The 141,460-nt window shown below is 45.1% G+C and overlaps 6 protein-coding genes across 13 annotated transcripts; 3 read left to right on the forward strand and 3 right to left on the reverse strand.

Moving 5' to 3' along the window:
• The first annotated feature begins 8,242 nt into the window (after positions 1-8,242).
• Positions 8,243-19,361, forward strand: MICAL1 (microtubule associated monooxygenase, calponin and LIM domain containing 1). Of its 2 annotated transcripts, XM_045573154.1 has the most exons (26): positions 8,243-8,336; positions 9,808-10,119; positions 10,203-10,410; positions 10,690-10,794; positions 11,123-11,227; positions 11,332-11,487; positions 12,062-12,162; positions 13,101-13,358; positions 13,555-13,670; positions 13,847-13,973; positions 14,120-14,201; positions 14,705-14,852; positions 15,295-15,485; positions 15,672-15,760; positions 15,860-15,901; positions 16,132-16,215; positions 16,321-16,477; positions 16,783-16,859; positions 17,120-17,396; positions 17,526-17,620; positions 17,875-17,988; positions 18,104-18,197; positions 18,328-18,427; positions 18,528-18,601; positions 18,947-19,002; positions 19,222-19,361. In XM_045573154.1, exons 2-26 carry the CDS (start codon positions 9,862-9,864, stop codon positions 19,300-19,302), a joined length of 3,195 nt encoding a protein of 1,064 aa, XP_045429110.1. In that variant the 5' UTR covers positions 8,243-8,336; positions 9,808-9,861; the 3' UTR covers positions 19,303-19,361. The 2 variants fall into 2 exon arrangements, with proteins under 2 accessions (XP_045429110.1, XP_036270437.1); XM_036414544.1 differs by lacking the exon at positions 19,222-19,361 and having other exon boundaries at positions 8,289-8,335; positions 18,947-19,220.
• On the reverse strand, positions 19,361-22,244 carry SMPD2 (sphingomyelin phosphodiesterase 2). 2 transcript variants are annotated; one of them, XM_036414583.2, is made up of 10 exons: positions 22,111-22,244; positions 21,809-21,905; positions 21,637-21,713; positions 21,187-21,280; positions 20,975-21,064; positions 20,647-20,729; positions 20,386-20,518; positions 20,190-20,294; positions 19,862-20,015; positions 19,361-19,764 (listed from the first exon to the last, which is right to left on the reverse strand). In XM_036414583.2, exons 1-10 carry the CDS (start codon positions 22,158-22,160, stop codon positions 19,376-19,378), a joined length of 1,272 nt encoding a protein of 423 aa, XP_036270476.1. In that variant the 5' UTR covers positions 22,161-22,244; the 3' UTR covers positions 19,361-19,375. The 2 variants fall into 2 exon arrangements, with proteins under 2 accessions (XP_036270476.1, XP_036270477.1); XM_036414584.2 differs by lacking the exon at positions 20,190-20,294.
• Positions 22,159-45,163, forward strand: PPIL6 (peptidylprolyl isomerase like 6). Of its 3 annotated transcripts, XM_036414598.2 has the most exons (8): positions 22,159-22,896; positions 26,196-26,291; positions 29,021-29,209; positions 32,462-32,524; positions 32,638-32,785; positions 35,991-36,047; positions 41,488-41,623; positions 44,929-45,163. In XM_036414598.2, exons 1-8 carry the CDS (start codon positions 22,159-22,161, stop codon positions 45,038-45,040), a joined length of 1,539 nt encoding a protein of 512 aa, XP_036270491.2. In that variant the 3' UTR covers positions 45,041-45,163. The 3 variants fall into 3 exon arrangements, with proteins under 3 accessions (XP_036270491.2, XP_045429111.1, XP_036270493.2); XM_045573155.1 differs by lacking the exon at positions 32,462-32,524; XM_036414600.2 differs by lacking the exon at positions 26,196-26,291.
• Positions 45,164-47,431: 2,268 nt separating this feature from the next.
• Positions 47,432-54,319, reverse strand: CUNH1orf35 (chromosome unknown C1orf35 homolog). Of its 3 annotated transcripts, none has more exons than XM_045573065.1 (3): positions 53,976-54,319; positions 53,689-53,788; positions 47,432-48,748 (listed from the first exon to the last, which is right to left on the reverse strand). In XM_045573065.1, the coding sequence occupies exon 3, from the start codon at positions 48,457-48,459 to the stop codon at positions 47,755-47,757; it is 705 nt and encodes a 234-aa protein (XP_045429021.1). In that variant the 5' UTR covers positions 48,460-48,748; positions 53,689-53,788; positions 53,976-54,319; the 3' UTR covers positions 47,432-47,754. The 3 variants fall into 3 exon arrangements, with proteins under 3 accessions (XP_045429021.1, XP_045429020.1, XP_036270498.1); XM_045573064.1 differs by having other exon boundaries at positions 53,689-53,793; XM_036414605.2 differs by lacking the exons at positions 53,689-53,788; positions 53,976-54,319 and adding an exon at positions 52,717-52,823.
• Positions 54,320-54,463: 144 nt separating this feature from the next.
• On the forward strand, positions 54,464-69,167 carry CD164 (CD164 molecule). Of its 2 annotated transcripts, none has more exons than XM_045573066.1 (6): positions 54,464-54,780; positions 57,943-58,035; positions 59,397-59,468; positions 61,104-61,139; positions 63,442-63,489; positions 66,655-69,167. In XM_045573066.1, the coding sequence occupies exons 1-6, from the start codon at positions 54,588-54,590 to the stop codon at positions 66,819-66,821; spliced, it is 609 nt and encodes a 202-aa protein (XP_045429022.1). In that variant the 5' UTR covers positions 54,464-54,587; the 3' UTR covers positions 66,822-69,167. The 2 variants fall into 2 exon arrangements, with proteins under 2 accessions (XP_045429022.1, XP_036270499.1); XM_036414606.2 differs by having other exon boundaries at positions 54,466-54,780; positions 59,394-59,468.
• Positions 69,168-73,471: 4,304 nt separating this feature from the next.
• On the reverse strand, positions 73,472-140,042 carry LOC118705545 (coiled-coil domain-containing protein 162-like). Its single transcript, XM_045572901.1, has 21 exons — positions 139,965-140,042; positions 139,548-139,597; positions 139,018-139,194; positions 137,481-137,635; positions 119,424-119,562; positions 115,002-115,152; positions 113,162-113,257; positions 111,907-112,062; positions 108,873-109,102; positions 107,884-108,022; positions 106,592-106,712; positions 97,536-97,645; positions 90,165-90,314; positions 89,291-89,344; positions 88,355-88,710; positions 85,901-86,099; positions 84,888-85,040; positions 82,945-83,154; positions 79,992-80,112; positions 76,599-76,726; positions 73,472-73,661 (listed from the first exon to the last, which is right to left on the reverse strand). The coding sequence occupies exons 1-21, from the start codon at positions 140,040-140,042 to the stop codon at positions 73,536-73,538; spliced, it is 3,099 nt and encodes a 1,032-aa protein (XP_045428857.1). The 3' UTR covers positions 73,472-73,535.
• Between the last annotated feature and the right edge of the window lie 1,418 nt (positions 140,043-141,460).

The raw sequence follows: 141,460 nt of genomic DNA on the forward strand, positions 1-141,460 counted from the left end.
ATTATTCAGGAAATATGGTGAAGTCATGCTTAACTAGCTATATGACAGTCTACCTCTACGCTATGAGAAATTTAATGTGAACCACATATGTAATTTTAAATTTCTAGTAGCCATAATTAAAAAGGGGAAGTCAAGTTTAATAAAATAGTTTATTTAATCCAACATTTGCCAAATAGTATCATTTCAACATGTAATCAATATAAAAATGGATTAATAAGATTTTATATCCTGTCTTATGTATTAAGTCTTTAAAATCTAGTATGTGTAGTATACTTACTGATACTCATTTTGTATGCTAATGTTCATTGGATGCTTGATCTGTATTTAGAATTCATGCATTTTACAGTTGAAACTATATATATTTAAGGAGTTGTGGACAAATTTTTCAATAATTGAATGAGTATCAGTTTTTTAATTATAGTAAAATTAATTAAAATTCAAACCTAGTTCCATGGTCACACTCACCACATGTGGCTAGTGGTTCTGTCTTGTATAGCACAGGCCAACCTGTTTCTAGCTGGAGAGCCGGTCTCAGCCATAAAAATATCTTCAGGAAGAGTTCAGGGTTATTGGACCATCTGTGAAAGAGAAATGAGAAAATGATAGCTTTATATATCTACCCTTGCCTCTGTGTCCCAAATATATATTCGGCCCCTTTGAATGAAATTATGAATTTTTTTTATTCCTCACCAGAGGATATGTTTTTGTTTTTGTTATTGATTTTAGAGAGGGGAAGGGAATGAGAGAGATATATATATTGATGTGCGAGAGAAACATCAACCAATTGTCTCCCTAAGCAGAGATCGAACCTGCAGCTTTTTGGTGAAAGAGACCATGCTCCAATCAACTGAGCCTCCCAGCCACGGTGAAATCAGTATTTTAAAGTTCAATGATTATCCAATGGAAATATGTACATAAAAACATTGCTATTGTATTCATAAGAAATTATTGGCCACAACTCATTTTTACTAAAACATGAGCAATTTTTTAAGTTGACTTAACAAGTACAGAAATACAAATCGTACGTCTTAGGATATATATATATATATATATATATATATATATATATGCCTAAGCAACCTTTACAACCAGTTGCTATGATACAATCTGACCACCAGGGGGCATACGCTCAATGCAGAAGCTGCCAGCCAGCCAGCCTCCCTTGGTCCCTTGCCCCATCCAGTAGGCCCTGTTAGGCAGCCAGCAGGCCCTGGCTGGCCCGGCCCCAAGAGACAGGCTGGCCTAGGGACCGCACCTGTGCACAAATCTGGTTTTCTCAGTAGTAGGCTATCCTTGGAAAGACTTGAGCTCTTTCAAGTTATTCTTGTGCTTGCTGGTGTTTCTCCAAACACCTTCTACCTCTCCTCTGTTTTTTCTGCAATTGGTTCTTAAAAGTTTTGTGAGCAGCCAGTTAAATAATGCTGAGGAATATGAGACTCATTCTAGATGCTTACATCTAGATTTTCATAAATTGGAATAATTCCTGCCACATATGCAGACCAGGAACAAAACCAGCTGCATTAAGTCTAACTCTTGTCTTAGTGCTTCTCAAATTTCTTCCATGCCATGGTGCACAAAAAGCAGGCTTTGTACAGTACCTGCAGTTAGAGGACACCAGTCACCCCTTGCCATGACTGGCATATTAGCTTGCTAGAGCAACCATAACCAATACTAGTCTGGGTGATTTTAAAAAACAAATTTATTTCTCATAACTGGAGGCCAAAAGTCCAAGATGAAGGTGTTGGCAGAATTGGCTGCTTCTGAGGCCATCCATTCCTCACCTCTTCATATGGTCTTCTCCGCGCGTGTCTTTTTTTTTTTTTTTTTTTTTTTTTTTTAATATATTTTACTGATTTACAGACAGGAAGAGAGAGGGATAAAGAGTTAGAAACATCCTGGGACCAGTTTGGCTCATGGATAGAGCGTCGGCCTGTGGACTGAAGGTCCTGGGTTCGATTCCGGGCAGGGGCATGTACCTTGATTGCGGGCACATCCCCTGTGGGAGGTGTGCAAGAGGCAGCTGATCGATGATTCTCTCTCATCGATGTTTCTAACTCTCTATCCCTCTCCCTCTCTGTGAAAAATCAATAAAATATATTTAAAAAAAAAAAAAAAAGAAAGAAAGAAAGAAACATCGATGAGAGAGAATCATCCACCCTCTCCTGGGGATGTGCCCACAACCAGGGTACATGTCCTTGACTAGAATCGAACCGAGGACCTTTCAGTCCGCAGGCCGATGCTCTGTCCATTGAGCCAAACCGGTTTCGGCTCTGCATGTGTGTCTTAATCTTATAAGGGTACCAGTCATGTTGGAGTAATGCCCATCCTAGGGACCACATTTTAACTAAGTTACTTTTTTAAAGGCCCTGTCTCCAAATAGTCACATTCTAAGGTCCTGGGGGTTAGGACAGCATTGAATGTATGGGGGACACAATTCAGGCCATTACCACGGACATTTGGGATGTGTTGGGAAGCAATGTCCGGGACACACCTGGAACCCATTAGAAGCACATCCTACTTAATCTTCATGACATTCCTATGAGGTAAGTGATATCATGACTGTTTTTACAGACGAGAACACTGAAGCCCAAACTAGAAGTCCAGTGCCCAAGGGCATACGATAAGTGGCAGAACCAGAACTGGGCTCAGAGCTGCGAGACCCCACTACGCTACTTCCACCCAATAGCAACTATGACCAATCAGTCTTCTGTAATATTCAGTTGGACCTCTCTTTATATACGATTTGCTTAATGTAATAGAATCTTTTTAACTAAAATGTAAGGTTTTTGTCTGAAATGTTAGCATATAATCAAACTTTTTACATGAAGCAATAGTAAAAGTTAAATAGTCTTTTTCCTACAAAGCACAATAACTACCATATTGATTTGTTACTAGTTTACCATTGACTTAAAGCTTTATCAAAATTTATCAATTAGGTGAAAGTTACTACTAGAGTGAAAATGCTTTACCTAACGAACCTCTGTAAGTGAGCCATTTTGTCAAACTTAGAAGGATATTTTACATTCAGGGTAGATTTTTACTTTTGCTGCCCTCATTTGTAAGTATTGAGGGAAATTTTCATTCGTTTCCAAATTAAGCCTAAATGTTTAAGAATTGAAAGAATACTGTCTCACCTTTGTAAACAGGGTTGCAGGAACAACCTTTTTATAAAAAAAATAATACATCTTTTTATTGAGTTTTGACAGAGAAAGGGAGAGAGAGAGAGAGAGCTATAAACATCGATGAGAGAAAAACATCAATCAGATGCCTCTTGCACCACCCACTACTGGGGATGTGCCCGCAACCAAGGTACATGCCCTTGACCAGAATCAAACCTGGGACTTTTCAGTCCACAGGTCAACTCTCTATCAACTGAGTCAAACCTGTTTCAGCAGGAACAACCTTTTTAACATTCTCCCTGGCCTGCCTTTTGTAAACAGCACATATCAAAGAATGACCTCCAAAAGAAGCTGCAATGTCATTGTGATAATTTTCTTGCTTTCATAGTCTTTACACGTAATACAGGCAGCAAACACTTTTGTTGACGAGTGTATAGATAGATAGATACACACAGTATAATTGTTCTCACTTTTAAAACTTACATTAAGAGAGCTTTAAAATTAGAGCTCATTCAATCACATTTTTAGTACAAAATGTAGGAACTTGATCACATTTAGGTAACATTTGCTAGAGATCTTACCTTTTTTTTTTTTTTTTTTGAAAAATACTTTTCTACATTTAACAAATCCAATGGGATGTGTAGAAGGGAGAAATTTTGAGCAGCAGTTAGATCAGGGAACTCCCTTGGTGTCAGAGCATGGATTTATTTATTTATTTATTTATTTTGAGTTCTTAATCTCTATAATATTAGATTCTTTTAAGTATGGATTTGGAGATTTTTTCAAAAGAAAAGTTTGGGTCTTGTTTGTTTTTTAGTTCCTTTATATACTTTTATCCTTATAGCTTCCTTAGGCTCAAGTAGAATTAAAAATAAACCTACATTTTAAAAATTAATCTCTCAGCCGAGACAGGTTTGGCTCAATGGATAGAGTGTCGGCTTGGGGACTGAAGGGTCCCAGGTTCGATTCCGGTCAAGGGCATGGACCTTGGTTGCGGGCACATCCCCAGTAGGGGGTGTGCAAGAGGCAGCTGATCGATGACTCTCTCTCATCGATGTTTCTAACTCTCTATCTCTCTCCCTTCCTCTCTGTACAAAATCAATAAAATATATATTTAAAAAATATATAAAAAAATAAAAATTAATCTCTCAATTCTAGTATGCTTAAGTGGCTTGCGGACAAATTTTTCCTATAATTTTACTAGTTGATGTGTAAAAGCATTCTCATGACAAAAATGCAGAAAAGTATTTAAATTGATCCTGAACCTATTTGTATTTTTAATCTTAGCAGCCCCTGAGGGGCAGAGGCTCTTGCGTTTTCTTGGATAAAAAGCAGTGTAAAGAGGGATAAGGTTGCAGGGAAGAGTGAAAAAAAGAGGAACTTAATTTTGTTTTGATTTATTTATTCATCTTATCAGCCAAGTAAGAAGCCTGGGAGTCATTCTTATAGAACCCCCCTCAGTCCCCTACCCACCCAATCCATCACTTGCACCTCAAACTCTGTTTAGAATCCACCCACTTCACCTCCTCCTCTTACCTGGATTCCTGCCAAGGCCTTTTTCCCCCTCCCCATCCCCTTTCTCCACTGGAAAGTGGTGCTTTGGGCTCACCATTGTGCTCTTAGTCAGCAACAAGCTAATGACTGGATACTGTGTTATCGTGGCAAATATGACCATTTTAAATCCTCTGCTATTTCCCACTACAATTAAAATCTCCAGCCGAAACTGGTTTGACTCAGCGGTAGAGCATCGGTCTGCGGACTGAAAGGTCCTGGGTTCGATTCCGGTCAAGGGCATGTACCTTGGTTGTGGGCACATCCCCGGAAGGGGTTGTGCAAGAGGCAACTGGTCGATGTTTCTCTCTCATCGACGATTCTAGCTCTCTATCTCTCTACCTTTCTCTCTGTAAAAAATCAATAAAATATATTAAAAATAAATAAATAAATAAATAAATAAATAAATAAAATAAAGTCTCCAATCTAGCTTCCTCTTGGGCCCCTTTCCGAAACTGGTTTGACTCAGTGGTAGAGCGTCGGTCTGCAGACTGAAAGGTCCTGGGTTCGATTCCGGTCAAGGGCATGTACCTTGGTTGTGGGCACATCCCCGGTAGGGGTTGTGCAAGAGGCAACTGGTCGATGTTTCTCTCTCATGGGCGATTCTAGCTCTCTCATCGACGACGCTTTCCCATTTTTTATATATATATATATATATATATATATATATATATATATATATATATATATATATAATGGGAAAGGGGCCCAAGAGGAAGCTAGATATATATTATTGATTTCAGAGAGGAAAGAGAGGAAGGGAGAGGGAGAGAGAGAAAAACATCAATGATGAGAATCACTGATTGGCTGCCTTCCACACACCCCCTACTTGGAGATGAAGCCTGCAACCTGGGCTTGTGCCAGTGACCAGAATGAAACGCAGGGAGCCTTCAGTCCACCGGTTGAGGCTCTGTCCACCGAGCCAAACCAGCTAGGGCAGCCCCTTTCCCACTTTAACTTTCAGCCACCCTGGCTTCCTTGCTATTCCCTGCTTCTCACCCTCCGTATCTCCCCTCCCCCAACACACACACACACACCACACACACACACACACACACACACACACACAATATCCTCCCTTGGGGCTTTAAGGTAGGCATTCTCTCAGCCCTGAAAGGTCTCTGCCCGTTCTCTCTATTTTCTATTCATTTGTCAGAATTCAGTGTGTCACTTCCTCAGGGAGGCCCTCCCTGGCCTTCTAATCTCCATCAAGCCACCCTGTCCTATCAGTTAGCAGCACTCTACACATTTGGCTTCGTTTGTAACTATTTTTACATCAGGAGCTACGCCTGTCCGGTCACACTGCAGCCACCGCTCCCAGCCCAGACACAGGGGGGTGTTGTTTGAGCGAACAGACCGCAGGTGCAGGGGGTCAGACACGCCACCTGCCCTGCCAGGGACCCAATGTCTGGCTCCAGACTCAGGAAATGAGAAGTTGGGAGGTGAGTTATGGGTGGCATTGAAGGAAGTATAGAACATGGTGTGAATTAGAAGAGATAGGTCCTGTCTTAATAGCTTAGGTTTTTAACCATGGCCATTGCCAGCAGTATTGTTTGCAAAAACATAAAAATCAGGTTCCTTTAAAACTGACTTTTCATGTATCGGCCACTTGGCTGCTGGCTGATGTGATTGTGCCAGTATTTTTAGTTTATATAAGGCACACATAATATGGATCATGACTTGAGATTCTAATTAAGAACAGACATCTAGATTAATAATAAGTTTATTCTTTTCGTTTTAATAGAGGTCCTTTTTTTTTTTTTCTTTGAAAAAACTTTAAATAGAACTTGCTTTGGATCTTCTGGTTTGTACATTTCTTAGAGTCACCAACATTGAATAGTAGGGTGTTAGAATCAAACGAGCTGAGGAGGTTGAGTAGTTTATACAGTCCCCATTTAGAGATTATAAGACAGACGCGTCGTGGTTGGTGACTTCCTTAAGGTCATGCGTGGATCTCCTGGTGAAGCAAAGCTGGAATCTGGATGACAGACCGAAATATTCCTCGTTGCTCCTGGTGTACCTTTAACATAAAGTGAAACTTCCTGTCAGCAGTTTTTCAGTATTGATGAAGTCATTATTGTCCTGTGATCTTTTTAAAAGGCAGATCTTACCACTTGCCCTTCAAAGAGCTACATAACCCCGCCTTTGACTAAAACCGAAGCCACAAAGTCCAGGGCCAGTCCAAGCGGTTGGTTGGTTGGTTGTTACCCTCAGCTAATGAGAGGGGAATGGGTGTCTGTCCGAGCCTGGTAACCATTTATAGTGGACTTTAGAATGCTTCTATTAATAGGTACTTAAATATGGGTGTGTCTGATGCTTGGCACATTCGTTTCAAGCCGAATGACAAGTCACACTCAAGAGCCGGGACAGGCCCGGCTGGGAGGCTGCCCTAGTTTCCCCGAGCGTGACCTGGCTGCGTTCCCTGCCTCTCCTGGCAGAGCAGGCGTTCCCCCTGGCCTCCAATCCCCTGCTGCCTTAAAGCTCAATCGGGAAGCAGTGCTATGCAAGCCTGCCTGGGTCTCAGAGGGTTTCCAGACAAAATACGAAGTGAGAATAGAAAGAGCCCCAGGCCACCCAGCTCCTGATCCCTAGATCCCAAAGACAGCGAACCTCCCATTCATGCCTCATGTTGTTGGTGTGTCTAGTGTAACAGTGTCACTTGCTCCTAACAAGAAGCAGCTTCTTACAAGGCCAGCCCTTCCTTTGTCATGTTGTTATCAACACTGATCCCGTGGAGCCAGGCACACCTGGGCCCATAGCAGCTCTGCCCCTGGCCTGCAACTTGCTGCAGGTCCCGGGACCCATGGCCCTCAGTGAATGAGAAGCAGTGCTTTGTGAATATCAGCTCCGTGAATGCGTGACCTGGGGCAGGTGCCTTTGCGCTCAGGCAGTTTCTTCGTCTGGAAAATGAGGAAGTTGGTCCCGCGGGTCCCTCAGGCCCTTTTCAACAGTGACAGTTCCGAGGGTCCTCACCCCGAGGGTCCTCACCCCTTCCTTCACGTGCTTCCTTCCCCGGAGTGAACCCGCCCGCCACTCCTCCCCCTCGCCGCCTTGTCCTCTCGCTGCTCCTGCCGCCGGGGAGGCTGCAGATTTCGGGGTTCCCAGAGCTGAGCTGGTGCCCATTGCCGGACTTGTCGCCGGGGAGGCGGACCACGAGCTCGAATCCCACGTGGGCGCCGGGCCGCGGGTGTCCCGGGAGGAGAGGTCCCAGCCCGCAGCCTCTCCCCGGCCACCGGCCCGCGGCCCCGCCAACTCCTCGCCCCGCCGGGCGCCCGGGGCCCGCGGGGAGAGGCGGGGGGGCCGGCTTCGCCACCGGGAGGAGCAGCCCTGGGACCCGGGACCCGCGTCCCCCGCCTGGCCCGGCCGGGCCCGGGTCCCCGGCCACAAGCGGAACCCGGCACCTCAGGTGCCACGCCTTCGGGCACCTCCCAGAGGATGGGCGGGCCCGCGCGGCCCGCAGCCGGCGATCGCGGGGCATGAGATGCTAATGAGGCGCGAACAAAGCTCCGTGGAAGCCCGCACGCACCGCCCCCGGCCCGGAGGACCGCGCAGCCCCGCAAGCCCGCTCCCCCTGCGCCTCCCGCTGCGCCCTCCTCGGCCTCCTCCACCGCCCCCGCCCCCGCCCTCCCACCAGGAAGCGGCCCCACCCGGCCCCGGAGCCGCGGGGTAAGTCGTCCAGCTCCGCCGGCGGGGCACCCCCTGCCCGCGGTGGGTGGGGTGCGAGGTGGGGTGGCTCTGGGTAAGGGAACCTGGGGCGCCCGGACACCCCTCCGGCCGCCCCGCCCCGGCCCTCTGCAGACTTTCCCGTCCAGAGTGAGGGTTTCCCCCCGCACCCTCCCACCTCCCGCACCCTCACCCCGCACCCCAACTTCCCGGCCCCCCACCCCGGCTTCCAGACTTCCCCAGCCGCGCCCGTGCTCAGTCCTGGCGCTGCCAGGCTCGCCGCCGCTCTGGCTCCGGTGCCTCCCGCTCCTTGGCCGTCCGGACCGCGTGGGCCCGGCCCCCGGGACTGAGTCTCCTTCCCCGCCCGGCCCGGCCCGGCCCGGCCCGCTGGTCTCCCTCCGGCCGGGACCCGCGGAGCGGCGGGCGGCTGAGAGGGTTTGGGTCCCCGGGAACTGCGGTCCCCGAGGCCACGCACCGCTCCTACCCCCTAGCCCTCAGCCCCCCACGCCCTCCGGGAGAGAGCCCCGCACCCCTCACTGCGCGTGGGGCCGAGCTGGGGAGCGGACAAAGGGCGGCTTGTTTTGGGACATTCCTGGGAGAGCAAGCCTGAGCCCACAGGGGATGGGGCTGGGCTGGGATGGGGGTGGGGGCAGCTGGGATGGGGATGGGACGGGTCTGGGATGGGATGGGGGGACGCTGGGAGGGGGGACCAGGTGGCTGTGGCCCCCTGGCCGCCCCGGAGGCCCGCTGTGGGAGACAGGGCTCACAGGGGAAGTGCTCTGACCGCAGTGAGTCAGAAATTGTCCCAGCGCTCCCTCACCCCGTCAGCTGCGACATGCAACATCCTCCCCGCCATTCGCTGTGCGGTGAGGCGCTTTGGGGGGTGGGAAGTGGAGCCTTCACCGTTACAGACCGGCCCTCCCCTCCCTCAGGAGGAAGTCCCCGGTGCTAAGGAGGAAAACTTTGCTCCTGGTGGAAGACACACCCACACCCACGTAGCACAGAGGCCATCGAGGCCATCGGGGTCACCGGGCACAGGGAGGCTGGGTTAAGAGGGAGAGTGGTGTGCCCAGCAGCTGGGGTGGCAGGCCTGTGGTCTGGCCCTGTCTGCACCACAGGGAGGGCTCTCCTGGCTCCCACAACCTGTCCACGTCTGAGGAATGACCCCCACCCTCCCCTTTCTGCCCTGTGGGCCCCAGAGGTGGAGCAGGGATCTCCCTGGTCAGGAACACTGAGCTGGTGGCTCCTTCGCCTGTCGTGTGCGGTCTGTGCACAGGACCGCTGGGTTTTCATTTCCAAATTTGGCCGGTTTCACACGGAAGGGACTGCAGCTGTCTACAGAGCAGATTGGGAGTGGGCTGGGAGAGAGAAGCAGAGCCAATCAGGGGAGGACCCGGCCTGCTCTCCTCTCCTCCCCTTCCCTTTCCCTTCCTCCTTTTTCCAGCCTCCCCTTCTTCTCTCCCCTCCTCTCCAGCATCCTCGTGCTTCTGACCAGCTCCTCCCTTCCCCGAGGGATCCAGGGCCCTCCATGGCCTCTCCCACGTCCACCAACCCAGCACACGCCCACTTTGAGAGTTTCCTGCAGGCCCAGCTGTGTCAGGACGTGCTGAGCAGCTTCCAGGGGCTATGCCAGGCCCTGGAGCTGGAGCCCGGAGGGGGGCTGCCCCAGTACCACAAGATCAAGGCTCAGCTCAACTACTGGAGCGCCAAGTCGCTGTGGGCCAAGCTGGACAAGCGCGCGAGCCAGGCTGTCTACCAGCAGGGCCAGGCCTGCACCCGCACCAAGGTGAGCGCGTGGTGCCCGGGATGGGGCTCGGAGAGCGGGGGACGGGGCGCCAGGCCCACGCACGCCGTCTTGTGTGCTCGCAGTGCCTGGTGGTGGGCGCCGGCCCCTGTGGTCTGCGGGCCGCCGTGGAGCTGGCGCTGCTGGGCGCCCGTGTGGTCCTGGTGGAGAAGCGCACCAAGTTCTCCCGCCACAACGTGCTCCATCTCTGGCCCTTCACCATCCATGACCTCCGGGCGCTCGGCGCCAAGAAGTTCTACGGGCGTTTCTGCACGGGCACCCTGGACCACATCAGTGAGTACCGCCTGGCCGCCTGCGCGGGCGGTGAGCCTGCGTGAGAGGCAGCCCTAACTGCCGCGGGGGGGGTGGGGGGGGCTGCTGGGCCGGCCAAGAGGCAGAGTGGACACGATTCAGTCCACCCGGGTGGCCTTCGGGACTCAGTGCCTTTATCTGCAAAGCGGGCGGTCGGATGGAGGGACCGCTCAGACGTCCAGCTCTGACCAGGCGCAGGCTGCTGCTTGGGGAAGGCTGTGTGGTCCTGGGTCCCCGATCCTCATGTCCTGTCCCTTCCAGGCATCCGGCAGCTTCAGCTGCTCCTATTGAAGGTGGCATTGCTGCTGGGAGTGGAAATTCACTGGGGCGTCACTTTCACTGGCCTCCAGCCCCCTCCCAAAAAGGGTAAGTACCTCTCTGCTCCTGAGCCCCGCCTTCCGCCGAGGACATCCTGGCTCGTGGAGGAGAAAGAGGGCCGGGGAGTCCGCCGAGTCTCCCTTTCTAATAGCGGGGCCTTGTGCCAACCACTTGAGCCGCATTTTGAGCATCTGTGAAATGGGAGTAATATCCCCTACTTCCCACAGGTACAATTTGACAATGTGTCATTGCTTTCTAAACCAGAAAGCCCTGTAACACATTTATTTAATTAATTGCGTCACTGGCTTGTCCTGGGAATACGGGGGTCCCTTCAGACTCCCACACCTTCGTGCCTCTCACACCCTTGGTCCCTCAGGGAGTGGCTGGCGTGCCCAGCTCCAGCCCAATGCCCCTGCCCAACTGGCCAACTACGAGTTTGATGTCCTCATCTCTGCGGCCGGAGGTAAATTCGTTCCTGAAGGTGAGTGAGCCCTTTCCTGGAAGTCGTCAGCTTCTCGTGGGCCTTTCGAGGAGGCTGTTATCCCGCTCATCGGCCCGCCGCTGATTGCCCGCCCCCACCTCTAGGCTTCACGGTACGAGAAATGCGGGGCAAACTGGCTATTGGCGTCACGGTCAACTTCGTGAACAGGCGCACCGTGGAGGAGACGCAGGTGCCCGAGATCAGCGGTGTGGCCAGAATCTACAACCAGAGCTTCTTCCAGAGCCTGCTCAAAGCCACAGGTCAGGGCCCCTCTCTCCTCCTGCCTGCCTGTGGGCTGGCTCCCGCTTCTCCTGCCGCCCGCCCAGACTTGTCCTCAGTCCCAAGGAATCTTGGCAACAAAGAACCGGTGCCCCTGGGAGAGTCAGGAGGCACAGCCCCACTTGGCTATCCAGCACGACAGGTCTTGGAGATCTCTCACAAAATGCATGGGATTTTGCTTTGCGCCGTCTCCTATATGCTCTAATATAGGAGCGATATAAATTCAAAATGGGATTGACACTTCCAGAAGATGCCCTGTGTGTATGGTGGTGTTGCCCTGCCACACCGCTGGGGGCACGCACACCCCAGTTCAGGGAGCCAGGCAGTCCTCCAGAAGCGTGTGGCCAGGTGGTGCAGGTCTCCCAGCTGCTGCCCCACCCAAGTTCCTCTTTGCTCCATGCCCTCAGGCCTCCCGGGCCTGGGACAGATGGTCCATCAGAACTCAGGGCACCCACTGTAGTCAAAGAGCTCAGGCCTGGCTCCAGTGTTGGGAGAGGCAACGTATAGAAGGAGCAGACACATATCCTGCGCCCCCCCCCCCCCCCCCCGCCCCAGGCATTGATCTTGAAAACATCGTGTACTACAAGGACGACACTCACTACTTTGTGATGACAGCCAAGAAGCAGTGCCTGCTCCGTCTGGGGGTGCTCCGCCAGGTGAGGCTGGGCCCAGGTAGGAAGGTACTGGGTGTGGCCCTGGGGAGATGGAGGCCAGGCCGGGACATAGTCTGCCCTGCCCTCCACCCCTGGTGTGGAGAGAGCCTGCCCTGTCTCTGCCCTGACCGTTCCTCCCCCTTCACGAGCTCCTCTCCCCTGGGATCGCTGGTACTCTGAACCACACTCTGGGCTAAACACCTGACACCAGCCACAGGCCTGCAGAAGTAAGTGCCATGAGGGCAGGGTTCTGCCTCTCTCTCTCTTTTTTTTTAATATATATTTTATTGATTTTTTTACAGAGAGGAAGGGAGAGGGATAGAGAGTTAGAAACATTGATGAGAGAGAAACATCAATCAGCTGCCACCTCCACACTCCCTACTGGGGATTGCCCTCAACCAAGGTACATGCTCTTGACTGGAATCGAACCTGGGACCCTTCAGTCCACAGGCCGATGCTCTATCCACTGAGCCAAACCAGTTAGGGAGTGCCTGTCTCTCTCTCTCTCTCTCTCTCTCTCTCTCTCTCTCTCTCTCTCTCTCTCTCTTTTTTTTTTTTGCTAGTTATTCCCAGTACCTAGAATGGTGCCTGGGTGCCTGAGAGCTTTACAGCATTGCATTTTCTCACCTAATTCTCATGAGGATCTGGAGGAGTTAGGTGTATTATTTCTAAATGATGGGAGGACCGAGGCGCTCAGAAATTCAGTGACTTGTCCGAAGTCAGTGTATGACAGCAGCATGGATCTGGGCTCGGGAGCAGGGTGAGTGCTGAGGAAGGGGCTTGGGCCTGGCAGGCAGGACCCTCCAATTCCAGGCCCAGCTCAGCGTCCAGCTGCTGAGCAGCCTGGGGAAGCCCCCTCTGGGGCCGGAGCACGTACACCTTCTGCACTCAGGGGACAGGGCTGCCCCGTTGACATCGGTTCTCATCTGCTGGCCTTGCAGGACTGGCCGGAGACCGAGCGGCTGCTGAGCAATGACAACGTGGTGCCTGAGGCTCTGCAGTGCTTCGCCCAGGCCGCTGCCGAGTTCGCCACCCAGGGCAAGCTCGGGAAGCTGGAGTTTGCCCGAGACGCCCGGGGGAGGCCTGACGTCTCTGCTTTTGACTTCACAAGCATGATGCGGGCAGATAGCTCCGCTCGTGTGCAGGAGAAGCATGGTGCCCGCCTGCTGCTGGGGCTGGTGGGGGACTGCCTGGTGGAGGTGAGGGGTCAGAGGTCCCTGGGGGTGCGGGAGGGGTGGTTTAATGGTGTTTAGAGAAACAGGCTCCTTTAAAGGGGCACAGGGGTTCCATGGTTGAGTAGGAGGGGGGAACCCCCTCTGCGATGACCTTGGGAGCATCTGGGCTTGGACGCTCCTGTGGGACTCTGAGCTGCTTCCTATTCTTCTGACCCTGCAGCCCTTCTGGCCCCTGGGCACTGGAGTGGCCCGGGGCTTCCTGGCAGCCTTTGATGCCGCCTGGATGGTGAAGCGGTGGGCAGAGGGCGCTGAGCCCCTAGCCGTGTTGGCAGAGCGGTGAGGCCTGGGTTAGGGGGTGGGGCAGGAAAGGGCAAGATGGGGGGGGGGTGCATTGGTGGAGGGAAGGGGTTGCTTGGTGAATAGATGGGGGCCTGGACAAAAGAGCGGGGTGCTTGCTGATGGAGCCACTCTGATTCATGTCCCTGCCCCCCACCTTTTCCCCTCTGCCCCAGTGAGAGCCTGTACCAGCTCCTGTCCCAGACATCCCCGGAAAACATGCACCGCAACTTGGCCCAGTATGGGCTAGACCCCGCTACGCGCTATCCCAACCTGAACCTCCGGGCTGTCTCCACCAATCAGGTCAGCATCCCTGGCACCCTCACCACACTTCCCGGGTGGGCCCCTCCACCAGGCAGGCCTTTCCTCCAGACCTGCACAGGCCTCCCCTCGAGTTAGCCCTACCCCGGAGGGTCAGCCTGCCTGGAGACCTGACACGGCCGCCTTAGGTGCGAGACCTGTATGACGTGATGACCAAGGAGCCCGTGCGGAGGAAGAGGGACAGCACTGACTCGGGAAAGCCTGACCGTGGTAAGCAGGCCTTCCTCCAGGCACGTCCGAAATCTCCCAGCCAGCGAGGCTCAAGCACCAGCTTACAGGACAGCTGCCGCTTGGGGCCAGAGCAGGCACTGGGGCATTACTGATGGTGGGCACGTTCGGGGCATCTGGAGAGCGGAGGGGGGCAGAGGAGCTCTCAGCGGCAGCTGTTGGCCGGTCCCTGACCCCTCCCAGCCTTGCAGACTCCAAGCCCAGCTCCTTTGTGAGCCTCTGGGCCTCAGTTCATAGCCTGCTGCTGTCCATGTGGCTAGCAGTGATGTCCCCTTATTCATTCCCTCACTTTATTCCAGAAAAGGGTGTTGTTGTTTTGTTTTGTTTTGATGGGAAAATTGGGGTGAAGGAGGTACTGCTGATGGTGTTAGGTTGGTCCCCTCATAGGAGTGGAGCCTTGCCTCCATCTTCCTACCAACTACACCCTAGCAACAGGCTCTCTGCGAGCCAAGGGGCCTGGGGCACAGCACACCCTCCTCTCCCAGGGTCAGCGGGCACACAGGAGGAACTGCTACGCTGGTGCCAGGAGCAGACGGCTGGCTACCCTGGCGTCCATGTCACCAACCTTTCTTCCTCCTGGGCTGATGGGCTGGCTCTGTGTGCCCTGGTGAACCGCCTGCGGCCTGGCCTCCTGTGAGTCGCCCAGAGGTCCCTGGCAGACCACGCCTCTCCTTCACACCCTGCCCCTCCCTCTACGTCAGGCGGTTTGGGATGTGAGGAGATCACTGTGTGGGAGTTGGCACACCAAGCTGAGTCCCAGCACCACCACTTGCCCAAGCCAGTTCCCCTCCCTCGGGATAGTATTCCTGCCTGAATCTGCCTGCCCTGCTGCCTGAGAAATTGTAAGAATCACATGCATCCAACAGGGGCAGCTCTGAGAGTGATAGAGATCCCCAAGCCAGAGGTTGTCCTTGGATCGTGGTGGTGGTGGCGTCATAGTACAGACAAGAATAACTCTTCCATCTTCTGCCTTTGCACTCCCCCAGCCCTAACCACTGTCCCTACACCCAACATCTCCCCCTCTGATGGGGTCAGGTTCTGTTCTCCCATTGGCTTCTCTCCCTGATACCCACAGGGAACCCTCAGAGCTGCAGGGAGTTGGGGCTCTGGAAGCGACGGGCTGGGCGCTGAAGATGGCAGAACATGAACTGGGCATCACACCCGTGTTGTCCGCTCACGCAGTGGTGGCCGGAAGTGACCCACTGGGCCTCATCGCCTACCTCAGCCACTTCTACAGTGCCTTCAAAAGCACAAGCCACAACCCAGGTGAACTGGAGGGTGGGAGGAGGGCTGTGTGTGTGTGTGAGAGAGAGAGAGAGACAGAGAGAGACAGAGGAGAGGATGCCGTCTGAGGGACAGCCTGGAGAGGTGTCCCTTTGGGCTGGAGTGTGGTTGGTCTATTCTAGGGCACAGTACGGCCCCTTCTTCCCTTATACCCGACCCTTCCTGCAGGCCCTGCCAGCCAAGGCGCCCTGGGGACCTCCAGTGCTGTGCTGTTCCTTGGCAAACTGCAGAGGACCCTGCAGCGGACCCGGGCCCAGGTGGTCTGGGCTGTGGTTCCTAGTGGGGGTCATGGGGTGATGGAGGAAGGGGAGGACTGGTGGTGCAGAGCCCCATGCTGAGTGTAGGACTTGTTACAGGAAAACGGAGAGGATGTGGGTGGCAAGAAGCCACGCCTGGAGGTAAATACCTGCAAGGGCCGGACAGTCCCGTCCCGTGTTCCCATCCTTTTCCCGGGACACTTCCTCATGTTCTGTGCCCCCCATGTATGGTTCCCCCCACCACCCTTCTGTGGTCTCTCTTCCTAGTCTCACTTCCCTTCCCTTCCAGCCCTTCCTATTCATCTGCACACCCCACTCGCGGCTGATCCTACCTCTACCTCTCCCTCCCGGCTGAACACTTCCCTCCTTAGGTAGAGGCTGAGACCTCCAGTACTGAGGAGCCACCTGTCCCAGAGGCCGGCGTACCCCTGACACCCCCATCACACAGCCAGGAGGTGAGAATGGGGGCCTGCCTGCAGGCGGGGGCTGGAGGTCAGGGAGGGTGTTTCAGGGATCGGGGAGACTTTCCAGCTGACCCTGTGGCTTGGGGATGGGTGCAGGCCGGTGGTGAGGATCTGTGTGCGCTTTGTGGGGAACGCCTCTATATCCTGGAACGCCTGTGTGCCAACGGCCGCTTCTACCACCGGAGCTGCTTCTGCTGCCATGTCTGTGAGGCCACGTTGTGGCCAGGTAGCTACGGACAGCACCCAGGAGATGGTGAGTGGGCCCAGGAGGCCCCGAGAGGACTGAGGCATGGCCCTGCCCGGAGGCAAGGGGTTGGAAGGCGGAGGGGAATTGGAGTGCTGGGCCTGAAGTGGAAACAGGCTCAAGATGGCCCTTGCTTCCCCTGAGCTCATATCTGTGTCCTCCAAAGCCCTACACATGGGGTTCTAAGGAACCAGGCGGCTAACAAGTTCACCTGCAAATCAAGTCTTATCACCCCACCTTCCCTGATAAATGGGAGTCTCTAGGCATTGTGCTGCCTCCGTCTGATGTCTCTTCCCCCTTTCCACCCTCCCCAGGACATTTCTACTGCCTCCAGCACCTGCCCCAGCCAGGCCACACAGAGGAGGGCAACGACAGAGGCCCCAAGAGTCAGGTAAAGGCTGTGTGTGCTGGGGACGGGAACGTGGGACAGCGTCTCGCCACGCCCAGAGGACTTGGCCGGGGGTGACTGAATGTCCTCCACTAGAATGTAGGTTTGTGTTGTTCCACTCACTGCTGCAGCCCAAGTGTTGCGAACACTGGCTGACACTGCCCCGTAAATGAGAGAATTCCAGGGCCCACGTTTGTCTAAAGGGGTCGCCTCCACCCTGCACTGGACAGGTCACTGACCGGACCACACGGTGGCTTTTCTAGGACCTCCCTGCTCCAGGTGAGGACAACATGCCAACCGGCCCTTCCACTCCCGCGGCCGCCCAGGAGGGGGCCAGTCCTGTCCCAGGCCCCAATCAGCCCGCCCGTCGGCTGATCCGCCTCTCCAGCCCAGAGCGGGAGAGGCTGTCCTCCCTTAAACTGACCCCGGACCCGGAAACGGAGGCTCCACCCAAGCCCCCCCGCAGCTGCTCTGCCTTGGCCCGCCAGGCCCTGGAGGGCAGCTTCCTGGGATGGGGAGTGCCAATCCAGAACCCTCAAGGTAACTGCTCCTCCAGGGGTGCTGAGCCAGGGTGGGGATGGGCAGGTGGTGCTGGGATCCCTGGAGAGGAATGCTGGGGAATGGAAAGGGAGATGGGGGACCACAGGTCATGTCTACTTCTCTGCTCAGTTCTTATGGACATGGAGGAGGAAGAGAACCCCTCCTCCAGTGAAGAGGAACAAGAGGAAGAGGAAGACGTGGCTTTGGACTTAGACATGGAACAGGTGAGTGGAAGAAACCTGGCCACCTATTCTGCTCACACCAACCCCCCACCCCCCTCCACCACAGGAGAAACCCACAGCTTGTTCATGCCTCTGAACCCTGTTCTTGGAAGGTCTTCACCCCCAGTCTGACTCTTTCATAGCCCTAAGCTCCCATCTTTTCTACCAGAACTCACCCCACTTCTAGCCCAATCTCCCCCAACCCCTGTCTACCAAGAGGCGGGGCCCTGCCCCTGACTGGTCTGACCCTGCCATAGGCTCTGCTGACCTTCGCCAAGAACTCAGGCACATTGGACAAGTACCCCACTTGGCGGCGGACCCTGCTGCGCCGTGCCAAGGAGGAGGAGATGAAGAGATTCTGCAAGGCCCAGGTGGGACCGCGGGCTCCGGTCCTGATGGGCTGAGGTGTGAGGCTGGGGCCAGAGCTTCTCCAGGGCCCCATTCTTGAACAATCCAGACTTCTGGGTCTCGTCTTGTCTCCCCCAGGGCATCCAGCGGCGCCTAAATGAGATTGAGGTCGCTCTGAGGGAGCTGGAGGCTGAGGGGATGAAGGTGGAGCTGGCCTTGAGGGACCAGAGCAGTGAGTGAAGCCAGGGAAGAAGCTGGGATATCCCTTTGCCTCTGGCACTGTGTAGAGCCCCCAGCGATCCCCCCAACCACTCTGGCCCTGGCAGGCCTCCGGATCACCCATTCCCCTTCTTTCTCATCAGGTTCCCCTGAAGAGCAAAAGGCACTTTGGATAAAACAGCTGCTGCATCTTGTTGAGAAGAAGAACAGCCTAGTGGCTGAGGAGGCTGAGCTCATGATCAAGTAAGGGACATGGGAGGTGGCGGTGGCTTATGAGCCAGGCCCCGGCTAAATCCTTGGGCACCATGGACAGCTGTGCCCCTTCTGTCCCTGCCCTCCACAGGGTACAGGAGCTGAGCCTGGAGGAGAAACAGTTGCAGCTGGACCAGGAGCTTCGAAGCTACATGAACCGGGAAGGTATGCAGGCTGTGGGGATGGAGCCTTGTGACCTCAGATACTGACCTAGCAACATGGTCCTCTAGCCAGAGCGCCTCCAAGGCCACTTGAGGAAGCCAGACGAAGGGGCAGCAAGCCCTTACTCTGCCTTCAGTCCAATCAGAGCTGCACATTTGGGCTTTTGTGTAGGATTTCCTTTGAACATGGCGCCGCTGTGAAACAGTGCAAAAGACCACTGGTGCTGACAAACCTGATTTTACTGATTAGGCAACAAAGGCCAGGTTGTAGACATCACAGAGGCCAGGATGAGGCTGTGCTTCTCTCACACCCCTGCCCAGTTCTCTAAGCTTCGTCTTCTCCCTCCAGAAAGCCTAAAGACAGCTGCAGATCGGCAGGCTGAGGAGTGTATCCTGAAGAAGCTGGTGAGTGTGGTGAACCAGCGAGATGCCCTCATCCGCTTCCAGGAGGAGTGCCGGCTCAGCGAGCTGGCATCGGGGCCAGAGGCCCAGGGCTAGAGGAGGCTGGGCTACCTGCCTTCCTCCCTGAAAGACCATCCCGCCCAAGGACAGTGCCACCCTGCTCATCCGGGCTGCCCGGGAGAGCCTCACTGTTCACAATAAAAACATTTCTGCCACCCACAGGACGTAGGCTGCCTGCAGATGGGAGGGGGAACGTGTAGGGAGAGCAGATGTGTAGGAAGGAACCTGAAGTTTACACTGTGACAGTGATTGTGACCATTGACTCAAATCACTGCCTCTACAAGAAAAAAAGGCAGAGCCATCAAAGTGCCAAGCTTTATTGGTCCTCAGCCCTGCTCCCCTCCTGATGACCCAGGATCAAGGCTGGCTGAGACTCTGGACCCGGGTCCTGGGCCTCCCTTGCTCTTCCCAGCACATGCTGGAGCTCAGCCCGGGCCTTACATAAGCCCTTGGCCTCCTGCATGTGGAAGGTGTAGATGGCACCTGCGCCCAGCAGCAGTCCTACACTGGGGGTCCACAGCAGTATGGCAACTTCCGTGACCCCTCCTCCAGCTGCCAGGGTGCACAGCACTGCCAAGAGAAGCAGCCCCAGGCCAATCACGTAGCCAGCAAAGGTGGCCCACCAATGAGCTTGAGCCACAGCCTGATCCAGCTCTGTCAAAGCCTCCCTCAGCACCACGACCAATGGTGAATTCTCTGCCGTTCCTAGAACAGGGCAGGGGATGGGACGGAAGAGACGGTCAGAGGGGAAGGGCTGCCCTGTTGCGGGGAGGGACCACAGGAAAGGGTGGGGGTGGCTCACCGTGAGTAGAGCTCGGGCTGTGCTGGGGCGGGCTGTGTCTCACACACAGCGTAGCCATCAGGGCCTCATGATCAGAGAGCGGGGAGCCACTGTGCGGGTCAAGGCCTGTAGTAGTTTTGAGAGTCTTACAGGAGATGCAGAACCCGGAAACTGCCTGGGAACAGTAAGGGCCAGAGAGAAAACATTGTTTTCCCAGAGAACCAGCTCCTGGCGATCCCATTCTCAGGTCACCAGTGAACTAAGACTAGACTAAGTGGACAAAGGATCCACACAGGCTGGCGAGAGAAGAGACACGGTGGGTGAAGACACCTTGAGGGAGAGGCCTGACCTTATAGAGCACATAGTCGATGCGGATGCCACAGGAAAATGGGTGCAGTTCCTTCCGGTTGACATAGCAGTTCTCAGGGACCATGGTACAACCTTCTTCAGAGCCCTAGGTGAACAGTGGGCTTGTGCCAGGATGCAGGGGAAGTGGGAAAGCAGCGGGGCATCCAGGTGGGGAAATAATCAGGCAAGTCCCTCACCTTGAAGTCCCGGGTCTCCAGATAGGCATCCTGCAGCCCCGTCCACTCCTTCAGGAGGCGGCAGCCCAGGTCCTTCGGGTGCAAGTTGAGGTCCCCACACAACAGGACCACGTCAGCCTTCTTGGATGTATGGCTAAGGAAACCAGGTGAGTGAGGCCAAGAATTCGTCCCTAGCCAGCTTCTGCCCCATGAGTGAGGCCTTGGCCACCCCTCAGCCCCTGACCCCATCCCACTTCCCTTGTCAAGCCCAGGCTCACACACTGGATGAAATGGGCCAGTTCCCAAGCTTGGACCACACGATGTGCTAGGTAGATGTCCTTCTGTCGATTGTACTCTGCGTGGAGCTGAGCAAGATAGATGAGATTACAGCAGATCCGACTGAGTGTCCCAAGGGAAGGTCTAAATTAAGCTTGTGCCTGTCACTTGGCGTGGTGCTTGGTAAAAAAACGGGCGAACCTTGCCCGCTGACTGTAGGAGAGCCTGCCCTCACCCCTCGACCCCAGGCGGTCCAGCTAGAGGAGTCCCATCTCTCTCCCCCAGGACCAGGCTACCTGTCCCGGCCCTAAGCACGCCAGCCCGCTTCACTCACATGGGTCACGTAGGCGTTGAGCACCAGTCCGCTCAGATGGAGTACCAGCAGCCCCACAGCCTTCCCACAGAACCAGTCACCGTGGTGGATCTGCAGGCAGGACGGGGCAGGAACTCAGGGCGCTGCTGCCCTCTTGCTGCCCTTCCCTGATGCCTCCTTTACCACGAGGGTGAGGGGTCGGGAAGAGGTCAGAGGTCAGAGGTCAGGCCTACCATGTAAGGGTAGCCATTGAGAGTGTAGACATGCTGGGTGAATTCCTGGATTGGGTGTTTGGAGAAGACACAGAGGCCGCTGCCAATGATGCCACTGAAAGACAAGTCCTCATTAACAGCCAGAAAAGCAGGAAGAGAAGAACCAGTCCTCTTCCCTTCTCTTGTCTCAGCACTTATCAGCTCCTTCAGTCTGTCCCCGGCTGGGACAGCCCCAGAACTCGGCTCAAAGCACCCGCCTCTGCGGGGATGAACGATAAGGTGACCCGATTGATGATAAGGCTGAGAGGAGCTGAAGAGCTAGGATCTTCCTGGTTCCACCCTCTCCTGCTTCCACACCCAGGCAGACGGTGCTGGTGAAGAGGAAGGCGGGTGCGGGCAGGGCAGGGTCGGGCTGGCAGGGCCCAGAGCCTCCAGTCTGAGAACCGGCTTGCAGGCAGGCAGGCTTCTCACCTCCTGAAGTAGTGTGCGGATGGGTAGGTGGGCAACAGCTTCTGCTTCAGGTACTGGAAGTCCTGCTCGCTCCACACCTGGGGGGAGGGGTGGGTGGAGAGGAAGGCAGTCTGCCTGGCTCTTGAAAGCCTGCAGCCGCCACTCCTCCCGGCCGGGCTTCCCCTCTGCCCACCTCCTGCAGCAGAGCTAGGTCGAAGCTCTCCATGTTCAGAAAGTCCCCCAGGCGCTTCATGCGGTCTCCTCGGCGCTTGCTCAGGTAGGGAATGCCCCTGAGGACAGGAGGGGCGGGGAGGTGGCTGCGGGGGGTGCTCGGCCCCCCGACACTACTAGCTGGGGCCAGGTGTGGGTTTTGGAGGTGCGTGTTCTACACCCCCCCCACCCCCCCGCGGGATGGTAGGACAGGGGAGAGCCGTGGCCCGGATGTGAGCAGCATGGCCTTTTTCTGTGGCCCCAGGTCCCACCGAAAGCACTCACCAGCAGTTGAGGTTGAAAACCCTCAGTCTCAGGGAGAAGTTGGGCTTCATGGCGGGACGCTCTAAGGTCAAAGGACCGACGGCTTCCTCCTCGATCGGCGCTGTCGGGACGGGCGGGCGGGCGGGCGGGCGGGCTGGCGGCAGGCCCTCCTCCGGGGGCGGCGCGCACAGGTGGTCGGCCCCGCCCCCGCGCTCCCTGGAAGGCGGGGGCCCCGCCGCGCGGTGGCTCCTCAGCCCCTGCTGCCCAGGGCCCCCTCGCGACCCGAGACAGACGCCCGCGTTGCCGGGGCAACCGGGCTGCTGCCCCGAGCTGGCTACCCCCCCTCACCCCCCCGCGCCGGAAAGGCGATCTGCGGCGAAAGCCGGGAGCGAGGCCCGCGCGCGGGGGGGACACCCGGATGGGCGGCGAGCCGAGCTGAGGCACGAGGGGCGCGGGGCTGCCGGCTCCCCCTCCCCGAAGCTGGCCTCGGCCTCGGCGGCCCGCGCGCCCTCGCCCGCCTCTTACCCGGCTGCCCACCAGCAACAGGCAAGCCAGCCGGGCCGCAGCCGCCGCCGCCGCCGCCCTGGGCCCGCCCCTGACCCCGCCCCTTCCTCCCTCCCCGCGGACGTGGGGGCGGGGCCGCGCGGTTGCCCTGGCGACACGCAGTGTTTGTGCTCCGAGCCCGGAGCGAGGGCCGCGATGGCGCGCCGGTGCGGCTCGCCGCCGCCGCCCGAGCCGCTGCTGCAGGTGAAGGTGGTGGGGGTCTTCAAGAGCGCCGCCTTCCAGATGGCGAAGAGCACCGCGGAGGTAACGGCGGCGAAGCAGCCGCGAATGCGGGCGGCCCTTCCCGCGTCCTCGCCCCGCCCCCGTGGAGGCCGACGCGGGTGGCGGGGGGGTGCGGGGGAGGTGGATGTTCCGGGAGGTGATGCCCCGGCTGAGCCGGGCCGGTCCGGGCGCTGGGGGCGCGGGCGGGTTCCGGGGGCGGGCATTCCACTTCGAGAAGGCGTGCCTTTTAAAAAGGGCCTTCCGAGCGAGGGAAGCCTTCAGAACCTCGCTGGGAATAAAGGTAATTCCTCCCCTCTGCATAGCCACACGTTATTCCGCATTGGTTTTTAACTGGAATGACAGATTTTTAAAAATTCACGAAAAAATATTTAGGAAAAAGCTACCATATAATTAGCTGACTTTTTTTTTTTTTTTCAAACTCCCACTCCCCAGTAAATTTTGAGAGCCATTTGGGAAGTTTATTATTTTTATTATTATTATTATTATTATTATTATTATTATTTAAAGTTTCTATAGCAGTCACTACATTCCAATCGAAGTAGGTGCTTAAGGGGATTTCTTTTTTTTTTTTTAATATATTTTATTGATTTTTTACAGAGAGGAAGGGAGAGGGATAGAAAGTCAGAAACATCGACGAGAGAGAAACATTGATCAGCCGCCTCTTGCACACCCCCTACCGGGGATGTGCCCGCAACCAAGGTACATGCCCTTGACCGGAATCGAACCGGGACCCTTCAGTCCGCAGACCGACGCTCTACCACTGAGCCAAACCGGTTTCGGCCTTAAGGGGATTTCTTAATAAATGACCCACCGTCAGGTGCTTTGGAGAATACAGATAATTGTTGGTAAACACACAGAGTGATCTAGATGGAAAAACACTTTAGTTGGAATGATGTGGCCAGGTCAGTGATGTTGCAACACGCCCATAACCCCAGTGCTGGGGGAATGTAGAAATGTAGGATTCAGCATGTCTTTGGGGTTTGCTCCACAACTGTTGCTTTAAAATTATGCCAACCTTCTCTCCTTCCCACTAGACTCTGGGACAATACATTATTCATGTTTATATCTTCCCAAGTACTCAGCTGGATACTTGACACAAAATGTTCCCAAACAGAAAAAATCTTAAATTCCTATCTTGCCTATTCCAAGTCCACAGAGTTAAAGAAAAGTTTGTAATTACATCATGTCAGGAAGTAGTAACTAATTTGTGAAATAGGTAAAGTTTACATCAAAATGAAGGGAATAAGTGATCAGAAGGCTGTGGAAATATTATATGGATCATCAAACCAAGTAGCGATTGTGTTAGTTGGGCTGATGGGATCAACCTAATTTTATGGCCTAAATTGTAATTCATGTGTTTGAGGGATTTTATCCCTTTGTTTTTCTCAGCTCCTTTTATGAAAGCAAGTGTTTTCTGTGCTTGCTCCACACTGTAGATAAGGTGTTGGCAGTGTTTTTGTGTAAAGTCCAGATATTAGATTATTAGGCCTTCGGGCCCAGAGATTCTCAGTGGCTACTACTCTGTCCTTGTGGTTAAAAGCACCCACAGTATGTAAATGAGGAATGGTTTTGCAATAAAACTATTGTGCACACTATAATTTGACTTGCATGTAATGTCATATGACATGAAATATTATTCTTCTTTTGATTTTTTGATTTGGCCTGCTGTAGGGCCCATACTAAGTCAAGAAAAAAATGCCTTTCGCTGTTGTAGAGCACTCACTAAGAAAACAATGCCGTTATTATGTTAGTAATGATAATTTCCCTTTCGTAAGCTTTTGCTTACTGTAGCTCTATTTGAATATAAAGACATCAATGTAAATTCAGCTAGTTCTATCTTAATAAAGGATCTGTGAAAATAAGTTTAATGTGATAATTTGTGAGCAATCCCAGATGCCTAAGTAACTGATCAATACTCAGATTTGTAAAGAGTATTACTCTTTATCCACTAGCCAGTTTCGCTCGGTGGATAGAGCGTCAGCCTGCGGACTGAAGGGTTCCAGGTTTGATTCCGGTCAAAGGCATATGCTAGGGTTGTGGGCTTGATCCCCAATAGGGGGCGTGCAGGAGGCAGCTGATCAATGATTCTCTATTTATTGATTTCAGAGAGGGATCTTTCTATCCCTCTCTGAAATCAATAAAGAAATATATATTTTTAAAAAAGAGTAAGTATTACATATATACTAATTTGGACGGAGTCCATTTTAGAACAAACACTAAATTATGAATAAAGTGTGGTTAAGTGTGCTTAACCACATAATTTGAAAACTATCAAGCTTATTAGTTACTCCAGGTGGTCCCTCAGTTTGAGACAGCCATCCTGCACAATTGCCTCAGGCTCAGCAGACACTGGATGGGAGAAAAAGGCACACATCATCTGTTGGCTGGGGACAGTAGTCTAGGAAGGAAATGGCCAGATTGCTGTTGCCCTCTTCTGCCATCCCTAGCCCCAAGGCAAGATGCACTCACACTCTGCCCGTCTACCCCTGATGAAACGAGCCAGGTCAGTGTCCCGTTAGACCACGGTGGGAGAGGCCAGCTGTCACCTCTCCCTATTGGCCCATCTATTCCTCAGACCCACGCAGAAAGGGGAGGCCCAGTGGTTATTGTCTCAATTGTCTTCTCTTGCTTTAGGAGGAGGGAAAGGATGACATATTAGGAACTAAAACTTTTTATTTTTGACAGGGATTAACTAGTAAGAATTTTCTCTGAATCAAACAGACAAAATGTTCAAAACTATTGATAAAACATGCTCAATATCTAAACCAAACATATTTAGTATTTCTTTCTTCCCCAAGAGGTATAACCACAACAATATCCTTTTGGTCATTCTCCATATATCAGTGAATTAAAGCAATAATTAAATAAATAAGCATCTATTTATTTTAGTTAAAAGTATCCATAGATGCGCTGAGGGTTAGTAAGGGTTTAATTTAGGAAAACTGGTCCTAAAAGAACGCGGCATATCACAAAACTGTTGGCACAATCTTGTTTATTTGTTCGTTTGTTTACTCAGTTGCTGTGTGTAAATAAATGATCTACTCTATGCCAGATGTTGAGGCCAGTGGAAATATAGGAAAACTAAGGCATAGTCTTTGTCCTCAAAGAAACAAATAAGACGGAGCACCAGTATGGACTGGGGAGGGGCTTAATGGAAGTAAACACAGGGTTCTGGATGGCTGGCAAGGGGCATCTAACCAGGCTGCAGCTTGGATATGCATGGTATAAAATTTCTTGGAGACATCATAAAAATTGGGGGAAATTATTACTACTTTAAAAAAGAACTTACTCTAAACTAATTGTTCTATTTTGAAACCTAGTGTCTGAAGACTAATTTTCCATCCAAATTTGATGATCCTATAATGGTTCCTCTTCAAGAATTTGCATGGGATCAATATCTACAGAGGAAAAAAAGGGTAAAGGATATTTGGGGTGGGGGAAATGAGCAGAGTTTTGCCTGAAGTATTTTTATGCATTGTTTTGGAAAAACTGAATTAGTAATTTCAGTGCAGCTAAATTTTATTTCTCTAAATCATGCACTTTTCCCAAGTTATTTCATTCATTTTACCAGGCTGATTTTAAGAAAAAGTAAAATATTTACAGAATTTTCTTTAGGAAGGCATGTGATAAAGGTAAGTTTTAAACTCTCAATGCTGCTATTTACCCCTCTTTCCCTGCACATCACTCACTCACACTTCCTCTGACATCCTGAAGCTCAGGTGGTCTGGCCTGGCACTCTTCACTCTGGAAGTTTTTGGATCACAGATATAATGGGGGCTTGTGTTGCCTAGGGGAGCTCTGATGACAGGCACCACGTTCCCACAGGGCCACCTTGTTCTAACTGAAGTGTCCTTCTCTGCATCCCGTCCCCAGCAGTACCCTTGGTGCATCCCAGGGCTAGCAGAGGGCAGATAGGTTTCTCTTGGGTGCCAAGAGAGGATGTGATGCCTGGAGGATGCCCGGAGGATTGATGTGGATTCTAAGGTGGCATCCTAGCTCAGCAATGTCTCATTTTGAGCGGTGGTGGGGGCTGGAATGGTGGTGTATACGTCTTGCTTGACACCCTGGCCCAGTCCCGTAGACTCCCAGTCCTGGTTTCCCTGCCCCACCCCATCTGGCCAGGGGCTGATGAAATCCCATTCTCCTGACCAGACCAGTTTCGATTGTTCTGTGCTCAATTGCACAAGGAAGTTCTGTGACCCTGTGATTATCATGCAGACAGAGTGGCTTTACCGGAGACTACTTCACTCTCCAGTCACCGGAATGGTACAAAACTGAGTCAAGAGTACCACTCGTTCAGTCTCATGCCATTTTCATAGCCATAATACCTTTTTATTGGCATTCAAATAGAATCATAGCAAACACTTACAAACGGTGCTTATTGTATGCCAGACGCTATTCTAATAGCTTCTCCAATATATGGAGAAGCTATTAGAATAGCGTCTGGCATACAATAAGCAACTCTAATCCTGACAATAACCAGAGTGGCCAATGCCCCTGGTTTACCTGGCACGGAGGAGTTTCCTGGGACACAGAAATTTTAATGCCAAAGATGGGCCAGTACTGGGCAAACCAGGACCATTGGGCACCCTAACATAAACCAATGTTTTTCTTAATTTTTATCATCAGACTTACTATACTGTGTACCAACCAGCATCACACTCTGCACCTCCAGGAGCCACGATCTTAGGTTTTACTTGCACCTGCTCCTCTGATATTTCCCACTCTACTCTTTAAAGAGTATTTACTTGCCCTTGTCAGCCTGGGTTGTTGACCTTGAAATGTTTTGTGTTCTCTTACTCCTGCTTTTCTGATGGGGCCTGAATGAGGCTTTTAGATAATCATTGCTGCTTCTTTCCTATTCTTTATTCCTTATTCTTCCTTCTCTAACCCTTTTCTCCTGGATAATTATCATTTTAACCTCTTTCTTTTCAGGCCAGTGTTTTGTCCTTCACTGTAAGCGTTGTGTCACATGTCAGATGTAGTGCTCCTTAGCACATTTGATTAGGTCCAGGCTGGCCTTGGTCTTCAGCAGAATGTGTTGCACATCTGAGGGATGGCTTCAGGGCTTTTGAAATGCCTTTCTCTCCTCTCTGCTATTTACCCCTCTTTCCCTGCACATCACTCACTCACATCTCCTGGGATGTTCTCAGAAATGCATGTTCTCAGGCCCCACCCCAGAATCAGAAACTCAGGTGGGGCCTTGGGAAGTTGTAATTTTGATTGCCCGCTAAAATTAGAGAACAGCTGTCCCAAATTAGCCATGGTTTTGACATGTGACACAATACTAGGAATAAAAAATCAGAATCCTCGGAGGTGGAGGGGGACACCCTGGGATTTAGGAGGTTGACTGGCAGTGTGGTGTGGATGAAAATGCACTTCATTTTGAAGGACTTAGTACTTGAAAGTGCTGATGCAGGTGAGTCCTCTTCCTCAATGCCCCTCGAGTACCCAGAAGTCCCTATTGGCCTTCACCCTGACCCCACCTCCATGAATAAAGCATTCTTTCTGAAAACCGTGTCTCCCTCAGAACTCCTGACCTCATTTATGCACACTCCCATGTATGCCAACAGTAAGATGTGCTTCAGAAATGACACCATAGCCCTGGCCGGCGTGGTTCAAAGGTTGGAGCATCGGCCGAAGGGTCTCGGATTCCATTCCAGGTTAATGGTTCCTAAGGGGGTTGCAGGCTTGCACCTGGGTTGTGGGTTCCCTCCCCACTCCCATTGTGGCGTATGTGGTCGATGTTGCCCCCTCCTCCCTTTCACTCTCAGAAAAGCAATGGAAAAAATATCCTCAGGTGAGAATTAACCAAAAATAAAAAGAAGAAATGACACCACAGATTGCCTTTTGTTTCAAGTTATTGAAACAAGTTTGCTACATACATATTTTTTATTACCAGGTCACCATCTGTTTTCTTTGATTATATCATTTTAAAGATTATTTTTAGGTTATTCTTTGCTTTAAGTGATGTCAGAGTCTTAATGTTCTTGAATTCTTGCTGACAGCAAAATTCTGAGAGATGGCAAAAAATATATATTTTAAAGATTTAGACCTAGAGCTGAATTCAAGATGTGGCTTGTGGATTTAGCACTGCTTATTGTTGTTTTCTTTCTTTGTTACATTTTTTTTTTTTCCTTTACAGGAACTTAGGAATGAAGTCTGGGAATATTCTTCCAATGTCATGTGTTTCATTAATGATCAGCTGCTGGGTGATGTATTTGAACTTCAAAAATGGGCCCACAAGGTGTGGAATATGATTGACTTTAAGCCCCCTGCACTTTATGAGGCACTTACGGTGGACTTTTCTACTAAATTATTAAGCGACACCAAGGCAAGTTACACTGATTTTTAAATAAAAATAGTGGAATCTTTGATTATTTATTTTGACTCAGCATTAATTACTGATATCCTAATGAAGGGAATATGAAAGACTAGGAGACCAGGTTTGCAAAGGATTATAATGTGGCAGGGGTTTGGCAGGCAGGAGTATTTCCAAACATTTCCACTCCCTTAGAGGTTTATAGACATTATCATTTGTGCTAAAATATAAAGACTCTCTTGCTGAAACCGGTTTGGCTCAATGGATAGAGCGTTGGCCTGCGGACTGAAAGGTCCTAGGTTCAGTTCCGGTCAAAGGGCATGTACCTTGGTTGCGGACACATCCCCAGTGGGGGGTGTGCAGGAGGCAGCTGATCGATGTTTCTCTCTCATCAATGTTTCTAACTATCTTCTTCTCTGCAAAAAAAGCAATAAAATATATTTAAAAAATAAAAATAAAAAAATTTATAAAGACTCTCCCTCAAAGAAGGTCAAACCTATCACTCACCTTTAGTGTGGAATATTTTAATTAGTACCAATACCCACGTGACATATACTGCACCAGGAGAATGGAAAGTTTTGGAAGAAAGGTGACATTTTAAAGCATGACACACGGTGAGAGCAGGATGTAATGTCACTGGGGTGTCTGTGGCAGAGGACAGTCATGAAGTCTGAGGTCGAGAGAGTGAGGGACAGACATCATGATTGGATGGCAATAGAGATAAAAGTACTTTGTAGTTTTGCTCACAAAGTTTGTAGCAACAACTATACCACATGCTGAAGATGACTTCATGCTCCTGGTGGCCTGGGCCTACAGAGAGATCCAGTGCCTTTCTGAGCTGTGCAGAGACAAACACCAGTATCTTGCATCCCTGTTTAACCACTGCATGGAATGGAATCTGAAACACAGTAGCTGCTCCATGAATATTTGGTTGAATAAACAATGCACTTGGAAAATGCTAGAAACTCGGGTGCACGGCGGCACTTAATGTTGATAGCAGTTAAATCCCAAAGGGATAGGAGTTTAGAAGTACATGGTGTGCTCTGGGAATAACTGGGACAACAAAGAGACTAGAATTACTGGGGAAATGAGGCTGAGAGAATGAGAGTATCAGTCATGATTCTTCATGTCATCAATACTAAGCTACTCTGATTAATTTAGATTAAGGGAAAAGGGCATGTATTTAAGGGATATTGGTAACCTCACAAGTGGCGGGTAAGTTGGAGAACCTGCTTTGGAAAGCAGATAAGGACCAAAGGAAGCCTGGCGCACCCTTCTCCACATCAGGAATATGCAGCCAAGATCTGCCATGGTGCCTGCTGGTCTGGGTTCAATCTCCCTGCATCCCCGGGATATCCCTGCATCCTGGCTCTCACAGGTTGGGAAGAGGGAGAATATGGCCCCTTCAAGGTCTGTAGAGGGTGGCTGGGCCCTGTGGGGAATTCCCCAAATAGGAAAGCTGTTCAGCTGTTAAATAGGAAGAAGAAAAAACAAAAACAAAAAACACCCAACGGATCCACTAAAGAAAGGTTGAACTTCCCATCCATTCTGAATCAAGAGGGAACTTTTCATAAAGAGTTATGACACAGTCCTTCGCTTTTCCGGAAAATTTTTTAGGGCTGTGCAAAAACAGGCTGGTGTGAGGGAGGGAAGCCTGGTGACAGGACAGCCTTCTGGAAAGCTGCTATAGCAGCAGGGGCTAGAGGTAAAGACAGTTTCCATTAACTGGTGGTCATGAGGGGAGGGGACCTACGTTCCAGAGGAAATCCTTAGGGTCCCCCCACCCCTGCCAAATGGTAGATTTTTCTTGCTGAGTAAAATCCAGGGACTTGTTTACCTTTGGGTTGGATTGATATGCTACATAATTATATTTGTGTGTTTGGTCTGCTCTCAACAACCCCAGAAAAATAAGATATTATTGCACAGGGAATCATGATTTTCAGTAAATCCTTTTCCCCCCCTCCTAAGCCTGTGAAGTTGACTCTTATTCTATTTTTAAAATGTTTTATTTTTAAACCTCTTATTCTAAAGTAATAATGCTTTTATAATCAAGAAATTGTAGTACAGAAGCTGAGAGGCACAGCTTCTGACCTCATATAATAAAGAGCTAATATGTTAATTAGGCCAAAAAGTAGAATGATCGTCTGGACGAAGCCTGTGCTGCGAGGAACAAGGCAGCCGCGGCCTTACATGACTTTTGTGAATCGGGCCTCTGGTTAATTATAATTAGTATGGATGCCGGAATACACATTATTTCAATCTTTCAATTAAAAATATTATTTATAAGGCCGGTGTGGCTCAGCAGTTGAGCTTTGATCTATGAACCAGGAGGTATTGGGCATGTGCCCACTTGCAGGCTCGATCCCCAATGGGGGACATGCAGGAAGTGGTCGATCAGTGATTCTCACATCATTGATGTTTGTCTTTCTCTCCCTTTCTTAAATCAGTAATAATAATAAAGGTTAGAGTGACATAAAATTAATGATAGTGATACATTTAAAATTGATTTCATTTGTTTCCCAGATTCTTAAGAAATAAGGTGTCTAATATCCAAAATGTATTCCATTCAGTGTGCTCTGCTCCCTAGATGAATGCCACTGTGACTAGTGCTTTCATTTTGGATGCCTTTTGGTAGGAGTACACATCTCACAAACATTAGTTGTCTCTACTGGAAAGGATGGCAATAGTAAACGATCTGGGGGTCTCTGGGAACTTGAGGACATGATTGCACAGCATCAAAAGCACAGCACCCCTCGCCCAGTCCTTGGAATCACATCTCCTATGGATTTAGGAGCCTTATTTTCCCTATCAGAAAGGCTGGCCTGGCTTTGTTAGCTAATCTGAGCTGCCTCTGAAAATCCAGAACACATGGTAACCTAATCCAGGCGCTCACAATGGCTTTTTCCCCAAAATTACTGAGGAAAGAAAAGAATTACCAGTCTCTCTTCTCAAAGGGACTGACTGTCCTTTCCACAATTAGTTTGTAATGCAGTGGCTGCCTAAGCCATGTGTTCTTGGTTTTGATTTTGGGTTAATGTTGTTGAAAAGTTTTAAAAAAATGTGTTATTTAGGTTGTAAAGACTTGGTATAATAAAATGAAGCAAAACTCCTTAAATTATTCTTTTAATTTTATTGTTACATTCTCCACTGTTAATGCTGTTAACATCTTGTCAATAAAAACATTATTATTTTGTTTTTGGTCATTTTTAGAATTTTCTTCCAAGATATTGACCTGCATTATCTTTTTCTCCTGAATTTTAATAGCATGATTTTGTGTTCTTGGATGTTTCTATTGATCCTAATCCAATTGGAAGACTGGTTTTTGAGGTAAGAGGTTTTTTGTTGTTTTTTAGTAAGTTGGAAGGGGGTGGGGAGTGGAAATCTGTAACTATAAAAATGTTAAATATTTAATCTTTTAAATCTTGAATTTTATTTTTTAGCTATACTGTGATAAATGTCCCAAAACATGTAAAAATTTTCAGGCCTTGTGCACAGGAAAAGCAGGGTTTTCTCAAAGTGGCATCAAGCTACATTATGTCGGTTCAATTTTTCATCGAATAGTAAAGAATGCTTGGGTACAAGGAGGAGGTGAGTTTACAAACTTAAGTACAACTTAATTGCAACATCAAATCAGAATGTCCAAAATTTTACTTACTTTTGTAAAACGCATATAGACTTAGATATATTTAATATTAGATGTTTGTGGGAACCCTAATCAGATGATGTTCAATGCCAATTTGCCATACACGTACAGAAGCAAGGACACAGCAGTTTTGCTGTATGCGCTGCGCAGGTATACCTTTCTATAGCCCAAACATTGATGTCACTCTTTTGTCTGAGTTGGCCTGGCCTGCGGGGATCAGGATGAAACCGGCTCTCTGACATCCCGAGGGGTCCCGGATTGTGAGAGGGCGCAAGCCACACCGAGGGACTCCACCCGGTACAGATCGGGCTGGGAAAGGACCACAGGAGGGCTCTAGGGCGTGTCCGGCCCATCTCACCCAGTCCAGATCGGCTGGACCCCAGCAGCAAGCTAACCTACTGGTCAGAGCGTCTGTCCCCTGGTGGTTGCACGTCATAGGGAATGGTCGAATAGTCAGACACCTAGCATATTAGGCCTTTATTATATAGGATTATATGGGATGTTACTGACCAGCCAGTACATGACTGCTTTGCATAGCTGCCTTGAAGAACTGCTTTGTCTGATGGCTCCTTAATAGCGATGGCTACTTGGTCTGCAATAAAGTCTCTCTTATAGGCCTAAGACTTCTCATATCTTCTTCTAATACCCAGCATCTGAGGGCCACAGTTGGCATAGTTGAGCAGGGTCAAGGAGTAAGTGCTCCAACAATGTTGTATGTATTTAAAGGATGTTTTTCATAGATATTCATACTCTTTAAAATTTTTCTAATTATAAATCTAAAGTATGTTATCAGGAATATTCTGAAATAAGCCATATAAGAAAGGAGGGAAATGTTTTTAAACAAAACGTAATTTTAAGTGCTCACCTAAATAAATAAGAATACTTAGAAAATACAAAGCTTTTAAGAAACATACTAAAGGTGGGAATTTGAAAATAGAATAAATGGAAAACAACTTATTTTTCACCAAAGATGTTACATTATTACAACTGAAAAGTGAGATCTGGAGCATTTTGGTTTCCTATTTTGGTTCTTTTCAGGTCAGTCCTTTGGCTTTACAGACTAGGTAGCCTGGTTAACAGCACAAAATTAAATTTGGGAGGTTTTGGGGGAAATATCCGATAGGGATAAATTAGTCAATAATCTGTATATATATAAGTGACCGTCCAATCGTTCAATCAGTAGCTATGACAATGACTACCAGGGGGCAGATGCTCAACGCACAGGCATGGAAACATGGAGCAGACTGATGAATCTCAGAGAGAAGGGGGGAGGGCAGGAAGAGATTAACCAAAGATCTTATATGCATACTAGCGGCCCAGCACGTGAAATTGTGTGAGACCCTGAACCACCGCACTGGCGGGACCCCAGGCCTTGCCGCACGGAGCCGTGGGCCCGCCTCTGCTGTGCAGCTTTGACCGGTTGTTTGTTCGTGACGCCAGTAGGGCATAATGACCACAGGCTTCTTAGAATAGAGGACTAGCAGCCTGGTCCACCCATTCGTGCACTGGTGGGGTCCCTCAGCCTGGCCTGCAGGGAATGGGCCAAAACTGGCAGTCTGAAATCCCCCAAGGGGTCCCGGATTGTGAGAGGGCGCAATAAATATATATTTAAAAATATTTAGTTCAAAATTTCACAGAGTGCTCTGTTCTGCTGCTTTTCTATAGTGTTCACAAGTTTGGTGGCTTGCTTTCCAAGATTTACTGGCTCTGTTCCCCTCCTTACCTTTCTCTGGACTTTCCCTTAAGTGCTATGGTCACATCCAGCTCACTGTTGATTCTTCTCTTTCTATTCTTTAGGGGCCCACTTCTGTGGGTTCTAGGACTTTGGGTGTCCCTTCCTTCATCAAAAATATAAAAAATCAGCCCTGGCTGGTGTGCTCCATAGTGAGAGCACTGGCTTGCGCACTGAAGGGTCAGGGTTTGATTCCAGGTCAAGGGCATGTTCCTGGGTTGCGATTTGCTCCCCGCCCCCTGTTGGAGCATGTGCTTGCAGAAGGCAACCAGTCGATGTGTGTCTCTCACAACAGACTGATGACAGAGTGCCCTCCTTCCTCTTCTGCTTTCTCTCTCTCCTCCTCCCTCCCTCCCACTCTCTCTGAAAAGCAATGAAAAATATATCCTCGGGTGAGGATTAACAAAAATATTTAAAAAGTAAAGAATTATATTTTACAGCTGCATTGATATTTTTAAAAATATCTTTGACTTAAAAAATCATTACAAATGAATTCCATTTCCAAAATAATGAGTTATCGCTGTAGGGTTCCAAGGAATGAAAATTTGAACATTAATTCTTTATAAAGCACCTATTTTTATTCTTGTTCTAGAAATATCTTACTGTTTCTATTTTATCCTCTTTCCATTTTTCTTAAAAGATGGACTATATGATAAGTTGTGAAGTAAGCAAAATTTATATGAACACACAATTAAAAAAAAAATCATTATCACAATTATAATTTAACTAGAAGCCGGAGTGGGGGGTCCCTCAGCCCAGCCAGCCCCTCACACAGTAGGGAGCCCTCAGGGATGGGAGGTGACCTGGTGATGGGGGGGGGAAGGGGAGGAAGGCGACGCCCCATCACACCTCTGCTGTGCCTATGTCAGCAGTGCAAGCCTCAGCTGGCCCCGGTTACCTGAGCCTTGGGTGGCCCTGGGCGGCTGGGCAGCCACCATCCGAGGTTTGCCTGTGCCTTGGGCCGGCCCTAGGTGGCTGAGGGGACTCTGGAGGCAGGTGCACGGGGCAGGCCTGGCCTTGCCACACGCCTGCTGTCCTTGCAGGGCTGAGGGGACTGGGCACTGTCATCTTTGAGGGCATGGCAGTCAATGAGCATATTCCCTCCTCATTGGCTGTGGGTGCTGCCATCTTTGCAATGGCATGAGGGTCATTAGCATGTTCCCTCTTTATTAGATAGGATACTTCACCACTTCAAAGTTTACATTGTAATTTAACCTACCTCCAAGAATTGTTAGGAAAAAAATAGTGTCTTGAATGTAAAATTGTTTATAAAACGCATTATAGTAATATTTTCATGGTATAAAACTTATTGTAGTCAATTGTATAAGGGGAATCATAATTGAAAGCATTTTTTACCCTGCCAATGTTGTGCTTTCCTTTTTAGTTTCAGAATTATAGTATTTATTGTTATTTTGCAGATATAGAGGCTGGAAAAGGAGATGGTGGAGAGTCAATTTATGGACCAACATTTGAAGGCATGTATCTTTAAATTTTATCAGTCATATATTAGTTGATAATGCAAATTTAACAGGACAGGACAATTCACAACTTAAGATAGTGTTTGGGGTAACATATTAAAAGTGTGAGTTAGCCAAAACCGGTTTGGCTCAGTGGATAGAGCATCAGCCTGCATATTGAGGGGTCCTGGGTTCGATTCCAGTCAAGGGCATGTACCTTGGTTGCAGCATATCCACAGTAGAGGTTGTGCAAGAGGCAGCTAATCGATGACTTTTTCCCATCGATGTTTCTAACTATCTCTCTCCCTTCCTCTCTGTAAAAAATCAATAAATTTTAAAAAACACTTAAAAAAAATACTAAAAGTGGGAGTTAAAAATGGCATCTCAGGTTAGACCAGAACAGTTTTGTACACACATTGTTTTCACTTTCCTAAGTATATTATTTCTTTAGGATGAATTCCTAGAATTAAGATTGTAGGGTCAAAAGGAATTGGTTTTTAAAGCTTGTAATTTGCCATTCTCAGAATTGGCACCTTGATTATCCTGTTTAGGCTGTCTGGGATCCTGGAAAGATGGGTAGTGGTGGTGGTGGTGTAGTTTATTAATTTTTTAAAATCCCAAAATAAAAACAGACAACATAATTAGATAGAAAAATTGAAAGTCAGCAAAAGAATTAGATAGAAAAACTGAAAACTCATGGGTAACGTTTATAACAAAACCGATAAGCTAAGTTACATAAATTCCAAAGTACAAACAGGTGAGAAGCAGACTGCCAAGAGCCACTGTCGGCCAACAGCCATAAATCTGTGTGGGATAAAGCAGGGCATCCAAGGGACCTGGGAACAGCTGAACCCCAAAATAGCCAATTGCTGGTGTGTGCAGGGGGCTCATAGGAAGGTTCAGTCTAGCCTCTAGGACTCTGGAACCTGATCTGAAATGGCCCTCTTCCAGGACAGGCTGGATTGAGGAGGTATTGCTGGGGATGGAACCAGATTATGCAGGCTAGAGGGAAAACAGTGAGGAGGAGGGAATGCAAATACAGGAAATCTCAGAAAGCAAGATGCATATCGTTGACCACCAATTGAAAACAGCACAAAAAGGAGATTTGTGAAGTTAGAAAAGCTGCTTTCCTTCTAAAGCCACACCTGCTTCTAAATGTTTAGGAAAACTACTTTTACATAAAAATGAACAGCAAAAAGTTTCCTGGTTATTAGGAGGAAAAAAGGGAATAAGGGACAGAGTAACAGTACCACAGATAATAAAAGCACACTACAAAGACATGCTCACAACAAGATCAAAACTGACAATTTCAAAATGAGCTAAAAGATATTACTAAAATGATACAAGATAGGAAAGAACTCATAAATCAGAATTAGGAAAACTCAGCATGAGGTTATTAAACTGAGGAAAGAATAATAAAATTTCCGAGAGAGAGAGAGAGAGAGAGAGAGAGAGAAATTTATGTGACAAACATTGATTGGTTGCTCCCCAAACATGGCCTGAGAGAGAGAGAAAGGGAGAGAGAGAAATTTATGTGAGAAACATTGATTTGTTGCCCTCCAAACATGGCGTAATGGGGGCAGATGGAATATGATAGAGGCTAATAAGTTAAATATTCTATAGTCCTGAATTTGAATTGGAAACTCCACTTTAAATTCAAGAAGTATCATATATATATATATATATATAGCTGTGTCTACTGAATTGGTCTACAAACAACAACCAATCCGATCATGATACACATTCCTAGCATTTAGATTGTTGTTTTGAAATGTCATTTCTCACTTAAAGAAACAAGGGCTTTTGGGAGAAATGGTAGGTTCCAAATATGGAAAGAAAATTACAAAATGAGTCTGGAACCTCATGTTTAGTCAAGCTGTCATCAGAGAGCAAGAACGCTATTAAAGATTTACTAGGATCACGTCAAAGGCCTCAGGAGCCAATTTGAAGAGCTTCTCACTGGCCAGAGATGGAGTAATTTGATTTGAAATCCATGAGTTCATAATAATATTATTTTATAAATAAAGCCCAATTGCTTGGAACTTGGACCTTCTGTCTAGTAGAAGACTGATGTCTCCGCTCCTCTCCTCACCTGCCCCTCTGGAATGATAGGTAACGAGTTCATTGTTTTGAAAATTGATAAATATAGAGAAAGAATCAACCATTCGTCTTGTCTTTTCTATGAGAACTAGACTAAACTGTAAACAAGGGGAACCAACTTATCATAAAAGTATTCCAATTACTAGTGAAAAGGAAATAATAGAATTAGAGCATCACCATTTTGCTGCCCCCATCGTGGGCATCTGGATGTAGGCATTTGCTACATCACAGTCTCTGCTACCATCCCCAAACCAGAATAGACATGATGATCTGTCTGTTGAGAGAACACACCACCAAATGGATAGAACAGGAGTCTGAGCAGCTGCCAATTTGCAAGAAATACGACCAGTTCTGCCATAATGTGTTAAAGATCTCTGTGCTATGTAAAATCATGCAATAGAAACCACAAGACTTATGGCAGAAATGAGATTGAAAACAAAACGTTCCCAGCGGCAGATTAAAAAATAAGACAGTAATCTAACAGAAACAGTTTTACACATATGTTATGGTTATGAAACACCCAGAGGAAACCACACTTAAGTGGGGTAAAATTCATTATGCTCAACTCCTTCCCTGACTTATCAATCAAGGTGAAACAAATAAGCATTTTCGACACAAGTAATATAGCCAAACTGACAGGACAGAGAACAGAGAAAAAGTATATTGAACTGCACCATGTGTGTGCAATGAGCAAGCTCCAGGATGGGAGAAATTCTAGAGGTTAAAAAGGTGCATTAACAGATAAAGTATAAGGAAAAGACAGGGATAGAGGCAAAACCTGTAGATTAAAAGAGATTTAAAAGGCACAACAAGTATTTTAAAATGGGAATGACTAAACTATCCTACCTAGGGATGTACACTTAGATGGTAAAACTACAAGGAAACATTAAGTACTTGATCATGTAAAAGTCAGGGAAATAGTGACTTTGAGGGTGTGGAGAGGGACTTAATTAGGGATTTCAGGGGAGGCTGGCAAAATTCTTTCTCTTGGCCTGGGTGGTGGTTAAAAAGGTGTTTGCCTTATAATAATGAATAATAAGTAACTGAATATTCATTTTCTATGGCTTTTTTCTGTCTGTAGTGAAATGTTTTATTTTTTTAATTAAAAAAAGACATATGTATTGATTTCAGAGAGGAAGAGAGAAGGAGAGAGAGATAGAAACACCAATGATAAAAGGAATCATTGATTGGCTGCCTCCTGCACGCCCCCTATGGGGATCGATCCCACAACCTGGGCGTGTGCCCTGACTGGGAATTGAATTGTGACTTCCTGGTTCATAAGGTCCATGCTCAACCACTGAGCCACACCAGCCAGGCTGAAAAGGTTTTAAAAATAATATTGAATGGCCAAAGTGCAAAGGAAAAAGTAAAAGCTAGTTTCCTTTTAAAATCATATGACAGCTTTATCAAATGAAACCATGTCTATTCATTTATTTACTCATAAATCAGGAAACTCTTAGTTTGGTGCCTACAATTGCACTAGTGCCTTTGGAAAAAAGATGATATGACGAAGTTTCCACCTTCAAGGGTTGTAGTGCTTTTGTGATGACAGATGTTTAAATAGGTAAACTATAGGTGCTGTGCTGATTTTTATTCCAAAGGAAGAACTAAGTGCTGTGCGACAAGAAAGAACAACCAGCTGCCTGGGAGTGAGGGCAGTGGCCCAGAGCAGCTTGTGAGTTTAGTGCAGACCAGCTGTTCCTGGAAGCTTTCCTGGCATCCTTAATCCCCGATGAGAATCCACCCTACCACTCCACCCCACAGCTGTTATCAGACCGCCCAAACTCTTTCTGCTTGGAGGCACGGTCTCAGACAACTCGGGTCTTCTGTCCAGGAGGAGACTGATCTATCTCTTAGGTCATCTCTTCACGTGCCCCTCTGGATATCCCTGTGCCTCTGTCAATTTCTTTCGTTCCCATCCTTTGTGGGGATTTGGTCTCCAGATGGAGGCCTGGCCTCTGGTGCCAGGGAGGCCCAGTGTGTTTAGGGACGTGTCTGTTACTGATTTGCTTGTGTGGAATGCAGGATTAGAAATCCAGTAACTGCCGGGACTGGTTTGGCTCAATGGATAGAGCGTTGGCTTGGGGACTGAAAGGCCCCAGGTTCGATTCCGGTCAAGGGCATCTACCTTGGTTTCGGGCATATCCCCAGGGGAGGGGTGTGCAAGAGGCAGCTGATCGATGACTCTCTTTCATTGATGTTTCTAACTCTCTCTCTCTCTCCCTTCCTCTCTGTACAAAAATCAATAAAATATATTTAAAAAAAAAAAAAAAAAAAGGAAGCCAGTAACTAGTCAAGTGAAGAGAGGGATGCTCCAGGTGACTGTGGGAGAGAGACCATGACTAGTACTCAGAACAGCCACAGCATGGTTTTCCTCCTTTCACCCCTGTGGATTGTTAATACAATACATCAGCCTGGCAGTCCTTCCTCCCAATTTCTCTCATGGGACCCTATTTCCATGAGATGCAGAATTAAAACCCAGAGCTTGTTAAAAACCATTACACACAAAACTTACTTTTATTGGGTTTAACACAGTGAATTTAAAAGAATAAGTCATATTTAATCCAATGATTATTTTATAAATTAGCTAATATTTTAGGTTTTTTTTTAAACTTGAAAATCTGTTTTGCTTTGAATTTTGCTTTTTTGTCTTCCCAAATCCTAGGTTGAATGTTAGATGATGAATATTAACCCCTTTTTTCTCCTTCTATTCTTTGTATAGTAGTCCTAGTTCTTCCCACCCTTGAAGAATTGCTGACTAGATTGGCTTGGGCTGACTAGAGAAATGGTCAGTTATATGAAAAGCCAAAAAAAAAAAAAAAGGCCTATATTTTAAAATACTAAATTATCCTTGGTACATTAAATAGATGAGCTTCTTAATGTTAGCTTGGGCCCTAATAGACACATCACTTAACATCTAATTGTCTACCTTTGCCGGGCAGCTCAGTTGATTAGAGCAGCATCCCAGTTCACCAATGTTTCAGGTTCAATTCCTGGTCAGGGCACATGCAAGAATCAACACATGAATGCATAAATAAGTGGAACAACAAATCATTATTTCCTGTAAGTGGCAGAGGCAGGAGACTCCTGACTCAGACAAGGTAATGAAAGGGTTCTGAGTTTCTACCATAGCCTTTACATTTCCGTAACTTTCTTTGAGTCTTTATTGAAAGTCCATGCCTGTCATGTGACCTAACCCACCCCACCTTCCCTCTGATATTCCAGTCTGTTCCATGCTTCTATCTCTCTGGATCTATTTTGTTCATTAGTTTATTTTGTTTATTAGATTCCACATATGAGTGAGATCATGTGATAATAGAAATATTTTTAATGACCTACTATTTATTGTCTTTTCTAGATGAAAGCTTTTCAGTTCCTCATAATAAAAGGGGAGTTCTTGGAATGGTCAACAAAGGCCGTCACAGCAATGGTTCACAGTTCTACATCACGCTACAATCAGCTCCCTATCTAGATAAAAAATATGTGGCTTTTGGGTAGGTATATTGTAAATTTGTGTATATCATATTCATATGTGTAAAAATGTGGTTAAAAATTTTGGATTAAGTATTGTATGAAGTCTATGGGTAACTATAATAAGATAGAATTTAAAAGCAAAAGTAATACAAATGTAAACATTTAGAAACATTTTGTGAGAAATTTGCTATCCATAAAAAACATAGAAAACATTTAGGAAGCAGAGCCATTATAATATTCTGTTTATCCATCCATCCATTTATCCATTTATGTTCAACCTAAAAGATATTACCAATTCTAAATGATGTTGAATAATACAATAGTACTAAATAATGTAGACAGATGCAGAAGTGAGATGAAACCATTTAAGTAATTGTCCATGAATACTGTGAAGAGATAGATGAAAACTATCCAAATTGCAAGTAACTTTTTTTTAATCCCCCCATGAGGATATTTTTTCCCATTGATTTCTAGAGAGTAGAAGGGGAGGGAGGAGGAAGAGAGAGACAGACAGACAGACACTGTGGCATGAGAGAGACACATCGACTGGTTGCCTCCTGCAGATGCCTGTACTGGGGCTGAGGAACCTGCATCCAAGGTATGTGCCCTTGACAGGGATACAAACCCACTACCCTCAATCTCGGCCGCAGAGACCCAAATACTGAGGAAAAATGGCTAGGCACAAGTAACCTTTTTTTACTGAACAACTTACAATATGGAGATATCTAGAGGCCCAGTGAATCATGCACCAGTGGGGTCCGTCGGCCTGGCCTACACCCTCTCGCAATCCAGGACTCCTGGGGGGATGTCAGACTGCTATTTTCAGCCAAATCCCTGCAGGCCAGCCGAGGGACCCTAGTATGCATATAAGATCTTGGGTTAATCTCTTCCCCCACTCCCCTATCACTCTGAGATTTATCAGTCTTTTCCATGTTTCCATGCCTGTGTGTTGAGCATCTGCCCCCTGGTGGTCCAGTTGACAGGTCGCTTAGGCTTTTATATATACAGATTATTAGCAAGATGCTTATAGGCCTGTGGACCTAAAATGGATGAATATACTTTTCATCACTTCAGTATTTCATATCACTACTTGATTATTGAAGTGAATATACATCGAAGTAATATACATTAAAGTAATATACATTACTTTTTCTTCCCTTAAATGATATGAAGTGTTCAAATTTTTCTGAATAAGTATTAGATTATTCCAGTTACTCCATAGGGATAATTATTAACTCTTCATCCCATGGAGAAATTTCATGCCATTTTACATTTAACCACAAAGTTTATATCTGGCCATTGAGCACTTGAAATGTGGCTAATGCATCTGAGTAACTAAATTTTATTCAATTTTAATTAAATTTAAATAGCTACACATGCCCATATTTGGGCAGTGAAGGTCTAGAGCAGCAGTTCCCAACCTTCCTAATGCCGTGACCCTTTAATACAGTTCCTCATGTTGTGGTGACCCCCAACTATAAAATTATTTTCGTTGCTACTTCATAACTGTAATCTTGCTACTGTTATGAATTGTAAATTTAATATCTGATATGCAGGATGTCTTAGGCGACCCCTGTGAAAGGGTCATTTTGACCCCTGAAGGGGTCGCGATGCACAGGTTGAGAATCGCTAGTCTAGAGGAAATCCTAGGATTTTGGAATTTGTTAAATGGTTGGTGCCATTCACCAAGCTAGAGAAGACAAAAAGGATATGGGAGAGATCATGAATTCAGGATGGACAAGTTATGATCTGGATTAAGATACAACAGACAGGTGGTAACTCCTGAATCCCAGGAACAGGTATTTAAGCTGGGCAAGGTCTAGAGGTGTGGATTTGGCAGCTATTGACATGGCAGCTGAGCTATGCGCTTGACCACAGTACCATCACTCCCAGAACCACCTCTGGGCCTTTGCTTATTTCTTCATTCTGCCTCCCTTCAGTTTGCCAAAATTCCGTTCAAGGCTTAGGTCAGAAACCTCCGATTACCACAATGAAACTGGTTGTCCTCTTTGGCACACTGTGAACAACACAAAGTAGGGACTGGGCCTCACTCATCTAGTGCCCGAATACTTGTAATAATGGAGAGGTTCGCATGGTAGGTGCTCCTTCAGTATTTGTGAAACCAGTTTCAAGAAGAGGCTTCACATTCTTTTTGGACAGAGATGAATGTGTCCCTTTTACCCTGCTCTTCATCCTGAGAATGTACCTTGTGTCCTGCTCTGTCATGGTTTCTAATTGGGATGGCAAAAACAGCCCAGAGGCAGGCAAAGATGACTAGAGCATGATCAGTGTCAGCACTGACCTTGTCCCTATAAAGGTTCATAAAGTGGAAATTGACCTTCCCCTGAGCCATGCCTCAGTGCAAGCAGAGAGTATATTTAGGACAGTCTCCTAATTTCCGCTAGTCTAGAGGAAATCTTAGGATTTTGGAATTTGTTAAATGGTTGGTGCCATTCACCAAGCTAGAGAAGTTATGATCTGGATTAAGATACAACAGACAGGTAGTAACTCTTGAATGCCAGGAATAGGTATTCAAGAGAATCATCAGATAAGCTCCACTCAGAGTTCCAGCTTGTAGCCAGTGAATGTCTACAGATACTGAAACCAGTGTGGTGGCTTGGTGCTATCTTTTATTCATGCATTCAATGGATATTGATTAGGTGCCTACTATGTGCTAGGTATTGTGCTAGGCATTGAGCACTAAGCAAAGGAATGGTCTCTGCCCATGAAAGAATCAGAAATGAATCAAAGTATTCAAGTAAATACAAAATTTACCCCTGATTATTCCTATAAAGGTACCTGGGAAACGTCCACAAAGAAATGATTGAGCTAAGACCTAAAGGAAGGCCAGTAATTGACCAGACAGAGGGGCTGGCGGTGGGGACAAGAGCAAAGGAGACAACAGTGACAGGAAGGGCTCAAGGTGCTACTGAAGTAAGCCAGTCTGGCTGGAGCAGAGAGCAAGGGGAGTATGCTGCAAGACAGTCCTGGAGAGGTGTGAGGAAGCCAGCCATGGCAGACATTTTTGGTTTTATCATAAGCATAATGGGAATTGTGGAAATGTTTTAAGCAGGGAGGTGCGATCAGATTTGCATTTTCAAACTTCACCCTGACGGTAGTTGGAATAATAGATTGGAAGGGTACCAGGTAGATGTGGGGGAACCATGGCAATCTGGACACATTTAGAACTATTTATTAATCACTGATATTATTTTAATTCGTAGGAAAGATCCTTAGCTAAGCTGGGTAGGACTTAATTTAGGAATGTAAGCTAACTGTGGAAAAGTATGACTGACTAAATTTTCCACCTTTTCTCCTATATTAGGCAACTGATTGAAGGAACAGACGTTCTTCAACAACTAGAATTGGTTCCAACAGAGAATGAAAGACCAATACAACCATGTACAATTATCGACAGTGGAAATTTTTATGTTTGATTTTCAAATCAGTATTTTCTGACTTTATTATGTATCTGATCAGCTATTTCTAGATTTAATTAAACCATGCTTGATAAAATTTGAAAGCTGTCGCAGATGCAGTAGCAGTTGGTTTACCCCAAACCCAGTATTATTTCTTTTTTCCTTTCTTGCCTCTGCCATATAGACTATAAAAGCACAAAACTCCATTTCCCAGCCTCCTTTACTACCAGGAGTGGTCATGGGATACCATTTTGGCCAGGAATAGAATGCTAGTGGTCCTGACCCTTGCCCTTCATCAGTCTTCAATGCAGAGGCTAGAGTCATAAAAGAAAGAAAACTGCAGATATGTCAGCCACAACTCTTGATACCCCAAACTACTTATCTCTGGACTTCTTCTGTGAGAAAAATAGAGCCCTGTTTATGTTGGTTGTATATTTTGTTACTTGTAGCCAAAGCCATTCTTAATTTTATAGCAGTACCTAATGAGTGGCCCTTGAATATTAAAATATTTTTTTGAAATAAGTTTTTTATTTATTTGAGAGAAAGGGAGAGGTAGAAAGAGACATATACAAGAATCTTTGATTGGCTGCCTCCTGCACACCCCCTACTGGGGAATTTCTCAGTGCATGGACATGGCTCAACCAATTGAGCCATACCAGCCAGGTCAAATCCTAAAGTATTTGTAATTGGTTTTTGTAACTACATTATCTGCCAGGAGAAACTTAGTAAATAACCAAGAGAGACTAGAGAAAAAAAATAATCGTTACATTTCATTGTTATACATAGCATTCAAAAAAAGCTATTGTTGAATGTTTTTATAAGACATGAATAGTATGCTTATCTCTGAGCCATTCCAAGGGCTTGGGTTTCAGTCCCCATGGTGGTTGACTCCTGAAATGTTATTGGGGATACAGCTTTATCAGCAGTGCTTAATCTGAGATTTTCAAACCCGTGTTTGGGAAACTTTTTCAACAAGACTGCTGGACCCTGTCCTTGCCCTACTCCAGAGTCTCGATGTGTGAGACAGGGATTCTGTGCATTTAGCTCTCTCCCCAGAGGTTCTTTCTTAAATGCTGGGCACTAGTCACTTGGGAATCACTGTAAGATATAAGTAATGGTTTCAGCCCTCTCTTTATAGTCGGTGACATGCTTGTTAGTGGTGATCCTGCTTGGCTGTTACCACCACAACCATCACTCCACTCCTGCCGTGCTTAAAGCCATGATGCTTTTCTTGCCTTTAGATTTGTTTTCAAACATGAAGTCTCTTTGGCCCTGGCTGGTTTGGCTCAGTGAAAAGAGCGTCAGCCTGCGGACTGAAGGGTCTTGGGTTCAATTCCAGTCCAGGGCACAGGCTGGATCCCCAATGTGGGATGTGTAGGAAAGAGGCAGCCAATCAATGATCCTCTCATTATCCTCGCATCATTGATGTTTCTCTCTTTCCCTTTCTGAAATCAATTAAAATATATATATATATAAAAAACACAAAAACATGAAATCTCTTTGAGTCAATCTTATAGAGTCAGGCCTAATTGACTTGGCACTTGCCAAAGGTAGGCATATACTAAAAATAAAAAAACAAAAAATAAATAAAAAAGATAGACACAGGAAGTTATAAAAATAGTAGTCTTGTGTGCCGATCATGCAGTTTCCCCGATGTGCATATCTTATACAACTGTAGTACAGTACCAAAATAGGCAACTGACATTGGTATATGTACTGTCAATTTTATCATGTGTAGATTCATATGACTGACACCACAATCAAGACACAGCCCTTTTCCAGTGCCACAGAGACCTCCCTGGGGCTACCCCTTTATAGTTACCCTATTGCCCACCACCATCCCAAACTCCTGAAAATGGCTCAGCCCGGCTGGTGTGACCAAGTGGTTAGCATTGACCAATGAACTACAAGGTAAGGGTTCAATTCCTGGTCAAGGTGCATGCCCATGCCCAGGTTGCAGGCTTGATCCGGTGAAGGGCATGCAGGAGGCAGCCAATCAATGGTTCTCACATCATTGCTGTTTCTCATTTCTTCCTCTGAAATGAAAAATATTAACACACACACACACACACACACACACACACACACACAAAACCAGCTCTGCAACATAAAAAGTTTTAGACTAACATCTGAAATAAGGAAAAAGTATACTATCTGTCACATTCTCAACTGACCTAGCAGCAGTCCAGTTTAAGGACATGTGTTTTAGAGACAGATAGCCTGGGTTTGAGTCCTAGCTTTGTCATTCCCTAGCTGCAAATGCTTAGGCAAGAACTCCACTGTACCTCTATTTCCTCATCTCAAAACAGTAGTATCGACCACATAAAGTGAGGATTCAAGGAATCAATCGTATACAGGACCTATAATAGGAACTGTTATACTGTAAGTGCTCGATAAATTACCAGTGTATAACCTTCAGAAACTTGTATTTTTTATTTTCAGCTTAAAATAAGATTACTTAAGTACAAAGGGTGAGTCAACACAAGGAAAAACAGAAGTAGCAGTACTTGGAGCTTGAGGCAGGTGGACCTCCTGGACAGGTGTGTCTTCTCTGGTGGGCCTGGGACCATCTGGGGGTAAGGCCTCACCTGGACACCTTGTCTGCTGACAGGGGTCTAATAGGGCCCCCACTAGCCTGTCCTACGGTTGCCTGGGCTTGGCAGGGCACATGCTCAAAGGCTTCACTGAGGACGGGGCCTGCCTGGGATGGGCAGGGTCCTGGAGGCTGGACCTCAGTCACTGTCATGCCTTCTCCTCTTCTTGGGAGAGGAGTTGGAATTGTGCTTGCGATGGTGGGCCCTGGTCGGAGCCGAGGACAGTGAGGTTCTGTGCTCCTTCTCTCTCTTCTTCTCTTTCTTGTGCTTCTTCTTTTTCTTCTTCTCTTTCTTGCTCTTCTTGTGACCCTGGGTACCTTGCTCCACCTTCTCCTCTTGCCTGGGCTTCTTCCTGGCGGGGGAGGCCCCGGGCCGGCTGCTGTCCACGCCGTGGTGCGTGAACACCGGCAGCCCCAGCTTGGCCGCCTCCTTGTCTTCTCGGGACAAGGCCACTCGGCCTGCGGAACCGCTGGAGCTCCCCAGGCCCAGGAGCCGGTCCACCCCCTTCTCCTCCGGGTCACCACCTTCACGCTTGCAGATCTCCACAAAGTCCTCCTTGCTCAGGCCAGTGGGCTGCTTCCGCACGTTCTTGTAGCCCAGCGCCGCCATGAGCGCCTCCTGCTCCGCCTGCCTCACGGCCGCCAGCTCCTGCTCGCGGCTCATCCCCGCGCCCTCCGCCCGGCCCTTGGCGTACCAGGTGAGGTCGCGGCCCTTCTGCCAGCGGCCCACTGGGGCCATCAGCGAGTTGCCCAGGTAGTTCTCCCTCTGCTTGTCGGTCTTCACATCCTCCCAGCTGAACTGGTCCTGTCCCCCGCGCACGCCACCTCGGCTGGAGCCGAACATGGTGCTGGCTGCCCCTTGGCCTCTGGTCGGGAACTTATATTTTTAAAAGGCTCCTCAATGACTCTGATTAACAGCCAGATTTGGGAATCACTGAGGAGGAGCTGTCTCCCCTTCTTCTAGTCCGAGTTTCGTTCCGCCACGCTGCAAATTCAGGCTGTTTGAGTGTAGCCTCCAGATCCTCTCTCTGGGCCTGTGGATGGGTTCCTGTGGTCACACTGGGGACTTGGCAAAGGGACTCCCACCAGCCAGTGAGGCACTGGATGAATGAAACGGATGCTTTGCAGAGATCCTGGTTAAAACAAAAGCATCCATCATGTAATAACAAACAATAATCCTTACTGGCAATGAACCCATATAGTAAGACATTAAGTATTTTGTGTGAAAGAACTGGACTTCTGCTGGACGTAAGAAACTGATTGAGCTCCCTTTATATTTCAGTGTAGCTGCAATGTAAATGCTGCAAACTTTCTCTAGGATGGCACATTCAGAGCCCCTCTGTTGCTGCTACCCACTTTCAGGCTGTCTAGAAGCTTTACTGATCTGTATAGGCAGTGGTCCTTATTATCCCCACTTAAAGGTACACACAGAAAAAAACTTCTGGATCAGAATATAACATGTATTAGAATGATCTGAATGTTTAAACATGTTTGGAGAAACTGACTGTTACAAAGGACTCAAAGCTTACCCCGATTAACTGCAAATATAAGACTTTGGTTTAACCAAATTGAAAGACTGATTAAGCAGAAATTATTCTAGAATTTTTCCAAGCCTATGTACAAATAGGGGCAAAGGCATTTTAATGAATATTTAAAATGTTAGTTATATGACCTTGCCCTAATGGCTGATGTGGCAGAGTCAAGTACACAGATTGTAACTTACACTAAGCCGTTTAATAAGGGGAGTGTGGTATCTGGACATTTTTCTTTTTTGGGAGATCTAAGACAGACATTTAATATTCTATCTAAATAATTTTTTGCCCCAACTACAACAGTGCCAGTATTTGTTAATGAATGAGTAGTGTGGTAACCTCAGAACCCCATACTGTTTATATGTATTTTAAATAAGGAGGGTTTTAGTCCCAGCTATCTAGCAATGGGTGGTCAAATCACTTTACCTTTCACTTTCCTCATTTGTAAAAGGAACAGAGAAGTAAGAAGTGTTGGCTTCCTTCTGGCTCTAACACTTTAGTGATTCTGTGTATGTTTATAAAATCAATAACTACTGTTATTTGCTTTGGGGCTTCCATTTCATTAGTAAAATGAAGGAACTTCTATCTCACAATGTCTGTGGGTTGAGATAATATGTGAAGATATTTCTCATGATGCTTGACACAACAGATACTGAATAAAAAGTAGTTTCTTTTCTAGAATATCAACCCACAAAAACCAATCTAGCTGCCACTGACAGAGAAACACCAAGTCCCTGTTAATGTTCAGTATTAGTCATTCTCATTAACACCATGTTAATTTTCAACTGACTGAGTTAATCTATCCTCAAAATTAAAATTGCTCTCTATTATACCCGGTGATAATCTCTCCTGTATGGAAACTCATTTTTTCAAGTAGTACTATATTGATTATACTATTCACTCCCCTTCCCCAAATGGAATCACAACTTAAAACTGGCAAATTTATTCTGTCTACGTCTCAAATAAGTTTTATATAACACATAAAATATTTGTTGTAAACTCAACAGTAACATGTACAACATAAATTACAAAGTTTGGTATTTGATAGGGGGCTTTGAAAATGTAAATCGTAGGTTCTTTTTCTTAGGTGTGTACCGGAAATGCTTGAGCCTCTCAAAACACAGATTCCTGGGTCTTATCCCAGTTTCTGATTCAGTGGATCAAAACTGGGCAGAAAAATGTGCATTTTTAACAGGTTCCAGGTGCTGCTGATGCTACTGGTCTGGAGACCAGACGTTAAGAACCACTGGGATATATTGAAGACATAGATGTATGAGAGACTGGCATGCTGGTATGTGGAAGAAAGATAAAAGTCAAGCACTTAAGTGTGACAAGAGAAAAGAAAGAATGAGGGAAGATGATGAGATAAGAAACTCTGGTTTTTATTAAAGCAGCAGGGAGTTATGAAAACATGGATCACTTAGAAGCGACAGAGACTGGAGGCCCGGACAGAGACTGCTGCTCCTGGCTGGGTAGGAGGCGAGCCCTCCAGAGCTGGAGAGGCAGCGTGGCAGTCTGGGGCTCAGAGAAGGGACTGGGACATGGGCTCCAAGGACAGTGCTCTTTATCAGCCAATACAGAATGACTTGAATATTTTAATAACCAGAATGTCCACCTGGGTGTGTTCTGGGTGAAAGTCCATGAGACAGGATTGGGAGGAGCACACTGGCTGCCTGGGCACAGGGGAAGCAGTAACTAAATGCAGGTTACCAGGAAGCTCCTGGGGTGTAGCTCAGCTTGACCTTAGAAGTGAGTTAGAAGTGAGTTAGAAAGAGGGCTTTCTTCTGTTTCCTACAGGACTAAGAGAGAGCATGGAACAAGCTCCAGCAGACCCCGGGCTTGAAATGGAATAGAAATAAAAATAAATGCAATTTGAGGGCCAGCCTAGAGAGAGCCTAGGCTGGGCTCCGTGACTTCTGCTCATCCAGGAGTCTTGTGCTGCTCATACCCTGACTTTACTTTTCCAAAACAAACAAAAAACCAAAGACTCAAAAACTTTACACATGTCTTGCCTGATGTAATACTATAGACTAGGGGTGTCGAACTCAATCAGAGAAGGGGCCAAAATCTAAAATCCAGCCTAAATCGCGGGCCGAATGGTTTACTGAACAGTCATAAACTGTCATTGTGATGGAAACGCAGCGGAGTGCAGTGATGACAGCGCGGTGCGGGCCACATTGCAAGGCCTGGCGGGACGGATTTGGCCCGCGGGCCTTGTGTTTGACACATGTGCTATAGACTATTCAATATTAAGAAATGTAGCAATTTAGGAGGTAGAATTATACTACTACTAGTTCTCCACAGTGATAGTGTAAGGCAGCCTTAAACTTTCACAGGTGTGTACACATGTATTGTACATATGGATCTCGTTAACATGCAGATTTTGACTCAGGAGGACTGAGGTGAGGCTGAGATTTTTGCATTTCTAAGAAATTTGTAGGTGGTATAAATGATATTTGTGAACCACACTTTGAGAAGCAGAGTAGAGAGCAATAGCTTTCAGCCTAAGCTGTGGATTAGAAACACCTAGGAGCTCTTAAATACCCAGGCAATAATCCAAGCTAATTAAATCAGTACCCAGACATCAGTACTTTTCAAAACTCCCCACATAGTTCTTATGTTCAGCCAAGGTTGACAACAACTGCTCTAAAATGTAATCCTCCCCTCTGAAACCCTGGAACAGTTATCAAAGTGCACAAAGTGAAGTGACTCCTAATGAGAGCTCCATAATATATTTTCAATCTTAATCATGGTGTTAATATTCATAATATGAATACACAGTTTTAGCTCACTACTAATCTTTATTATCCTTCTCTAGTTTGGTTAAAACATTTAAATAGTACACAAAGTTTAGTGCATGTTGTTAAAACTGTATAGACGCCAGCCCTTGCTCTGGAATTGTGAACATGACTTTGGACGTCTTCCTTGATCTAGCTCAACAGGTGCCATGTGAAAATAAAATAAAATGATGTGTTTCTAGTCTTAAAACAAGAAAGTAAAATGTCCCCAAAAATCTGAGGACTAGAGTGGAACACCTAAATGATAAATTGTAAAACAATGGCCTCCACAGGGCATAAACAAAATAACCCACTGGGGTATGAGAAGAAAACAGAACTTTTATTATATTTTTAACCTATTAAAAAAAAGTTGACTAGTGCTTTCATTTGGTGTGAGTATCAGTCAAAAGCTAAATAAATACTATGTGAGAGGTATCCGGAGAGAAGAGAAGAGCAGACTTTTCACTGAAGGCTGATGATGGGACCTCATTTATTTTACTTGGCTGCACTCTCATAGGTTGGATCAGTCAAAAATTGTCAGTTTCTTATTAATATCTGAGCAAATCTCCAACTAGTATAGTCTTTACAGTGTATGTCCATAGTCATCAGGCTACAGAAGGACTCCAATGATTAAAACCTAGGGAGTCATAAAAGCTTTCAAATCTAGGCCAGAAAAGATAAAGTGCGCACAAGAGGAAAATGGTAAGTTGTAAATTAAATGACACCAGCCTTAAGGGTAGAAGGGACATGGGAAATTAATCAATTAGCCAGATCCCACAATAGACTGCTCACATTCTTGAATGTATGTTGAAACTTTGAATCCACTTCCAGTTGGCATCTTGCTTACACATGAACTTTCAAATACTTCTTCCTTATGGACCATTTACCTGTCCTGGTATTTTCTCACTTCACCTTTTCCTGCCCCCCTCTTATCTATAGCCAATGTAAATTCTTTAAAAAATAACTTTTATTGCCCCAGCCGGTTTGGCTCAGTGGATAGAACGTTGGCCTGGGGACTGAAAGGTCCCAGGTTTGATTCTGGTCAAGGGCATATACCTTGGTTGTGGGCACATCCCCAATAGGCTGTGTGCGGAAGGCAGCTGATCGATACTTCTCTCTCATCGATGTTTCTAACTCTCTATCCCTCTCCCTTCCTCTCTGTAAAAAAAAAAAAAAAAAAAAAAAAAAAAAAAAAAATCAATAAAAATATATTTAAAAAACCAAAACAACTTTTATCTTTCTGCTCCAAACTCATTCTATAAAAGAGCTCCCATCAATCCCAAGACAGTGGACATATCTTCCCCATCAAGCTCTGCTGCTAATGGTTCCAACTGCACGTCCCAGGACAACAAATCCTTTCAGGACAACTTTTGGCCTAGAAGGTTTTGTTTAACGGTGCTATGCAGTCCTCTTTTTCTTTTTTTTTTGGTGCTTTCAAAACAAAACTGACCTCACAAAAGTAACCATTGCTTGTGTGTTATTTTATTAGAGTAGATGTGCATAACTAAGATTACATGGTAAAAACAAAAAGCTGAAAACGGACGACATTAAATACTTAGCTTTTACAATCCTTTTTTTTTTTTTTTTTTTTTTTTTTTTAATCCTTGGTATAAGCATGGCTGCACTGGATGTTTCTGTGAGACTGGGCATCAGATGGCGCTCACCATTACTAAAAAGCCCTAGCAGTGACAGGTATTTCGAAATCAAACCCCGACGCAAAAACAGCGTTTTGGTCAGGTGGCTTTTACGAATCTGTTTACTCACCGTTCAAGTGGGGGGTGGGAACGCATCGGATGGATTCCCCACTCAGATCGTCTTCGACTTTTGGACAATGTCGATGGCCATCGACTGGCTGCTGCTACCGCTGGACTGGAATAGCAAGAAATTTGAGAAAATCAGGTTGGGGAGCGTGAACGGGAGACGGTGGGCGGCTCTGGCTGGAAGGCTGGAGACCGTGCTTTGGTGTTTCAACGGCGCACCCTATGCGGGCGCCGGAGCAGAAACCCCATCACCGCTCGGCCTCCATTTCCCCTGGGAGCCCCATGACTTACGAGAAGGTCGGTTTCCTATGTAAAAAGCACGGGTCCTACTAAGTATAAATTTGCAAGACCCTGGGAACGCGGAAGCACAGCACAGACTTAATTCTTGCAAAGGCTCTCAGCGCTCAGCAACGAACCCACTTCCGCCCCGGCGGGACTCGGGTCGCGAGGCGGGGCCCTGACGTCACGTGAGGCCGCGGGATTACGGCCTCGCCGCCGGTCGCTCCGGAGGACGCCGTGCGCCACGTCATGTAGATTGTTCCATCCACATTAGGGGGAGATTTTCTTACTGCAGTAACAGAAAAAGCCCATTTGCGCCCTGTTTGGCAATTTTAGGGCACATAGAATAGTTTCCTCCGACTTCCCAGTGTTTTCGGTATACTAATAGTATAGTCTCTTTGAGGGACAGCCTCCCTCGGTTTCTTCACGATGTCTCTTCCCCCTCTCTGAGGATTCCACTTGGTATCGCCCGTCCCCGCCCCCGCCCCCTGGTGCCTCCCGCACGTGACCCCCGCGCGCTCCCGCGGGGGAGCGGAGTCTGAGAGCCGGCGCCGCGCGAGACACAGGGTCCCGGGGAGCGTCTTGCGCCGCAGCTGTCGCCGCCACCCCAGCGCGGAGGTCGCGATGTCGGGACTCTCCCGCCTGCTCTGGGCTGCCGCCTGCCTGGCCGCGCTCTGTGTGCTGAACGCGGATGAGAACACGACTTACAGCATCATCCTGACCCTGAACACGACTTCGGCGCCCCCCAACCACACGGCCACGACGCCGCCGCCGCCGCCGCCGCCGACCGTCGCGCCGCTCCCCACTCACGTACCAGGTGGGTGACGGTCTCCTCGGCTTCCGACGCTCGCTCGCCCTCCCGCGCGGCCCCGCTGCTCTCCTGCCGGCGGTGCGCGCGGGGCCGGGGCGATCGGGGCGGTCCGCGCTCCTGCAACATGGCGGTCCGTCCGCGGCCGGGGGACCGGCGGCCGGGCTGGGGGGGACGCGCCCGTTGGGAAGGGGCGGTCGGGCCCTAACTCCGTTTCTGACCGGTGTCTCATCCGCGGTGTTTTACACAAAACGCCTCCAAGCCTGGCGTAAGCTCCGGACAGGGGACGTGGCTTCCTTCCGTGGCGGCGGCTGTGGGGTGGATTCCGGGGCGCTGAGACCGAGCTCCCTTCCCCGGGGCGAGCCGTGGGTCCAGGTCCTCTCTCCGCCCCGCGGCTTCTCCGGAAGTGGGCGACCGACCGAGGGAAAGGGAAACTGAAGACGTGAACTTTCTCCGGCGTCTCAGACTTAAGATCTTCTTGCGGATAGGTTTGGGGTTTATCTTAAGGTTTGAGTATTTTATGCGAAGTATGACACCCCATCCTGTGGTGTGGGAACGTCGGAAAGGACCCAGTCGTGTGCCCGGTACTTGGCGTATGTCGCTCAGGCTGACCTAGAAGATCGGTCAGGAAACCGAGAATAGAGAGGAACTTTGCCGGGACGACCGTGTGTTTAGGAAATTGTGAAGTTGGGATCGGAACCAGGTCCGCCGATTTTCTAGAACCCAGTGAACAAGAACACACCTTTTGTTAAGCTCTGCAGTCCACGGGCTGAGGCGTACACAGGATCTGAAAGAAGGAATTGGCAATGTTGACAATAGATAGAAAAAAAGAGAAGGGAAGATGAAATTTGAGATAAGGTGGAGAAACTCTGGGTATATAAAACCTGCAATCTAGTGTGATTGGTTTGGGGGTAAGATAACTAACTCACTGGCATTTTGACCCAAGAACTGCTGTTTTTTTAAATGCCTTTTAAAAGCTGATTTTTAGAGATAGGAAGAGAGAGAGAAACATCCATGAGAAATAATATCACGTCCATCGGCTGCCCGCCTCTTGCTGTTGTGCCCCCTTTTGGGGAGCAAGCCTGCAACCCGGGCGTGACTGGGAGCTGAACTGGGTGACCTACTGCTCCTTTGGTCGTCGCTCAACCTTTGAGCCACACCAGCCGGGCTGGTTTTTATCTTTTTTTTTTTTTTTTTTCCAGGTTGATCATATTTTACAATGACTTTCCTAGTTTTTGTATTTCATAAAAGCTTAACAAAATATATAATGAACTTAATATAGTTTGTTAGAGTCAGAAAGATGTAACATTTAAAAATGTTTAGATCCGGTTGGCGTGGCTCAAATGGTTGAGCTTCCTTCCTCCCTGTGCACAGAAAGGTCACCAGTTCGATTCCCAGCCAGGGCACATGTCCTGGTTGGGGCCCAAACCCCAGTAGAGGGCACACTGAAGGCAACAGATAGATGTTTCCCTCACCCTTCCTTTCTCTCTTAACTCAATAAAAACATTAAGAATTCTTTTTCAATGACAGTAAATTACAGTACAAGTTCTAACCCCACTATTTTTAAGGGGATAGGGCAAAATATGCTTTTGTCTCCTGATTATTTGGCAGTGTTCTCTCAGAATTGTAGTTTTGTTGTGTTTTTTGATTTTTAAAGAGAAGCTTACGAATATGAAGTTAATTGCCTTTGTGTGATTTCAATGAGTGCAAAGGAGATCATTTGTTTCTCCTGTAAGTACTAGTTGGATAGGCTGCAGTCATGAAAGGTAGCAAGTTTAGTTCTTTGTAAATAACAATCACTGTGCTACCCAAACATCATCCAGCACAAAAGATTTTAAACAAGTAGCATTTTTCACCTGTAAAGAAACCTCTAAAAAAATTCTGCTTTGAGACCCGTGTGTGTGTGTGTGTGTGTGTGTGTGTGTGTGTGTGTGTGTCCCCACACACACACACATAATCTATGTGTCCCAGCCTCTGGTAGTACTGATGGTGAAATGCAACACTTTCTGTGCTGTACGGGGTTGCTTTTTGAGGTGCAGAGAGAGCAAAGGAGAATGCTGTTTTGGAGGCATCTAGCTTCTAGGAAATGGATGGAGTCCAATTCTGTTGTCCATTTGTTTGTTCAGACATTGAATTGTAATTAGTCTTCTTTGAAGTCTGGTTTCTGGGCCATTTGGCTTAAATTATTGAAAAAAAAAACTTGCTAACTTTCTATATTACATATATATATGAATGCAGCTCCCTCCAAATATGCTGTCTCTTATCCTCCAGTTACGGAGGATCATAGAAAGAGCGGATCATTTATGAATTACAAATCTCTGAGGTTTTTCAGAATGGGTGTCATCAAATCTTGGGTTCAACTTGTAATACATCTTTATTACTGTTAAAAATTTTAATGTCTCCTGTTTTGGGGCAGTAATTTCCCTGTCTGAATTGTTGGCCTTATAATAGTCTTTTTTCCAATATTTTTATATTTTAAGGATGCTTTAAAATGCATCAAAAAATCCTGGGTGTCTGAAAGTGTTGCCATGTAAAGGAATGTTTAAATAGGTACCATGAAGTACTACTGAGTGTTCCCACTAACTTGTGTTTCCCCCCCCTTTTTATTGAGTAAACTCTGGCTTCATAGGTCATTTAAAATCATTGGAATGTCTTAGTAAACCCAGTTTATAAAGTTTTTTGCTTGTCATTAAAAACAGTCACATGAGATCTGCCCTCTGAACCAATTTTTAAGGGCACTGTACAGTATTGACTATAAGCACAGTGGTATACAGAATATTTGTAGAATTTTTTATCTTGCATGGAACTTTATATTCAACCCCCCTCCCTCCCCCCTTCTGGCCAACCACCATTCTACTTTCTGCTTCTGAATTTGACTATTTTAGATACTTTGTGTAAGTGGAATCATGCAGTATCAGTCCCTCTGTAACTTGCTAATTTTACTTACCCATAATGTCTTCAGGGATCACCGATGTTGTAGTGTATAACAGGATTTACCCTTTTTAATGTTTGAATACCATCCTAGTTTGTTAACCTTTTATCTGTTTACCATTCCTCTGAGTTAGTAAGTGTGGTACTGTATATAGTGCTTACTGTTTTAAAAAAGATAAGTAATACAAATTCAAAATCAGTTGCCAATTAATTGATTTCATGCATTCTTCCTCACCACAGAAATCTGTGATAACCACAACAGCTGTGCTTCCTGTATTAATGCTAGCAGTGATATTGCTAACACTACCTGTTTTTGGATGGAATGTAAAGAAGGTAAGAAACTTTTGGATTGTTTTATTTGTGAGAACACAAAACTTTTGTTGTAACATTTTAAAATATACTACAGAATATTCTTGAACATTCAGAAGTTACATAGACTGTTTACCATAGTGTACACTATTTTTTTGCAAATTAAATACTTTCCTTTACAGTGCCAATTGCTTAACACTTTCCTCTAAAATCTCTTCTTGTCTCCCACCACCTCTTTTCCCACTTAATTCCTTAGACTTGGTAATTAAGGCTCAAGTTTTAAAGGAAGAGAGATTATAGACTTTTGTGTAGGATACAATGAAATTAGCTGTGAAATTTTCTCCTGAAAACTTCCCTAGAAAAAAGTTTGAGAAATTTATTGTCATTGTGTTCTGCTAGGTAAATTGTAGAGAGACCTTACAAACTTAAGATAAAGGAGAAGAATGAGGAGGGAAGAATTGATTCTTTCCTGTGCTTTTGTTAAGTTTTAAAGTTAGCTGTAATTTGAGGGATAAAGAATTAGATGGAGATACTTTGAAATGCCAGTTAGGTTTTTGTTAGAACCATGGGATTACAACATAAATTATTGTTTTCTTAATGTATGGTGCTTGCATTTTTTTCTTACCAATCTAGCAATTTTTTTATATATATAAAGAAAAAGTCAAAGCTACCTGTTAAGCTTCTTTAGTCTTCACTGAAAAATTTAACATTATATCACTAACAAAGTTTAAGAGACTTAAAATTAGGGCATTACTCAATCAGAGGTTAAGTTTACTCTTGTTTAAGAGTCACTTTTTTTAAGTCATAAAATGGAATTTAAAAGTGTATCCCTACCCCGAATGTATGGCAGAGTTGGCAGGTTTTGGAGATTGAATGTCTTTTTGTAGGATATGTTGTGGAAAGCACTCCTTACTCTTGCTGTAAGTCTCCTATCCAGGAATTGGTTTTAGAAAGTGTAGAAGACTAACCAGAGGTCTGGAACAGAGGACTTCCTGCTGCCTTTGGGGTACCTCCCCTGTTTACTAAGCCTTTATTGGCTCCTGACCACTTCTCCCTACTGACTCACCCCTCTTGTGGGTTCTAGCAGCCTTCCTTGTACACTAGTTATTGACAACACAATCCCAAGATCTAAGTTTATCTGTTCAGTATGTTCATGTGGATTTTGGGAGGATAATATTTGGGGAGGGCCTGTATTATATTGCTAAAACAGTGGGAAAAAGAGCAACAGTATTTTGTTGGTCTGTGGATGGACTTGAGTTCGAGTTTGATTTGGGGAAGCTATTCTGAAGCTGAATAACAAACTTAGAGATGATAAAAGTGAGTGATTGGTGCTGTTTACCTTGTTTATGTGGGTTGTTTTTTTCTTTTTTTTCTCTCTTCTATAGGTAAAAGCTACTGCTCACATAATTCAACAGTTACTGGTTGCGAGGTGGTGAATAGTACAAATTTCTGTTCTGGTAAGTATTCACATTGGCTGCTAGAGTGAGGAAGATCATTACTTCAGGAAGCCTATTTCAGTATTTGGTTTGAAGCATTTCCATAGTTCTAATCTTATTAGAAATTTCACTATGAATAGCATTTGTATTAATTGCTAAAAGGACAATGTTTGAACGTTGGTTTAGTGATTTGGGTATACTATGGAATGCTGTATGTACAGATGCCTCCTTCATTATTATTATTTTCACTCTTCCAGAAACTCACTGCAATTTAGACCCTCTATTTGGGTTTTACAGGCCTGGGCAGTCTTGTTCTGGCACTACATATATATATATATTATTGATTTCAGAGAGGAAGGGAGAGAGATAGAGAGATAGAAACATCAATGATGAGAGAGAATCATTGATCAGCTGCCTTCTGCACACCCCCTACTGGGGATTGAGCCTGCAACCCAAGCATGTGCCCTTGGTCAGAATCGAATCCGGGACTCCTCAGTCCGCAGGCCGATGCTCTTATCCACCGAGCCAAACCAGCTAGGGCTCTGGCACTTTCTTGATTATGGAACTGGTGAATGTCATAATGTCCAGTATAGTTTATGCTGTGTCCAGTATAGTTTAAGTGAATCTTCTCTAGATTCATTCACTTTTTGTACTTTAATTTGAGGAACTTGATTACTCTTTAACCTTTACTCTTTGCTCAGGAAATAGTTAAAATTCCTGTTGGAACAGTGGGTTTTTCTAGTAAGACTATAAATTAATAGGAAAGTCAAATTTCTAATTTGGTGCATAGGTAATAATTAAATTAAGTAAGATATTTCTGAAGTGTCTCAATAACCTTGAAAGACTACCTTTACTTAATTTTGGTAGGAGCTTTTCCATCTCCCCATCTCAACTTGAACTTTGTAACTAATAATTTGATTAGTATGAGAACCGTTACACCCAATGTAGAGTGTAGTAACATGGTTTCGATAGTAAATGAACAAAAGTTAATAGTTATTTAAATGTGTTAGGAGAAAAACTAATAACTATATCAGATACGATTTATACTGCTTTGAAACAAGATTAAATAAAACATTTTAAGAGACATTAAAAACAACAACAAGAAGTAATTCTGCTTATTTGAATATTTATCAATTTACAGTGGTTTGAGAAATAGGTTTATTTTGCTTCCGTGTAAAGGAAGTCTGGTTCAAGTGCAGCCAGAGGGTTACAGGAGCAGCTCTTACAACCAATAGGGACCCAGACTCTTAGGCTTTTGTTGTCATTCCTCAAAATGGCTTTGACCTTACTCTACAAGGTGAGTTCTCATGTTTCGGCCATATAATTGGTTATTCTGCCAGCAGGAAGAGGAAGGGAAAGAGAAGCCCATATCTGCTTTACATATGCTTCTTAGAAGTTACACATGGCTACCTAGCTGTAGGAGAGATTGAGAAATGTCTGCTGTGGGGAGGGAAGTGTCACTAAAAATTGCTGCTCCTTTTTTAAAGAAGGGGGGAGTGTTGTTCTGTGTGAGAGCAACTGTCAGTCTTCCTTCACAGGAGGTACTAAAATATAAAAATAGTAAAGTGGTACTCGAATTACTGCAGGTTAGGAAATAATGTTGTAGGTTGTGATATTTTAGAAAGTTTTGACTTAATATGTTTGTTTTTTAAATAGTGCCCACCATCTCTCCGTTGCCAACCAATTCTACAGGTAATACAAGAAAATTGACATTTTTCTCTTTCCTTCTTTTAGGATTTTTAAGCTCTCTTGATAACATTTTAGTAAAAACCTAAAATTTGTTAGTATAACTTAAAAAATTAGTAGACATATTTAGTCTTGATCACAGTAATTATATTAATGTGTACTATTTGTGACAGTAACACATAGCTTTGGTGTTTCACATTCATTGAATCTGAATTAAAGGTTGATGAAAATAGATGTTGAGAGAAAACTGATTTCCAGAAGTTGGAATGTGAACAGAAGGAGAGAGGAGGAAATTATTCCCCCCAAATCATTGTGGGTCCACTTTTATTTTTTATTTTTTTATTTTTTAAAATAGTTTATTGATTTTTCACAGAGAGGAAGAAAGAGGGTTAGAAAGCCAGAAACATCGATTAGAGAGAAACATTCAACTAGCTGCCTCCTGCACCCCCCCCCCCACTGGGGATGTGCCTGCAACCAATGCACATGCCCTTGACTGGAATTGAACCTGGGACCCCTCAGTCCGCAGACCAATGCTCTATCTACTAAGCCAAACTGATTTCGGCATGTGGGTCCACTTTTAATTTCTTCCCCATGAGTCCTGATGTGTGCTTACAGAAAATGTACTCATTGAGTGGCAAATAAATGATTGAGGAAAAAAAACTTTTATACCATCTTTTTCAATGGCTACTGCTGAAGAGAGCAAGTTAGAAATTAAGGGACTGTTGATGCAAAGAAAATCTAATTTATGTAGAAAAGTGTTCAGTCGGGTTATTGATAATAGTCTTCTGCCAGTACAAACAGTATAATTATAAATATGTTTATAAATAACATCTTACAATAAAGTGACTAAATTATGCCAGAAGTATAATGGAAAATATTCATAATATATTCAGTGAAAAACAAACTGTATTAAGTATAACTTATTTATTTATTACACACATGCCTAGAAAAATGGCTGGTAGGAAAATACCATGCTTCTCAGAGTGATGGGATTGCTTAAATTTCTTTTACTGTATTTTCTATCACCAGTAACAACTTATAATTTATGAATTATGTTTGTTTGTTTTTAATGAAAGGAACATACACTAGAACAATGGAGATATATTCACTAAGTAATGCCTAATTTTGAAATTTTTGTTAATGTAATACTTTGGTCAAAAGCAAAAGTGTGTAAATGTTTAGACAAAATTAGTAATAGTGTTTTAAGATTAAAAAAGAATTTGCTAATATGTTTAAATTGTAAAGTACATTTTTTTACAGTTACACAGAATGTATAAGCAACAAAAACTTTGAAAGTATTATGTCTTCAAATAATCATGCCTTCTAATCTGGGAATTCTGTATAGGAATCAGTCTTATTAAAGATGAGATCAAATATTTCACTGTAAGATTTTCATAGCATGGAGAAGTGAAAGGTGACCAAACTGTCCAACCAAGAGCAGGGGGTGGGTAAAATGTGGACGGTGCTGAGAGAAAAAGAATACACATGTGTATGAAAATATCATCAGCGTTAACATATTTGTTAGTATCCATCAGTATCAACACTAACAGAAGTCTTTTAATATTGTGCTTTAGTTCCTAAAATGTTACATTCAATCTAATTTTTCCCATGAATGTACATTTCTTTAGAGATATCATCAGATAATTATTTGAACTCATGTAGTTTGTAGACTAGAGCTTTCCTTGGGCTCTTCTAATCTAAATTGGGGGAGCTATGGCCTCAGGGCACCTGCTCTTATAAATAAAGTTTTATTGAAGTACAACCATGCCCATTCATTCATTGTCTTTGGCTGCTTTTGCACCACACAGTGCGTAAAGCCTAAAATATTTACTTTCGGCCCCTTTAAGAAAAGTTTGCCATTCCCCTCCTGAAATGAAGCAGATAAGCAAACCTTGATCCCCACATAAGAAATACTGAGTTGCACTTGTTTTTTTTACCTTGATTTGTGAAGTTAGTTTTTGTCTTAGAAACAATATTATTTATAAAGAACTGCTAGTTCATTCACCTAAACACTAATTTTTGCCCTCTGTGTGTTTTCTTGCAAACTTGATCCAGTTGTATACATAAATTTTATATATACATGTTAACAGTGGATATAATTTTATGAGATCTCAATGTGTTAAAATACATTTAAAAGCTAGTATTCTGGATGTGTAGATGTTTGTGAACCATTAGCTGAAATTTGGCCTACATTCTCTAAAAAATTGAAAGCATGTTGAAGTTGGTGGCATAACTTTAAAAAGGTAGATGCTAGATAACTAGGAAGTTTAGAAATATAAGTTTCTAATATATTTTGTTTACATTCCAGCTAAAACCACAACTATGCCTTCCGTTTCTACTACAACTGCTACGCCAGGTAATTAAGGTTTTTTAAACTAACAGTGAAATGGGATGTATGTATACTTATTGCCTTTTACTCTTTCTGCTGTCGTTTTCTAGTTTTATTCATGAATGGTATGAACTGAAACTCATTTCTTATAGAGGACAACATAGTAGGCTGTTAAATCAATGATAGATTTGCTGAGAATCCTAGTTTTTTAATGTGTAATCACAGTTGGCATGACATGCTAGAATTAATATTTTTCCAAAACCCATTTAGTACAACTTAATAGATTATTTTTTTGGCTTCATTCTTTTTTTTTTTTTTTTTTTTTTTTTTTTTTTTTTTTTTAATACACACACACACATATATATATTACACACACACACACACACACACACACACACACACACACACACCCGTATTTTTCGGACCATAAGACGCACCAGTTTTTAGAGAAGGAAATGAAGAAAAAAAGATTCTGAAACAAATAGTGTCCTAAAATATTTTATGTGCATTAAAACCCAACATCACAGTCATAAACACATGTAATCAACCCTGTAAAGCACATGTGTCAAACACAAGGCCCGCGGGCCAAATCCGTCCCGCCAGGCCTTGCAATGTGGCCCACACCGCGCTGTCATCACTGCACTCCGCTGCGTTTCCATCACAATGACAGTTTATGACTGTTCAGTAAACCATTCGGCTCGCGATTTAGGCTGGATTTTAGATTTTGGCCCCTTCTCTGATTGAGTTCGACACCCCTACTGTAAAGTAAACAGCAGCATTTAGAACCATTTTAGAGCCGGGCAAGCACACAGAGACCACACAGAGCCGGGCAAGTAAAAAAACTTTTTTTTTTAAAGTATATGTGTAGGCTATATTTGGACCATAAGACGCAGGGACTTTTCCCCCCCACTTCTGGGGGGGAAAAAGTGCGTCTTATGGTCCGAAAAATACGGGGTGTGTGTGTGTGTGTGTGTGTGTGTGTGTATTAATTTTTTACAGAGAGGAAGGGAGAGAGATAAGAGAGTTAGAAACATCGATGAGAGAGAGTCATTGGTTAGCTGCCTCTTGCACACCCCCTACTGGGGATGTGCTCGCAACCTAGGTACATGCCCTTGACCAGAATCGAACCCGGGACCTTTCAGTCCGCAGGCTGACGCTCTATCCACTAAGCCAAACCGGTTTCGGCTTGGCTTCTTTCTTTCTCTTCCTTCCTTCCTTCCTTCCTTCCTTCCTTCCTTCCTTCGCTTCCTTCGCTTCCTTCGCTTCCTTCGCTTCCTTCCCTTCCTTCCCTTCCTTTCGCTTCCTTTCGCTTCCTTTCGCTTCCTTTCGCTTCATTCTTATGCTACCTTTATTTCAGTTTCAATGAAGCTATTCTGTCTTCACAAGAAGAAATACAGAACAGTTGTAATTAATTTTCAAGCTGGCTAACTTATTATATACAGCCACCAGAATCAATATTTATTTCATATTTAAGAAAAAAGTAGAATTTATTTTAAATATGAAATTGCTTTCTATTCAGTGAGTGGTGCTCCATTTGAAAAATTTTACTCCTTGAAAAGGAATTAAAATTTTGTGCCTTTTTTTCCTCATGACTTGTTAATAATTTTCTCATTGTAAAATATGCAAAATAAGATTTCAGATACTTTAATATAATAAGATACATTTGCTTATCTATATATATAAAAGCCTAAGTGATCGTTAGACCAGTAGCTACGATGTGCACGGACCCAAGGGACAGACACTCAACGCACAGGCATGGGAACATGAAACAAACTGATGCATCTCCATGGGGAGGGGGCAGGGAGGAAGGCAGGAAGAGATTAACCAAAGATCTTATATGCATACTAGAGGCCTGGTGCATGGATTTGTGCATTGGTGGGGTCCCTGGCCTAGGGATTGGGCCAAATCCGTACACCAGGCTCCAACATCCCCCGAGGGGTCCCAGATTGTGAGATGGTGCAGGCCAGGCCGAGGGAGCCCACCAGTGCAAAGATTCGTGCACCAGGCTTCTAGTAGAATAATAAATTGCAGATACTTAAGATTATTTCTGTAATTTGAAAAATTATAACCAAAATTTTAAATTTACCTTATATATTTAGTAAAATTAAGTTATTTGAGGCTCAGCTGGCATGGCTCTGAGACTGAGCTTCGACCTATCAACTAGAAAGTCACAGTTTGATTCCTGGTCAGGGCACATGCCCAGCTTGCAAGCTTGATCCCCAGTGGTGGGGCATGCAAGAGGCAGCTGATCAGTGATTCTCACTCTCATTATTGATGTTTCTGTCTCTCCTACTCCCTTCCTTGCTGAAATCAATAAAAATATATATTTTAAAAAAGTTATGTGAATTTTTAAAACATTAATATTTATAACAATTAGGTATACTAGTCTAAAGAAATTGCAAATTTTTTGAAAATACATATTTTTATTGATTTCAGGGGGGGGGGGGAGAGAGAGAGAGAGAGAGAGAGAGAGAGAGAGAGAGGGAGGGAGAAAGAAAGAAATATCAATGGAGAGAATAATTGATCAACTGCCTCCTGTATGTACTCTACTGGGAACCAAGCCAGCAACCCAGGCATGTGTGCCCGGATCAGGAATCAAATTCGTGACGAGCTGGTTCATAGGTTGACACTCAAACAAAACCACATAGGCCAGGCAAACAATTCCGAATTTTAAAAGTGCATCACATGTTTCAGGACATAATTTATATATCAGAAGAATCTTTTTCTGTCATTTTCATATTTGAAGTTGTATAGATGCACTAACCACTTGATAATCACCAGATGGAACGAAGGAGGAATGATAAATGTTTTCCTCAATTAGATATAAGTTCTAGATGTAAAGTCTTGTCTCAAGCTGAAACCGGTTTGGCTCAGTGGATAGAGCGTCGGCCTATGGACTGAAAGGTCCCAGGTTCGATTCCCGTCAAGGGCATGTACCTTGGTTGTGGGCACATCCCCAGTGAGGGGTGTGCAGGAGTCAGCTGATCCATGTTTCTCTTTCATCGATGTTTCTAACTCTATCCCTCAGCCTTCCTCTCTGTAAAAAATCAATAAAACATTTTTTTAAAAAATGACTTAAGAGAAAATACATTATAGAATTTAACACATTGTAAAAGAGAAATTCGGGTAGGTCTTGAAATTATGAAGAGGCTTATGAGTCTTAATCGTTATTTCTTCTATCTTATTTAACAGGTTCAACTAACACAACTTTAAGTCCAACTTCACAACCTACGCGAAAGTCTACCTTTGATGCAGCCAGTTTCATTGGAGGAATTGTCCTTGTCTTAGGTGTACAGGCTGTAATTTTCTTTCTCTATAAATTCTGCAAATCAAAAGAACGAAACTACCACACTCTGTAAACAGACCCATTAGATTAACAAGGACTGGCGTGTAACTCAATGAAACCAAAATATTACCTTTCAAGATGTCCTACATGGAAGACGCTATTCCAGGATCTTTAAATTTTCAAAGGATGCATATAGGATATTTTGGAGCATCGTGCTTGAAGAAAAATCAGTTAAATCATTTTGCTCAACAGGAATATTTAAAATATTCTGCATGAATCCTTGTGGCTGTCTTCTTTTATTTTAAATGGCTGCTGCTGTGGGATTATGTTCTCTTTTCTTGACATGCCAAATGTAACTCTGTAAGTGATGGAAAACATTGTCCTGCGCAGACAACCTCATGAATCTTGGCAGTGAAATTTAGTCATTTTTAAGCCTGAAAGCTGCATTGTCTTATCCTAACTCAGGATGTAGTTTAGTGACCAGAATTGAGAAGAATGTGCCAAATGAGCATCAATCAGGTGGCGTTTTGGCTATCATTTTAAAAATGGAATAACTTTGAAGTTTAATATCCATATTGAAAACTATCAGCGTAAAATTTTGTGCTTGATCAGTTATTTTTTCTACATTAGAAATAAGATTGCCACATAGGGATTTACATTCCAGATTTAAACAAATGAATAGAAAGGATACAACCATTAAGTGTATAGCAGGTTATTGTTAATAGTAGTAAAGCACCTTATATTATTGAGAAAATGAAGAACAGTGCCTTAAAAGACAGACTGAAAGGTAGACTGTAACTTAAAATGTTTGTGATTTATTCCCATTCAGGAAGGTAAAAGGTCGATCTGAGGATGTAACTGTTGATGGGAGCAGTAGTAAACTGTGTTTAGATACCATACTGCTAATATTTGAAAACTTAGCCTACTTTAGTTTAGACCTGAGTAAATTAAGCTGAAGAATGTTATACAAAGTTGAAAGTCTTATAGTGAACCTCCAATGTATTTCTTTGTGGCTGTTAAAAATATAGAGCCTAAAATTGATATATTTTTCTTTGTACTTAAAAAAAGTATTCTAACACTGTTGTATCACAAAAGGATTTTCACCAAGCCATCTTGAAACATAATTTCTTTCATGAGGCAAGAAGGAAATAATCAGTTATTTTAGAATCATTTACTAACTCTTTAAATGAGACAATCATTTTAAGTTGTTTTTTTGTTTGTTTTCATTTTATTTTAAGTTTTGAGATGGCAAATGTGACCATTGTAATTTAAGAAACTCAAGGATTTTTGGTTGATCAGGTTACTGTAGATTTTTAATGATTGCCTTCGATAAACAGATTGAGCTTTCTTTTTTCCTTCCTCTTCTCCATACTTCTCAGTTTCGATTCCTATAGTATAGTAAGCATGCACACTTTTCTTTCTTTTGTTTTCTTAGCACTAGGTTTTTGTTTGCTTGTTTTAGAGGGATAAGTCTTCCTCCTGCCTTTGACACATTGGATTAGTTCAGAGGCTTAAATTAGGTTAAAATGAGATTTTGCTTTTTTAGGTCATTAAAGTTTTAGTTTCTTTAGCCTATAGTGGCTGAGTTTAGCCCTTGGTTTTCAATATTTTATGGTAGGAAATGACAAGTTGCTTAGGTCCATTTCATAAGCCAAAATTCCTTACATTTAAATAGTTAGGTTAAAGATTCTTAATGAAGATTTACTTTAATTTCTTAGTTACTGGTACAGCTAAAGTTTGTTTTACTTGCACATTTGTACGTACACCTAATGTTTTCAAGTGCCTTAATTGTTTAAAATCTCTGGCTTCAAAGGTTTTTGGGAAAAGGTAGGTTTACCTCACAATTTTGTTTTCATTAGTAATATTCTAGGTACCTCACAAAAATTGTATTATGGTGCCATGGCTTAGTTTTTAGTGAGTACTGTAAGATACAAAATTTATTTGAAAGTATGCAGAATTTCCATTCTTCCAAAGTGGCAAAAATTGGCTACAGATATTTACCTAGATATGAATACCTTGGCACACATTAATGTCAACACAACAGCAGTTTTTGTGAAATTGGCTTTTGAATACTACTCTCTCAACAAAATCATATCACTTGAAACTAGATTTTGCAAGAAGAGCTCTTACAACCAAATTCACAGCCTTTTCCCCTCCTTTCTTTAGCAATTTAGTTTCTGTAGTCATTAATAATTTTTGGGTTTTTTAATCCAGAAGGTATATAGAAACCTTTTCAGATTTTTCATCTGATTATTTTATGCAGGTGTAGTTCTATCAAAATACCTTATTTTATCTTAAAATATTTGTGTACAGGCAGACACTGCTGTATTTAGAAATTTCTATTTTAGTTCATGAAAAACTACAAAACCAATCTATCATGTACCAAACTGATTGAAAATAAATCTACATGTTTATTGAATTGATTTGTCCTTTTTAATGAACTGAAGTGTGTGTTTGTTTTTTGATTTTGACAGTTAATGCTGGTGAATTTACATTATAACTTGGGTTGAAGATGGGTGTCTACTCAATTTCTGTTGCTCCCCAAGACCAGCAAGTAGTAACTAAATTACTCTTTCACTGGAGAACAGAGCCTTAGAAATGATAGTTGGAGGGATGACTTTATATGCCTGTTGAGTGATGTGCAAAGATCTTCCACAAATCAATAGAAATCATCCACTTAATCTCCACCAAGAAACTGACATTTGTTATAAAACTGACATTTATTATAAAACTAAAAGCTTGAACTGCCTTTTAGTTTAGATTGCATGTAGAGTAAAATTGGGCTTCTGTAGAGAGTACTTTGTATAAATATCTAGTATCAAGCCACATGATTAGTATGTGAAGTTTGGTACTTTTGGTCCATGTTCTGGCCAAGGTTATAGTCTATATATATTACATCCCAGAATTTAGACTAAGAAGAGAGAAGACTCCCCTGTATATCATAAAGCCCAGAAGATTGGATTTAATAATTTTGCTATAGAAAAATGAACTTTTGGTAAGAATGGGGCTTAAAATTGTTTGTTTGTTTGTTGTTTTTTTTGGATGATAAAATGTCCTGTGTACTTGGCACCCATGTAATTACCATTTCTTGTGTTCTCCATTACTTGCACTGGTATTTACTTCCTTCCTAAAGATTGTCCTTTAACCTTTTAATATTTTTAGTTATGATGGTACAGATATTGTTAATTAACTCAGTTTTTGTGTGTCTGCCTTTGTTTTTTGAAAAAGATTTTTATTGTATATAAAATTCTAGGTTGACATTTTTTGCTTCCCGCATTTGAATGATGTCCACTGTCTTCTCATGCTGGGATGTTTTCCACATCTACAAGTTCAGGAATCTGGAAACGGGGCTGTGCATAAATGAATGAAGAGGCTAGAGAAGAAATATGAATTTGGAGGGCATGGGGGAGCCAGATGGAAACAATTCTAGTGACTAAGCTCCTTGAATCTCTGCACCTAGGGCGCTTTATTCACACATTTTGCCCTCTAGCATAGCAGATATACATATCAAAGTTAAGGCTTGGTAATAATGGATTATCAGCCGAGACCGGTTTCGCTCAGTCAGTGGATAGAGCGTAGGCCTTCGGACTGAGGGGTCCTGGGTTCGATTCCGGTCAAGGGCATGTATGTACCTTGGTTGCGGGCACATCCCCAGTGCAGGAGGCAGCTGGTTGGTGTTTCTCTCTCGATGTTTCTACCTATTCCTCTTCCTTCCTCTCTGTAAAAAAAAAAAAATCAAAGTATATTAAAAAAATAATGGATCATTAAGTTAGGGGAATTGCCTTAGGCTGTTCCAGCAGCAGGTAACCTGCAGACTTCAGCCCTGCTGAAAGAGTCCATTCAACCTTTTGAGGACTTTTCTCAAAATATTATGACGCTGCTGGATTAGCCTCTAGCATTCTCACATTTTGTTTTCAGGATTAACCCAGCCAGTAGAGTAATGCCTTTTACTGCCTATTGGTAGTGGCATAAGAATCCCAAGACAGACACTGGGAGCCTCAACTGAGATCTTTAAATAGACTCATGGTTGTACTGGTGAATGAATCCCTTAGGAACTAAGACCTCCAAACCAGTATCACTTGAGGTTGCTGGGATGAGAATTGCAATCATGCTTGAACTGATATGCAGACATATTCATAAACCAAGTTAGACTTTTTTTTCTTGTCTAGCTAATAGTAACACCCAAGTCCAGAGAGAGGAGGTAACAGGAGTTGATGTTGAAATAATTTGAGCCATATGTTCAATGGAAGCCATTTGTACCTTTAAGACCTCCCCAGCAAGCTAAGTTGAATGAATACCATTTCCACTGATGATAGATTGCTGCTGTGATAGAGCCTTAGAAATGATGGTTGGAGGCATGACTGTGTATGCCTGTGGAGTGAAAAGCAATCTACTGTGCTGTTCAAGTTTATGATTAGCTGGGTCCTACAACACCCATGTTATGATGGGAAGCTCAGGCTATATGATTACCCAATATCCCCTGGTTAGCTTGTATTTTAACTCAAAATCACAATGCAGCCTTTTCTAACTCTGGTCCCCACTAAAAATTGATTAATCTTGCCCTGGTGGGTTTGGGTCAGTGGACAGAGCTGTGGCAGCCCAAGGACTGAAGGGTCCAGGTTTTGATTCCTTCCAGGGCAATGCACCTCGGTTGCAGGCTCAATCTCTGGCCCTGGTTGGAGTGCCTGTGGATCTTACGGATAACTTCCTAGGTGGGTTGAAGCAGCACACTCAAATACGCTACGTATTGCCTTTAAATCCAAACAGGCCTATTAAGCATCATGCTTTTGTTCATGATACATAGTCTGAGATGAAGCAACATGTTTTTCATCTTGAAGGAGCTTATTTTAACATTCTCCCAACTAAGCATTGAACCTGTAGAGAATTTTCATTGAGGCTAAAGGCCCCGAATTTTTGTAGGGTTTATATTTCACCCTTTAGTTCTTATACCTAAAGTATAATATTTACTTTCTGCTCGTGATATCAGCATTATTGATGTAGTGAACCAATATGACTATTTTATGGGATATAATGACAAAGCCTTCAGGGAAGAATTTAAAGATATACAGTGACCTTGTAGGGTAAAAGCAAACTACTTCTTGTGGTCCTTGCAATTTGATGTGGAGCAAAAGCTGTTACATTTGCATAACAGGTGCCTGAGACACTCATTTGCCCCGGTAAAGATACCACACCTGGGAGAGCAGTTACAATTGGAACCACTACCTGGTTAAGGTGTGGGCTTGGTCGTCCCTAGTTATTTTCCAAGATCCATCTATTTTCTGCATAGGCAAAAGCGGTGAATGAAGATGTGATAGAGCCCACCACCCTTGCTTGCTTTCAAGTGTTTTTGGTGGTAATCTCTGCAGCTTCTCCAGGGACGAAGTATTGCTTCTGGTTTACTCTCTTGATAGAAAGGGGAATCCCAATTATCCCTTCAAGAATGAGGTCAGAAAACAATTGTAGGAATTCACTGGATCAGGGCATTGCAGAAGCCATGCGCACTGCAGGAGCTGCCTGCCCAAAGGAGACCCCGGGAGAGAAACCCTTCTTTCTCCTCCAGGATCCTCCCAGCACCCTCTACTGACAAAGCTTAACATCTTGCCAGTTGGCAGAGAAGAAATATTTACAGGGTCCATATTAAATATTTCGCAGCAGACAAAGATGAATTTGGAGCAGAGAGGTTTGTAAATTGGTAACTGGTGCCATACCTTGTCCTGTTGAATTTTTAGCTTTGATATCAAAGTCATCAATATTCCTTTGGATTTTTTGTTTCTTATATATTTCAGAAATAAATTTTTGTCTATGTTTATGTGCATATAGATGTTTAATCCATTTGAAATTCATTGTGTATAGTGTAAGGTGATGATTTAACCCACTTCAGATAGATAGACTCAACCTTCTCCTTAATTATGAAAAGTAATATATATTAAAAAAAATATATATATATATATATATATAAATTTATGCATATAAATATGTTTCTCTGTTCTGTTCCATTCATCTAGTTAGTTATTATTTTACCCAAGATAGATTTTCTTGTCTGAACAAGAAGACGTGGGTTAGAAATTTATAAAAATCTGAAGAGGGTTTTGGTATTTGTAGAGGAACGAAAAACCTGTTAGAGAATGATGTTCTTAAGTGAAACAAATAGAAACAAGGGCTTTGAAATTTATTTGGACTGATCTATTTAAGTTTTCCACTTGTTAGTAAATGCTGCTTAGTAGCAACGTCCTCTCTCCTGACTATTTCATCTAGTCAGTGTTTCTAGAACCCAGATCCTGAGGCTGCTGGATGGCCAGAGGCAAGCTCCACTTGGTAGATATGCAAACCAATGCTTACTTTTTAAAATCTAAGGCCAAATCCTAGTCCTACTTCACCTGGGACATTTGAGGCATAATCATGCCAGTCCTTCTACACTGTCTTCACAGTACTGATAATAAATGTTAGATCAAATGTTTGATGGAGTGTCAAGATCTGTTTGGCTCAGTGGATAGAGCTTGGGGACTGAAGGGTCCCGGGTTTGATTCCGGTCAAGGGCATGTACCTTGGTTGCAGGCACATCCCCAGTGGGGGGGGGGGGGGTGTGTGTGCAAGAAGCAGCTGATCAATGACTCTCTTTCATCGATGTTTCTAACTCTCTATCTCTCTCCCTTCCTCTCTGTACAAAATAAAATATATTAAAAAAACAAAAAAAAAAAACATAAAAAAACAAAGGTTTAATGGAGTTTAGAATCATTTTTATTTATTTAAGTGCTTATAGAAATAGAAGTTGGAAAAGGATTTATGATTACCAGTCAGGTCTAAAGGGGATTCTGGATGGAGCTGTTTGAACTTGAAAAGCTGAAAATTGAACATTTTCTGACACATTGGGTAGGAAGACATCGTCAGTCCTTTTTTTGTATTTAGTAGGTACCTGCAATATAAATATTAAATAGATATTGGAACTTTTGATGAAGATGATGAATTATTATAGCATCATTAAAAGTCACTGTCACTAAAGAGACCAAGATCACTGTCTGATCTGGATTAGGCCATTGAGAAGGCCTTCTTATACATATTTTGCCACTTGTCACAAAGAGGACTGGTGAAGAATGGATCCATCAGTGGAAAGCCATTTCTTCCTAAGGAAAAAAAAGATATCCCATATTTGGAGTAATTAAAAATTCCTTAATGTTTTATCATTTGTGTTAATGCAGTGCTCTTCTTGTTTTAGAAAATAATTGGTGTTCTTACATTCCAGCTATGCATAAATTCCCTTTCAATCTGTCTTTATCTGACTTGTCTCATAGCCTTGCTTCAGAAGTCAGACCTTACATAGATTTGGAGAGGTTCCAAGTAATTTTTTGCCTTTCCTGGGCCTTCGGCTTTATGCATGGGATCTCTATACTGCACACAAGCCGGGCTCCACAGGGTACTTCCTTCATCATTAGGATTTATTTCTGCAGTAGGATAATGTCCCACAATTAGCTTTAGATTATCACACCATCCTTCCAAATCTCTCACACAGAGTGGTCCCCACTAATGCATTTACTTACTTTGCAGTGTTCTGAACCACAAGGTTGTGATCTCCCACGGTAGAAACATTCGCTTTGTGGAGTGAAATGGGGATGGGGTTCATCTTAAAAGCCCTTTGGTCCCATACACACCTAAATGTTGCTTCCTTTTGGAAAAGGCTTTCTCAAAAAAACATAGATATATAGTAGAATTTCACATTTTGGTCAAAGATGACTCCACAGAGATTGGTGAGTCAAGCAAACGGTGGGCATTAATAATGTGGCCCTACTCGGTCAAGGGTCTCAATTGGGTTTGTTCCTGACCTGTTTTTTCCTTCTCTGTGTGTTGCCTCTTAACTGCATGTTTAGAAATACCGCAACAAACCTTTGGTCCAAAAATTAGATGTGAGCCATAGAATTATGAAATATTGTGGCAACCATACTTTGGTATAAACTGCTGTTTGAATTTTAACCGGGCTAAGTCTGGCTCCTGCCTGATTAAACACGGAATACTTACCTCCAGCTTCCAGGTGGAGACCTGGGGGCTAAAGCAATTTTCCCTTGCCTGGGACCAGGACCACAGGAGATTGATTCCCACTGACTCAGTAGCTTCAGGGATAGAAACTGTAGATAACCTTTAGGGTCTAACCGCTGAGCTCTGCTTCTGTGTTATCGGCTATTGCAAGATAGGGCCACATTCCAATGTCCAGCAGGATATGACTAGCATCAACCCTGTGGGCTGACCCCAGTCTTTAGAATGCAGTCTTTAGGATTTAAAATTTAGAACAAAGGAAAATTCTTGTGGTTTGAACCTTTAAAAGGGACTGCCTACCCCTGAAACGGTGCAGTCGTGTGGAGACCGTCTGCGTGTGGTGCTCTCACGGCTGTCCTGGCCAGTTTTTATTTCAATAAATCCTTGCCTGCTTTTTTTAATTAATCATCAGCTTCCGGTGGTCTTATTTTGAACCCAGATTTCAACCCCACAACATTTATACCTTCACAAGTGGCCTTACAAGAGCATATTTTCTCTAACCGAATGATGAAATGTTTTTCTTTAATTTTTCTCAAGGTAAGAGAGAAGGAATTTTTAAAAAATACTTTTTATTTTTCTATTACAGTTGACATTCAATAGTACATGAGTTTCAGGTGTATAGTGTAGTGGTTAGACATTTATATAACTTACGAGGTGATCAACGCCCATAAGTCTAGTACCCACCTGACACCATATGTGGTTATTATAATATTATTGACTACATATTCCCTATGCTGCACTTTACATCCTAGTGGCTATTTTGTAACTACCAATTTGTACTTGGTCATTCCCCTTCACCTTTTTTTGCCCAGTCCTCCTCCCACCTCCTACCTCCCACCTGGCAACCATCAGTTATTTCCTATCTATGCGTTTGTTTCTGTTTTGATTGCTCATTTATTTTGTTCTTTAGAGTCCACATATACCAGTAAGTGAAATCATGTGGCATTTGTCTTTCTCTGAATTCTTTTCACTTAGCATAACACTTAGAATTCTTTAGGTATGTAAATCTTTAGGGGGGAGGAGGAAGTGGGGATGGGCAATCCTGAAAGACATTGGAGCAAAGAGTGTAATGTGTATTCAGGTAGTACAAAGAAGCTGTGGGTGAGGATGTAAATGCTGCTTCACATGAACTAAAAGTTGAAATATTTTTAATAAATCTTCATGTATATGCTACACCTCAAGCTAATATGCATTCCAAGAATTTCTTTGGAGGGCATATTTCTCACGTGTGTTAAACTGACTTCTGAACTCTGTTTTGCTGGGGAACTCAGATAAGGAATCTGATGCTACCGTGTTTTCCCAAAAATAAGACATCCTCCGAAAATAAGACCTAGCGCATGGAAAGACAAGACATCCCCTGAAAATAAGATCTAGCGCAACTTTAGGAGAAAAATTAATATAAGACACTGTCTTATTTGGGGGAAACAGGGTACTATAGTTGATTATTGTAAATGAGTGAAAAAAGGAGAGGAAATTGAGAGGCAGAACATGACTGACTTTTACACGTATTGATTGAACTGTAATTGAGTAAGTGCTCTCAGGCGTACTTATTTCAATATCAGAATTTTATTACTGAGGAGCAATACCATAGAGTAGGAAGCCCTGGGCCCTCTTTCCCTCCACAAATACTGATTCGGCAGCAATTGATGGACAAATCCTATTATCCAGACCTAAGTAAGCACCTACCATAGATAAAATTTTCACATGTAATTTTTAATGTAAGTTTGAAGTGACCCTAAAACCATAACTTCATATCTATGAATATATCTATGAATATATATATAACAATGAATATATATATATATTCAAATTTATCATTACTTACAGTCTTTGGCCTCTGAATCCTTCTTGTTATTTTATTGCCCATAAGACTAGTCTTTAGAAGGTCTTGCTGAGAGTATCTGGATGATGCAGAAGCAGAACTGAGGAAGTACGGAGCCCGGGGTAGAAGGCCTATAATGTTAAAAATGCTAAATTATATCTCTAATTGCAATGTACAGACCTAGATGTAACTCATAAAATTTTAAAGCTTAAAATGGACATATAACCCAGCTTCATTAATTTTGAGTAAAAAATGTCAAAACCTGGATAGAGTCTCTTGCCTAAGGGTAACATAACCAAGTGAACGAGAAGGGGTTCATGGGTGACTTGGACTGTTGTGTGGAGAAGCGGACAGACTGAGAGATCTTCAAGTTGGTAGGATTTAGTCATTAACTGGGTTGGCAGGGTGAGGTAGAAGATCTCCCAGATTTCTGGCTCAAGCAACTGGATAGATGTTAATTTTATTTTACAAAGGATTTTATGATCCTGGCACATACATGCTCAGTAATTGCTGACTACAAGGTTAGAAGGATAGATGTGTGGGAAATGGATAGATGTGTAGCCAGGAAGCAGATAAAGATGAGTTCAAGGTCCCTGAGAAGCTAGGAGAGCATATGGGATCAGGATTGGCCAGAGGAAGGAAAGGGCACCTTTTTCATTTTAACAGCAGTGTGGATGTAGGTAGGCTGGGGACAGGAAGTAGAGGGAGTTTTCACCTGATAGACTTGTAACTTCTTTGTGAAATGGGCGAAAAGGACAATGTCTGAAGGCCTGACGAGACCAGGAATATTTAAAATAATTGCTGCAAAGAGGAGGGAGTAGGCTGACACCATCCTCAGCTCCAGGGGAAAACTGTGTGAACTGAGCAGAAGCCAACCAAGCAGCTTAGTCTCTGTCTTAAGTGCTTTTTTTTTTTTTTTTTTTTTAAATTGGGCACATAGCCTGACCATGTGGCTCAGGAGTTGAGTGGTGACCTGGGAACCAAGAGGTCACCGGTTCGATTCCTGGTCAGGGCACATGCCCAGGTTGGGACTCGATCCCCAGTGGACAGTGCGCAGGAGGCAGCCGATCGATGATGTTTCTATCTCTCTATCCTTCTCCCTTCCTCTTCTAAAAATCAATAATAAAAAAAATGTTTAAAAGTATATATTTAAAATATAAAAATAAATAAAATAGGGCACATAGCCCTGGCCCGTTGTCCCATGCACTGAAAGGTTGCAGGCTCCATTCCCAGTAGGGGTTGTGCGAGAGGCAGCTGATCAAAGTTGCACTCTCACATCAATGTTTCTCTCTCTCCCTCCCTCCCTTCCTCCGCCTCTAAAAAATAAAAATAAAATGAAGAATTGGGTGCAGAGCCCAGTTAGAGCCCAATTATTTTTGTCCCATCTCCACACTCTATTCCTGCCACCCGAGCTTGAACAGGGGATGGAAGCTATGGACTGGTGGGGGGGTGGGGGTGAGGCGGGGAAGGGTAGGCATCTTGCTTCCCAGCATTCCTTTCTGCTCTCAGCATTCTCAGAGCCCAGCGATAGAGAGAACCCAGTCTAAGGAATATTTCCAACCTTCAACAAACTAACTGAAGCCAGTCTACTTCTGACTATCTCACAGTTTTGTGAGTCAGTTGGTTTCCTTTTTATCCCCTGAAGCGTTTTGAGAATTACTGAGCTGGTACAGTGATAGCTCCTCAGGAGTTGCAAGTTCCTAGGGGAATCCATGTTAATGCCAAGTTGGGAGAGTTTGCTCCTTCACCAAGGCTCGGCTTCTGAAGTGGGGAGCAGGGAGGCTGCTGCCGCCCCTGCAGAGAGGAGAGACCTCACTCTGCCCACTGACTCACCCTGTGGCACTGGTGTTGTGGGGGAAAAGAACCTGTCCCCTTGGAGTGCTGGGCACTGAACAGACAGGTATGACCCAGTCCCTCCCCTCTAATGAGTCTACAGATAGGATGTCCTCAGCCAGCCCTCCTCCTGTCATTGCAGAGGGGCACAGATGGGGGCGAGCCTGGGGGGCCTGACTTCTACCTCCGCCTCCTGGGAAAAAGGGTCTCTTCCTCCTGCTATATCCCTAGTCCTGGGAATTAGGTTCCCCCACCTTCCTTATGCCCCGTGGCTCTCCTTTGTAATTACACAGGTGTTGAAGGACAGGGTGGCAGTTACATGACACACATTAACCCAGAAAGGGATCAAAAAGGCAGAGAAACAAAAATCCAGGGCATGTGGAAAGGACAGTGTCATACTCAGGGCCAGTGGCCAAAATAGGGCCCTTGGATGTTCTTGATGTTCTTCCTCTTTGGACTGGGTGGCTGGGGCCAGGGACGCCAGCCTGCTCGCTGTCAGGGCCCAGGCAGCAGGCACAGAGGCAGGGCGAGGGCCCTGGGCTTTACCGACAAGCCCAGCCCTGCTCTCAGTAAACCCAAAGTAACTTGATCTTTGAGACAGATCTTTCTGCTCCAGAAAGGCTGTGTTTTCTCACATCAGCCACACTGGTAAGTAGCCAGCAGGAAACATAAAAGTACAGCACAGGCATGAGAGTGGAGTAACCGGCATTTGCACACTTTAGTGCTGCTATCCTATCTATTCTGTGTGCCAGGCGTGCCTTATGCCATTTAATCCTCACAGTGCCCCTCTGAGGTAGCTATTCCCATTTTACAAAGTGGCTAACTAACTCGTCTAAGGTCACAGAGCTGGAGGTATGGGGGACAGGGTTTGAATCTTGGTTATCTTACTCCAAAGGCCCCGCACTCAATCACCAGGCTACACGGCAGAACAGAAAAGAGGAGGCATGGCTGATCTTAACAAGAGGTGAGCCATGGTGATGGCATTTGGTGATATTTCCGATAGTCAGGGCTCGGAGAGAACCTGGACTTAGTCCTCATCTTATATGGAGGAAGCTAGTGTAAAGACACCCTGGGGTCTGGCATCGGTTCCATGCTGCTTGTGGGCTGCATAGCCCAGAGGACTGTGCTATTTCCATAAAACTCCTCAAGCTCCCAGCACCCAAGAATCAGAGTGGACTTTGTGAATAACATCTCAGAAAGGTGGTCGTTAATATCCCAAGGTACTGAGATGCTTCAAAACCCAGTGAAAGACCCAATGTTCTTAGGGGGTACACTCTAAGCCTCTGCACTCAGTCACCAGGCTACACTCTCCTGGGACCAGTTTTTATGACTGAAACCATTTAATGTAGGATGGCAGTAACTCAAGGGAACTAGAGTAGAAAATTCTGCCTGCAAATCAGAACAAAGGTTTATTCATTCATGTATCGTTCACTCATTCAACAAGCATCGTGGCGTACCCACTCAATAGCCCCTGAGTAGTTATGGCTAATCCCTGGGACCCTCCTTCACCTCTGACCCGGGGCCCTGGGGGCTTGTTCTGGCCAGAGCAGTGCCTGTGCTTACCTCCGGGTGAGCTCATCGGGACCGAGGACCTCGCAGCGGCAGTAAGCTGACTCCGGAGCTCTTCCACGCGCTGGAAAGCGGCCAGCTTCACGCTGCGCTCCTGGGCGAGCTGCCTTCTCATCTGAGGGGAAAGTGCTTGGGAAGCGGAGGTGCTTTTTGGTGCTGCGTACGTTAGTTCCTCGGCTTCCTGAGGGGAGTGTGGGTCCAGGCCACCCCGGAATACAAGTCTTCACGAGTCCTGGTCAGGCTGCACTCGGCCTTGTGAGCATCAAGAGCTCAAGGAAGGCCAGGAACTGAACCAAAAAGGAGCAGAGGCAGCCCTGGGAATCCCTTATTACCTTATAAAGTCAGGTGCTTAATCACAAACTTATGTCTTTTATGTTTATTTTACCAGGGGGAGGGGGGGGAAGAGGACCTTGGAGGCCAAGCCGTGCACCTGCCCCAAGGACCCGGGTGCAGGAGCCCCTGCACGGTTTCAAGCAGAGGAAAGCCGATCGCTCCCAGCCCCCTGTGCTCGGCTCGGCTCCTCGCCTCAGGGGAGCCGGAGGCCCTGATGGAAGGCCCACACTCGGAGGCAACCTCTGTGTTTACTCCCTGCACAGCTGACTCACGGCTCCTGGCCCGCGAGTCCCTGGGTCCACAGTGCACCTCCTCTGCACAGATCACGGACAGTATTTCTTTGAAAATTTATTTTTATTATTGCCTAGGTTTTTTATGATAAAAAAGTAATAGCCTTGGCTGGTTTGGCTCAGTGGATAGAGTGTCGTCCTGCTGACTGAAGGGTCCCCAGTTGGATTCCGGTCAAGGACACATGCCCGGGCTGTGGGCTCGGTCTCCAGTAGAGGGTGTGCAGGAGGCAACCGATCAATGATTCTCTCTCATCATTGATGTTTCTGTGTGTCTCTCTCTCCCTTCCTCTCTGAAGTCAATAAAAAAGTAATAATAGTTCAGTGGTTTGAATGGTGTCCCCCCCATAATCAATGTCCACCTAGAACCTAAAAATGTGATCTTATTTGGAAAGAGTCTTTGCGGATGTAACTAAGTTAAGATGAAGTCATGCTGGTAAGGATGGACCTAGTTCCAATGACTGGTGTCCTTGTAGGAAGAGAAGAGGGTTCATACACACACAGGGAGACATACAGGTGAAGCCCAGGTGTCAAGGGAGGCAGAGAGTAGAGTGAGGTAGCTACAAGGCAAGGAACGCCAAGGGTTGCAGGCAAGCCCCGGCAGCTAGAAGGAACAGATGCTTCCTCCAAGCCTTCTAACGGAACAGGACACCTTGATTCAGACTCCTGGCCTCCGAAACCGTGGGAGAACGAATTCCTGATGTTTCCAGCCACCCAGTTTGTGGTAATTTGTTACGGCAGCCTCTCAAACGCATACACATGCTAATCTCAAAAATTCCACGGTATGTTTAATTTCTGTCTCTAGACACGCAGCCAAAGGCCCCTAACCTTGCAGAGCTGTGACCATAGGCTTGTCTTGCAAATGGTAAGGGTGGTGGTTCCTTGTACTTTGACTTCTGCAGAGGATCAGATCCTCAGAGCTAGGAAAACGTCCTAATATAAATTAGGCCGAAGGTTCCTCTATGGACTGTGGGGATTTGTGTGGGGTCCTCATTATCCACGAGGGGCTGGGGAGCCAGGGGAACGTGTTTGTAGCTCTTCCACGCGCTGGAAAGCGCCCAGCTTCACGCTGCGCTCCTGGGCAAGCTGCCCTCTCACCTGAGGGGAGAGTGCTTGGGAAGCGGAGGTGCTTTTTGGTGCTGCGTACGTTAGTTCTCAGGCCTCCTGGGGAGAGTGTAAGCCCAGGCCAACCCAGGAATGTAAGTCTTCCTCAGCCAGGCCTGGCTAAACCAATTGGAAAAATATTAGCAAAGGAAAGAAACATGCTTAATAATGTGTCCGCACTTCCCACCTCCACTTCATCGAGGTTAGTGCAGTGACTTACCCAAGGTCACACAACCAGTTAGTGGCAGAGTCAGGATTTGAAGCCAGGTCGGTCTACCTACTTCCAAAGCTGTCCACCTTCATATTCCCAACAAAAAGACAAACAGCTGATATTTATAGACAGCTGTGCCAGTCCCTGTTCTAAGTGCTTCATTTGAATGACCTCATTTAATCCTCCCCCAAACCCCATAAGGTGAGTACATTATTCTCCGTTGCACCAATGAGGAAACTAGAGCCATAGACCTTATCCAAAGCCACACAGCTGGGGTTTGGGGTGCGAACCAAGCAGTCTGTGCCCTAAATGACTTCCCCAGGAGCAGGAGGTAGGCAAGGACATGCCTGGTCTCCAAGATGGGTCCAAGTCTGCCCCTGGAAGTCAAGGTTAGCGGTAGATTAAAGAAACCACTGCTGCCCAGCCGGCATGGCTCAGGGATTGAGGGTTGACCTGTGAACAGGAAGATTGAGGTTCGATTCCTATCCAGGGCATATGCCTGGGCTGTGGGCTCGATCCCTGACGTGGGGTGTGCAGGATTAAATGAGGCAATTCAAATGAAGCACTTGGATTCTCTCTCATCATTGACGGTTCTATTCCTCTCTCCCTCTCTTTTCCTCTCTGAAATAAATAAAAATATATTAAAAGGCTCTCGCAGGAATCCATCCTCCATAATACTTGTTGCTTTTGCATGATTTTTTTCTAAAGGATACCTGGTTCAAGGCAAGGATTAGAACCAGGTGGGAACGTGTTTTTCAAGTGGGTTACAAAGGCGCCAAGATCCTGGGCTTTGCGGTAGGCAAGTCATCATCTCTCACATAAGCAGCTTGAACAATCAATCGCCCAGGGTGGGCATAAATATTTCCATTTCCTGGTGGTCCCAGAAGTGACGACAGTGAAGGAGCACTGCCTTCGGGGGCATGAGAGGCATGGAAAAGACAGGAAGAGGGACCGGTTCTGCTGTGGCAGCCTGACCCGCTTCCCAGTGGTGGCTCCCTCTCACTGGAGTTACCTGCTGGAGTTCTCGCTCTGTTTTCCTCCTCTGGAGCTGGCCCCGTCTAGCAGCCCGCTCGGCCTCTTCAGCAAGGAGCTGCAGGTGCTGTTCCTTTTGCTCCACATCTTCCAAGAGCCTCTCCATGCTGGAGGTTTTCAGTAAATCCAGCTGCTGCCGGTGGAGAGATTCCTGGGTCATTTTGTGTTCCAACTCTTTCAGCAACCGAGCCTGAGGAAGGAAAAGGCCAAAGGAAATGAGAAAGGCACAAGTTCTTCTCAGCACAAGGCAGGGATTTAGAAGTTGGGGGGACCTCCATTAGGGCCGGGGCAGAACTGTGTGGAGTGTTCCTCCGGTCAGGGTACGACAGCCCAGCTGCAACACTATCAGGAGGTGGGCGTGGCGTTTACTTTGAGCCTCAAGGCGACAGTCAGAACAAACACAAGACAAAATAATAGCAATCATGGCCAAGCAAGTGATAATGCCACTATCCAGCCACACCAGATCAAATAACTTGGTCTTTTAATACCAGAATTTGATGATAATGTGTACGTTACTTAGCTTATTAACCAAATAGTTCTATCTATCATAAACGGCAGCTGTAACATCATTGAGCATTTATCACGAGAGAGCGGGGGTAAGCTGGGGAGACAGGTGATCCAAGACATGCAATGAGTGGGGAGGGAGGGCCTACCCTGGCCTTCACATGGGTTTCCAAAATAGCCTCGGGGAAGCCAGATTCCAGATGGTTAAAGAAGGAAACAGTAGTCATAATTTGGTTCTGTTCTGAAATTATTCTAATCAATAGCACCATATGGTCAGCCTTTAATTAACAATGACTAATACAGCAGGTCTTCGAGTAACATTGTTTTGTCCAACATCATTTCATTATAACGTCGATGAGATGCTGTTAAGACTTAAATCTTTTTTCTTTTTTTTTTTAATATATATTTTACTGATTTTTTACAGAGAGGAAGGGAGAGAGATAGAGAGCTAGAAACATCGACGAGAGAGAAACATCAACCAGCTGCCCCTTGCACACCCCCTACCGGGGATCTGCCTGTAACCAATGTACATGCCCTTGACCAGAATCGAACCTGGGACCTTTCAGTCCTCAGACCGACGCTCTACCGCTGAGCCAAACCGGTTTTGGCAGGACTTAAATCTTGCTTCTATCCATTAGCCCATGCTAACATTGCTTTTGCTATGCATGGTTTTGCTTAAAGTTGCAGAACCTATCAATGATGTGAAGTGAGGGCTTACTATAACTTGTATGGTGACTTTACATAATTATACACCGTGATCACCTGCTGTACAATGGTGGAGGAAGTAGAATCCAAAAGGAGCAAATCATATTTCTTGGTTTAAACATGCCCAGCTTTCTCAGGCTGTTATTGAAAAGTAGCCGTTCTCTCTCTAAACCCGGGGTCTCTGCTCCATGCTCAGAGGGTCAGCACAGTTATTAGGAAACACTGTCATTTTTGTGCCCGTCCCTACTAAGCAGCAGAAACGTCTGAAATGAAGACTTGGCGTGGGTCATCAGGAAAGGACCGGAAGTTCTGCTTGGGGCCTAATGCTGACAGCTGGCCACACTCTGATGGAAGCGTGCTTGGAAGATGAAAGGATCGGATTCAAGGCAGAGACCCAGACCTCTTGGGTGAAAAGATCATCAGAGAACCATGCCCCCAACCCCCACCCCCTTAAAAAATAATCTTTTGTATAAGTAACATTTCACCATCTAAGCCAAATATGAACACGAATGAAAGCCTTTTGGCCACTGGTTTCTCTCCTTTCCAGCTCACTTGGTTTCTGGGCTGGAAAGGAGGGAGAAGGAAGGCGAGACCCCAGCCATCTCTCTCTCTGGCCGCGCCCTCTGCTTGTGAGGAGCCTGGTGACTGCCAGGCAGCACCAGCGGCCTCCAGGGGCCACACTCAGCTTTGCCCAGCCGGTCCGGGCTCCGATACCTGGCTCTCCTGCTGCTCGCACATCCTCACGTTGCCGGCCTGAGCCCGGGCCAGGGCCTGCCTCAGGGCCAGTAGCTGTTGGCGAAATAAAACCACTTCTTGTTCTGCCATCAGCTTGGCGCTCACACACTCCTTTTTACTTTGTGCAGCCTCCTGTGGACACCCCAAACACAGTGAGACAGGAAATGAGTGTCCTTCCCACTTCAGCTTCATGCTCAGCCTCAGAGCCACCCGCCACCCGCCATCCGCCACCCGCCACCCGCTGTTCTTTCAGAGGCTGAGGTAAGGCAGCAGAGGACAGACCAGAGGGAAGACTTTCAATTTACCTTAACGCGGATTTCCCACTTATGACAGTGTTACTTCATTTCCCTCAGACAAGCATGTTTAAAACCCTCAAAGATTTGAAGCTTTTTGTTTTGTTTTGTTTATTTGTTAATCCCCACCCAGGGATATTTTCCCCATTGATTTTTTAGAAAGAGCGGAAGGGGATGAGGGAGAGAGAGAGAGGGAGAAGTATCCACGTGAGAGGGACACATCGATGGGCACCTCCCCCACGTGCCCCGGGATCCAACCAGCACCTGAGGTACTGCCCTCGATCCCCAGCGAATCACGCCTTTGTAAAAGGTGACCCTTTGTAAAAGGTGAAAGATTTATGCGATCTAAAAGGAGAAACCAGAGTATAAACCCGTGACCCTTCGGTGCGTAGGCGGACACTCTAACCTCGGTGCCAAGCTGGCCAGGGCTGAAGCGCTTTGCAGAGTGCTGCCTCAAGCCTCTGTAAAGTCTCTCCTCATATTTTCCCTTTCCTCGCTCTAAACTTTGATCTGTGTTCCCATTTGCTTCTTTGCCCTTTGCTTCTGGCTCTTTCCTATTTCTCTTGAGGCTCTGACATAGCCCGTTCCCTGGAAAAATGCTCTACTGTCGGATCCTTTAAGATGGTCAGAGCAGCTGCAGTCCAGCCCCCCTCAGCCCACCCCCGTGGCCAGGCCTCCCCCCCTCCCCCAATCGCTCACCTTCTGGGCCCTGCTCAGCTGGCCCTGGAAGCGAGCCTGCTGCACAGCCAGCCTCCAGCGGCCCAGGCGCCTGGCTTTGCACACCAGGGCGGCCAGGCTGCAGTTCTCCTGCTCCAAGTCCCGCAGCTGCTCCTGTGAAGAAGGCTGAGTTTCAGAAAAGGCGGCGGCCCCCAGCCCTCTTCTTGGGAGAGCGTGAACCCTAACGTCAGAAACATGCCTTCCAGAAGACAGCACAATTGTGCCCTTTTAATAAGCCTAGCGCACTCCCAGGGGAACCCGCCTGGAATGCAGAGTGAGCGGTGGGGTCAGATGCTGGAGGGAGTGCTGATATCCCGTTGCTAAGTGAAATCACATACTTTGGCTGCGCTCTCTTTCCTTCCTTCATCGGGTCTGGCCGAGCCCCATTTTTTCTTTAGGTCCTTCATGTGATCCATCCATTCTGCTCTCACTTCGCTGATGAGCTCACACACTTTCTGGATCAAATTAAGCTGATTCTCACGCAACTTCTCCTGCAAATCGCAGACTCAGGTTCAGGAAGGGCAGTAGGGGAAGGGTGCTTTTTGCCTTCCAAAATGCAACTTTCAGAAATAATTTCACACGAAAAAGAGCACCCACCCACCCAATAATTTATTTCATCAGGGATTACCTGGATGTCGCTCTAGCAGCCCCGTTAGTGTGGTCTTCAACCCGCAGAGCTTCACCACCTAAGAGCCTGCCTGGCTGTCTGACACCAAGGCAAGGTGAGTGGGCAGAAGGTGGGAGATCACAGATGGAAAACTGTCCCACACACCCAAGTGGTTACTTAGATATTTAAAGCTAAGGATTAAAAAAAAAAAAAAAAAAAAAAAAAAAAATATATATATATATATATATATATATATATATATATATATATATATATATATATATGTATTATTGATTTCAGAGAGGGAGGGAGAGAAAGAAACTTCAGTGATGAGAGAGAATCATTAATTAGCTGCCCCTTATCGACCCCACTCTGGAGATCGAGCTTGCAACTCAGGCATGTGCCCTGGCTGGGAATCGAACCATGACTTTCTGGTTCATAGGTCGATGCTCAGTCACTGAGCCATGCCAGCTGAGCTAAATTTAGTTGTTGTTTTTTTTTTTTGTTATCAGGTTGACTCAGCAGAATCTGACCTGATAAAACACGGTGGATTAGTCACTAACGGGGAAGGCCATTAAAAATAAATAGCGCAGAGGAAGGAACCAGGCTGGCTGCTTCCTAGTGAGGCTCCAGCAGAAATCTCACCAATAAGCAGCCTGTTCAGAACAGCTTATGGTGAAGTGACTGGATCACTGGTAACCCAAGGCTTTTCAGTTAAAGGTGAGAGGGGGGAGTCTTCTCACCTTTGAACCCCTTCCCTGGAGAGGACGGTAGGAGGAGAGTGCCCAGCTGGGAGCCACACAGGGAGCCCGGCTGCTGGCCACACCACAAAGCTTCACCACCTTCTTGAGACCTTGGGGTGGAGCAGGGACTTCCCCGTCAGTGACTAATCCACAGTGTTTTATCAGGTCAGATTCTGCCGAGTCAACCCGATGGCAGAATTTGGGGAGTGGGGGAGGGCTCATAGAACTAGTTTAGCCTGGGAGAAGCACTGAATCCACTTTCTGTCTAGGAATTGGGCAGAAGCTACAAAGAACTTAAAAGGCATTTTCAACAATTTCACACTCGGAAGATGGCTTAGCGGATTCCAGCCATCACCGTCTGCTCACCCCTCCCCTGCAATGTCAGGCCCACGCATTTTGGCTTTGATCCTTTAATACTTGCAAGCACTGGTACTCCTGTGGGCCCTTCACAAGTCAGAGGGATTCCCTACCCTCTCTGGAATGACCAGGCCAGGGTGGAGCATCCGTAGAAGCTCCTCTCAGTGTAATAAGTGGGGGACAGGCAGCGCTGGGCTCCCCGGAGAGATAGGTAAGGACCTGCTGGGGCTGGCTCTGAGAATGTCTGATGGCTCCGGGGAGGGGGGCAGTGGACTGGAGGGCGGTGGGTTTGAACTGAACTTTGTACCGTGGGACAGCTGGCCCAGGCTCTGCGACAACCCGCTTAGGCACGCAGGCCTCCATCTACAGCTGCTCAGGCGTCAGGAGACGGTGACAGGCCTCCTCAGCGCTGTGAGCACACGGGCACCCATCACTCCTCTCCCAGCGGGCCTCACCCACGGGCCAGCCGCTCCCTGATACCGATGGTAGCGAAAGGCTGGTGGGCATTTTGAGGGCTGGAAAGATCTCGAAAGACGATCCAGATTCTGAATCTGCCCAGCAAGCTTTCTGAAGGTGCCTGCTGCTACCTCCCCTGGGGTCTGGCTGGGCCCGAGGGCATGTCCTCTGATGTTTGGATGCTCACACTTAACAGACATTGGAGAAGACTCCCCCCCCACTTCTTCCCTCATCTGGCAGGAGCGTGAGGAAAAGAGAAAATTTCTAATTTACCTAAAGCTCAGTGTCTGTTCTGGTAAAATAACGACAACCCATCGCTGATTCGTTCTCTGTAGAGAAAGCTGAGCTGGAGGATTCTCATGACCATCCTGTCGTCTCAATAGTTCCGGGTGCAGCCCCCGTGGGGTCAGCTGTACCCGCTCCCCACAGGGCTGCCCTGGTGTCCGACCCAGGTCACTTACTTTCATCTGTAAACAACCCGTGAACAACGTTTTGACCAAATCTTCATATTCTTCTTGCACTTCTTTTCTGATTTGCTTTTCGAGGTTCAGATTCCCCTCTTCCAAGTCCGCGAGTCGGGCTCTCAGAGCAGTGATTTCCATGATCATGTCGTGGCTGAGCTCTGCAACCTAGCGGCAGAAACACCCGCTTTGAACGGAAGATGGTTTGGGAACTCCACGCGGCCACTCCAGTGTGGAGAAGGTGAGTGTCCTGTCGTGCAAACGTGGGTGGGAGGATCTGGGTGGGTGGGAGGGTCAGAGAACAGTACCAGACACAGTCGGTGTTCAGTAAAAGGCTGCTGAATGAACAGCCCCAGAAGATACACCAGTTAACTGCTTTTCATTTGGAGGAGAGATTTCAACTATCTTGGCCTCCATGTCCACACTGGCCTTCCCTGGACATTTCAGCCTAAATACCTCTCCTTCTTTGGAATTGCACCTTCACTGGCCTCAAAAGAAAACAAACAACCCTTCTCTCCCAAACGCGAAAGTAACAACAAAAAGGAAAAAATAAAAAAAACAAAAAAAACAAACAAACACAAAAAATACCGAATAAAACAAACAAAAAGCCCACATTGCTTAAAAAGTGAACGCCAGCCCTTGGGTGTTTCTGCAGCCCACCCTCATTGGGAGTCCCGGGCGTGGCTACTGCTGGGATTGCAGAATTGAGAAATGGAGGAGAGAAACTTTTTAGTCATAACCAACCTACCAGACCGGCATTATCTTCAGGTGGACTCTGACTTCTTCTTAAAATATCCAATTCCTGAAGAGAAGAAAGCAGTGCGCGAGTAAACTCAAACACGTTTTCTTCCAACGCTGGCACAGTTCAGTACCACAAGCTCCAGACACTTCCGATTTGTGTTCCTGGAGCTTCATTTAGATCCTCGGACCCCACTCAGAGCCAGGATGCCCAGTCCAGCATCAAAAGCCAGCACCCACTCGCAGGTGTCCACACTGACACAGAGGACTCAGCCGAGGGGATCAGCCACGCGGGGGACCAAAGCCAAGACTCATTATTTGATATTTTAATGCTTCCGTTGTTCAGACCATTGCACTTTTTTTTTTTTAGGTATACACTAAAATTACACTGAACCTCCAATGCAACCCATTTCAAAAAGAGTGCAATCTAGATAGGACAGAAGAAATGATTCTTGGGGCCTCATTTTAAGGAAGCCTCGTCATGATTCCCATGATGTGCGTCCTGAAGATGCATTGACTCAAGGATCCTGGCTTCTCTGCTGGACCAGAACAGCACGAGGCGCCTTGTGTTTGTCCAGGGTGGGAAGGTCAGCTATGCCTCGTCCCTGGGGGCCAGCTCCTTAGTTGCTCACCTCTTATCATATTCCCCACTGGACACCTCCAACCCACACAACCCCCTCTTGCTGGGGCCATCCCCTTTGTGGCTGAGAATACCAGCAGGAGAAAAATGAGCCAACGAGAAGAGAAATTTGGAGCGTGCCATCCACCCTGAGTTCTTACATAAAAACACCTCTCCCCACCCTCTGTCTTACTTTCTTCTTCAGAGTGATCCTGGGCCTCCCTTCCTCCACCTTCCCCATTGCTTCTGGTCTTGGGCGACATACCTGCTCCTTCTGACAGAGCTTCAGCCTCACATGTTCCAGCACATGCTCGTAACACATGGGGTAGCTCTCGAAGTTGCTGCGTTCCCTTGCCATCACATCACACCCCAGAGCAAGGAGACAGGCCTCCAGGTGGTCTTTCCTGAACGTGATCTGTAAAGGATCACGTGATCAGCAGAGCAGCCTCATCATGCCCGGGCTCATGGTTCGGCTGCCTGGGCTCCCTGAGCCATTTCCCTTTCTCCTCCTTCAAAAAGCGCCAGCTCTCGCCTCTCTTTCAGGTCTGCTCTCAAGACGCGCAGGGCCAGGGACAAGAATACAAGTGGAAGCCCACGTACCATATGTGTAAGTACACTGAATATTTAGAAGTTATACGTCAAACTAACAAACCATTGAAATAAAAATATTTAATTCTCCAACTTTGGAAAATAGACTATCAAAAATGATTTGGGAGGCAACGCTTGGATTTATCATTCTTGGACTCCTCTGAGTTCTATGCTGAAATGTGGTGATCTGTGGGGAGATACCCCCACCCAAGTTTACAGTAACGACCCCCCATCTCTTCTCCTTCCGGCCTCCCATCACACTGCAGAGGACCCTTGCCTGGAAGCAGACAATCCAGCCCTCCACGCCCATACACAGCTGCCCCGGACCACCCCTCAGGCCAGGTGCATGCGCTGGCAGTGAGGTCCTCTCTCCCTCTGGGGAGGATGGTCTGGGGAAGAAGCCCTGGACTCAGGGAGCTCCAGGGTCCCAGGCACTTGCGTGTGGTCTGGAAGGAAGGCCGGGGCTCTGAGTGCATGTCCCCCGGCTGTGTGGATTTTTCACTCTGGGGAAGGGAGGGGCTGGACAAAAGCCAGAGGGCCCTCTGAAGGATGATGCATCTGGCAGTCCCTCTTCCTCTGGCTGAAGGGCCTACTCTTCACTCTCGGAGCAGTCCATTCCCTCCCTCTTTCCAAAAGACTGGGCACCCTTCTGAGGGGGCGGCCATTAGGAACAGAGGAAATGTCCACCCCTCCAAGGGAGGCTTCCATTCTGGCTCTGGGGAGAAGCGGGATCCAGTGTGTGGCAGGGTGGACAGACGTACCTGACTAGGGCCCGTATGTCTATGGGAGTGCTTATGTGTGTCTACATCAGTGATGCGTCTGTGTGCATTTGAGGACGTGTGAGTGTGTGTCTGTTTCTCTCTGTCTATCTCTCTCTGTATCAGTGCCTCTGTGTCTGGGTGTGTCCCTCTAGGAGTGTCAGTGAGTGTGTCTGTGTGTATCTGAGGGTTTTTGGGGGCCCGCTCTCCGAGGCAGGGTCAGCCTTCACGCTACAGGAGCGTTGTCTGTGACGCTTCCAGGGCCTGGAGGGCTCCGGGCTCGCGGGCAGCCTGCTGCAGAAACCAGGCTGTCCTCCAGCCTGGGGAGGTCCCCTGGCTCTGGTTCAATTGCCCGGGTGAGGCTCAGGACACCATCCTATCATTGCCCCCATGGACCTCCGGAGGAAGTCAGGCAGGCTTTGCCAAGGCAAGTGACTGAGGCAAACTAGCTGACATGGCAAACAGTAATAAACCCCAGACTGATGGCGTGAGGAGAGTGGACTGCTCACCACTGCTGACGGGAAGGGAAATTGGTGGTGTTTTGGAGGGCAGACTAGCAGTATCTACGAAACATTTTAAAAATGTTTGTGCCCTTTGACCTAATAACTCCTCCTCTAGCCACTTATCTTTAAGGAATAAACGTTACACACAAAAATGTAGGTAAGCAGAGGTTGTTTGTAGTAGCCTCTCTAGCATAAAAGAAAAACAGAAACAATCTAAAGTACCTAATAATGGGAAACAGGTAGACTTCATCTCACCCATCAATCTGATGAATACAAAACAGCCACCAAAATCGTGCTGTGGACATATGTTTACTGACAAAGAGACATATTTATAACCCACAGTCAAGGGGAAAGCACACTGTAACAAAAGGGCATATAGAGTAATTATATTTTATTAAAAAGTACATGAATGAAAAAATGTTATAGCTCTAGCTGGTTTGGCTTAGTGGATAGAGCGTCAGATTGGACTGCATGGTCCCAGGTTCCATTCCCGTGAAGGGCACATGCCCAGAAGGCGGGCTTGATCCCCAGTTTGGGGCATGCAGGAGGCAGCTGATCAATAATTCTCTCTCATCATTGATGTTTCTATCTCTCCCTTCCTCTCTGAAACCAATAAAAATATATTTTTAAAAATGTTATAAAGTTTGGAAGGAAATACGCCAAAATAATAATAGTGATTATCAATAGAGGGTAAAATGATGTGTATATTTTCTAACACATCATATTCCTATTTTCTAATACTATGATAAAATGTACATAAAACTGAAATAATTATATATAAAGCACATATGAATAGAATGTATACTAATGAGAAGATAGAAAGCTTTTGAAAAGGTTATCAACTGACACAGAATGGCCACAGTGCATGGAAACCTCTGCTCATGGGCGATTTCATGAGAAGGAGCTAGGGACTCAAGCGAGGGCACTCAACCTCCCACACTCACTCTCTAGAGTAGAGGTGTCTAACTCAATCAGAGAAGGGGCCAAAATCTAAAATCCAGCCTAAATCGCGGGCCGAATGGTTTACTGAACAGTCATAAACTGACAATGTTAACCAGAAATGTGAATTTAAAATGAGTGGAACAATCTTTTCCTTAACAGTGCTGTTAACCAACTCACATGCTATCAAGGATTTGGCCCACGGGCCAAATCCGTCCTGCCACGCCTTGCAATGTGGCCCACACCGCGCTGTCATCACTGCACTCCGCTGCGTTTCCATCACAATGACAGTTTATGACTGTTCAGTAAACCATTCGGCCCGCGATTTAGGCTGGATTTTAGATTTTGGCCCCTTCTCTGATTGAGTTCGACACCCCTACTCTAGAGCCTCCTCAGGGGACCCCTTGCAGAGTGGGGGTAGAGGCGATCCATCCTGCCCCTGGAAAGTGAGCCAGAGTTAGCTGCTGACACCAAGGCGAAGGGAACCAAGCCACCATCCCTGGGACCTTGACCTTTCTGTGGTGAAAGGGCCAAGGCTATGTGAATTTAGTAGTCACAAGGAAACACGCCCTAGACCGAGTGGAGTGAACGCCTTAAGCCTTGAGACCACATTGGCAGTCAGCAAGGTGTGGCCAGTGGCCCCATCCCATCCAGGTGAGCTGGGCCCAGCGCTTGGAGTCAGCCTGCAGTGCTGGGATTGGATGTACCAGCAGGGCCTTCAACAGCTCTTTAGCAGGGCAATCACTTCTCACACTGACACCACCACAGCCACTGCAGACACAGGAGCCCAACTAAACACAAACGCAGACTTGAGCCACAGTGGCTCTCTGCCATCTCCTCTTGGCCAGCGTGGCATTCTACCCAGCAAGGATGGGGAGCCCTTGGGTGAGTCTGTTACACCAAAGAGGTGGGAATGGCCAGGACTTGCCATGAGCATCCCCGGAGGCTGGAGAAGTTGTGTTGCTTCCTTCCCTCAGTGGCTCTGCTGAGGCCTCAGAAGACTGGGCTGGAAGAGCAGCTCAGAGGCTGGCAGAGAGGGGATGGCGGGAAGGCAGAGGAGGTGGGAAGGGCCCAGCCAGAGCCTTTGCAGTGGCCACCTGGAACGGGGAGCATGTCTGGAGTGGGGCAGGCAGGAAGCTGTGACTGACAGGTGAGAGAGGTCCAGGAAGCTCCCGGCAGCCCCTCTCTCCAGGTGGATTGGGTTCTGCTGCCTGTGTACTCAGCCTTCCAGAGCAGCGTTTGCGCTACCTCAGCAGCATCTGTTGTGGGACGACAGCCTATGTGGCTTCTGTTGGCACAATCCTTCTCTGAGCTCTCAGAGTAACTTGTTTCTTTCTATTTTTTAACTTTTTATAGATTTTTAGAAAGAGAAGAAGGGAAAGGTAGAGGGAAAGAGAAAAATTCGGTTCACATATCTGTTTCAATAAGCTTTTGGGGGACAGGATTGTATCTTTTGCCTTGATAGCGTTAATAAAGTGCCTGGAAAAAATATATCTCTAAACACTTGCTGAATGAGTGAGTGACTTGGCATATAAATGGAAATGGTTCTGGAACCCACAAAATAGACGCTAGTTGCTCTGATTTGCAATAGAGGGTTGTCTCTGACTTCAAGCCAAGGTGTTTGGTATAACATTTGGGCAAGATGTTAGAATTCATTGTGAAAGTCTGGTTTTCAGACTCTGGGGAAGGAAGCAAAGATTACTAGAAGCCTACGTGGGTTCAAGAAAAGTCAGATCAGACTAACCTCAGGAAGCAGCAGATATTTGAATTTCAGCAGGATATCTGAGAAGGTTTCTTCTGCATCCTTGGGCACAGGGAGAACAGTACGATTGCATGGGCTTCTGGCCACTGACAGCCTGTGCCCAGAGAGCCCAGTGATCCTGGAGGGGACCAGAGTGGGCAGCACAGGGCTTGGGGCCTGTCCTGTCACACACTGCTGTTAAACGACTTGAAAGAGAACAGCAAGGGCAGGTAGAAAGAGGGTGTATCCTGGATGATAAAAACCCAGGTTTTTAAAGAGTCCAAAAGGTACAAAGTGAACGAGAACAAAGCTAGCCACGTGGCAGCTGCAGGATGCCTAAAAGCAATGTGTGGGTTTCCAGTAACTGGTTAGCCTTGGCATGGCTGGCTGCAACCCGACACACAAGGGCATTAATCAATCATAACCCAGGTCAAGGGCACCCTTCACTGGACAGACAACCTTGAATTTAGAGGAGGCTGATCAGGATGTGGGGGCTCAGGTAAATGATGAAGGAAGTGAAGTGGTCAGTCTGAAGCAGAGAAGGCTGGGCAGAGGCCCTCCATGTCCTGTGCTCTTGTCGTCGGAGATCTTCACAGAGACCAGGTGAGGGAGCCTGGCCCCTGCACCATTTTCCAGTTCATATGCAATGGCACTGGGCAGGCATCTTCAGGCGGAAGGGGTGATAGTTGGTTCTCCACCACCTGTCTGGTTTGTCCTCCTGGTCCAGGCCCCGGTTGTAACTTTAGAGGCTTCACACGTGTTAGCAATGGTGCTCACGGAGCTTCTCTGACTGACCTACCTGCTCTCAAGTACCTAAGGCTTGTTGTGAGGCGTCAGAACCATGACCCGTGGCGTCCCAGGATCCACAGTGGAGATGGTGATGGCCAAATCTAGCTCAGTAAGAGCCGCCTGGAACAAGAGCGCCCAGGCACCGGGAGAGAGGGAGGAGCTGGAAGAGTGAGTCCCAGTCACTGCAGATGATCCAGAAGAAGCCAGAAGCTCACCAGACTTTTTTTTCTTTTTTTTCCTTTTTTTCTTTTTTCTCTTCTTTTTATTTTTATTTATCAGGCACAGACTTTGTAAGGACCTCGCATCCTGGGGTCCTGTTATTCCAAGACACCGGCAGGCAGATACCAGTCTCTTCAGTGGGCCCTGAGTTTCAGTTGTACCTGATATGGGTTTGCCAAGTGCCAGCATTTCTTTCCTAGATATCCTGTCTTCAGTGTTGGGTGAAGTATATAGACAGGCAGATCTTGAGTCTTTTGTTTTCTTCATAAAATTTGCCATTTTAGCTGTTTTCCAGTATATATTTCAGTGACATTAAGTACATTCATACTGTTGTGAAATCAATCTCTAGAACACTTCATCTTGCAAAACAGAAACTGTACCTACTGCACTAACTCCCTCTTCCTCCTCCCCCCTGGCTGCTGACAACCACCCTTCGACTTCCTGCCCATAAATTTGACTCCTCCCAGTACCTCATATAAGTGGAATCATGCAGCATTTGTGTTTTTGTGACTGGCTTATTTTACTTAGCATAAGGTCTTCAAGGTTCATCATGATGAAGCATGTGTCAGAATTTCCTTCCTTTGTAAGGAGATGCACAATTTTTTAGAAAAAGATTTTTAAATTGATTTTTAGAGAGAGGAAGGGAGGAGGAAAGACAGAAACATCTATGTGAGAGCAAGGCATCCATTGGCCACCTCCTCCATGCCCCCTGCTGGGGATTGATTCCACAACCTGAGCATGTGGCCTAAGAATCTGCCCGGCAACCATTCGGTGCACAGGAAGATGCCCAACCAACTGAGTCACACGGGCCAGGGCAGCCACACCGTTTGGGACTGGTTTTTCTGAGTCCCACCCTCACCATCTCTGTGCCTGTGGTTGAGAACCTCTGAGGTGCAGGGACCCAGAAAGAGCCACTTCATCCCTCATCACAATAGACAGTGTCCCACTTGGGTATCATTGAAAACTTGAAACAAATCTGTGTAAGTCATCAAGTTCTGAGGAAAAGTGTATCCCCCACCAAGCTTGGGAATTCTCCACCTTATGATTGAGAACTGAAGTGGTTATAAAATTATGGAAAACATTTGAAGAGCTTAAAAATGTAATTTCGGAGAAAACACTGTCATGTAACAATAGAATACCTTTTGCTAAGCCAAGTTTTAAAAAATGTGCATATGTTTAATTTGTTAATGATCCTAAAAGCTCTGTTAAGGCTTACTACCCACATATACTCCTGACTTTTTAGTGGAGTCCTTTGATTTAGAAAGTCACTTGATGTCAAGAGTAAGGGTTCAGACTCTATGAACTGTGTATATGTGTGTTGCATATACTATACAGAGTTGTTATGGATTCAAGTATGTATACACAGAAAACATTTTTGACACTAGTTTCCTGTGTGGAGAGGAAATGAGATGGGGAGTTAAGGAGCGATAAAAATGTTACCTTTCTGGGCTAAGTCCCTCCCTCCCAATGTTGTACATTTAAAAAATACTTTTGAGTGACATTATAGGCTATTTTGGTTTCTCTCTTTAAATATTCTATACTAAAAAAACAATAATGGGAAATGTTGCTAAAAATAACTCATTCATAAGTAAACTCCAAGGTTATTAACCAACATGAATATTCTAATTTCTCTCCCATCATTGTTAGAAATCAGTCTTTTTCCAAAATTAGAGTGATTACTACTTTGCGTTTAGGCTCAGTATTCATATCTTTGTCCTAAGGGAGCAAGGAAAGCATTAGGAGTTGTGTTTATAGAACAATTTTCAACCTTTGTCATCTCATGGCACACATAAACTAATTACTAAAATTCTACAGCACACCAAAAATACAGTATGTTTTTTGCCAATCTGACAAAAAAAATAGATATAATTTTGACTCATTCACAGATTTTTATTGTTGCGTTGGCTGTTGTCATTTTTTTAATTTGACAATCTAAGAGTAAAAAGGTCAGTGCCGCTGACTAAAGAGTTAGGTATTGCATATTTAAAAAATTCTTGTGGCACAGTGGTTGAAAATCACTGGTTTAAGGGAAAGTCTTCCTTCTTTGGATTTATGTTAAACACACACACAGTACAGAATGACTACTTTTTAATACATACCTCTAGTCCACCTTCCTGGTAATTCTCCATTAATCTCTGCATAAATTTTTCAACTATTTGTGGTCTGATAACTGAAAAGTTTTCTTTCATGACTTGATGTTTCCAAAGGTCTAGGGGAGGAAACAGACCGCTATTAGTATTGTGATACAAATAGTTAACGACTATGAAATGGCAGCTCTCTGAGACAGCATGGCCACAGCTAGCTGTCATTTCCAAATACATGAAAACTTAGTGGGGAAGTGGGGGAGGGAAGGAGGTGGTTGGGGACACAGGATCTTTCAGAACATGGAAATAAAGAAGATGCCTAACGAGACCCTAATGAAAAGATTCAGAAAAGTGCCTCTGAAGACAGTGAACAATATTGCTACCATAAAAACCCTGGGTCAAATATTATTGGTCCTGCATGACGCCACTAAGTGCCTATATGTATCTGAACAATTATTTGGTCTAACACAATCATCAGAAATAAATGAAGAGCTATCATATGTACATAGTTCAGTATATTCCTGGTGTTACAGGCAAAATTAATTTAAATATAGAGTTAATTTTAAAAAATGAGAGGAGCCACCAAGTGTGGCTTGGTGGTTGAGCATCCACCTCTGAACCAGGAGGTCGCAGTTCGATTCCGGTCAGGGCACATGCCCTGGCTGTGGCTCAATCCCCAGTGGGGGGGGCGTGCAAGAGGCAGCCCATCCATGATTCCCTCATCATTATTTCTCTCTCTCCCTCTCTGAAATCAATAAAAAAAATAAAAATAAAAAATAAAAAAATGGGAGGAAATCCAAAAGAAATAAAAAAAAAGAGTCATAGGTTAGAAATGCTGAGAGTGAACAGACTATAAACTTTAGTTCCTAGATTGAAGCCACAATTAGTGTCAGCTAATGAGATGCAGCATGTACACAGTTACTCACAAAAGCATTGCTTAGGACAGCAAAACCTTGGAAAGAAAACCTAAACTGTAGAGTATCCTTCAAGGGGAATAGTATGAAGCTGTAAGAAAGAAAGGACCTTCTCCATGTACTGATATGAAAAGAAGCATCGGTTGTTAAGTGAAATATTCAATTTGCAGGACAGTGGATATAAAATGCTTTTATGAGAAAAATATGATAAATATAATTAAGTGGGAGAATATCTCCTCAAGCCTATTCAATGTCATTGCTCCAAAAATTTGCCGTTCTCCAATATCATCACTTCTCCCCTTTTTCCTGGACCTCTCACTCAAAATAGCACACATCATTTTTCCCACCTCATAAAAATCCTTTTCTAGTCCCCACTTCCCCTGTCAGCCATTATCTCATCTCTTTGCTCCCTTTTTAGCAAAACTCTCAGAAAGAGAGGTCAACCCTTACTGTGTGTGACTTTTCTCAAAATCCTTTTTAAACTCACTCACCCAAATCCTTGGTGCCCCACACCAGTGAAATTGCTTTTGCCATAAGCACTAACATGATCACAATGGCTAATGCCAGTGGTTTTACTTGACTACCAGCAACATTTCACACAATTTTTCACTTCCTTGTGCTTGAGAAATGTCCGTCACTAGACGTTGGGACACTACTCTGTCCTAGTTTTCCTCTACCTCACTGTTTGTTCCTTCCAGATCCCTTTTATTGGTTCTCCTTTTCCCCTCCCCACTCCCAGCCCTTGACGTTAGAGTGTCTTAGGACTCATCCCTGAGTCAACCTGTTTTTCTATCTACACTCACTCCCTTGGATATCCCATCTAGTCTCATGGCTAAATAATATCCGTATGCTGACAACCCTCAAACTCAGATCTCACTCCCACTTGGCATCTCTCCTTGGATGTCTAAAAAGCACTTCACATTTCTCTTGTGATTAAATTCCTGATCTTCCCTCTCTCCCTCCAACTTGCCATCTCAATTGATGGCAATTCTATTTTCTCCAATAGCTCAGGTCAAAAATCTTGGAGTTAACATGGGTTCTCCTCTTTCTCCCATACTCAATACTCAACCCATTAATGACTACTTCAAAAACATACCCAGAATCTGGCCACTTAATATTTCCACTGCTCCAACCTTGTTTGAGTCACCTTGCTTGAATTATTGCAATAGCCTCCCAACCAGCCTCTCCCTTATCCCACCCTTTCTTCCTTCACTGCCCCCTCTTAAAACAGGAGCCAAAGAGATTCTGTTAAATGTAAGTCAGATCATGTCCCTCAAAGCCGTGGGCCGGCTCCCCATCACATCCAGAGTAAACACAGAGTAAACACTGCAAGGCCCTGCATGATCTGTTCTCTTTTCACTCGTCCTTTCTCACTTCATCTCCTACTATTCCCCCTCAGTCTTTCCTTTCCAGTCACATTTGGGTCTTTGGTGTTCCATAAATGTGTGGTCGGCATGCTCTGCTCAGGGGCTTCATATGGACTGTTTGATGTGCCCCATCAAACCTCCACAGTCCCATCCTCCTTATTCCATTGTCTTCTTATTTCTTACTAGAGGCCCAGGTAGGGTTCATGGGTAAGGTCCCTCGTGGCTGATGGCCGCCAGCTGGAGCCTCCTTTTCTCCAGCTGCTGGCTGTGGGCTTCCTTTGTTCTGTGCTGCCACTTGGTGGTCAGTGCATGTCATAGTGAGTGGTCGAACTCCCGGTTGGTCAAATTCCAGAGGAGACAATTTACATATTAGCCCTTTATTATATAGGAGGATGTTTATTGCTTATTATCTAGATGATAAACTCCATTAGGGTAAGGATTTTTTGCTCCATGACAGTAAGAATGCAAACAGTGTCTAAAATATAGATGCCTAGAACATAGTGTGTGCTCGGTAAATAGGTATTGAATGAAGGAATGAATTAGCATATGCGTAATAACAGCCTTGAAAGGATATATTAAAAGCTAATTAAAAGTGTGGTTATATAGAGGGTGGTAGAAAAGGGTCAGTGGTGGCAACATGACTTCTAAATATACATTTTTAATATCATTTTGAACCAGATTAAACAAATAAAATAAAATTTAAAATAATATGACAATGCCAGAACCATGGAAGTACGTCAACACTCCTTAACGTGCATGTAGAAGAACACATGTGTGTGTTAGTTGTGCGGGTAGGTAGGGCTCATTTCCTTGTGCATGGCCCTGGGGGTGCTAGAAATAAAGAGAGACCTAAGGGTCAGAGTCTGGAGCCAAGCCCCATCCCACTCCCCTTTTTGTTGGGGGTGCTGACCATCAGCAAGAGCACACACAGAGCCACCCCCTGCCTCTAGCTGGCTCTTCCAAGTTTCAGATGAAGTTTCTGACTCACACTTTCATTTTTTCTGACAGGAGACTCACTGCACATAAGAGGAAGCATCCAGCACAATCTTCCCAGAAATGTGAATATGACAGCAGGGGCCTCTGGTATTTGCACTTATTATGTTATTTATTGGGAGGTGGGGTCCTGTTTTTGAAATTGGATTCCATTTTCTTTTACAGTTATGTACTTTCCATCATAATGATGTTGCTTTTCCTTTAGGGCAACAAAGGTGGTAGGCATATCATCACTGTCCTAGCAAAACTGAAGTGGAAAACCCAAAGATTAATGTGCCTAGATTTTCTCACTTCTTAAGATGTTTAAGACGTTTATAAATATAAACTTCGACAATTCAGAGTTTATGCATATTTTAGACAAGAAATTGGATACTTTTCTCAGGATACTTTAGGGGCAGGTCTCTGGCTCGGAGAAGCCTCGTGAGGAACCACATCCATCACACACTTCCTGTTTGGGGACCATCACCTGCCAAACACCCGCAGAACTGGTTTGGCTTTAGCTCCGGGCTTAGCTGCAGGGGAAGCATTTTCCCTGCGTGCTGGGAGATCTTCACGTCCTACTCGTGAGTTCAAGTTTAGACATGCATTTACATCTGAAGGCAGGAGTCAGGGAAAGCCAGGGAGAGTAGAATTCATCCAGGAGAAGTCATTCCTGGCCAAGTGGAGTTGGCAGTCTCTGCACGTGTCTCATTTTCAGTGTGTGTGTGGTCATGGCTTCTTTAAGATGAAGCAGTTTTTGACAGAAGCATGATGGTAGGCGGGAGACAGCACACTGGGGGCTAAGTGAGAGTTTGTTCTTTCCTCTCACTCTGTTCCCATGTCCTTGGACAGGAGGAAACTTTGACTTCCTGGTGGCCAAACCACTTCCCCTCTCTCCCTCTCTGAACACAACTGCACCCCTTCCCTCCCCAATAGACTCCGCCCTCTAGGAAGGGCCTCTTTATTTGCTAGTTTTTCACTTCTCCTAACACAGCCACCAGCTGCTGTGCCTGCGTGGCACCTGGGTCCTAAGCCAAGGCAGACAGAAACTTAAAGGCACACAACTTTCAATCAAAGTTGTTCTCCCGACATGGCAGAGGGCCCCCCCCCCCAAAAAAGTGGGCAGGTTGAAAACCTTGTTGCCTCAAGTATATGTATGCATTTTGTACTCCTGTGTTTCTCAAACTGCTCCCCAGAACACTAGTTCATTGAGTAGATGACAGATATTCCCAAGGGGGAGAAAAGGATTCAGTGGTTAGATAGATTTAAAGAGCATTTTCTGCCCTTGCTGGTTTGGCTCAGTGGATAGAGTGTCGGCCTGCAGACTGACGGGTCCCAGGTTCGATTCCAGCCAAGGGCACATGCCTGGGTTGCAGGTTCAATCCTCAGTGGGGAGCATGCAGGAGGCAGCCAATCAATGATTCTCACTCACCATTGATGTTTCTATCTCTCTCTCTTCCTCTCTGAAATCAATAAAGAAATATATATTTAAAAAAATAAATAAAGAGCATTTCCTACCCTATCTGTCTCCTGGAGATTTATAATTGACAGTAGGACAGTAAAGTCTCTAAGAAGGTTTGGAGTAAAGAAATATTTTAAAGATTACTCCAAATTTCTCAAACTTATTTTGACAAAAAACAAACAAAATCTTTTTCTCTCAACTCCTGCAAAATATGGTAGAAATCCTCTATCTAAAGCAATTAAGTCTAAGAGTTTATTAGTTAATCAAAAGAAGTATGTTAAACCAGAGAATGCTTAAAACATGCCATGAACTATCTTAAACATCTTTTTAAAAATATATATTTTATTGATTTTTCACAGAGAGGAAGAGAGAGGGATAGAGAGTCAGAAACATCGATGAGAGAGAATCATTGATCAGCTGTCTCTTGCACACCCCCTACTGGGGATGTGCCCGCAACCAAGGTACATGCCCTTGTCCGGAATCGAACCCGGGACCTTTCAGTCTGCAGTCCAATGCTCTATCCACTGAGCCAAACCGGTCCCGGCTTAAACATCTTATTTAACTTAAAAATACACAAATATGCAAACATTTGCCAATCTTCTAACATAAAGCCCAGGCCTTTTCTTTGTACATACCCACTCACTGGAGTTCTGTACCATCTTTCTTCTATAAACCATAATATACATGCATGGTCTACAATCTCTAGTGTTCTCTTTTTAGTTTGTTTCTTTCCTTTTAAGGAGAGAAAACTTAAGGAGCGTAAAAACAATCCACATGCATCATGCTCACAGAAAAACTGAGCAGACAGTACAGAGAGTTCCTATATATCTCCTGCCCCACCATCAACACACAGCCTCCCTCCCTATCAACATCCCACTCCATGGTGGTACATCTGCTACAACAGATGAACTACACTGACATATTATCATCCAAAGTCCATAGTTTCCATTAGGGTTCAGAAACTATGGGTTTGACAAATGGATAATGACATGTATGCACCACTGCGGTGTCATACAGAGTAGTCTCAAGGCCCTAAAAACCCTCCGTGCTCTACCTATTTCTCTTTCTCTCCTCTCTAAACCCCTGGCAACCACTGATCTTTTTAATGTCTCCATATGGTTGAAAGTCATATGGTTGGAATCATACAGCAAGGCAGCCTTTCCAGGTTGGCTTCTTTGACTTAGTTATATGCATTTAAGCTCCTCTGTGTCTTTTTGTGGCTTGCTAGGTCCTTTCTTTTTAGTGTTGAAGAATATTCCATTGATTGGATGTGCCATAATTTATCCATTTCAGCTTAGTTTCTATAGAACAGATCTCTTTCTTTTTGTATTCCTATCTCATTGGGTTACATAATGCGGAATTAAATTACTCAACCGAAATGACCAGTAAAAGTAGCATAGCCAGGTTTGGAGCAAACAATGATCAACGATGCTAGGTGAACATATGCAACCCCCAAACTGCTTAGTAAGTACTTTGCCTGCTTGTGTTACCAAGGGAATGGGAAGCTTCAGGCAACACTGAGTCTGTTAGTGGAGGGTGGTTGGGAGAACGTTTGCATTAACATGTTGAGCAACTTATGTTCCAGGGCACACTGCTGGGGGCATGCTGGCCTGGAACATGCACTCCTACAGGTAAGTATTTTGATTGTGCTTTTCTCAAGTCAAACCTTTTTACCCACTCACCTTTAACATATTTATGTTTATGTATTTCTAATATTTCTAACTACCTACAATACAGTCACCGGCTAACACTGCAAAGCATGATGTACTTAGAATGAGGTCCATCAACAGTAAGAGTGAATCTCAACCCACATTTTCATAGTTCCCTTGACCTTTTAATCCTTTTGTCTGACTTCTTATCAGATTTGACTAGATTATTTATTTACTTAATAGAGGCCTGGTGCACAAAATTGCAAGGGGGTGGGGCGAGTGACTGTTGAGACCCACAGATTGAGAACCACTAGCAGGGTGGCCTAAGACCATTAGAAAACACAGATATTTACATTATGATTCATAACAGTAGCAAAATTACAGTTATGAAGTAGCAACGAAAATAATTTTATGGTTGGGGGTCACCACAACATGAGGAACTGTATTAAAGGGTCGCGGCATTAAAAAGGTTGAGAACCACTGCTCTAGGGAAACTCCTAGCCCCAAGCTAACCTTGACCACAAAGGATGGTCTCCCATGAAAATGTGGTCCCTGTTGAAAGCCCCATCCACTATGGCTGCTTCTTGCTGCTGAGATGAGTAGGAGGTGGTTTTTATCACCTTCTTCGGAAGCAGCTCACAGAGATCTTGGGAAGACTAGATTGAGGAAATGTACAGAACAGCGCCCCAGCAGGCAGGGAGGTCTCTTGTCACTTGAATGGGGGGAAGACAGTACAAGAGGAGACCCAGACCTCCATGTTAAGTCATGCTGAACAGACCCAAACCAAAAACCAAACACCCTCACCATTGGCTCTTATTTGAAAAGCTTCATGAGTACAGAATTTGAGCAAGACTTTAGAATTGGCCAGTGTACTCTAGCGAGAGTAAGGTTTGGGAATATCAGCCTCACCACCATTCAAAATAACTCTACCACTCCCCTCTGCCTGACTCCCACCAGCCCCTCCTGACGGCCTTTCCGAGCACCGCTGAGCAGCACCCTGCCCAGGGCACACACCGCACAGCTGCAGAGCAGAGACTCGTCCTCCCCTAGTCTCATAAGGACCACAGCCCGGAAACTTGCAGATGGTTGCACCTGTCACGTGCTTGTGGATTTTACTCCCAGGAGCCACCTGGATACAACCAAGGCAGCACAAACAGCAGGCGCTTTGTGTGTTGTTAAATGTTCTGTAACTGGAGCTCAACCACACTCAGCTCTCTGGTGACATTCAGAGCTGCCCAGGGGGGCGTGGCTTGCCCTGTCACTGCAAAGCCTTTTCCCAGAGCCCTGCTTTCAGATCCAGCTACTCGAAGCAGTGATCAAATGACAAGGGCTTAGGTGAGGACAGAGGTTATTCATAAACATTACAATCTGTGGGGCTGCCTCAAGAGGAAAACCTAAATTATTTGGCCAGTCAGACAACTCCTCCATAGTTCAAAGGTTGTGGGTTTTCCTACAGGAGAGTAGGAGTTAGGAATAGATACCACAGTTCAGATAGGACCAGCTGTGTAATCTGGGGCACCCACTGAAAAATAAAATAAAAATACAGGGCTTCCTCTTCAAAAAGTAGAAAAAAAAGTACAGTTTTAGGTACTCTATGCAGAGTTTTCCTTTCTTCACAGTATCTCTCTCTCAATCTGCCATTATGTTCTTATTTGCTTTTAACATTGCGCGTCCAGGCATGGGAATGTTTGCAGGACAAGTTGGACAGTCATGGACACCCAGAGACCCTGTCCTGTGACTGGGTGCATGTAGTTCACCAGGTACAGAACTGAGGTTTCATGCCTTAGCCAGGAGCAGGGGCAGGCATGACCCCTCTGCCCCAATCCACTGTAGATGGGCAACCCTCTGCCCTGGGAGATTTTAGGGACCCAGGGAAGGGCTTGTCCCCACTGAGTCACTTATCCAACACACTGTGGTGCTGTCAGCCTGGGATCCCTTAGACACTGCAAGCTATACATACCCTATCTTGACCCTCACCAGGTTCAGGCCCCCACTGCAGCGATTGCTGATGGGCCGGTGAAGGGAAGTTTAGAGGTGCCCTGGGTGACAGAGAGCAGAGGAGCAGGCAGCTGAGAAGCCCTCCCAGCAAGCTGGGGAGGCAACAGGAGGTGGGACTGTGTATTAGCCAGAGCTCCAAGCCCTGGGTGCACCCTCCATCTACTCACTGGATTCCACTTACAAAACCAGAGTTCTACGTTAAAACTAGAAGTTTCAAGATGGTCCCCAAAGAGCATTGAACTCCAAGTGCCCTGATCCTGTGTCCGTGAAGTGACCCTGGCATTAGATTGCCTTCCCACCCAAATGTATGCATTTCTAACATTTTACATGTATATGCCGTATATGTGTAATATATGCATGCACACATAGAATAAGAAAAACTTTATGTGTTCCCTCATTTCAGTTTTATTTCAGTTTCCAGTTAATAAGCTGTGTTGAGATTGAAGTTAACAGATGTTTTATATCTATGTATTTATTTATTTTTAAATTTCACTTATTGCAGTTGACATACAACAAATGTTGAAAGCCCTTTGAGTGGAAGCAAACATATGAAAGTGTTAACAGTACTTTCTCTGGTTCAGGATGTTAAGTAATTTTTGTATCATTCTCTGGGCATTATAGACTGTTTTGCCCTGACTGTGGACATATGGATTGCTTGTATAATTAGGAGAGGACAGTAAATGCTATTTGTGAGACAAGAATAATTTACCTGTGGGGAGAGTAGGCTGCTCCTTGGACTTTTCTGACACAACCAGTGCGATCTCTCTGTTAACGTGTCTTAATACCTCCTGGATCATATGAATTTCAAGATTTTCCAGCAGTTTCTGAAGCTAGAGTGAGCAGTTTGAGAGTCAGTCTTCACACTTCGATTACTCTAGGCTTCCAAGACACTCCTGCGGAAGGGCCTTGGGCTAGTCCTGACCTTCAGCTGCTCCCTCCCGGAAGGAGGAGGGGCTTCTGTCTGGACTCCCCTAGGGCTTCTGTCGGGGGAGGGGACTCTTGGGGGAGTCTGTACACCTCTTTGGAAACCAGCACTTTTTCTTCCTGGCCTACATGCTGACTAATAAAATAGAACCCTGTTTGCTAACAAATTCTGCTACATTGCAAAGTGCTCGATGTCTGAGGTGACCTCATATGTTTTGGGGTCTCTAAATGTGAGCAGGGATTTTGTGATCTATTATTATACGAGAGGCCCTCAGCTCTGAAACTTGATGTAGGCACCAACGAGGATTTCGTGAGAAGATTTAAAACTCCATACACGACTAAGAGAAAACCCTGTTCCACTAACTTTATGCATTATGCTCACAGAGCACACGTTCCTTGGGACTGGTGTGTGTGTGTGTGTGTGTGTGTGTGTGTGTGTGTGTGTGCGCGCGCGTATGCTCTGGGGAGGCTCTGAATTGTCCTTGAATCTCAGTATCAATGCATCTCGGCATTGACACCCAAACTGTTAGAGGCTGTGCTCCTCTGTTACAATGAGCACAACCACATGGAGCCTGTGTCCCAGGACCCAGGTGAACAAACACTTGGTAAAACCTCCTCTCCATATAGATCATCTAAAACACACACCAAATGGGCTAGCGCAAAGTGGTGGTGTCTTATTCTCAGAAAAACAATCACATGAGCAATTTTATCCATTTCCACCTTGTGCGTATTGTGGGGGATACCCATGTGCTGGATTTTATGTTTAAGATGCTAATGGTTATATTTTCTTTCGTTGTTTTTTTCTTTTCTTTTTTTTTGTGGTGGTACATCTTAATTTGGGGAAATTAAAAATATGGAAATCTAGATTTATAGTTCTGAGACATTAAGTGGTAGTTATTTGCTTATTCAAAGCCCCACATGACTTTAAATACTTAGTTCCCTCTAAGCCTGTTCAATGATTTACAAACCTTCAATTTACACTTCACTTCTTAGAAAAATAATAACACCCCACTGGGGTATATCTGTTAATACCATAAAGCAAAATTTCAAAGCCAAATTCAAAAGAGCTCTGCATACCTGCTGAGTCTTTATTTCAATTTCTGAGGCCCCTTCAGGGGGAAGAATAGACTGATTCCTTATTATAAGCTCCTCAAATGCATCTTCTTGCCCCATCCTCCTAGCTATAGCTTTCATGCTCGGATACAGAATGTCAGTTCTATAAAAAAAGAAAGACCGAAGTTACAAAATACACTTTTTCCTCTCGTTCAGATTCTCTAATAATTATTTTCAGTTCTGTTTCCTGTCATCATGTATAAACCTCCCAACTCATCACAGACACATCAACATGTAAATTCACTACTCCCTTGGTCAATGTTAAATCTTGAGGCTATTTCCCATTGGGTACTTTTAATTTCAGTCTTTATTTTCCAAAATATTGACTAGTCTTCTCATTCCCCAGTAACCAGGGAAGCTGACAATGAATAATTTATGACACACCATTCAGACTATCCCACCTTCCTGTGCTTAGCAAGGCCCAGCAAGGCGGTGGGTGCGTACTTAGTGAGTGCCTGTTTGGTGACGGACACGTGGCAGGAGCAATGTGTCTTTCCTGCCAGCTGAGTCATCCTGGCCAGGTCTGACGATTCCTCTCTGTCCTATGAAATCTCTGGCTGCAATGCAGGAAGCTCTCAGAGACTCAGAACAGGAGTCTAATGAGGCAGAGCGTGGGGAGGATTCACAGCAGCAGCACTTCCCTACCTAGTGCCCCCTGGGATCCTCTGAGCTAAGAAGCTTAGCGTCCATACAGAGGGCACACTTTAGAAGCTCAAGTCCCCAGGGACAGAGCTCTGGGTAAATGATGTGTGGTGTTGCCTAGTGGGATCCAGGGCTGACCCTGCAGCCAACAGAACCCAGCTTCTCCTGCAAAGCACTGTTTGTAGAGACACATTGCCCACCGGGCTCAGTGGGGCTGGCCATCCCAGGATGCATGGACCAGATCTCACCTCCAGAGCAAGGGGCTGGAAGTCGCCCAACCCCAGGTTCCCGTGCACCCCAGCCTCACTCACTCATAGAGCTCCGAGAACTGTTCGTGCAGAGAGACAGAAGTGATGTCCTGGCCTTGCAGCCTGAGCCAGCCCCACTGCTCCTTCAGCACCTCCAGCTGCTTCCACAGCACCAGAAAGGATCTCAGCAAAGCAAGGGACGCCACCGCCTCGCACAGGCCTCCCAGGTGCCAGGGGGCCTTTGGGCTGCTCTGCAACGGACTTCTGAATCCAGATGCTTTGGGGTAATTTGGCTGAAAGCATTACAGAATTCCTCTTTATTGATCATGGACCAAGATGGGATAAACCTTTACCTGCAGCCCTTGAAGTCTTTGCAGAGTGGCTCTTCTCCCCAGGAGGAGGGGTTTTCGGACCTGCAGCACATGTAGGAGTTAGGGGAAGCGTCCTTCCGGGTCTGACAGGAGAGGAAGGCCTCCATTCAGCTTGCTCTGGGAGTCTTGAACCACTCCTTTTTACACCTTTTGCTCTTGGGTGCTGACATTTTATCTCTCTTTGAAAAATCAAGCCTTTCCTGTTAAGCCTCTGCATTCTGGAAAGTGCTTGTCAACACACTTGAGATTTAACTCCACACATTGTAGAGCAATAACAGAACCTTAAATCAGGGATGTTGCCCATTGTATGGGTGAGGAAATGGAAACTTAAGTCTATCTTGCCTCCTGTTCCTTCTACTGTCCTTCAAAATAGGCAGATAGCACTTTTAAAGTATCTCTTAATTGGAATTTACTATTCAATAGAAAATTTTACTTTAAAATGGTGATGCGTTCATTCATCTTTTTATGTTTTTCTTCAGTAAGTGTTTGTTGAAGGGCTGCTATGAGCCCTGAAGGGAAAGGGGTTCAGGTCCCTATTCTCCTGTAACCAGTGGAAGGACAGACAGAATAGGACCTATGTCCGGGACCTCAGTCTGACAATAATGTCGCAGACACAGGAAAAGGAACTTTCCTTTGCCAATGAAAATGGCAATCCTGATCACAATGTTATGACAAGAAGGGCCTCAGAGAGCAATCAGATGTTAGCACCACAGGCAGTCTCCTGGGTAGGAGGAACAGGAAGAACAAGCACTTGGTGTAACTGGATCCTAAGCAGTGCTATTAACATTTGAAAGAAGGCGTGGCTACCAGAGGAGAGTGGGTTAGAGGGACAGTTGGCAAGCAAGATGGGTGTGGGGTGGGGTGGGGAGGGTGAAGACAGCTGGCAACCCCTCAACCTGGTAGCCCGCTTCCTCAACAATCAGCTAATCCATGCGTTTCCAGATTTACCTCGTCTTCAGAAACCTTTGTCCCATGAAATTGTACGCAGTAGCCCCCAATATCCAACAGACCAGGGCCAAACAGGGTGATAGGAGGCAAAGCCTATGGGCCACATAGTTTGCCCCTCTGCTCTAAACCCCCCAAAGTGCCTCTGAGGAACCCAGGGCTCCTGGGACCACAATTTTAAAGGCCCTGAGCTGGTTAGTCACTTTCCCTTTGGAGTTTTAAATATATATTTTATTGATTTTTTTATAGAGAGGAAGAGAGAGGGATAGAGAGTCAGAAACATCGACGAGAGAGAATCATTGATCAGCTGCCTCTTGCACACCCCCTACTGGGGATGTGCCCACAATCAAGTACATGCCCTCGACTAGAATCGAACCCAGGACCTTTTAGTCCACAGGCCAATGCTCTATCCACTGAGCCACCCCAGTTTCGACATAAGTAACTTTTTTTTTTTTTTTTTAAATATACCTTATTGAAGTTTTTTTATAGAGAGGAATCGAACCTGGGACTCTTCAGTCCTCAGGCCGCCTTTGGAGTTTTAGATGGAAGTCTAAGAGATCACAGAACTGATGGCATGGCAGAAACAGGGAATCCAGAGTCATACATAACCCACAGGCAGTATAAATCCCAGTGTTTACTATTGACTATGAATAATTACATACTGCTAAGTAAAACAAATTATAAAATAAAACTGATTAAAGTAAACAAGAATTTTAAAGCAAACTTACCGAGTTAATATATAGTCGTCACTTGAACAACATGGGGGCTAGGGGCACCGACCCCTGCTCTGTGAACTTAAGTTGAATTGAGATGGGAAACTCGAGGGTATAGAGGGCTAACTGTACATTGAAAAATCCCATGTACAAGCAGACATGTGCATTTTCAGACTGGTGTTTTTCAAGCATCAAGTATTCATATTAAGAGAAGCCTTCTTTTCCTAAGGGTTTGAAAGGATAGGAGGAAGAATAGGAACTGGGATAGAGAACAAGGTGGAGGAGTCGGGGGTGTTGGGGAACAATGGTAATCTGTCAGAAACAGAGCCAAAATATGGTCAAGAGAGGGACCAAAGGGTCCAGCATGCTTCTTGATCTTGGCGTTATTTGGTCTATACCCAGCTTTGCAAATGCCCCTTCGCAGTGAAGCACTGAATTCTATTGTGAAATTTAGATGGTGCATCTGAATACACTTCTTTTCTCACCAAAAGGTCTGAAGTGGACCTGTTACTCAGTGTCAGTAAGACATAGAAAAGTCTATTGGGAGGTTTCTAGATGTTCTTTCCTCCTTGATAAAAAGATAAAGGCTCCTAAGGAGAAAGCTTTTTGCTCCTCTTTTCATTTTATAAGGATGAGGGAGGCATTTGCTGACACACCAGGATGGCAGAGCTGGGTGCCCTAACCTGACCTACCTCCTTCTAATCTTGTTTTGAAAGATTAACACACTCCTCTAATTTAAGTCATGGCTAGTGGGACAACCTGTTATTTATGGCAGGTGCACCCTAATTGGCACAGAGGGCATTTGCTTAAAGATGGAAGACCAGAAAAGGCGTTCAGAAAGCTGGTTTGAAAGTTAAAACCTGAAGGATAAGTAGGAGTTCATTGGATGATGAAGCAGAAAGTGAGAGAAGAAGGAATTTTTCCACCAGAAGGACCGGCTTGCAGGAAGGTACTGAGAAGAGAGCACATGGGTTTGTCAGATGTGGCTTTCTCGTCTATCTCCAAACCAGAAGGTCCTTTAGGACAACATAACATTGGCCAATTATGTAGACTGTTCACCAAGAATACCTGTGTATTTTCGTCTAGTGTGCCCTGCTGTCGTGGGGGGCCCTCCACGATCATATGATAACTACTCAGAAGTACATCTCCCATTAGCAGTTGCATGTCCACCAGCTCTCCATGAGCCACCTTGAGGTCATGGTCACTCAGCCTACAGAGGCACAGCTAAAAACAAAACAAAACAAAACAAAACAAAATAAAAACATCCATTTTTGAAGACTTCTATGTATCCTTTATGTATAGCTTTTGGGGAGAAAACTAGAAATAATTATGTTTACAAGCCCTGACTTCTCAGCTATTAAAAAATTCCATAATAATCAGAGTACCATTTCTAACTCAAAGTATTCTTGGAACTTCATATCAGACTTTTGGCTCTGTATGGAAGTCCACGTTTCCCAGTGGTATCTGTACATGGCGAATGTCTAGTGTGATGCCAATTTTCCTTTAAAAGTACAGATACAAACACATGTATGCATCAGGAAAATACTGGGGAAAGATAACTCAAAATGTGAAGTGAATTGTGATTGTCTCTTGGTGGGAGGCCATAATTTTTTTTTTTTTTTTTTTTTTTTTTTTTAAGCATTCTTACTATTTTACTTGGAAAACCCACACTTTTGACTTATGGAGAACTCTGAGCATATACAAAAGCTAACAGAATCATTCCCACCACCAGCCCCCAAACTACCAACTTATGGCAAGTTCTGCCCCATTGCCACCACCCCCCACCTCCATATTATTTTGAAGTAAATTTATGATTGATTTCCATGTTGTTCTTAAAATTTTCCCCATATTTTATATTTTTAAAAATGAAAACATAATATTTGCTTAAACAATTGGAGGGAAAACACATCATTGAAAAAAAAAATTCTCTGTGTGAGTTCTGCTTACGGAGTTCTCTTCCTATCACTATTCACAGACGGGTCAGAAGTCACATGTGTCTGAGCTGCCAGCCTGGGTGCTTCTCTAAGAGGCTCATGGAGCGACTGGGAAAGGCTGGCCTCTCTTCCAGATCACTATGGATCACAGGAATCTGCATTTACAACCAAGGCTGATACCAGCTCAGACCAAGATTCTCTTTTGACGTAAGAGAACATGCTTAAACTTACAGTCATCGGGTTTATGGCCTCATTATAAAGCACCCTGGTTATCTCACCCATTATTCACCACAGGCTAGAGGGTGGAGGATCTGACTTATGTCCCAATGACACTAGCTTTGCAGTCTGTATTCAGTTACTTCTGTGACAAGTGGGAAGATCCATCCTACCTGCATATTATATTCCAGGGTATCTGGGCTGCTACTCATAACTGGAAACGGTCCTCCATCTTCTAGAAACGTTCTCCAAGGGAACAGCACAGATGCCTTGAGAGAGCAAATAACGAAAATGATAATGCTGTCCTGTGTCCATAAGTAATAGACGTCTGTATAAGAACAGGATAACTCTGTCTGCACCCCAAAGTACGGTGGGATGATTTATTTATTATATAGAAATAGTTCTTAATGTATTGTTCCTAATGATGTAGAGGAGAGAGTTATAATCTGATTTTGTTAAATTAATTTTTCAGAAAGTGGCTAAACACAGGGTACTCAAGACTTCAGTGTAACTAGTCAGAACATCGTTTGCAAGTTCCAGAACAGTATAAGACCAATGGGACATATTTATAACTTAAAGTAAGTTTAAAATGTTCTCGATACTAGAAATCTTAAAAATTTATCTTTAATCACCGTTGTGATTCAATTCTAAGTAACAACTCAAAATCAATGCCACAACGTTACACCATCTTCTCCACATCACTGTCCAACAGCCTATTCCTCGTTGCACTGCTTATATCACAAGCAGCCCTGGATATAGCAGACCTGTCCAGCTGACCCCAGCTGACCCCATCTGACACTTCCAGACCTGGTACTGGCTTCAGACAGTTCCTAGACCTGGAGTTGATGCAGCTGGCAGGGAGTTAAGATAACTGTATCCGCCTAATTGCAGGCAACACCCAAAGGCAGAAGGAACAGACCCAATGGTCATGGTCCAACCTTGTCTTCTGGGTCTAAGAGAGGGTCAAGGCTTGGGCCAGGAGTCATTGTCTTATAGCTAGGGAAGGTAGAGGCGTGAGACTTCCATGGGGTTGATGTGGGCATTACTACATAAAAACATTAGGCTGGAGGTTTTGGATAAGGGGTTTTGGAGTCAAAAGACCTAGGCTTGTGAGGTGCTTTGACAGGTGCCCACCAATTTTTGCTACTGTTCCCATTAAGAGATGGAGTTTAATTCTCAGCCCCCACCCCCTTGGTGTGTGATGAAATCAGTGGTTCAATCCATGGAATAGAATGTGGCAAAGGTGATGCATGTCACTTCTGAAATTAGGTAATAAAGCGAATGTAACTCCCATTTTGAGTTCTCTCTTTTAATTCATTCACTCTGGGGAAATTCCCCTCCAGAAGAACTTTGAGGTGACTACAGCACAGGCCAACACCTTAGGCCGCCTCCTGAGCCAGAACTACTCAGTGGAGCTGTTCCCAAATTCCCGAGCCCAGAAACCATATGAGATGATGACTGTGTATTGTTTTAATATGCTAAGTTTTGAGTTATGGCAGCCTTAGATAACTAATGCAATTTGTGAGCTGGTGCTTCCATGTCTACCTGGCAGTCTGATCTCTGGGCTTCCTGAATCTTAAGTTCTTTAGTTGTAGAAGGCGGGTAATATTGTTGGTGCCCAGGAGCGATAATAGTGGCCAGGATTACATTTGCTAACACCTGCTGTAGGCAGGGCTGTTCAAAACCCAGCTGCTGCCTAATTTATGTATTGTAATTGCTTTCATTATTTCTTGAATGAAAAAGATCAAATGTTGGTTTTGCCACCAGCTGTGAGCAGATAAGTTTTGCCCCAATTAGCCTGTTGAGCAGTTTGGAGTTAACAGCCCTGACTGGGGATAACAGCTGGCTGTGGGGCCACACTGCTCTTCCCTGTGAGCAGAGGGAAGCCAACCAAGACGGGAGTGCAGGAGAGCTCTGAGAGTCCCAGCGATATTTACACCAAATGGACACAAAGTGACGAAATCCCCTACGCACAATACACCTTTCATAGGTATAAAATACCTCTCAGCACACCTGGAGGCTCTGTAGATCCAGTGGCGGGGGCAGGCTGAGCTGTGAAGCAAAAATGCTCTTTATCAGTGAGTTGCTCAGCGGTGGCAGCCCATGGCACAAGCCGTCTGTGACAGACTGGCAGGCAGGAGCATTCCCAGCTGTCAAAAATGTCCTACCAAAAAACAGAGGGAATCTCATGAAAAGCAGTTACTTAAGCTTCTAGTACTCAAAACTTTCTTCAGTTACGTTAGCAAGATGAGAGACATTAACAGGTTTCTTCCTCCGGGATCTCATCCCTCACATTACCCTTCACTTCCACAATTCACAGCTCTCAAGCAGACGGTAGCAATGAGCAATAGAACTTCCTAAATGTGGACATGTTCTATATTTTATTGTCCAAGATGATAATCACCACCAGCTGTTGAGCATTTGAAATGTGGCTACTGCAACTGAGGAACTGAATTTTAAATTTTATTTAAATCTAAATCAATATTAATTTAAAGTTTTGCATTGAATAGCCACATGTGGCTACTATTGGACAGTTCACTTGTTGCTCTAGTCTAGAACAATGATATTGGTTGCTTGTTGAATTGATTATTTTAAGACCAATAGCTGAGATGACATTTCTTGACATGTAAAATCAAATTTTAAATTAAATAATAAGAACCTGGAGTTTGAAAGAGAAAGATATTTGTTTTGTTTTTAACAAAACTTGGCTTTGCTTATCAAGAACCAAAAATTCTAAAGAATAGAGGATGAAATTTATACCCTATGCTCTAGAGAAGGAAGTATGCATGATACATTATAATGACTTTCTTACTCAAAAGGAAGAGTTAAGCAAAAAAAGACAAGAAAAAAAAGACTGTTTCTAGAGCTTAGATCTGGTGGATGACCAAGAAAGGATCCTGAGAAAGGATAAGCAGGAGTAGGAAGAGGGTCAGAAAGGGGGGCGGTGTCCCAGAACAGAAGGACCTTTTGCCTGGGTCCTCAATGGGCTTGGCCCCAGTGTTGCATAAAGCAGACATAAAGAAAAAGGAGATTAGCATGACTAAGGGAGATGTTAGCACTGAGGAAAAGGAGGCAGCCTCCCAGAGACCAGCAGACAATCAAAGTGTGGAAGAGTGCCCGAACTGGTGTCTAGGCAGGGTGCTGAGCAGCAGGCCAACCAGAAGAGATCTGGATTGGGCCAGCTAAGCAACAACAGAGATGGCTGAGGTGGGCACTCTTCCCTGACTGCCAGGATGATTTAGAAGCACCACCAGGAACTCGGGTCACCTCTGAGGGGAACGAAGGAGAAGACAGGTGAGGTGTGAGGCCTAAAATGAAGGTCCGATATTATGTGCTGCCTTGACATCAGGTAAAATCAGGAGGGCCTTGAATGGCCTAATCACAGGTTCCCCTCCCCATCCTGACCCCACAGGGGCCAAGTGCAGTCCCTGCTTATTTCTGAGGAGTGGTTTCCGTTCTCTGTGTGGGCAATAAAAGGGTGCTGTAATAAATCACAAATTCCTAACTGGGCAGGCCATGGTGAGTAGTCATGCCCCAGGCCTATAAATATATATATTGTATATATAAATATAAATGGTATATATACAATTTCTTATATGGTATATATAAAAATTGATTTTAGAGAGAGAGGAAGAGAGAGGGAGAGAAACATCAATAAGCTGTCTCCTGCACACGCCCCACCCGTGATTGAGCCCACACATTGGCAGTCTTTCGGTGCATGGGACGACGCCCAACCAACTGGCCATACCGGTCAGGGCTATAATTTCTTTTTTTTCTTCTTTTTTTAAAAAATATATTTTATTGATTTTGTACAGAGAGGAAGGGAGAGAGATAGAGTTAGAAACATCGATGAGAGAGAGTCATCGATCAGCTGCCTCTTGCACATCCCCTACTGGGGATATGCCCGCAACCAAGGTACATGCCCTTGACCGGAATCGAACCTGGGACCCTTCAGTCCCCAAGCCGACGCTCTATCCATTGAGCCAAACCGGTCTTGGCAGGGCTATAATTTCTTTAGTGAAGGTTTTTAAGCCAGCTCTGTCCATTGTTCTTGTGCATCTAGGCTAACACACCTTTGAAATGCCCCCTTTATAACCCTATTACTAAGGGGAGCAAGAGAACACACAATCTCATTACTGTACCGCAAACTGATCCCCACCTTGCTTTCTCCCACCTTCATGCAATCTTCCTTGGTTCTTGTCTCAATTTCAAATGCATAAGAGAAATTGCAAACTTTTATTTTCCAGAGCATTTGAGATCTTGTTCCCTACCCAGCATGCGTCATCAATTTGGCTCAAATAAATACTTATAAAAATTGTATACCACAAAATGATTTAAATGAACCAATAGTATGCTCCCGTGGAAACTTGGGGATACCACATGCTCCCAATGCACAAAGTCTGCTTTCCACAGCCCCTGGTTTTTCACTCTGTTCCCAAAAGCAATTCTTCTGTGGCCCTGTATGGCAGATAATGTCCTCTTCCCCTGGCTCATTCATTAGTCAACAGAGCCAAATATCAACAGTACAACAATTGAAATTTCTTTTGAGAGCCAAATTTTTAAAACATAAACTTCTTCTAACACCACTTCTTCAAAACAGACTCGCCCAGGCCGTGATATTTTGTGGAAGAGCCACACTCAAGGGGCCAAAGAGCAACATGTGACCCGCGAGCCGCGGTTTGCTGACCACGGCCCTAGTCTATGGGAGCATGCTGTTCTCATGCTAGCTAAGAGTTCAGTTCTTTCTTTTTCAAACGCTAAGAAGTCTTCAGTTTACATAAGCAGAAATTTTCCTGGGGTAAACAATCATATTTGCTCCGAGGTTGTGAGTGCTGGGAAGGGCGAGGACACTTCCCAAGCTTCCTGTCTCTTTGATTACCTAAGGATTTTTCCTTGTTTGCAGGTTCAGTACTAAATAAAACCAGCAAGATGGATGCCATTTACTGTTCAGCTTCTCTTTTTCTCCCGTCTCTGGGCTCCGAAACAGCAAGTCAGATTTTGCAAGGGACTTACGTAGGGTAAAAAAAGTGGGACTAAGTCCCAGAAGTTCTTTCGGATTCCAGTGATACCAGGTTAGTAGGGGACTTCTCTTCAGAGTCCCCTTTTCTCTCAGTACTGCTGTCTGGTACCCACCCAGTTCTCAAGTTTTGGAATCAGTGCACCTAGGTTCTGGTTCTGGTCCTGACACTTTCTGAACCGGCTATCTGAGTTGTCATAAAGAAATGACCTTACCCCTGGCCTTGTGAGTATTACGTACTCAGACATAGGCCACAGGGCCCTCCCTTCCTGCAGACTGAGTGTGCCAGGACCAAGAAAGCCCCACAAAGCAATTCCTGGGGGGAAGGAGAGCAGTCCCTTGGGAGAACCATAGCAAGCTGAACCCCATGTAGCTGAAACCCCCCAAAAAACCTTTTGGAGTATAGTCCTTTTTCTTCACCCTATGTAAACTCATTGCAAATTCTGACTTGGGGTTTCAGAGCCCAGAAGGCTAATAAATGGCCATCCTGACAATTAGAGCCTTTTAATCCTACCTGCTTGACTAGGCTATAGCTCAGAAAGCTTTGTCAATAAAAAGAAGACAAATGAGCCGGATCCAGTCCCCTGATGCTCACAATGTGGAAAAGGCAGAGTACAGAGAGCAAATATAGTTCAGTACAGTCCTCACACTTCCATCCTCTATGGACACCCACACTTCGGGGTGGGGTGGGGGGTGGGGAGTGATCCACAGCGGAGAGCACTCCCTGCCTCCCAGGTCTTCCTCATTGACTAAATACTCCCACAGAGAACGAATCAAAGGACATTAATGAGTGTTGGCAATTTAAGGATAAGGAGAGACCCCCAGGACTGCCTTCTTTCCTTTCTACACAAAATGTATTAATTATCCTGGAAACAGTGACTCTTAATCCAAACAAATTCCCTCATCAGTCACGATTAATTAACCAGATAAACATTCTTTTTATATGCAGAGTACTTACTACCTTCAAGGCCAGGGCTAGATTTATTTATTTTTAACAACTCAGGTAGCCGATTCCATTGGCTTCAGAAGTACAGGGCAAGCTCTGATCTTCTGAAAGGTAGTTAAGGGCTGAAAACAATAAACAAAACTCTTGGAAAGAATCATCTTCAGAAGTATAAAAATATTATTCCCAATAAAATCATCTGAATATTGAAAGCAGCAATTGTTATGCAAACTAACTGCACTGAAATCACCTTTAAGAAAATCAAGACTATAAATTATCCCACAAGAACACAGTCCACACCCATGGCCTTTGTGGAAGAACACAGCTGGTAGCCACAGTGGTTCTGGATTGGGCTGTGCCCCTGACTATTTAAGGTTTGTTCTCTAATCTTGCTAAAAGTGGTCTCCCTCGATGGTCACTCAGAAACATCTGCCCTGCAGAATTTACTAGACAGGATTAGCGCTCGGGCCCTTACCGGATGAGGTGCCTCACTGCAGCATCGAATTGCAAAAACAGGACCTCCCTCCGGAGGAGGAGCGCCTGGGACACCTGGGTGGGGTCTTGGGGTCTCTCGAGGCTGTCAATCATTTTCTGTAGCCCTTGAAGCTCAGACACTGGGAGACAGACAACATGAGGAGATAGTGTGAAATACCAGCTACATTAGCTAATCCAGTGAACCATCATTTCACCTCCCAAATAACTGTTTACCTTTTCTTTTTGTTTGTGAGTATGCTAATTATGGTTTGGAAGTCCAGAAAAACGTTCTGTTCTAGAACCCAAGCTCTGTGTCACGTTCCTTCCTTCCTTCCTTCGGAAGATAAAAACTGATTTTGCTTTTCAGCAGAATAAGGAAAGGCTTTTGATTCCTGACTCTCTCTCTTGCGGTCTTTAAAAAAGGGGGGAGATGTTAAATTGAGAAGACTCACATTATACTTTAAAATTCTCTCAAAATCCTATATAATAAAGAGCTAAAATGGTAATTAACCGGACAATGGAATGACCTTCCAGAATGACTTTCCAGAACAACCTTCTGGAACAACCAGTGGGCGGGGCCGAGAGGCAGCTGGGGCTGCGAAGGCCGAGCCCCTTGCATGAATTTCATGCATTGGGCCACTAGTATAAGATAAAATTCCTTCAAATACTCAAAAAAACACACAACTATATATATATATATATATATATATATATATATATATATATATATATATATATATGTATGTATGTATATATATATATATATGTCTTTTCAGGATATATATATATATATATATATATAAAAGAAAGTTTTAAAATATATAGAGCTAGAGTCTCTAAAAAGACATATTGCAAGGAATTGGAAAATATAGGACTCAGTAGACCCCTTAGGGGCTTGAAATTACTATAGCCCAGCACTCATTTCTCATGGCCATGCCACCCAACCAGCCTTCTCTGTCACTGGCTCATCCTGCAGCTGGCTCTGAGTTAAAGAAGACTCAAACCATCCAAGGCAAGCAAACAATATACACGCATAGATGTATACATGTACACACACACACACACACACACACACACACACTTCTAGGAGATGCTTGTCATTTAAGGAATAGTTGACAAGAGTTCCAAAACTGGCTTATTTCTTGGACTCTTACTGAAAAAGTAGACTGCATATGAGTAGATTTGTATGTGTTCTGGATGGAAATTTACGTTAGGGACCTTTGGGGGCACTCAATGCTGGATTGAAGAAGCTGGCCTGGGTCTAGATGGTCTCTGTGATGGTCCAGGAAAGGAGCTGGTCAGAAGGGGAGAGCACAAGAAGAAAACGATGAGCCCTTAGGGAACATGGGGAGTGGGGGCGGGGGCACACTTGCTGGGTTACAGCATGCCAGCTATCTGAACTGCTTGGCAACTTCCTGTAAGGACAGGGATAGCTTTCTACTTGAGAGGACATCCCGGCCATGGGAAAAGAAGGACCGTGGAAACTGATCACAGTGCCTGTTATGTAGCCCAAGGCAGAAGTGAGTTGGTTGGGAGACCCAGGGCCATTTTGGAGTTACTCTGTCCCAACAGTCTGATCAGACCTGAGCAGCCTCTGCACTGCCTGGTCTGGCACTGGATCTCCTCCCATATTTCCAAGTCAGAGGAACTGAGGGAGTGGGGAAGCTGCCTCAGAGCCGATGAGGTAGAACCAGGACTGAGGATGGCTCCGGATACTTGCAGTGATAGGCTCCTGGCTTTGGGGAAAGATGAGCAGTCCAGGTTTCATGCTCATTTGATGTTTTACGCACAACAGAAAAATGTGTTTTTTGATATTTTCCCAGCTCCAAATGAATTTGGTTTAATCATCAAACTTTTTACGACTCCTATAAATCTGACAGTCATATTGGGCTGAAAAAGGAATTTCCACCAGAAGAGGAGTCAGGTTAGAATAAATTGTACAAGAACTTCCACGGTGGGTGGAGGAGGGGTGGGCAGTGAGCCTTATTTGCTCAAGGCCTGGTGTGTTTGCTCTGTAAGCAACACGCTCTGTCTAAGCAGCAACCGGGGTGAAATGTTTATAATCCTCTGCAATGATAAGGAAAAAAAAAAATGCAGCTGCACATGCCCTGTGATTGAAGCTCTGTTCAGGGTAAGTGTAAAGTGTATTTGGGCAGGGGCTAGGAGGGAGTAAAGGTGATAAAAAATATTTCACTTGTTGGAGTGACTGAGTTATGGGTGACTTTCTCCTCATATTATTTCCATTGCTGTTCGTATTGCTGTGTGTGTGCACTGTTACCTGATCACTTCCCATCAAAACTCTTCCCTGGGATAGGTAGCATGTTCATGAAGATATAGGTGGGACGGAGGGACTGTCCTTCCTTTGTTCCTTATTGATTTTAGAGTCCTCACTCAGGCTTCCCTATCTTTGTGGGGCCACACTGCCGCTGGGAGGGGAGGTGAGCTGGCTGGGACTGGCTGGGAAGGCAGCCTGTCTGTGAGGACGGGGTAGAGGGTTGACTGTGGTCCTGGTTGTGGGGTTGGGAGAAAACCTGCACCTGGAAACAAACGAGCCTTTCCCCCAGCTCCCTCACCCCCCGCCCCCGCCCCAGGGGCCTGTGCGGGGAAATCAGAGAGAGGAATCCCAGGGGCCCTGTCTTCACATGACGCCTCAGAGGCAGTACACCCTGTTCCTCGTTTGTCTCCAGAGTTCCTGAAACACCAAGATGAGTGTGCAGCATCTGGGCTTTAATTGGCCTCCTAATCCTGACCAGGAAGTCGCAGCGTAAACTCCCACGTTCTGATTACATCCTCTGCTTCATGCGGTCTCCCCAGGGAGCTGCTGGCTTTCACGGAAGGAGGGAATCTGGCAGGGGTCGCAGAGCTGTCCGCTTAGGACGTGTGTCTAAGAACTGCCTCCTCAGTCAAGTGGGAGGACCAATGCTAAAACGCTGTGTCCCTTTGCAAATGTTTTATAGCATACATGTCCACAGAAGCCATCTCACCCAACTGCAAATAGCTCTGGGATGGCAGGAAAGAGTTGGGGAGTGTATGAACAGACCATCTCATCTTTTCACCCTGGTTCTCCGTGCTTCCTTTGGGAAGCAGGCCAGGAACTGGACAGCCTAGTCTTTTTTAAATGATTCTTTTAGAGTGGGAGTTTTTTTTGTTTTGTTTTTAGTTCAACTTTCTATTTATCTATTTTCAGCCAAGCGGAGTATGCAAAACTTTGCACATCCTCTTGGAGCACAAAAGTTTTTGCTGGCAACACAAGGTGTGCGTCTGTAATCCCACACTTACGTCGATGATTTCAGTTCATAAGCATATAAATAGTAAGAAACCAGTTCCCTTCATCCTGCATTCTAGCTCCTCAGCCGTTTGGCCTCATTTCCCACTGTTCCTCAGGGTCATGCTGGTGGGCTCAGCAGTCTTTGGCCTGGCCACACGTCATCCTTTCTGCTGTCTTGCCCCTGCCCTTTGCTTGCCTTGTCAGGACCATCCATCCTATTTTTCTCCATGGATTCAGGGGAGGACAAGGTTCCTTGCAGGCCTTAGGACTTCCTGTGCAATGGCCTTCTTTGAAAATGTGGCTCCGGCTCTATCTCAGCTTCTATATCATCTCCATAAAGCACCTGTCCCCCATTTCAAGGGCAGGGACAGCATTTTTGCTGGAACATCCTCCTTTCTCCCGTCCCTCATCTGAAGCTCAGCTCCCCACACCATGGAAACATCCAGAAGCTCCCCAAAGAGAGTCAGCTTATTTTCTGAGGAGACCTCTTTATACAGCAGTTCCTGAATTGGTAAAAGGAAAGGTTCTACGAGCTTTGGAACTTCTCTAATCCCTGATGCTTCTGTTGAAGACTTGCCAGCTGTTTTGGAAGCTCGTTCTTTGGCAACACTTCAGTGCTTTCTCCTGAGGCAGCACCAACCCCGCCCCGTCTTCAAGCTGCATGATCTTTCTCATGGATCACCACGCACACCCTTCCCTGTGTCTCCCACCTGAAGGCTTACAGATCCCTTCGGAGTTCATTAGCACAGTGAAAATCTACCGGCAAGCTAGTCAGGGGCACCATAAGCATATTTCCTTTATGCACCCACCAGAGAGGAAAAGATTCAAATTCTATTACATTGAAGACCACTAGATTTCAGTAGGCATATTCCCTCATTTTGCTGGTGCTTCTCATCCCTTAAAATCCTTAGCTACTATGTTATAATATACTAGAGGCCCAATGTACAAAGATTCATGCAAGAATGGTCTTTCTTCCCCATTCTTCTGCTGGCACCACCTTCGCTCTGGCCTGAAGCCTCCTTTCTGCCTTCCCACACTGCCCAGAGGCCCTGAGTGGCTGGAGTGGCAGAATGCCTGCTTCGTTGCCATGGTGACAACACAAGCGGTCCCGCTCCAGGTCGCTCAGTACCTTTGTATGCAAATTAACACTCCACCGTTGTTGGGATAATTTGCATACTCACTCCTGATTGGCTGGTGGGTGGCACAAAGGTATGGCCAATTTGCATCTTTCTCTTTTATTAGTTTAGATTGCTATTAATTAATATTTACATGACTAATGGCATAATTTAGATAGGAGTCAAATTATTAAAATAACAAGGTCAGTTTCCCTGCTTCTGGTAAACCCAGGTTACAAAGCATTTCAGAATCCTGTGCATTTATCTTAGGACCTAGTACTGAGTTAGAGTTCATGGATTAGCACTGGGAAGGTAACACTAAAGCCTCAATCATTCTCGTGACAGGACCATTGGGCCACTGTGAGCTAATTAAGGGCTGTCTGCAAGCTTCCTGATGGTGAATGCTTGGCTTTCCTCGTCATGTCAGTTCACGAAATCCAGGAAGAGACAGGGGATGAAAGAGCACTAATATGTAGTGGGGCTTATACATCCTTTTAGAATTTTTACATAGATTTTGATTTACAGAACATCTCTGTGAGACAGGTATTATCATCCTCATTTTACAGATGCACAAACAGAGACCCGGAGAGTAAAGTGTCCAACTTCCAGTAACCAAGTGGCAGAGGCAGGGTAGAAACCCAGGCTTCCTCACTCCTGACTTGGTGTGCATACTTTGTGGTTTAACCTGGAAAATTGGAATTAATCAGTTTTGAAAGTATATAATAGGACTTTCCCTTTGCCCTTCTTATTACTATAATTTATAAGAAAATATTTTAGTTCTGTCTTTTCAAGTATTAAGAGCTTCTTTGTAATTATAATACTAGATGAGGAAATCATTTTTCAATGTATGTGTGTATCAAGTCATCATGCTGAACAATGTTTTAAACAATTTTATTTGTCAATGATATCTGAGTAAAGCTGGGGTTGGGGGTGGAAATAGAGGAAGAGCTTCACAGAATTCTAACTGAATATTGAAGATGATCTAATTATCTTTAATCACTTACCAATGCCCTCAGTTCCTCCCCAGTCACCTTTCAAGGGATTAGGACTTGGAGGAAATTCAAAGCATGCTGGGAAATTCCCAAGTTTAGCGAAACTGAAAAGGTAGGCCACAATGTCATGGAGAGGAGCCATCAGCTGTAGAGTTAGCTTTAAGGCTCTAAATGCTGCCTGCGGGTAAAATCAATACAAGAAAGTAAGTTTTAAGAAATTTATAAGAAGCATATAAAATACATGAGCAACTATTAAAGATGATGTATTCAAACACAAATATTTAGGTACACATTTTCATAGCATAACACAGGATAATAATTACAAGATAACATCTGAAAAACAGAACAACAAACATTGATAAACTGGGTTATATGCTTTTGGACAAGGTGACTCCTTGAATGGGGAGTTTAAAGCAGTGTGTTCCTCTTTGTTTAAAGCCATTGGTGGCCTCACATAAATAAAAGCTTGTATGACCACTGATAAATTATAAGGGTCACAAAGAAACTCCTGTGAGGGACTCATAGAGATTTATCAACACAGTTTAAACATATAACTAAAAAAACAAATAACTAAAAATCAAACTCTAGATCATAAATATTAATGTTTCAGTGGGAGAAAAGTGTAGAATTATGATCTAACTGAATATATATAATTTAATAATTCTTCAATGGAAGAAAGGTTAGTTCTATTTTTTTAATTTTTTGAGGAATCTTATACTGTTTTCCATAATGGCTACACCAGTACATTCCCATCCACAGTGAACAAGGGTTCCCTTTTCTCCACATCCGTGACAATATTTGTCTCTTGTCTTTTTTTTTAATTTTAATTTATTGATTCTAGAGAAAGAGGGAGAGAGAGAGAGAAGTGTTTTCCCACTTATTTATGCTGTCTTGTATGTGCCCTGACTGAGATCAAACCCGCAACCTTGGCATCTCCAGACGATGCTAAACCAACTGAGCTACATGTCCAGGTCGCTTTTTAATAACAGCTATTCCGACAGGTGTGAGATGATATCTCACTGTGGTTTCAATTTGCATTTCTCTGATGATTAGTGATGTTGAGCACATTTTCACTTACCTGTTGGCCGTTTGTATGTCTTCTTTGGAAAAATGTCTGTTCAGGTCCTTTGCCCACTTTAAAATCAGATTTTTTTTTTTCCTATTGAATTCCAATTTTAGGTATTACCCCCATATAATGTATGCTTTGTTAATATTCTCCCAATCCATAGATTGCCTATTCATTTTGTTGATTGCTTCCTTTCCTATGCAGAAGCTTTTTAGTTTGATGTAGTACTACTTGTTTATTTTCACTTTTGTTGACTGTGCTTTTGGTGTTATGTAAAAAAAAAAATCATCGCCAAGACCAATGTCAAGGAGCTTTTCCCCTGTTTTCCTCTAAGAATTTTATTGTTTCTGGTCTTACATTGAAGTCTTTAATTCATTTCAAGTTATTTTTTTTGTGTGAGAAATATAAAGGTGTAAGATAGGGGCTCGATTTCAGTCGTTCATGTGTAGAGCTATCATATGATCCAGCAATCCTACTTCTGGATATACATACAAAGGAAACAAACTCAGTAACTCGAAGAGATTATCTGCACTCCTGCATTCATTATAGCATTGCTCACAATAGCCAAGCTAAACAAATAATCCAAGAGTTCAGTGAAAAGGTAAATAAAATTTTTAAATGACACGTGCGTGTGCACACACACACGAATATACATCAGGCATAAAGAAGAAGGAGAGCTGGCCATTTGCAATAGCATGAGTGAACCTGGAGGACATTATTCTAAGTGAAATAAGGCAGCCAAAGAAAGACACATGCTATATGATCTCACTCATGTGGAATCTAAAAAAACAGTCGAACTTAGAGAATGGTGGTTGCCAAGGTGTGAGGGAAATGGGGACACGTTGGTCAAAGGGTACAGACTTTCAGTTGTAAGATGAGTAAGTTCTGGGGTCTAATGTACAGCCTGGTGACCACGGTTTACAATGCTGTATTGTCTGTGACAACCTAAAGTAAAGGCCAACGGGAGAGGCATCAAACAGTTATTTGAGAACCAAGAGAACAGCTATTTGGGAAGCACTGATTCAGGCAAAGACCTGAATATTGTTCTGATTAGAGAGTAAAGGCAAGGAGCTTTCATGAAAAGGGGAAGGAGAATAATTACATGAAGAGAAGGAAGACGTTTCTCGTGTTGTTAATAAATCACGGATGAAGTTTCTATAGGTGCAAATAAACTAGGTTATTCTTCAGCTATACATGCAGTTGCTAATTCTAAGAACGTATTCAATTTTTAGTCCAGTAATCAGAATGTCTTCATTCCTATTAGCTTTGCAAACAGTAGTTTGGACTGCAGTGTTGCTGTAGGCCCAGTCCAAAAGTTATGTCCCTCAGTTTAAACATCCCGAAGGCTGGAGGAGTAAGAGGCACAAGGGATGACAGCTCTGGTTCCATGTTGAAGTGGCCCTATTTATGTTATTTTTCACCTAACCCTGGACGTTTTCTAAGAAAGTTGATAAATGTTCTTACCACACGTATCTATGGGGCAATGGATGTGTTAATTAACTTAATTGTGGTGATCCTTTCACAATGTATACATATATTAAACCGTCGGGTTGTACACTTGTACTTGTTAATTGCACCCCAATAAAGCTGAGGGGAGAAGGGAGAGAAGAAAGTGTGAGAAACCTAGGCTTTCACTTACAAAGAAAAATCTAACTGTCCCCAAACTTCCAATTTCAACATGGTGCTTTATTGAACAGATACTTATTGGAGTGCTTTATGTATTGCTGTATTAACTTGTTTATGGTTGCCAGTATTATACTCTATCAGTAAGTTAGGTACTTACTACACAGAGCAGTACCTCAGAACACAGGCTTAGCTGGTTACTGTGCTTAAATGTGACCTTAGCCTTTCCTGAGTTTCAGAAAAACTAGGTGGTTTTTCCCCCCTAAGGGTTTGGGAGGAAATTGAGGAATAATAAAGAATGTCAGAAATTTGAATTAGTGCTCATTAATGACCAGGGAGAAACAGAACTCATAAAATAAGGAGGCCCAAGAGAAATTATAATTTTAGGAAAAATTATTAAAATAAAATAATATAATGCAGTAAATATAATATAATATAATATAGTATAGTATAGTATAATATAATATAATATAATATAATATAATATAATATAATATAATATAATAATATTAGGAGTTGGGAGAAGATTTCACTTAGTAACTGTTTCTGGAAAAAAAAAACAACAAGAGACTTTCTCTGAAATTGATGTGTTTAACCATGAGTCATGAAAACCCAGGCAGTTTATACCCCGGCACACACACACGAGAACACAAACCTTTTCTGTCAGAGTTTTGAACATCACCAGCACTTCAGAAGGATGAGGTAGGAACCATAAGTTGAGGAAGGCTTTCCCGTCAGAGGACAGCAGGCCCCGGGGCCGGGGCGGACTCCTGCAGCAGAAGGAAGCGTGGGTAGCACAGCGGTTCTCAGAAGCGTGGCCAGCGTGAACTATTTATACCAGCCCGGCCTGTGGTGACAGCCGGCCTGTGGTGACACACCAGCCGGGCGTCCAAGCCTGCGGGCGGCGGGCCTCCTCTCGGGCCTCGCACAGGTGGCCACAGCTATAAACAGCCCAGCAGGAAAGAGCCGAGTTGTGCTGAGGAAGGAGTGGGCATGGAGGTGGGGCGAGGGGGGTATGGTGAGACAGGAAAGGAAGGCATGAACTGGCCCCATTTGGAGGGTTACACAGGAGGGGGTTCAGACCAGGCTCCCTAAGACGTGCCACTTCAGCTTATGGATTGTTTTGAGCTGAAGGCATTTGAGACCCTGTGGACTCAAGAGAAATTTTTACCTCTCCCTTCAAGAACTTACTTTGGAGGGCTTGTCCATAACGAACGTTATCTCCAGAGGTAACTTTTATGACCTGCCTAGAGGGCAGGGCGAACTTCTAATTACTGACCATCTGCTCTTCTTATCATCCTGCCAGTTGGCCTTCCTCTCCTCTGAGCCCCAGGCGACTGACCTCCTCCCTTAGCTCAGAATGCCTTGCTTACCTTTCTGTCTTCTAACCTCTTATGTACATGGGGGTCTCCGACTCTCTCACGGATGTGGGGTTCCTATACATAGGCGTATAATTACATTTGGGTTCTTTTCTCTTATTAATCTGTCTCAACTCAACTTGATTATTACATCAGCTGAGAGAACCTGAAATGGTAGAGTAAAATGTCTTCCTCCCCCACACACATCTTCTCACTTAATTGTTCTGCCAACTTTTGGATGTACCTACTTTGTTCCTGTTTCATAGGTGAGAAAACTGAGGTCCTAGGAGATAAAGTTGGGATTTAAGTGCAGATCCGGCCCGTTCCAGAACCCAGGCCCTAGAGAGCGGTCTCCATTTTCCTGCTCTCCCCGCCACGTCTCCTCACAGGGATCCTCACTCTGGCCCTCTTTGTCTTCTTCCTCCTCTCCGTGCTCTTCTCCACTTCCAAACGCCTCCTCCTTTCTTAGGCAGCAGTATAGCTGCCTCTTTGTTTACATATAAACACACAATCTACACCTGTCTGATAAGGACTTGCACAAGTGCCAGGTACCCACTGCGGGAGAATGACAATGCCACCAGTTCTGCTGAAGCTTGATCTGCACCTGCCTGGTGGCCCCAGAGGAACGACCACCCTGACTTTTACACTCATCGATGCTAGATTTTTTTTTGTAGTTTTTACCACCCATGAATACACCATTAAAAGGTAGCGTTGGGTTTTGTCTGTGTTTGACCTTCACACAAATAGGAGCTTATGATCTTTCTACTACACTTAGTGGGCAGTGGCATCCTGACCCACTGTTTCTCCAACTCCTCAGGAGTGAGGTGGCCACTGTAACAGAGGGTGAGAGTGAGCCTATTTCCCCCTTAAATGGAGCCTTTTGGTCTAATGAGCTGTGTTCATCTCGTGTGGACAATGGTGCTCTGTGCAGTTATCAGATGTGCAACCTGGCATCAGAGAACCTGAGCTTAGACCAACATCTGACTTTATTTATTTTTTAGATATATTTTATTGATTTTTTACAGAGAGGAAGAGAGAGGGATAGAGAGTTAGAAACATCGATGAGAGAGAAACATCGATCAGCTGCCTCCTGCACACCTCCTCATGGGGATGTGCCCTCAAGCCACGTACATGCCCCTGACCGGTATCAAACCTGGGACCTTTCAGTCCGCAGGCTGACGCTCTATCCATTGAGCCAAACCAGTTTCAGTCATCTGTGTGACTTTAGACAGATTATCTTCTGAGTCTTTTCATCCATAAATTAGAAATAAAGATTCCTGACTCACAGGACTGGTCTAAGGAATGGTTTTTCAGAAGAGTGTCAAGCATTTGAAAAATATTTTATGTCATGAGTGAAATATGGTAGCACTCATACTTGGGTAAAAACTGCTGTTTGAATTTTAACCTTGCTATCTGACTTCGAGGGTAGTTACAGGAGATTGACTCCCACTGACTCAGTGGCTTCGGGGGTAGAAACTGTAGATAACCTTTAGTTCGGCTTTTGTATTATGGGCAAGATAGGGCCACATTCCAGTCAAGCAGGGTGTGACTGGGAACAAACCTGCAGGCTGTCCCCAGTCTTTAGAATTTAGTCCTGAGGGGCCAATCAGGGTTAGCCGAGGCAGTGACATCACCGACCTGAGTAAAACCCCTGGACTGGGCGAAATTCGCTCTCTTCCGCCATGCTGCCGGTATGAGTGGGATATCCCATGCTAGCATGGAGATGGCTCTTTTCTTTATTGCATCGGACTCGGCTCCCTGGTGGTCCTTGGGGATCATGACTGGAATCCCCAGCCAGGACCATGAGGGACCCCCATTCCGAAGAGCCTGACTGGCCGCGGTAGGTGTGTGTTTGTCTGTGTTTTTGTGTGAGCGCTCTGGAGGGACTGCCCCTCCATCGGGGCTCTTACCTGGGTGTTTACTGGCTGCTGCGTCAGCCATGGTTTGAGCCCAGATTCAAATCTGTAATAAATTCTAGCATGCTTAATCAAATTGGCTCCGGTGGTCCATCTCTTGGGGACTTGCTTCGTAACAATGAGGGACCTCAGAGTAATTTGTTAAGAAGTGAGGACCTGCCGAGATCGGTTTGGCTCAGTGGATAGAGCGTCGGCTTGGGGACTGAAGGGTCCCGGGTTCGATTCCGGTCAAGGGCATGTACCTTGGTTGCGGACACATCCCCAGTAGGTGGTGTGCAAGAGGCAGCTGATTGATGACTCTCTCTCATCGATGTTTCTAACTAACTTGCTATCTCTCTCCCTTTCTCTCTGTACAAAATCAATAAAATATATTAAAAAAAAAAAAAAAAAAAAAAGTGAGGACCTGAACATGCTGATGAGAGGACGTCCTAGAAGTGAGGGTTGTGGGGTAAAGCCAGAGACTAGTGCTAGCTTGGGGCTGCCTTGGTTGTGTTGAGCAGGCAGTTCTGACACGGACAGCAGAAGGAGGGAAGCAGAGGATGCAGAGTCCCAGCCTACATGGTGCCTTGCCCGGTCTTCCTTGGGTCCACTCAGCCCTCTGCTCTGCTCTTCCCACTCTCCCCGGGTAATTTCATTCACTCTTCTGGCTGCAACTACCATCTATTCGCCAGTGGCTCCTGAACTCACATTTGCAGGCCTGGTCCCCTCCTGTGGTCCAACTTGCTTCATCTTGCTTGGTGCCTCAGACCAATTCAATCAAGAAAGGGAACAGCTGTCCTGGCCTGTTTGGCTCAGTGGATAGAGCGTCGGCTTGCGGACTCAAGGGTCCCCAGGTTCAATTCTGGCCAAGGGCACATGTTTGGGCCGTGGGCTCGATCCCCAGTGCAGGGGCATGCAGGAGGCAGCCGATCAATGATTCTCTCTCATCATTGATGTTTCTATCTCTCTCTCTCCCTCTCCCTTCCTCTCTGAAATCAATAAAAATATATTTAAAAAGAAAAGAAAGGGAACAGCTGAACTCCCCACTTCCTTCCATCCCAATCTTATGCCTCTTACTGTGTTCAAAGAACCGCAATCCTTTAGTCCCCAAAACCAGAAATCAGAGACCTTCCCTTCTTTACTCCTCAGATCTTACTGATTCCATCTCTCTCACATTTGTACCCACTTCCACTGCCTATGCAAGGGCTTTTGATGGCAGGATCTTACCCACTTGGGGGCACTTTGGAAGCTATGGGGGCATTTCTTGACCGTTGCTATTATTTTGGGGTCTCTAGGAGACAATAAGATGACCCTTGCCCCTTATCAAAGTAAAATGTGACTCATTTGAACTCAGGACCGAATGTTTCCAATATCAAACATTCTGAAAATGAGACCTTTTAAATCATGAAAACGCTACTGTGAATAGAGTGAATCACTGGCCTCAAACCTACATTTCAAGTCCCAGGGTTTTCATCAGATAATTTGAAGCTCAGGAACAAAGTGTGAAGTTAGCTTGGAGAATTTCTTTATTTCAGCAGCCACATCAGACTATTCTGTTCTGTGACACATCAAAGCTAGCTTAGTTCACAGTGTTTTACAGTGTCCCGAAGAAGCCCCGAATAGCAACAATAAAAAGTCACAGGGCCTATGTCTGAGACGAGAGGCTGTAGGCCAGTGGCTGAATCAGTCCTTGGCCTCTGAGAAGCACATGCGCCCCTGGAGCCACAGGGTCCTCTACCAAATGGTTATCTTTACTCCTTATTCATTTTTTCCCCTGCCATTTCATTCCCTGCCTGCAGGAAGCAGTCATTTCTGAGGAGGGTCAGCAGAAAGGTTTGGGTGCTCAGTGCAAGACTGTAGCCCCGTTCTCAGCCCCATAGGGGGGCTCCCCCATCAGGTCCTTGGCCTGACAGTTCCTTGACCTGCTCAGCACCATCCCCCTTCATTTCAGTTCCCTTCAGCCACCTGCTCCGGGGCATCACAGCAGACCTCATTATTTCCTGGGGCCATATCACCTCCAAAATCCTAAACTCAAATATCTTCCCTTCCCAGCTCTACCTTCTGTTCTTCCAGTTTTCTCACTCGTTCACTTCCACTAAGCCTCCTTCATCCCTACAAAATACGATCCTGGAGATCACTCAGCCCTCGGTCTCCCCTTCCATCTGTCAAGTCCATTCTGACCCCACTCTCTCCCTCCCTCACTACCCACCTATCCAGCCAACCCCAACTCTGGATCTCTACAGCTCTTCCGCTTTCTGCTTCTAGTCACACACAGCTGGAGGAAACCACACCACTAATTATATTGATGCCATAACAAGTATTTAAATGGTTTCCATGGAGCCTGAGCGGTGTCACCCTGGGACAATCCTTTCTCTTTCCATGATCAGTTTTTATGCTCATTTCCTTTTTCAATAATTCCAACTCTTTTTCTTCTTCCTTTTTTTTTAAATTTAATTTTTTTTTTTTAATTTCACAGAGGAAAACAGAGATAGAAACATCAAGGATGAGAGAAAATCACTGATCAACTGTTTCCTGCACCTCCTGCATGACCCCTATTGGGGATTGAGCCTGCAACCTGGGCAGGTGCCCTGCCTGGGAATCTAACCATGATCTTAGTTCAGTGGTCGGCAAACTCATTAGTCAACAGAGCCAAATATTAACAGTACAACGATTGAAATTTCTTTTGAGAGCCATTTTTTTTTTTAACTTAAACTTCTTCTAACACCACTTCTTCAAAATAAGATTCACCCGGGCCATGGTATTTTGTGGAAGAGCCACACTCAAGGGGCCAAAGAGCCACATGTGGCTCACGAGCTACGGTTTGCTGACAACTCTCCTAGTTCATAGGTCAATGCTCAACTACTGAGCCTCACCTACTGGGCCCAAGTCCAAATTCCTACCAGCAGATGAGACATGCTCGGTTATTTCACAATTCAATTAAAAGCCACTGGTTGGAACTCCCTGCACTTCCTGTGGGCCCATTCCCCCTTCCCATCCTCATTTTCAACCATGGTAAAGGTGGAGGTACACGCCCATGACATGAAATGAAGACAGCCTCTGCCTTCAAGGGGCTTACATTCCAGAGCAGCTAGACATACAAACATGACTCAATGACAGGAGCTGGATGGAATGGATGTGGATGAAAACACAGAAAAATAAAGAAGCCTAAGATTTATTGGGAGACTAATGAAGGAAATTCAAAGCTGAGGCTTCTGAGCTGTGATTCATTATCTCCCTCTTCATATTGCTTCCTCTTACTGGCACTGAAATCCCCTTTTCTGCCATTTAAAAAACTATGATAAAATATACTCACCATAAAATTTAACATTTTTAATTGTATAGTTCAGTGGCATTAAATACATTGGCATTGTTGTGCAAACATCACCAACATCCAGAACGTTTTTCCATCGTCCACAAAAGGAACCTCTGTACCCATTTATATATATATAAGCCTAATCGACCGAGACCACTGGTCGACTGCTGACCAGTCGCTATGACACACACTGACCACCAGGGGATAGATGCTGAACACAAGAGCTGTCCCCTGGTGGTCAATGTGCTCCCACAACAGGAGTGCTGCTTAGCCAGAAGCTGGGCTCATGGCTGGTAAGCGCAACTATGGAGGTGGAGCTTCTCCTGCCTCCGTGGCAGTGTTACCCAATGGCATGGCACCCAGCCCTGGCTTGGGCTCTTCCCCGGCCATCTGCCCTTCACGCACTGCTACATCCCCTGAGAGGTCCTGGATTGTGATAGGGCACAGGCCAGGCTGAGGGACCTCACTGGTGCATGAATCCGTGCACTGGGCCTCTAGTTAAATAATAATGGCACTGCCATCTTTTTTTTCATCCAAGCCAGGAACTCTGGGTGACATTCTAGACTCCTCCTTTTCCCTTAGCCCCATATTAAATCCAGCCCTTGGCCCAGCTGATTTCACCCCCTAAGCATGTCTCATCTGTGCAGTTTTGATAGCATCCTAAATGATGTTCCTGACAATCGTCTTATTCATCTTTCTCTCTATTTGTGGAAGGACAAATGCCGGACGTCTGGATCTTGCCTCTCAGTCTGTGAATTCTATTTCTGATCACATCCTCACATTCCCTGGATAGGGGCCACTCACAAGTCCACATGCTGTCTCACATCTCTGTACTTGGGGGCCTCCCAGCTTGAGCTAATGTTCTTTTCCTTGTTTACCTGAAACACTGATCTTCCTTTAAGACCCAGGTTAAGCATCCTCTCTTCCCAGAAACCTGCCTTGCTCCCCATCCCCACTTTCCCAGTTCTTCAGATAATACTGAACATTTCCTGGTGGGTGCTTTCATGATATGTTTATTTTATTCTTTATTATAATGTTCCTGCCTATTTCCCCTTGCCTCAAGGGCAAGGACCATGTCGGATTCATTGTCATACAGTGCTTGGCATCACGGTTTCCATGTACTACTGTTGTTCAGGTTGTGCCCTGAGGCAACCAGCAGTGGCTGAGGTCCAGCCTCCTTTACTTGCTAAGCTCTGCACTCGGACATGGGGCAACCTGCCCAGAGGAAGAGGTGCCTTATTCTAAGGCACATAAAGCAGCTGTACAGGATAGCAGTGGCTCTGCCTGTTACATAGTAAGGGTTCAATTAATGTTACTGTCCTTTCTCTCTGTGCCTTCTTTGCTCCTCCATCAGCTAATGCCACTGCTCTTGGGAGTGTGACTGAGTGTCATCCTAGTCTTCAGACTCTAGACTCCTCTGGTGCCATGAGGGCATGGATGCGTCTAGGGGCATCCTTCCTAGGAGGAGAGCTTTCCTTGGCTCCTCTTCAGTAGAGATTCTGGTCTAGTTTTGGGGGTGGGGGTAGAGTTCTTTGCTAGAACTAAACACAGTACATTACAAGCATTATAGTCTCTTATGAATTAAGTAGCACCTAAGAATCTAAAGCCTATACAACACATGGGGCTCTTCTTGAGAGGGATAGCAAACACAAGCAGGAGCCCACTTTCCTCCCTTTCCTTGACTATGACAGACATTGCCAATCAACGACAACACTGTCACATGTGGATGTCCCAGAATCCTACACAGAAGGGCACCAATTATTGGAATTGGCACTTAAAGCAAAACATTTCTTTTTTTTTTTTTTTAATATATTTTATTGATTTTTTTACAGAGAGGAAGAGAGGGGGATAGAGAGCTAGAAACGTCAATGAGAGAGAAACATCGACCAGCTGCCTCCTGCACACCCCCCACCGGGGATGTGCCCGCAACCAAGGTACATGCCCTTGACTGGAATCGAACCCAGGACCTTTCAGTCCACAGACCGATGCTCTACCACTGAGCCAAACCGGTTTCTGCACAAAACATTTCTTATCTTCAATCAAACCCAACTCCTTATTTTATGAATGAGATGAGGATCCCTATCCTCTATGACCCTCATTCCTCAACTCTGACCCTTCATCTCTAGTTAAACTTGGCATGGGATATACTCACTTACCGTTTCATAAACACTTTTGACTGGCCCCTTTCCTGTGAGTCTTTCTCAGTAGTCCCTTTCCTTAGAATCGAGCTCTAGACCCCTTAGCACTAAGAATTATAATGTATTTCACTTCAGCAAGCTGCTTCAGCTTCCTCACTCATTAGGTAAAGAGTTAAGATCTGGAGATTGAAGAGAAGTGATCTGCCTGAGTCCTCAGGGCAACTTAAGACTGAGCTGGGTTAAGTCCAAATATTCCAACTATCAGGCCGTGGCTCTCTCCACTATACTTCTTTGTGGCTGGTGTTCAATTTTTATTAACACTTACTTCATGGAATGAATCATAGACTTTGAAGTTAGAAAGAATCATTTATCTTTTCCAAACTTCCACATAAGAGAGAAGTTCCTTCCCCTGTAACGCATTTTATGTGAGTGTATTAAAATCCAGAGAGTTTAGGAGGCAGGAGGTGGGTTTGGTGGAGAAACACTGAATCTCTACCAGTTGCTGCTCATCCACTACCTGACTGTATGAGTTGCTCTCATTTTGTGAACCAAACACTTGCCCAGCAAATATCACACATTAACTGATTTAGGGCTCTAAGCTCTCCCCTCTCCCTCTCAAGAGACTGCTTCCTTTAAGCTTTAGGAGACACACAGTCATCCACAAGAAATAATACAGGAATAAAGCAAGACAAGTTAGAAGGATATTTTTCCTCCCTCTCTTCTATCTAACCTTCTTATTTGGCTGCTACAAATAAAACAGATCAGAAACAAAAGCAGACTTGCTGAATACCTTTTATCCTAAACACAAGTGTAGTGAACTCATGGTTAGATTTCTGGGAACTATTTTTAAAATTTGATCCCAAATTTTTAGATTGTGCTTATTAATGGTTGAATTGTCTAGTAGTGGATGGATGAGAGAGTGGAACTGATAAGCCTTAGAAGATTATCCTGTGATGTTTTATATGACAGAAAGATGCACTTTAGCCTCATTGGGACACAGGTCAAACCCTTTACAAAATAGTTGTTCTACTGAGTTATCTTTGCCCTACTTCTCTCTCAAATGCATTCTGTCATTAGGTAAATCCGGAAGTCCCCCCAAGTGAATACACTGGCTGAGCTCTTGAGACAAAACACTGGTATCACAAATTGGGCACCTTGTCAGTATCAACGTAGGAGTGGCTACTATTTTGATAGCCAGTTATCAAGGGCTTAAGGACTCAACTTCTTTCATCCTCTAGCATTTTCCAGCCTGTTCTGTTATCTCCATTTTCTTGATGAACTCCAACTTACCTGTCACAACCTCCTTTTGAATTTCTCCCTGAGGCCCTGGGAAGGACTTAAACACTCCTTTGATGCCATCACTGAACTTTTTACATAACTCCAACATGTTATCTTTGTAATCTTTGAAACCGCTTTTTTTGTTTGTAGATCTTTCCTCCACTAGACTGAATTTATCACCAGAGTCCATGGTTTAGTCACCTTTGTAACTCCAGTACATAGCGAAGTGCCTGGTACTAAGTCAGCACTGAATAGAAGTGTTTGAATGATGAATGAATGAATAAGTGGTCTGCTACAAATAGTCTTTAAATCCCCCTCATCTATCTGTTCCATGATTGTAATTATTATTACTGATACTCAGCACTGTGCAATAAGGAAAGAGGAAAGAGGGCGGTAAGCTCATCTTACAGGTTGTTTTTTTCTCCCCCTTGGAGACTAAATACCGTATTTTTCGGACCATAAGACGCACTTTTTCCCCCCCAGAAGTGGGGGGGAAAAGTCCCTGCGTCTTATGGTCCAAATATAGCCTACACATATACTTTAAAAAAAAGTTTTTTTACTTGCCCGGCTCTGTGTGGTCTCTGTGTGCTTGCCCGGCTCTAAAATGGTTCTAAATGCTGCTGTTTACTTACAGGATTGATTACATGTGTTTATGATTGTGATGTTGGGTTTTAATGCACATAAATATTTTAGGACACTATTTGTTTCAGAATCTTTTTTTCTTCATTTCCCTTCTCTAAAAACTGGTGTGTCTTATGGTCCGAAAAATACGGTAACTGTAAAACACCTCCTTCTTTTTTTTTAAAGAAAATGTAGTCACTGACTGCATAGGTATGCTAACTCCTAATCCAGGTGAGTGAGCTCTAGTAGACTAAGGTAAGGACATTTGGAAAATGGATAAAGCATGATAAGAAAGTATTATCACTTAATATTACTACACACATATATTTTTTCTCTGTCAGAGAAATACAGAAAAGCACTGATTTATCCAAGGCATTGGTATACCGTGTTCTTCTGAATATTTCTTCTACCCCATTGAGTAAAATATTTAAAGCCAGGACAGCTCAAGATCAAGTCTACTTATTTGTTTGCTTATTTTAGAGGCTGACTTATGTAAAAGGGTGTGATTGATGAACATCTTAGGGCTCTCCAGGAGAAAATAAAACTGTATACACTGAAAAAGCAGTCAAACAGCCCATAAACAAAGAACTCCTCTGGGTTCAAATACAAAGATACTCTTATACTTTATTTTATTTATTTATTTATTTAATTGTTTAAAGTATATTTATTTATTTTTAAACGTAACTTAATTTAATTTTTTCCATCGCCATTTATCCCTTTATGCCCTCTTCCAACTCTACCTCCCCTTCCTACTCCCATAGGTACTCATTCTTAAAGTGTTAATTCTTTCTTTTGCCTTTCTGCACTGGAAAATCAAGGTCAAATACAATAATTGGAGCAGGATTTCCCTGCCAAACTTAGCATGCTTCTTCCCTGTGAGGGGTAGGGTAAAGAGGGAGATCAACAAGCTCTAACGGAAGTTACGCACCTGAGGTCGTCCTTGCAGCCCTTCTTGGAATCCCTCAACCCCTTCTTTTCCTGTGGTTGCCCCACCATGAAAAAAGTGTCCCTGATGGTAGGAAAGTCTTCCAGCAGGGCCCTCAGGCTATTGCAGTAGGCCATGATCTGGCCCCGAAGAGCGTAGTGAGACATGTGCTGGTTAAATCTGAAAAGTCAGAATAGATGATGTCCAGAGGTGAGTCCTCTCTACAGAATTTTCAGGATCTACTTTCCTAGACTATCTTTCAAAGAAAATAGAGCACCTCCGTCATGAAGAAATCTCTGTCTGGGTCAGGTTGCTACTGCATGAAGGCAAAGGCATGGGCCCCTTCAAAGCATCTCTTATCCTTCACTTCTAATGATCCTTCTTCCACTTGTCAGAGGTGAGCTTGATTTGGCTCAAATAAAACAGACTACCTCATAACTTGGAGAATTTCTACATAGTTCTGGTGTTTATTGAATTCAGAGTTAGAGAAATCAGCATATGTAGTTCACATATGCTACATATCCTATACTTACTTCTGACAATATTCAACTATGACTTCTCTCTTGATTTTCTCAATTTCATCCTGTAATAAAAGAAGATGACAGTTCTTCTATTAGACAGTTGGTTATAAACACTCTCCATGCAAGTATCTATGAAGAAACTGATGGCAAACTTAAAGCAGAAAAAGGCCACACTGTTGAAGTACTCCTCCTGGTGCTCAAATTATTGGGAAATACTCCTCCAGGGCAGCCTCCCCCTCCCATACATTTCGCTGAGTGAGTAAAGAATGCAAGGCCCTGACCACTCTTTACTGGGGCCATTGCTAAGGATTATGTTTGCAGAAAAAAGTCTTAAGGGATGAGCTAATGCCTCCCTCCAGGAGAAACAGCAGACTTGCTATAAAAGAGGTGGGTTCCTCTAAACTCAGTATTACTCAATGGTGACAATACTGCATGCATCCGGGCTCCTCCATGTTGCTCCTGTGGAACTTGGGAAGCCAAGGGAACTGACACAAACACAAAGCCCATGTTGCCTGCTCTGCTATGAGTAGCAAAGCTATTCTGTCTCTTAACTAGGAGTCTTGTGTCTTCTGCCAGCCTCCACAGAACAGTCACAGGTTAACGTACCAGCTTGTAAGTGGGCTAAAATCCCAGACCTTGACACAATTGACAATTTATTGCCTGAGCCTTTTCTAATCTGTTTGGCATTGAATAATCCTATGAGCAGTTAGTGAGTTGTTACATTTTCTACTTGGTCAGTATTTTTTTCAATATTATAGTAAAAAACTAATTTAATATCTTAGTGACTTATTAAAAGGATTCCTTTCTCTCTATTATTGTTCAGAGTAATCTTGACATCTGGCCTCCCTCACATCCCAATTGGATTAGGTAAATGTAGGTATTTTGTTTTCAGTCACAGGTAGGGAAAAAGTCTAGAGATTGTAAATCTGCCATTACTTCTCCAAACATCGCTGCATTAACCTAATGATTTCCTAGTAAAAAAATTAATAAATAGTGAAATTTATTTGCAAAATTAAGCAATACTTTTAACTGTTTAAAGACTTGAGCTTTATAGATATGTTTTCAACAGGTTGGGCTAGTATAAAACCCTTAAATAGGAACAAGGTGACCTTGCCTGAAAAAACAAGGTGGATTAAATGGCAAGAGTCCTTTGTTCACCTTGTCTAAACACCCTAAGCACTGGCGGGTCTCTCAGGAATGAGCAAAGGTTCCAAAGCGGGTGTTGAAACTAGTTCCATTTAGAAAGTGACAGAATGAAATGTGACCTTGGGAAAATGAACACGTTTTAAAAAACTAGACTGCAGTTGGCTTGAATGGCTTCCTTTGTGTTTCTTATTGAGCTCCCTTTTTCAGTTCTTTATGTTTTCAATGGTCCTATCCAAATAGGCTGAATGCAACAGGCTCCAAGTTAAGAATTTTTATTTGCTCAAATGTAAAAGATGACACGAGAGCTTTAGGGAGCCCTCCTTGCAATACTCACAAGATTCGTTGAGTTCTCCATGGTTTGTTTCCTGAGGAGGAAGGCATTCAGCATCATGTCCCGCAGTCCCACCTTTTCTAATTGAATAGACACGAAAGCCTCTGGAGCTCTGACAAGGAAACAGAGACATCTGAGCCCAAGGTGAGTGGATGTATAGCAAGGAGACAACTTGAGAACTCTCTGAAGGACAGGGACACCTGAGGCTGCACACTGGGCCTTGCAGCAGGGGAGCTGGTGGCTCTGTCTTCACAGTCCCCAGCTGCTTCCTGTGTTGATGTGTCCTCCTCCTCCTTGGGTCTCATGTGCCTGAGGCATGCATTGGCAGCCCCGAACTTCACAGCCTGGCCCAGTGTTTGTACTATTCTGGTCCCTTTGTGTCCTCCAGGCCTAATATGTAGGGGCACGATGGACTGAAATGGCCTCCCAAGGGTCTGCTGGACCGGGC

The sequence above is a fragment of the Pipistrellus kuhlii genome, unplaced genomic scaffold (genome assembly GCF_014108245.1).
Source record: "Pipistrellus kuhlii isolate mPipKuh1 unplaced genomic scaffold, mPipKuh1.p scaffold_m20_p_5, whole genome shotgun sequence".
Taxonomy (NCBI): Eukaryota; Metazoa; Chordata; class Mammalia; order Chiroptera; family Vespertilionidae; genus Pipistrellus; species Pipistrellus kuhlii.

Coding starts and splice junctions, on each gene's coding strand:
- LOC118705545 (XM_045572901.1), bottom strand. CDS start 140,042: ATGGGCTTTGTGTTTGTGTCAGTTCCCTTGGCTTCCCAAGTTCCACAG. Junction 89,345..90,164: donor AGCTCTGTCAGAAGGAGCAG/GTATGTCGCCCA, acceptor TCTTCTCTTCAG/GAATTGGATATTTTAAGAAG. Junction 80,113..82,944: donor CAGAGCGAGAACTCCAGCAG/GTAACTCCAGTG, acceptor CTTTCCCCTCAG/ATGAGAAGGCAGCTCGCCCA.
- PPIL6 (XM_036414598.2), top strand. CDS start 22,159: ATGGCGGGACGCTCTAAGGTCAAAGGACCGACGGCTTCCTCCTCGATC. Junction 32,786..35,990: donor TGCTTGGGTACAAGGAGGAG/GTGAGTTTACAA, acceptor GTTATTTTGCAG/ATATAGAGGCTGGAAAAGGA. Junction 41,624..44,928: donor AAAAAATATGTGGCTTTTGG/GTAGGTATATTG, acceptor CTCCTATATTAG/GCAACTGATTGAAGGAACAG.
- CD164 (XM_036414606.2), top strand. CDS start 54,588: ATGTCGGGACTCTCCCGCCTGCTCTGGGCTGCCGCCTGCCTGGCCGCG. Junction 61,140..63,441: donor GTTGCCAACCAATTCTACAG/GTAATACAAGAA, acceptor TTTACATTCCAG/CTAAAACCACAACTATGCCT. Junction 63,490..66,654: donor TACTACAACTGCTACGCCAG/GTAATTAAGGTT, acceptor CTTATTTAACAG/GTTCAACTAACACAACTTTA.
- MICAL1 (XM_036414544.1), top strand. CDS start 9,862: ATGGCCTCTCCCACGTCCACCAACCCAGCACACGCCCACTTTGAGAGT. Junction 13,671..13,846: donor CTAGCCGTGTTGGCAGAGCG/GTGAGGCCTGGG, acceptor CCTCTGCCCCAG/TGAGAGCCTGTACCAGCTCC. Junction 18,198..18,327: donor GGCCTTGAGGGACCAGAGCA/GTGAGTGAAGCC, acceptor CTTTCTCATCAG/GTTCCCCTGAAGAGCAAAAG.
- CUNH1orf35 (XM_045573065.1), bottom strand. CDS start 48,459: ATGTTCGGCTCCAGCCGAGGTGGCGTGCGCGGGGGACAGGACCAGTTC.
- SMPD2 (XM_036414583.2), bottom strand. CDS start 22,160: ATGAAGCCCAACTTCTCCCTGAGACTGAGGGTTTTCAACCTCAACTGC. Junction 21,281..21,636: donor TCCGCACACTACTTCAGGAG/GTGAGAAGCCTG, acceptor CTTGTCTTTCAG/TGGCATCATTGGCAGCGGCC. Junction 20,295..20,385: donor TGGAGACCCGGGACTTCAAG/GTGAGGGACTTG, acceptor CTGTTCACCTAG/GGCTCTGAAGAAGGTTGTAC.